This window comes from Capricornis sumatraensis, chromosome 3 (assembly GCF_032405125.1).
Source record: "Capricornis sumatraensis isolate serow.1 chromosome 3, serow.2, whole genome shotgun sequence".
Taxonomy (NCBI): domain Eukaryota; kingdom Metazoa; phylum Chordata; class Mammalia; order Artiodactyla; family Bovidae; genus Capricornis; species Capricornis sumatraensis.
In genome coordinates, this window is record NC_091071.1 from 169253783 (window position 1) to 169397961 (window position 144179).

Here is a 144179-nt window from a genome sequence, read left to right on the forward strand (position 1 = left end):
GAAATCAATGAAATAGAACACAGAAAAACAAAGTCATCAACCAGTGTTTGCTATGTGCCAAACATCCCATTCTTTGAGGATAATTCAACTAGTAGGTTTGGATAAGGAAATGGCAACCCACTCCAGTGTTCCAGGTTAGATGGACATAAAGTTAAAAGTAATCACATTAGAATGATAATAATGTTATCATGATGTAATGCTCAAGGTGCCCACCCTCCCTTCAAGAAAGGCTGTTCTGGGTCCTTAGGGGAAAGGGAGGTAAGGATGGTGGTTGAGTTCAGACTCCAAAGATGCAAACCTTTATCTAAAGATGTGTGACTTTGGGCAACTAATCTAGCCTTGATTATCTTCCTTTTCTATACATGGACATAAAAAAGAGTCCTTGCATGTATAGGGCTGTTTTAAGGCTTAGAGAATGCCTAGCACTTGGCAAATCATCATCAAATGTCAGATATCTTCATAAAGATACAGGTTCTGGGACTTCCTTGGCAGTACAGTGGTTAAGGCTCCACCCTTCCACTCCATGGGGGCCTGGATTTGATCCCTGGTTGGGGAACTAAGATCCCATCCATCAGAGGGAAAGATGTACACAAAGACAGAAAGTGGTAAAAGACAGAGGTTAATAGCCAGGAAGGGCTCTCACTCCCTAGCAAACTGCACTCATGTCTGTCTCAGTCCAGTTCAGTTGCTCAGTGTCCGACTCTTTGTGACCCCATGGATTGCAGTACATCAGGCCTCCCTGTTCATTGACAACTCCTGGAGTTTACTCAAACTCATGTCCATTGAGTTGATGTCATCCAACCATCTCATCCTCTGTCATCCGCTTCTCCTCCTGCCTTCAATCTTTCCCAGCATCAGGGTCTTTTCAAATGAGTCAGTTCTTCACATCAGGTGGCCAAAGTATTGGACTTTCAGCTTCAGCATCAATCCTTCCAATGAATATTCAGGACTGATTTCCTTTAGGATGGATTGGTTGGATCTCCTTGCAGTCCAAGGGACTCTCAAGAGTCATCTCCAACACCACAGTTCAAAAGTATCAATTCTTCGGCTCTCAGCTTTTTTTATGGTCCAACTCTCACATCCATACATGACTGCTGGAAAAACCACAACTTTGACTAGACGGACCTTTGTTGGCAAAGTAATGTCTATATAAGTATTGATATTTTTCAGAGTCAAGTAGACCCAGGCACATGGCAGATTTATACCTCGTTACAACTGAGACATTTAATGGTGTAGTGGGTACTAATTAGCTGAATACAAAAGGTGAAAACAGCTAAAATTTCCAAAGGCATGGTATGATGTAGTTTGAGTACAGGTTCTGCAGTCAACTTTCTTGCTCAGATGCATGCTTTGCCACTTACTGGCTATGTAAGTTGGGCAAGTTCCTCAACTCCAAGTTCAGTCTCCACTGCAAAATGGGCAAACACTGTACCTACTTTACAGGGGTGCATGGAGTATTAGATGAAGTAATGCACATACCTTACCACACTGCCTTGTTCAAAGTTAGTAGTATACCTTGATACAGTTTTGGAGATGGGTTTAAACCCTGGCTCTGCTATTTCCTAGTTAGCTGATCTTGGAGGGTACTAATCGCCCTTTCTCTCCTGGATAGGTAGGGTTCCGAGCAAAACAAGAGCTTGATTTAGTAGGTAATTTACCTTTGGTGCTAAGACTTTATTCAATAAAACTGAATGGATCAACTGGTGTGGTCACTCACATAGAGCCAGACATCCTGCAGTGTGAAGTCAAATTGGGCCTTGTGAAGTGAAGTCGTTCAGTCGTGTCCGACTCTGCGACCCCATGGACTGTAGCCTACCAGGCTCCTCTGTCCATGGGATTTTCCAGGCAATAGTACTGGAGTGGATTGCCATTTCCTTCTCCAGGGGATCTTCCCAACCCAGGGATGAAACCCGGGTCTCCCACATTGTAGACAGACGCTTAACCATCTGAGCCACCAGGGAAATCCTAAGGAAGTTGGCCCTTAGGAAGCATTACTATGAACAAAGCTAGAGATGATGGAATTCCAGCTGAGCTATTTCAAATCCTTAAAGATTATGCTATTAAAGTGCTACACTCAAACAGCACTTCAGAGCACTTTATGAAGTCCCTAGTTGTTTGAAGTCAGAGAATTTTCCTACAGGTTCGTTGTACTTAGCAGACTAAGTTTTCTACAAACATTAACACTAATTCTCCTTACAAATCCAAGAAGTCGGTACTTTTAGTGTCCCCATGATTCCCAGGTGGTGCAGTTGGTAAAGAATCCGCCTGTCAATGTAGGAGACATGGGTTTGAGCTCTGGGTTGGAAGATCCCCTGGAGAAGGAAATGGCAACCCACTTCAGTATTCTTGCTTGGGAAATTTGACGGACAGAGGAGCTGCTTGGCGGGGTACAGCCCATGCGGTCAGTCAGATACAATTGAGCATGTATGCATACATTCTATGCAAGAGCACATGGATTGAGGCAGAAAGTTAAGCAGCTTGCCCAAGGTCACAGGGACTACAAGTGGTATCAGGTTTCAAATTCAGGCAGTCTCAGTTTAACAACTGATATGACTATCAAGGCATATATGCAGAAAAAAGCCAGAAGAACCTGTTTTAGTCTACAGGTAGGTGTGTTGCAAACTGAAGTTTAGCAGAAAGGGTGTGACCTAGAATACTCCTGACAGGTTTGCTTGAGTGAAAAGCCCCTAATGTTGGGAAAGACTGAAGGCAGAAGGGGATGACAGAGGATGAGATGGTTCGATGGCATCACCGACTAGATGGACAGGAAGTTTGAGCAAGCTCCAGATGGTAAAGTGCAGGGAAGCCTGGTGTGCTGCAGTCCATGGGATTGCAGAGTTGGACACGACTGAGAGACTGATTTGACACTTGGATACTGGGAAGAAATCCCACCTAGAACCCGACCCTACCCTGATAATTTATACTAAAAACACCATTCAGATTTATTGTGCATCTACCATTCAAAAGCATTTATGTGGGAACGAGGTCTATATGCAGGTCAGGAAGCAAGTTAGAACTGGACATGGAACAACAGACTGGTTCCAAATAGGAAAAGGAGTACATCAAGGCTGTATATTGTCACTCTGCTTATTTAACTTAGATGCAGAGTACATCATGAGAAACACTGGGCTGGAAGAAGCACAAGCTGGAATGAAGATTGACGGGAGAAATATCAATAATCTCAGATATGCAGATGACACCACCCTTATGGCAGAAAGTGAAGAAGAACTAAAAAGCCTCTTGATGAAAGTGAATGAGGAGTGAAAAAGTTGGCTTAAAGCTCAACATTCAGAAAATGAAGATCTGGTCCCATCACTTCATGGCAAACAGATGAGGAAACAATGGAAACAGTATAAGACTTTTATTTTTCTGGGCTCCAAAATCACTGCAGATGGTGACTGCAGCCATGAAATTAAAAGACGCTTTCTCCTTGGAGGGAAAGTTATGACCAACCTAGACAGCATATTCAAAAGCAGAGACATTACTCTTTGCCACCAAAAGCCCATCTAGTCAAGACTATTGTTTTTCTAGTGGTCATGTATGGATATGAGTTTGGACTATGAAGAAAGCTGAGCGCTGAAAAATTCTTTTGAACTGTAGTGTTGGAGAAGACTCTTGAGAGTCCCTTGGACTGCAAGGAGATCCAACCAGTCCATTCTAAATATCAGTCCTGGGTGTTCTTTGGAAGGACTGATGCTAAAGCTTAAACTCCAATACTTTGGCCACCTCATGCGAAGAGGTGTCTTCCCTGGTGGCTCAGAGGTTAAAGCGTCTGCCTCCAATGCAGACCTGGGTTCGATCCCTGGGTCGGGAAGATCCCCTGGAGAAGGAAATGGCAACCCACCCCAGTATTCTTGCCTGGAGAATCCCATGGCCAGAGGAGCCTGGTAGGCTACAGTCCACGGGGTCGCAGAGTTGGACACAACTGAGCTACTTCACCTTTCACCTTGGGAGGCATTGGGGGCAGAAGGGGATGACAGAGGATGAGATGGCATCACCAACTCGATGGACATGAGTTTGAGTGAACTCCGGGAGTTGGTGACAGACAGGGAGGCCTGGCTGCAATTCATGGGGTTGTGAAGTTAGAAACTGAGCGACTGAACTGAACTGCAGCCAAAATGTGAACTGGACACAGGGCCAACCCTGGGGAAACAGGACCAGTCTACTTCCTAGTTGTAGATTTATTTCCCTCTTCCTGAGTTCCCCCATAAAAGCAGTCAGATTAATACCCACCCCCTGGGGCTGTGATTAACATATGCCAAGTACTTAGAATCTGAGTTCAGGCACATGTGCTGCTACTTATTTAGGGAATAACTTGTATAAGTAAGTGAAGTTGCTCAGTTACGTCCGACTCTTTGCCACCCCATGGACTGTAGCTTTCCAGGCTCCTCTGTCCTTGGGATTTTCCAGGCAATAATACTGGAGTGGATTGCCGTTTCCTTCTCCAGAGATCTTCCCAACCCAGGTCTCTCACATTATAGACAGATGCTTTACCGTCTGAGCCACCACAGCTAGCCATAAAGCAACCCAACAGGCTGAGGATGAGTTGGTTACACAGCATCACCAACTTAATGGACAAGAACTTGAGCCAATGGAAGACAGTGGATGACAGAGGAACCTATGGAGCCAGTCCCAGACAGGACCTATTCTTTTACCCTCTTGGCACTGAATCTGAATATTTGTTTGTGCCACAGCCCACCAAATTAAAAAAATTCCCTTATACCTGACCCAATGGCCTCTAAACAAGGTATTCCACCTCCGCATCTTGTAAAATTCCCTATTTATGGCCGCACTGAAGATAGACTCTACCTTCCAAATGGCTCCCCAATAGTCCCCATCCTTCAGGGTCTCATGACTTTCCCATAATGCTGCAGCCTGTAAAAGGGCTTGACAAAGTTCTATTGTGACTTAAGCACACCCCCTTGACAAAGGAGCAGACCTCTCAACACCTGTAAATTTAGAAAAGTATAAATCTATAAAACTTACAGACAGGTTGAACACTGTGTGCTTCCCAGGTGGCGCGGTGGTAAAGAATCTGCTTGCCAATGTAGGAGACACAAGAGACATAGGTTCTATCCCTGGGTTAAGATCCACTGTAATAGGAAATGGTAACCTCTTTTCCTGCCTGGATAACTAGATGGGCTGAGGGGCCCAGCAGGCTACTGTCCATGGGGTAGTGAAGAGTCCACAACTTAGTGACAGACCACCACCTTTGAATTTTCAACCCAGTAAAAAAAAAAAAAGACCAACTCAAGCTTTTATCGAGGTCCACATTGTCAAAGCCAGTTTTTCCAGTATTCACGTAAACCATAAAAAAGACTGATGCCTTCAAACTGTGGTCCTGCAGATGAGATGGAGTGTCCCTTGGCCAGCAAGATCAAACCAGTCAATGTTACAGGTTATCAACTCTGAATATTCATTTGAAAGACTGATGCTGAAGCTCCAATACAGTAGCCACATGGAAAAAAACCTTGATGCCGGCAAAGACTGAAGGCAGAGATCAAATGGTTAGACAGCATCACTGACACAATGGACCTAAGTTTGAGCAAACTCTGGGAGACAGTGGAGGACAGAGGAAGCCTCGTGTGCTACAGTCCACGGGGGTCCTAAAGAATTGGACAGGACTCGGTAACTGAACAGTGAATGCATTTCCCAATAGTAGTTGTACACAAATGCCAAAATTTAACAGAAGAGTTCAAGACCTTCAGCTACAGCAAAACCTACCAGGATTGACAGAACACTCACATAGAATTCCCTGGCTGCTTTCACCAAAGGGAATCTGGGTTTGATCCTTAGTTAAGGCACTAAGATTCTACCAGCAGAATGATGTGACAAAAACATAACAAAACCCCCAAAAGACCACACAAATACATAGTCATCTTTATTTAAGTTCATGATTACATTAGAAATTGAGGGATTTCTTTCAGACATGCAGATTCTCATGGGCACCTACTTTCCAGTTTTAAGACCGATAGATAAAGAAGTCAGTATCTTAGTGTTGTAACATCAAGTTTTCACCAGATAGGAAACCTGAAAAGGTCTCCTTCCAGGTCACTATACTCTAAGACCTGCCCATACGGTCTCTGACATTTCTTGTAAATTTCAGTAAGTGCCTGGGCAATAAGAACACTAGAACTCATGGGTTTTAACCTATACACTTCCAAATCTCCCAGGCTTATGTTCAATGAATATATTACTCATTTTACTTGGTGTTTCAGAAGGTAAAGAATCTACCTGCAATGCAGTAGGATCTAGGTTCAATCCCTGGGTCAGGAAGATCCCCATGGAGAAAGGAATGGGTTCCACTCCAGTAGTTTTGCCTGGAGAATTAATTTTTACTTTACTAATTTCCCTGTCAAAGAAAGACTCCAAAGCATTGCTAACTGCAAAGCTGGTAAGGCTCCTCTTCTCTCCTGAAAATATTAAAAGAAAAAAGGATTAGATTCATTTGTACAATCTTAGTTCCCCTTTAAAATTTTTGTATACTGGATGTTTCCTGCATGGTTTGTCTCCTCAGTCATTGTCCAGAGGACTCTGAGAAGCTGTAGGAATATGCAGGCGCAGACTCAAGGCCCGGCTTCATCTCCAACGCTGTGGAAAGGGACTGTACATCACCGGGCAGAGCCCTATGCTCCCATACGCCACCTGGACAGAGCCCGGGGAGAGTGACCTCCCGGGGTATCCACGTTGGAATATCTGAACAGTGTCAGAATACTAAACCCAAGTTAGCCTATGCACTCAGCTAACACAATGTGCTATACAGTACCATGAAATTGGTTACGCTTCTCACAGAAAGGTTGGTATGTAGCAGACTTACTGTACCACTATTGAAGAGATCACACTTCCCTTCACCTTCATCCCTTCACACCTACACTTCAACCAAGTCAAAGTCCACAGGATTATAAACTGCTTCACACAAACTCGAAGTTCTTGTTAGCTATTGACTATTTTATAGTTTATCTATTAGTTACTTTCATAAGTATGCTGTAGTATATGCCCAATTTCATTTCTAATATCATAGACCCGAATCCTTAGTTCTCCCAGTCTGAGCAGATACACACATTACACAGTTCAAGCATGAAAACTTTGCGGACATTGGTTTAATCACTTTGTCAAAATTAGTCCATTTGTAATATAAAAATCTCCTCTATCACGAATATTAAAGACGTGAAAATCAATTTTGTGGAACCAAATTAGCAAACACCGATAGGCCGAAAGCAATTCGTAGATCTACTCACCTCAAATCCAGTTGTATTCGGAATCCCAAACAAAATGCTGCAAAAGAGGGAAAACCTTAACCCAATTGCACAGCAAAACAGGTTAAAACAAAGATCCAGACAGACTGCTCTACAGAGCTGTTTCCTGCATGGTTTTTCTCCCCAGTCATTGTCCACAAGACTCTGAGAAGACGTAGGAATATGCAGGCGCAGACTCAAGGCCCGGCTTTATCTCCAACGTTGTGGAAAGGGACTGTACATCACCGGGCAGAGCCCTATGCTCCCGTACGCCACCTGGACAGAGCCCGGGGAGAGTGACCTCCCGGGTTATCCACGTTGGTCTAAATACTTTTAAGTAGCAAATGCAAGCAGTTAAGGACCAATAAGTCTGTCATACAAAATTAAACATTACCCCAAAAGAAAAAATAAGTGGCAGCTAAGCCGTTTCTAAATTAGTGAACCAAACAAAATGCCCTGTCTGCAACTCTAGTTGAAGACGCTAACACGCCAGGAGGCGGCATAATGGCGCTTTAGGAAACAAGGGCGCCGCGCACTTAAGCTTTTCGGCGTGGAGGACGGCAGTCCTACAGGCCCTCGAGTTCCGTCGCCAGCACTCCTTATTAGCTACGGCAAAGAACGGAGGCGCGCGAGGCCTCTCCGACCCACCCCACGCCATTTTTTGCGAGTAGTTGTAGTTGGCACTAACGCCGAGGATTCGGAATCATTCTAAATAGTACGGTTCCCACAGAAAAGGCAGACTGACCGGACCCCATAGCAGATGAAGCGCCCACGAAGCGGGGAGTTGGTCCCACTGACCTGGAAACAGGAACGCACGACGGGAGTCTCTCCCGAAAAGACCCCAGAGACGCAAGGCATCGGTATTTATAGCTCCTGGAGCCAGCGGAAGTCAAGAAATGTCTATTGCGCCTGCGCTGCGACATGCGCAGTTAGGGAATTAGAATTTCGCTAAGGGTTCTGGGAACCCACTGCAGGTTAACGCCCCTAACCTGTCCCAGGGGCATCTCGCGATACTAGAGTCTTCACGCAGTACCTTGAAGGAGCGTGCAGGTTACAGCAAGTGCGTGTTTTTAAAGGTTTAGGCGGATAGTTAGTAGTAGTAGGTCAGTCGCTCAGTCGTGTACAACTCTTTGCGACCCCATGGACTGCAGGACACCAGGCTTCCCTGTCCATCACGAACTCCCGGAGCTTACTCAAATTTATGTCCATCTCATCGATGATGCCATCCAACCATCTCATCCTCTATCATCCCCTTCGCCTCCTGCCTTCAGTCTTTCCCAGCATCAGGGTCTTTTCCCAGTGAGTCAGTTCTTCACATCAGGTGATCAAAGTATTGGAACTTCATCTTCAGCATCAGTCCTTCCAATGGATAGTCAGGGTTGATTTCCTTTAGGATTGACAGGTTTGATCTCCTTGCAGTCCAAGGGACTCGCTAGAGCCTTCTCGAACACCACAGTCCAAAAGCATCAATTCTTCAGCGGTCAGCTTTCTTTATGGTCCAACTCTCACACTTATACATGACTACTGGAAAAGCCATAACTTTGCCTGGAGGGACCTTTGTCCGCAAGGTAATGTCTCTGCTTTTTAATATGCCGTCTATGTTTGTCATAGCTTTTCTTACAAGGAGCAAGCATCTTTTAATTTCATGGCTGCAGTCACCATCCGCAGTGATTTTTGGAGCCCAAGAAAATAAAGTCTGTCACTGTTTCCATTTTTCTTAATCTGTTTGCCATGAAGAGATGGGACTGGATGCCATGATCTTCGTTTTTTGAATGTCGAGTTTTAAGCCAACTTTTTTCACTCTTCTCTTTCACTTTTATCAAGCGGCTCTTAGTTCCTCTGCTTTCTGCCATAAGGGTGTTGTCATATGCATATGACATATATGCATATGAGTTTATTGATATTTCTCCCGGCAATCTTGGTTCCAGCTTGTGCTTCATTCAGCCTGGCATTTTTCATGATGTACTCTGCATATAAGTTAAAGAAGCAGGGTGACAATATGCATCCTTGACGTACTCCTTTCTCAATTTGGAACCGGTGTGTTGTTCCCTGTCTGGTTCTAACTGTTGCTTCTTGACCTGCATACAGATTTCTCAGGAGGCAGGTAAGTGAGTGAAAATCGCTCAGCGGTGTCTGACTCTTTGTGATCCCATGGACTATAGAATTCATGGAATTCTCCAGGCCAGAATACTGGAGTAGCCTTTTCCTTCTCCACGGGATCTTCCCAACCCAGGGACTGAACCCAGGTCTCCTGCATTGCAGGCCTACTCTTTACCATCTGAGCCATTCTTTACCAGCTGAGGGCTTCCTTTGTGGTTCAGCTGGTCAAGAATCTGCCTGCAATGTGAGAGACCTGGGTCTGATCCCTGGGTTGGGAAGATCCCCTGAAGAAGGGAAGGGCTATCCACTCCAGTATTCTGGCCTGGAGAATTCCATGAACTCTATAGTCCATGGGGTTGCAAAGAGTCAGACACGACTGAGTAATTTTCACGTCACTTCACTTCACTTACCAGCTGAGCCACAAGGGAAGCCCAGAAATACTGGAGTGGGTAGCCTATCCCTTCTCCAGCAGATCTTCTCTTCCTAGGAATTGAACTAGGGTCTCCTCCATTGCAGGCAGATTCTTAGTAGAAGAATAGCAGAAGGTTGTAGAACAGTAGAAGGGTGAAGTGCGAATAATGACAGCATTTTTGGCTGAGGAACTGGTGGGTCTGTGGTCTCCCAGGAAGGGTAAGGGGTCAGCTTAATTAGGAACATCAAAAGGAGAACTGCCTGGACTTCTCATGAGCATGAGTAGTCAAGAGCTGAATACAAAATATCTTGTAGTCCAAGCAAAGTTTAAATTTTATCCTGTAGGTATCTAAGGGGCAGTAAGGTTTGTTTTTGTGTTTTTTTTTTAATTTACAAAAAATTTCTGACTGTGCTGGGTCTTCATTGTTGGGCTCAGGCTTTCTCTACTTGGGTGAGCAGGGGCTACTCTCTAGTTGTGGTGCACAGGTTCTAGGGTGCTCAGGCTTCAGTAGTTGTGGCGCACGGGCTTAGTTGTTCCCAGGTAGGCAGAATCTTCCTGGACCAGGGATTGAACCCATGTTCCTTGCACTGGCAGGCTGAATCGTAACCACTGGACCACCAGGGAAGTCCTAGGGGCTAATAAGTTTTGAAATAAAAGGATTGCTATGACTCTCTTTGCCTTTTAGAACGGTAACTCTAGTGGCAATATTGGAGGATGGATTGGAAGTTATAAAGTCCCGTTAAATTATCCTGGCTTCCAACTTGAGTGGTAAATAAGGCAAGAGGAGATAAAGGAACTGAGACATTTCTGGGGTAGAGAATTCTGCAAGGTAAGAGAGAAACTTTCAAATATAGTAATACCAAAGTTTCACATTTGGGATGCTGCACATATTATGATCTCTAATTCTGATAATTGATAAAGTAGGCAAGGTCCACACATGAGGTGCATGTTTTTGTTAACCTCATTTTTTATGGAGTTGTGAACTGCTACAAACACTTCTAGAGACAACACATGACTTCAAGAAGGTAATGGCAGTTTGAGGTCTCTTTGGAGGGCTAGTAGAAGGAAGATAGGGAGCAGGTGGAGCCCAATGACTCGAGCAGTTCTGACTCATGGTTTCTCTTAACCCTAGGTAAAGGGTGGTATGGTAATCAAGACCAGCCTCTGAAGTGAAAAGTACAAAGTGAGTCATTGGTGGGGCCACCTGGATTGAAACTGGGCTGCTTGCCAGAGTGGAATACATGAGCTACAAACTGTCGTATTTTTGTGATGTCAGCTTAAGGCCTAATTATATCTGGTCCATATACAGTAAGTCCCTTTAGGGACAGTTGGTCAGAATGCACTTGCTCTTCCTTGAATATATGTAAAGGATGATTACATAATTTGCTTTGACTTTGGGGAGGTAACTTCACCTCTGAAGTTCTTCACTGGTTAAATGAGTGTATTTTTACTTACCTCCCAGACTAGGTGGAATTAATAATACCTAGAGGTACATAGTGTAGGGTTCACAGTTGGCTTTCAACTCCGAAGCTTATTCCTTTTCTACAGTTTATACAGACGTTCACAAACACTACTGACCTTCATCTCTGGCTGTGTTTAATATTCTTACTATAACTTTTCTCCCTCATTTACTTCTCATTTAGGATGTTGAGAAAGCAATGGCAACCCACTCCAGTACTCTTGCCTGGAAAATCCCATGGGCAGAGGAGCCTGGTAGGCTGCGGTCCATGGGGTCGCTAAGAGTTGGACACGACTGAGCGACTTCCCTTTCACTTTTCACTTTCATGCATTGGAGAAGGAAATGGCAACCCACTCCACTGTTCTTGCCTGGAGAATCCCAGGGACGGGGGAGCCTGCAGGGCTGCCGTCTATGGGGTCGCACAGGGTCGGACACGACTGAAGCGATTTAGCAGCAGCAGCAGCAGCAGCAGTATTTTAGGGCCTTCCCCTCCCCCCCTTTTCAGCTGTGCTGTGCAGCATGCAGGATCTTAGTTCCTTGAGCAGGATCAAACCTGTGCCTCTGCTTTGGGAGCATGGAAGTCTGCACCATTAGACTGCCAGGGAAGTCTCTGAGAAATCATTTTTAACCTACCTTAAAACTTCTGGAATGAGGTAGAACATAAAAAAGAAATACTATATACCAAAATAATATAATTTGTCCTTTTTAATTCTAAAATACATTAATAATTAATATTGATAGGAAGACTGATATACAATGCAATTATTTATTTTACAAGGAGCTTCTGTACATCAGGGAAGCATCTTGAAGTACAATACAACAGATTTCTATTTCTTCTTTACATTATGATTGTGAATTGTTACTTACATGGAAGGAGAACATAAAATCCACTTTATATATATATATATATATATATAAACACCTGAAAGGACTTGACTCCCAAAGTATCTTGTTTCAAAAGAACATGAGTGAGATGAAAGATGAATTAGATTCCTTGGTGGCACATAGGAAGCAAACAAGTAGCTCAGGAAATCTAATCCTGTTTCAAGCTTGGCACATTAAGGGAAAGGAAGGGAGTGAATGGGGTGTGAAAAGTGTCATTTGAAGCCACAGAGGATGCTGGCAAAAGTCAAGTAGTCTCCAAACCAACAAGATAGAAAGGTTAGAAGTTAACGCTTCATGTGTGGTCACCTTATATACAGACCTCTAACAACTTCATAGAATCATCTCTTTATCTTCCCTCAGTCATCCCAAACGTCAAGGAGCTCCAGGAGATGTAAGCCCAGTGTATCTCCATAGCCATAAAGCACTTGACAGTTACTGAGAAATCCAAACACCTCCCTATTCCCCATACAGAGAGAAGATACTACCTTTTAAGGTCACTTTAGCTTTGTTTTGACCTGATATTCTGATTCTTCAGCAAACCTTACATGGATGCAAAAGGAGGAACAGAGAAAAATCTACTGAAAGCACAGACAGGACAAGGACTGGCAGAAAAAGTCAGAAGAAATCTATAAAACAGCCACAATTTTCTGAACATGAAAGGGAAAAAGCCACATTCATCAGTTTAATAGAAACTTATTTTCCCTTCTACTTAGAATGGGTAGGAATTAGAGGGACATAGTAAGGCATGTGGTTTTCAACAAAAATTCAAAGAAAGCAATTGAATCGTCTGCTTCAGGAAATCATATTAATATATATTACACATATAAAAGGGTGTGGGGGCTGAGCCAATGCCCAGGCACCAACTGCACTGGCTGCAGCTTGGAAGAGGAGGGCTGACTGAGGTGGAAGCTGCCAGACAGGGTGAGCAGGAGAGTCAGTGTTGGGAGTTAAGAGGAAGAGCACGGCAGGAGAGGGCGAACAGTACTGAGGAACAGAGAGGAGCAGTGGGTCATGATTTCACCCCTCCCACCTGCTTCTCCAAGGACCTTTTTTTGTCTAGTCCCCACACCCCCAGGACCTTGTTGTGATTCTGGCTGGAATTGTGGGGGCTGACAGCACACGAGTGCTCCCACAGAGTTGCAGCTCTGCTTTAGGGGAGAGAATGCATCTGTTGGTTAGAATGATTTAGAGTTATCATCTGGTACAACAAAAATACAACAGTCTAAACAACTCGAGCCATGAGTCAGTTTTCTACCAAGTTGGCCTTAATGTAAAGGCCCTTTTTGTTTTGTTTTTATATATAGAAAATATATATGCTGTCTCATTTTCCCAACTTGGAATCTAGTTGCAGCTCAAGACTGTTTAACAGATAGGAAAACAGTTAAGCTCCCATCATTTCTTCATGATTAAAAAAAAAAAAAAAAAAAAAATCAGAATGACTTGTGCCAAAAGAAGAACATGTCAGATCCTGAGCTTCTCCCGGGCTGGGTTGCCTGAAGAGGACTGTATTGCTGTGGTACCAAAAGTACAGTGAAGTGCTTTTAGCTGACATGCCAGTGTGAAATGAAGGCTTCTCCCTGGAGATGGGGGCCCCTTTTCCTAGAAGGTTGGGGGCGTCCAGCAGGTTTCCCCCCTCACCATCTGGATGTGATGGCTAGAATTTAGTATCTATACAGGTGGGTCTCACAATAGGACAGGGCTGGTAAGGCCAATGGTGCAAACTGTGCCTTAGCATAGGCAGTCATCGTGGGTGAGGTTCAGCCAGTAAAACTTGGAACCTGCAAGTGACCCAGAACATTGAGGCTGGTGAGGGAAGACCCCTCAGGTATGCTACAATATTACAAGGTTCAAAAGCACTGACGAAGTGTTCAGTTTTGCCCAAGGCAGCACATGAGAATCCATTCCAGTGAAATGCTACATTCATCGAAGTGCTGTTCACCCCAGAACTGTAGCCCAGAGGACTCAATTCTGGCTGTGCTGGGAAGTGCTGAAGTTCCCTCCGTGTCTCTCTGCACACTGAAGCAGCCCTGTGTTGGGGGGTTGTTAGATCCTCTCTCAAACTTCAGCATCACGGACGGTGGTAACTAAAACAGATGATCAGAAAGAGCCAAGTTACCAGATGCTGTAGACTACTTTGCCATGACAGTTGACTCTTGAACAACAGGGTCTAACAACTGCACAAGTCCAGTCTTATGTACATTTTTTTCAGTAGTAAATACCACAGAACAGGATGTAGCGGAAATGGAACCACGGATACAGAGGAGCCACGTATAGGGAGGGCAGCTATAAATCATATGTGGATTTTCAGCTGAACTGCTTAGAGGGTTGTGGGCACCCCAACTTCTGCACTGTTCACAGGTCAACTGTATTATCTTAAAAGTAATGAAATGCTCTGTTCTAATTTTAAAAAAACTGCCTCTCCTCCACTCTAACCTTACCTGACATTTCTGTAGCATCTGATACTCCTGACCATCTTCTTTTCTTCTTGAAACTTCTTTTGACTTCTGTAACACTATTGTTTTCCCTAGTTTTCCTTCTTTTTCAACTGCTTTTCCTCAATCTGCTTTCCTGATTCATTTTCTTCTGTCCATTATTTACATATAAAGCACTTTTCTCCTTAAGAACCACTATCTTTTCTCATAAATTTGAATCTTGATATCTTCTTTTTCTCCCTGGACTCTAGGCTGAATAGCCAACTGTTTTCTAGGCAGCTCCCTTCAATGTGTCACAGGCTCAACATATATCATTGACTTTCTAGTTTGTTCACTGTCTGTCTTCTTTTAGAATAAAAGCTCCTTAAGGACAGGGACTTTACCTTATTCTCTGCTAGATCCCAAGCATCTAGCACTGTATCTATCATGTAGTGGGTGCTGAATAAATATTTTCTGAATAAATGTCCTAAACTGTTCACTGAATTCCTTATTCCTCAAAAGTCATGTTAGAAATCGAAGAGTCATTTCAATTACTTCCTTTAAATTTGTCCCTGGAATCAAGAGTGCCAAATCTGGTTGATTCTATGCGTGAAATGTCTTTCAAATTTATCTTCCCTGGTTTGCACTAGCAGCATGCTGAGTCTATTTCAGTTGCTTCCTAACTGGTCTCCTTGCTGCTGGTCTCTTCATTCTTCCAAATCCCCTTCCAAACTTCCACCAGGGTTTGTTCCCAAATACACAAACCCCAGAGGTTCCAACATCCTCACCTAAGAGTCAAAGCTCTCCAGAACCTGACTGTAACCCATCTTGCTAGTCTCACCTTTACCATGCTGCCCCCATCTCTCCTCTGCTCCAGCTCCATGTTCTGTTACAAAGAGCACACATTTTCCTGCCTCTCAAAGTCCCACTATAGCTGGCAGGTTTGCTTACAATCTTCCTTCCTTCCTTTTAATAAAACATTTATGGTGGGGCTAGGACTTCATTGCTGTGCATGGGCTTTCTCTAGTTGTGGTCAGCAGGGGGCTTCTCACTGCAGTGCCTTCTATTATTGCAGAACACAGGCTCTAAGAGCTTGGGCTTAGTGGCTGTGGCACCAGGCTTGGTTGCCCTGGTGGCACATAAAATCTTCCAAGACTGGGGATCAAACCTGTATCCCCTATATTGGCAGGTGGATGCTTAACAACTGGACCACCAGGGAAGTCCCCTTCTTTCCTTCTGGTGCAAATAAATTCTCTTACATAATATAAGATGTAGCTTAAACGTCACCTTCTTTATGACTTTCTTGCTCACTATGGTACTTCAAAACTCACTATGGTACTTTACTACTACTAAAAATAGCTAATACTGACAAGACCTTCTAGAACTAACACCCCCCAAAAATGTCCTTTTCATTATAGGGGACTGGAATGCAAAAGTACGAAGTCAAGAAACACCTGGAGTAACAGGCAAATTTGGCCTTGGAGTACAGAATGAAGCAGGGTAAGGCTAATAGAGTTCTGCCAAGAGAACGCACTGGTCATAGCAAACACCCTCTTCCAACACAAGAGAAGACTCTACACATGGACATCACCAGATGGTCGACACCAAAATCAGACTGATTATATTCTTTGCAGCCAAAGATGGAGAAGCTCTATACAGTCAGCAAAAACAAGACCAAGAGCTGACTGTGGCTCAGATCATGAACTCCTTATTGCCAAATTCAGACTTAAATTGAAGAAAGTGGGGAAGACCACTAGATCATTCAGGTATGACCTAAACCAAATCCCTTATGATTATACAGTGGAAGTGAGAAATAGATTTAAGGGACTAGACCTGATAGACAGAGTGCCTGATAAACTATGGACGGAGGTTCGTGACATTGTACAGGAGATAGGGATCAAGACCATCCACAAGAAAAAGAAATGCAAAAAAGCAAAATGGCTGGCTGAGGAGGCCTTACAAATAACTGAAAAGAAGGGAAGCAAGAAGCAAAGGAGAAAAGGAAAGATATACCCATTTGAATGCAGAGTTCCAAAGAATAGCAAGGAGAGATAAGAATGCCTTCCTCAGCGATCAATGCAAAGAAAGAGAGAACAATAGAATGGGAAAGGCTAGAGATATCTTCAAGAAAATCAGAGATACCAAGGGAACATTTCATGCAAAGATGGGCTCAATAAAGGACAGAAATGGTAGGGATCTAACAGAAGCAAAAGATATTAAGAAGAGGTAGCAAGAATACACATAAGAACAGTACGAAAAGATCTTCGCAACCCAGATAATCACAATGGTGTGATCACTCACCTAGAGCCAGACATCCTGGAATCTGAAGTCAAGTGGGCCTTAGGAAGCGTCACTAAGAACAAAGCTAGTGGAGGTGATGGAATTCCTATTGAGCTATTTCAAATCCTGAAAGATGATGCTGTGAAAGTGCTGCACTCAAAATGCCAGCAAATTTGGAAAACTGAGCAGTGGCCACAAGACTAGAAAAGGTCAGTTTTCATTCCAATTCCAAAGAAAGGCAATGACAAAGAATGCTCAAACTACCACACAATGGCACTCATCTCACACTCTAGTAAAGTAATGCTCAAAATTCTCCAAGCCAGGCTTCAGCAATACGTGAACCGTGAACCTCCTGATGTTCAAGCTGGTTTTAGAAAAGGCAGAGGAGCCAGAGATCAAATTGCCAACATCCGCTCTATCACTGAGAAAGCAAAAGAGAGCCAGAAAAACATCTACTTCTGCTTTATTGACTATGCCAAAGCCTTTGACTGTGTGGATCACAATAAACTGGAAAATTCTGAAAGAGATGGGAATACCAGACCACCTGACCTGCCTCTTGAGAAATCTGTATGAAGGTCAGGAAGCAACAGTTAGAACTGGACATGGAATGACAGACTGGTTCCAAATAGGAAAAAGGAGTACGTCAAGGCTGTATATTGTCACCCTGCTTATTTAACTTTAGATGCAGAGTACATCATGAGAAACGCTGGGCTGGAAGAAGCACAAGCTGAAATCAAGACTGCTGGGAGAAATATCAATAACCTCAGATATGCAGATGACACCACCCTTTCGGCAGAAAATGAAGAACTGAAAAGCCTCTTGATGAAAGTGAAAGTGGAGAGTGAAAAAGTTGGCTTAAAGCTCAACATGCAGAAAACTAAGATCATGGCATCCGGTCCCATCCCTGCATGGGAAATAGATGGGGAAAAGGTGGAAACAGTGGCTGACTTTATTTTTTTGGCCTCCAAAATCACTGCAGATGGTGACTGCAGCCATGAAATTAAAAGACGCTTGCTCCTTGGAAGCAAAGTTATGTCCAACCTAGACAGCGTACTGAAAAGCAGAGACATTACTTTGTCAACAGAGATCCGTCTAGTCAAGGCTGTAGTTTTTCCAGTGGTCATGTATGCATGTGAGAGTTGGACTATAAAGAAAGCTGAGCACTGAGGAATTGATGCTTTTGAACTGTGGTGTTGGAGAAGACTCTTGAGAATCCCTTGGACTGCAAGGAGATCCAACCAGTCCATCTAAAGGAGATCACTCCTGGGTGTTCACTGGAAGGACTGATGTTGAAGCTGAAACTCCAATACTTTGGCCACCTGATGTGAAGAGCTGATTCATCTGAAAAGACCCTGATGCTGGAAGGGATTGGGAGCAGGAGGTGAAGAGGATGACAGAGGTTGAGATGGTGGGATGGCAATGGACATGGGTTTGGGTGGACTCCGGGAGTTGGTGAGGGACAGGGAGGCCTGGCGTGCTGCGGTTTACAGGGTCACAAAGAGTCGGACACAACTGAGTGACTGAACTGAACTGAACTGAACTGAATACTGACACAGGCAGGAAATGGTGGAGTTGGGACATGAAACCCGACAGCCCTCAGAATGGCTAAGGCATTTATCATATTGACTGTATGGAGTGGTACACAGATCTCTTCCCAGCTTAGACTATAATCTCCTTACTGACAAGTATGGCTTGTTATTGAGGTCATATTACAGTGCCCTGAATGGCACAACTGTTGTTCAAAGAAACTGCCTTCTCTAATTCTGTACAAAAAAATTATGTAGTTAAAACAACCATTTGTTCTGTATTTTTATTGAAAAATGTTTAATATTTTGTCTCCCAACTTTGGTTGTTCCTTCTTTTTATAGCAAACTGTAATTGTCATCATACCTTCTTTCATTTAGCCTCTGCTTATAAATGTTTTGAGAGTCACCTAGATACTTCTACAGATTCCATTCGTGGCTACCTGAGTCTTTAGGTGTGGGCTGGGGCCTTAATCACAACAGTAATTCCAAATCAAAATGCTTCTTGGCTGCTTTGTGGTTTTTTTCATGATGTTTATACACTAAACTGGTAAGATCAACTGTGCTAGAAAGAACTGAAACCAGAGGGGGCAGGTTCCTTTCCAGCTTAGCAACCATTCCATATCCATAACCTGGGACAGTGAGGTGCAGAAAAGAGAGCACCCAACTGCTTTTAGTCATTCATTGCTTTTCCCACATCCTGGTCATACAAGTCAAGCACCTTACTTAACCCTTTTGAGTCTTATTTCCTCATTAATAAAATGGGGATATGAACACACCTGGTATGTTTACTGCAAGTAATAAGATATAAAATACATAAAACACCATATGCCATAAGGCATGAACTATGCCTCTTACTTCTCATCTCTTTCTCTTAATATAGTCTGTGCAATTAACACCGAGTGTTGTTCTTTTAACTATGTCTTTAGAATCCTTTCAAGCTGAACAACTCTGCCTCATTTGCTTTTTGGTGGAGTTCTGCTTAGCTTCCAGTATTTAGGTCTTACCGTGTAAAATGTTTACTCTCCTCATGAACTTCCATCTCTGAGCTTTTAAACTCATTCAATTCTTTCCTTATGGCAGCCTGTAGAGTAGAAACAAAAATGTTTCAGCATCTTCTGTCTGCTACAACAGCAACAGCATGCTTTGTCATCTGATCTCTACTTTGCTTAACCCTGACCAGGCAACCCAGAAGGGAGGGAGGAAGTCAGGTGAACACAGAGTTCTGTGTGTGGCTCTGAGTCTGATGCACATTGCCTTCCTGACAACCTTTGTCTCATAATAAACCTGAAACCTCCAGTTAATCATAATAAACCTGAAATCTCCAGTTAAAACCCTTGAAAAGCCCAAAAGAGAGACTGTAGCTTTTACAGTTTCTGCAGCAGGTAAAAATACTTTCCCTGTTATAAAAGTGAAATATGGGTAATTACTAAAATATACCACCCAAACTCCCTCCAATGAAACATAACTCCTGTTAAAAAATATGCTTTATTTCCTTGCAGCTTTTTGTACCCTGCAATACAGCAGGGATTTTCTCTTCTCTAAGTTTTGGTGAAGTAGTCCATGTTTTAGTTTGCACTTCTTGGTATTTTGTATCATAATTAGATATTTAACACTATACAAGAAGTAGAAATTTTGTTTATGGTTCCCCGTTCTAGTTGATGTCTTGTATCCTTGAAATAAAGAGAGACAGACAAATGACAGATACCTTGTCAGCAGGGGTCAGTTTGGTCCAAGGTTTGTCAGCTCGCCGGTCATAGTCGTGAGCATCTGTTACTTCCACATATTCATTAAACCTCAGAATCTTCCTGGCAAGTAGTTCAGCCACAGTTGGCCTTTGACTGAGCTGAAAGAAATGGAGGCCCTCAGTTCACTATGCCAGGAGTCAGGCATCAATCATGCATTCAAACTGCCTCTAATCCAGAGCTTCAGCTTTCACTCCACAACAGAATCACCTTGGGACCTTTAAACACTACTGATCTCTGGATCCATCCTCAGATTCTGGGTATCAGGAATTTGTTTTTTTAAACTCCATGATGCACAGCCAACCAAGATTGAGAGCAAAGAATTGCTATTAAACCAGTATAGCCAGTGCTTCTCAAACTTTAACAGGCATACAAACCATCTGGGGATGTGGTTAAAGTGTAGATTCTGACTAAGCAGATTTGGGGTGGGGCCTGAGATTCTGTAGCTCTTGCAAATCCCAGGTGATGCCAATGCTGCTGGTCCGTGGACCACATGTTGGGTAGCAAAAGGGTCCAGACTACAAATTTATATCTAATACACTAGAAGGTGAACACACTGAATATGAAAGCAATATCTATTAATGATTGACATTAAGGGTGAATTTCCTTTCAACATGAGTAATGCCCAAGATACCGGATTCTGTAACAAATTAAGATTTAAGGGTGAACAATCAGTTAACCTGCTCAATCTGAAGCCTTTAAATCCTGTGATGGCCTTTAGCCACCCACAATCTATCAAGGATAATTTGTCTGATCCTGGGGGAAGGGAGAAATAGGAAAAATCAGGAGAAGAATGTCCAGTTCCCTCGCTTTCCTGGGGATTCCTGTACATTTTAAAAAATATCTACAGAACTCAGGCCAAGTCTAAGAATCTACAGGAGGTAATTACCAACTAATACTGAGGGAGACAAAGGAAAAATGGCTTACTCCCAGAGTTTAAGGGCTAAATAAGCCTGCAAGAGAAATGGTTCTACCCTGACTGATTTGGGACCAGTGAGAAATCTTACTCGGTTTTTCACACTTTTCAGGTGTAACTAAGGGTCAATTCAGCTGTTTCTCTCATTAGAATATGACCAGTTTGCCTTGAAAAATCAAACACTACACACTCTTCCTGTTACTGTTTCCATACTCCCACAGGTTTTAGTTGATACCAAAATTCCATGTCTACTAAAGAAAAGGTCAAAACGTGTGCAAATATTTACTGAACACCTTCCTGTGCCAGGCTTTCTTTAAACAGTTAAAATGAAAAAAAGTTCTTATAATGCTGTATTGTTTTCTAGATTTTCACCATGTGTTCTATTTTCACAGAAATCTATGGCAATTCAAGTCAAATTCATTTCTTTCCAGTCAAACAGGTCACTCACATACCAGACACAGACTGAGACTGAAGACTCGGGGGGCATACCTTTCTGGTGAGCCGACGCTTAATTTCTCGTTTTTCTGCCTGACGATCAGCTTCGTTTTTAGCTACAGTTGATAGCCAGAAACAAAGAATACTACTTCAGAATGGCAATCGGCATATCAAACTTTTCAGTGATTACACACAGATAATTCTTACAGGCTCCGAGTCAGAATAAATACTAACTTTGGGACTCAAGACAATTTTCTTGTCAACTGGTGTAGTCAAACATTGGGTCGGCCAAATGCCCAAGGCAGGTGCAGGATACTATGAGAATATTAAAATACAGTTTTCTGGAGCATTCCAGTACATAAAACAATATCATAATGATTTTCTGTAAAGGAAGCTTGGGGAACTATGTTCCTTCAGGGGAAAAAATTATGAATACTCCTTCCTTGGCTGGAACACTCTCCGCTCTGCCCTTGTTGAAAAATGCTTCTCTTCTCTGTTATGTATATTAAGTCAGAAATACACAAAGAAAATCTACACAACTTCACTCCCACATCTGGACTCACGCTGTAGTATGTTCCGTTGTTCTAGTTCTTCTGGTGTTGGTCTCTGACTCAGTCGTCTAAAAAGGAGATAAATAAGAGTTTTGTCTATGTTAAACCACCCAATCCTGTTTATACAGATCTGTTTTGGTCTTAGTTTATGTTAGCCCCTACACTAGAAAGAAATAAAAAAATTTTCAAAGTTTTGATATTTCATTTGGTTAACTGATTGTTTATGAACACTTTTCACACTGAAAGTGTTAATACATACATTACAATGTAAAAAGGGACTGTACCAGCAAACAGGAGACTGGTTTTGATGCCAACAAGTTCTGTCACCACAAAAAAGCTTAGTTAGACTCTGAGTGTACTCATGTGTAAAATGAACATTTGGACTGCTTTTGTGACTCCCAAACAGGTCTGCTCCTTCAGCACATGGGTTAACACAGATCCTCAAAGATATTAATAAAGATGCTGATTTTGAGGACTGAGATTTTATATTAGTATGTGTGTACATATACATATGTAAATATTTTTGATGCTTCCCATATGACTCTGATTCCCCTCTTTTTACTTATTTAAACTTTTACTTTTTGGCTATGCCTTGTAGCATGTGGGATTTTAGTTCCCCAACCAGGACCCCAACCTGTATCCCTTGCATTGGAAGCATGGAGTCTTAACCACTGGATCACCAGGGAAGCCCCTCTCTTTTTAAAATTTTTATTTTGAAGCACTACTTTTTATTATTTATTTCCTTTTGCCTGTGCTGGGTCTTCACTGCTGTGGGCAGGGGCTTCTCACTGCGGTGGTTTCTCTTGCTGGGGAGTATGGGCTCTAGGACGCAAAGGCTCAGTAGATGTGGCCCATGGGCTTAGTTGCCCTGAGGCATGTGAGGCCTTAATTCCCTGACTGGTGAACCTGTGTACCCTCCCCTGGCAGGAAGATTCTTATCAATTGGTCCACCAGGGAAGTCTTTCTTTTGATTTTTAAACCAGTGGTTTAGGAACCACTGGAATTTAAACTTGTCTCTTTTGGAGTTATATTCTGTAAAACCTATGATTTCAATTTTGGTCCTCTCGGAAATATTGATGAAATTTCTTACTTTATTCCCAGATCTGAGATGTTATTCACCAATGAAAACTTGTCACTTCTAGAATCAGAAAGTTCTTCAATTCTTACTCTTAATGTATAATTCTCAACAGTATCTAATTATGTGCTGCTGCTGCTAAGTCAATTCAGTCGTATCTGACTCTGTGTGAGCCCATAGACGGCAGCCCACCAGATTCCTCGTCCCTGGGATTCTTCTAGGCAAGAACACTGGAGTGGGTTGCCATTTCCTTCTCCAATGCATAAAAGTGAAAAGTGAAAGTGAAGTTGCTCAGTCGTGTCTGACTCTTCACGACCCCATGGACTGCAGCCTACCAGGCTCCTCCGTCCATGGGATTTTCCAGGCAAGAGTACTGGAGTGGGATGCCATCGCCTTCTCCGAATTATGTGCTAGTAATGGTATGGACCTAACAGAGGCAGAAGATATTAAGAAGAGGTGGCAAGAATACACAGAAGAACAGTACAAAAAAGATCTTCACGACCCAGATGATCACGATGGTGTGATCACTCATCTAGAGCCAAACATCCTGGAATGTGATGTCAAGTGGGCCTTAGAAAGCATCACTACGAACAAAGCTAGTGGAGGTGATGGAATTCCAGTTGAGCTGTTTCAAATCCTGGAAGACGATGCTGTGCAAGTGCTGCACTCAATATGCCAGCAAATTTGGAAAACTCAGCAGTGGCCACAGGACTAGAAAAGGTCAGTTTTCATTCCAATCCCAAAGAAAGGCAATGCCAAAGAATGCTCAAACTACCGCACAACTGCACTCATCTCACATGCTAGTAAAGTAATGGTCAAAATTCTCCAAGCCAGGCTTCAGCAATACGTGAACCGTGAACTTCCAGATGTTCAAGCTGGTTTTAGAAAAGGCAGAGGAGCCAGAGATTAAATTGCCAACATCCGCTGGATCATGGAAAAAGCAAGAGAGTTCCAGAAAAACATCTATTTCTGCTTTATTGACTATGCCAAAGCCTTTGACTGTGTGGATCACAATAAACTGTGGAAAATTCTGAAGAGATGGGAATACCAGACCACCTGACCTGCCTCTTGAGAAATCTGTATGCAGGTCAGGAAGCAACAGTTAGAACTAGACATGGAACAACAGACTGATTTCAAATAGGAAAAGGAGTACGTCAAGGCTGTATATTGTCACCCTGCTTATTTAACTTATATGCAGAGTATATTATGAGAAACGCTGGACTGGAAGAAACACAAGCTGGAATCAAGATTGCCGGGAGAAATATCAATAACCTCAGATATGCAGATGATACCACCCTTATGGCAGAAAGTGAAGAGGAACTAAAAAGCCTCTTGATGAAAGTGAAAGAGGAGAGTGAAAAAGTTGGCTTAAATCTCAACATTCAGAAAACGAAGATCATGGCATCTGGTCCCATCACTTCATGGGAAATAGATGGGGAAACAGTGGAAACAGTATCAGACTTTTTTTGAGGGGGCTCCAAAATCACTGCAGATGGTGACTGCAGCCATGAAATTAAAAGATGCTTACTCCCTGGAAGGAGAGTTATGACCAACCTAGATAGCATTTTCAAAAGCAGAGACATTACTTTGCTGACTAAGGTCCGTCTAGTCAAGGCTATGGTTTTTCCTGTGGTCATGTATGGATATAAGAGTTGGACTGTGAAAAAGGCTGAACGCCAAAGAATTGATGCTTTTGAACTGTGGTATTGGAGAAGACTCTTGAGAGTCCCTTGGACTCCAGGGAGATCCAAGCAATCCATTCTGAAGAAGATCAGCCCTGGAATTTCTTTGGAAAGAATGATGCTAAAGCTGAAACTCCAGTACTTTGGCCACCTCATGCAAAGAGTTGACTCATTGGAAAAGACTCTGATGCTGGGAGGGATTGGGGGCAGAAGGAGAAGGGGATGACAGAGGATGAGGTGGCTGGATGGCATCACTGACTCGATGGACGTTAATCTGAGTGAACTCCAGGAGTTGGTGATGGACAGGGAGGCCTGGCGGGCTGCGATTCATGGGGTTGCAAAGAGTCAGAGACGACTGAGAGACTGACCTGAACTGAACTCTTTAGTTGCATAGAAAACTCCCAGGCCCATTTTTTATACAATTTACAATTATCTGCATTTCAGAGTTTTTCTTGTCTCTCTGAACAAGACCATCTTTTTTCAACAAGTATTAAAAGACACAACACCACAGCTTTACTAAGGTACAAATGACATACAATAAATTGCATGATTTGATATCCTGACATATGTATGTACCTGTAATATCATCATTACAATCAAGGGAAGGAACACATCCATCACCCTTGCAATGATTCCCAGGGCTGCTGTAACAAGTCACCACAGAGTGGATGGCTTATAACAGGTGCTCACTCTCTCTCAGCTCTGGAGGCCAGAGCCCAGAGCCCAGGCGTCGTCAGGCTGGCCCCTTCCGCAGGCTCCCTGCCTCTCCCGGCCCCGGAGCCCAGAGCCCAGGCGTCATCAGGCTGGCCCCTTCCGCAGGCTCCCTGCCTCTCTCCCGGCTCTGGGGCTCAGAGCCCAGGTGCTGTCAGGCTGGCCCCCTCCGCAGGCTCCCTGCCCCTCTCCCGGCTCTGGAGCCCAGAGCCCAGGTGCTGTCAGGCTGGCCCCTTCCGCAGGTTCCCTGCCTCTCCCCCGGCTCTGGAGGCCGGAGCCCAGAGCCCAGGCGTGGTCAGGCTGGCCCCTTCCGCAGGCTCCCTGCCTCTCTCCCGGCTCTGGAGGCCGGAGCCCAGAGCCCAGGCGTGGTCAGGCTGGCCCCTTCCGCAGGCTCCCTGCCTCTCTCCCGGCTCTGGAGGCCGGAGCCCAGAGCCCAGGCGTGGTCAGGCTGGCCCCCTCCGCAGGCTCCCTGCCTCTACCCCGGCTCTGGAGGCCGGAGCCCAGAGCCCAGGCGTGGTCAGGCTGGCCCCCTCCGCAGGCTCCCTGCCTCTACCCCGGCTCTGGAGGCCGGAGCCCAGAGCCCAGGCGTGGTCAGGCTGGCCCCTTCCGCAGGCTCCCTGCCTCTCTCCCGGCTCTGGAGGCCGGAGCCCAGAGCCCAGGCGTGGTCAGGCTGGCCCCCTCCGCAGGCTCCCTGCCTCTACCCCGGCTCTGGAGGCCGGAGCCCAGAGCCCAGGCGTGGTCAGGCTGGCCCCTTCCGCAGGCTCCCTGCCTCTCCCGGCCCCGGAGCCCAGAGCCCAGGCGTCATCAGGCTGGCCCCTTCCGCAGGCTCCCTGCCTCTCCCGGCTCTGGGGCTCTTCGGCTTTCAGATGCATCGCCCTAGCTTCTGCGCTAGTCACCTCACATTCGCCCTACGTGTGTCTGAGTCTCTGCGTCCCAATTTCCCTCCCCTTATGAGGACACAAGTCGCTGGATCAGAGCCTACCCTAACTAATCTAGGATGTTGTTATTTTTCACTCGCTAAGTCATGTCCAACTGTATGCAACCCCATGGACTGCAGCATGCCAGGCTCCGCTGTATTTCACTTTCTTCCCAGAGTTTGCCCAAATTCCTGTCCACTGAGTTGGTGATGCTTTCTATCCATTTCATCCTCTGTCGCCCCCTTCTCGGGCCTTCAATCTTTCCCAGCATCAGGATCTTTTCCAGTGAGTTGGCTCTTCGCATCAGATGGCCAATGGGCTGGAGCTTCAGCTTCAGCATCAGTCCTTCCAATGAGTATTCAGGGTTGATTTCCTTTAGAATTGACCTGGTTTGATCTTGCAGCCCAAGAGACTCTTGAGAGTCTCAATTCAAAATCATCCATTCTTCAGTGCTCAGCCTTCTGTATGGCTGCACTCTTATTGTGTACATGATCACTGGTAAAACCATAGCTTTGACTATACGGACAGTTGTCAGTAAACTGATGTCTCTGCTTTTTAATGTGCTGTCTAGGTTTGTCGTAGCTTTCCTTTCAAAGAGCAAGCATCTTTTAATTTCATGGCTGCAGTCACCACCCACAGTGATTTTGGAGACCAAGAAAATCCAGTATGACTTCAACTTAAATTGATTACATCTACATAGACCCCCTATCCAAATAAGGTCACATTCACAGGTACCATCTTTCCAGGCAGAGCAGTGGTAAAGAATCATCTGCAATGAAGGAGTCATGGAGTAATGGGTTTGATCTCTGGGTTGGGAAGATCCTCTAGAGGAGGAAATGGCACCCCACTCCAGTACTCTTGCTTGGAAAATCCCATGGACAGGGGAGCCTGGTGGGCTACAGTCCATGGGGTGGCAAAGAGTCAGACACAACAGAGCAGGTATGTACCACATGTACCAGAGATCAGGATTCATTTTGGGAGGTTCAACTCTACCTACTGTGACCTTCCTGACAAAGTCTCATTTCCTTTGTAATCACTACTTCCCTGCCTCCAGGCAAACACTCATCTGCTCTATTTACTCTCAACCCTCCTGCCCCCAGGCAAACAATGACCTGTTTTATGTATAGTTTCCATTTTCTAAAATTTCATATAAAACCATAGCGTATGCACTCTTTTTGTCTATTTTTTTCACTCAGGATAATTACTGAGGTCCATATAAGCAAAGGCATTATTAGCAGTTCCTATTTACTGCACTGGAGTATTCCATCACTCCTTTCCATTTCACATTACGCTCAGAATCCTTCAGGCTAGGCTTCAGTAGTACAAGAACCCGGATTTAGAAAAGGCAGAAGAACCAGAGCTCAAACTGCCAGCATTCGATGAATCATAGATAAAGCAAGGGAGTTCCACAAAAACATCCACTTCTTCACAGGGGCTTCCCTGGTGGCTCAGGCGGTAAAGACTCTGCCTCACATGCTGGGAGACCCGGGTTTAATCCCTGGGTCGGGAAGATCCCCTGGGAAAGAAAATGGCAACACACTCCAGTATTCTTGCCTGGAGAATTCTATGGACAGAGGAGCCTGGTGGGCTACAGTCCATGGGGTCGCAAAGAGTCAAACACGACTGAGTGACTGACACTCACTTTTCTACTTCACTGACTACGCTAAAGCCTCTGACTGTGTGGATCATAACAAATTGGAAAATTCTTAGAGATGGGAATACCAGACTACCTTACCTATCTCTTGAGAAACCAGTATGCGAGTTAAAAAGCAACAGAACCAGAAATGGAACAACTGACTGGTTCAAAATTGGGAAAGGGGTACGTTAAGGCTGTATATTATCACCCTGCTTATATAACTTACAAGCAGAGTACATCATATGAAATGCTGGACTTGATGTATCATAAGCTGGAATCAGTACTGTTGGGAGAAATACCAAAAACTTCTGATATGCAGATGATACGATTCTAATTGCAGAAGGTGAAGAGGCACTGAACAGCCTCTTGATGAGGGTGAAAGAGGAGAGTGAAAAAGCTGGTTTAAAACTCAACATTCAAAAAACTGAGATCAAAGCATCTAGTCCCATCACTTCATGGCAAATAGAAGGGGAAAAAGTGGAAATAGTGACAGATTTTATTTTCTTAGGCTCCAAAATCACTGTGGACGGTGACTGCAGCCATGAAATTAAAAGATGCTTGCTCCTTGGAAGGAAATCTATGAGAAACCTAGAGACTGTATTAAAAAGCAGAGACATTACATTGCTGACAAAGATCCGTCTAGTGAAAGCTATGGTTTTTCTAGTAATCATATATTGATGTGAGAGCTGGGCCATAAAGGCTGAGCACTGAAGAACTGATCCTTTTGAACTGTGGTGCTGTAGAAGACATTTTTTTTTTCAGCATTTTCATTTATTTGGCTGCTGCTGCTGCTAAGTCGCTTCAGTCGTGTCCGACTCTGTGCGACCCCATTGACGGCAGCCCACCAAGCTTCCTCGTCCCTGGGATTCTCCAGGCAAGAACACTGGAGTGGGTTGCCATTTCCTTCTCAGGGATCTAGTTCCCTGACCAGGGATCAAAGCCAGGCCCCCTGCTCTGGGAGCAGAGAATTTTAGTGACTGGACCACCAGGGAGGTCCCTGGAGCACACTCTTGAGAGTCCCTTGGGCTGCAAGGAGATCAATCTAGTCCATCCTAAAGGAAATCAATCCTGAATATTCACTGGAAGGAGTAATGCTAAAGCTGAAGCTCCAATACTTTGGCTACCTGATATGAGGAGCTGACTCACTGGAAAAGACCCTGATGCTGGGAAAGACTGAAGGCAGGAGGAGCAGGGGCTGATGCAGGATGGGATGGTTGGATGGCATCACTGACTCAATGGATGTGAGTTTGAGCAAAGTCCAGGAGATAGTGGAGGACAGGGAAGCCTGGTGTGCCAAGGGGTCACAAAGAGTCAGACACAACTGAGCGACCAAACAACAAATGACTAATGATGTTGAACATCTTTCCATATTCTTACTTGTCATCTGTGTATCTTTTTTCATGATGTGTCTTTTAAAGTCTTCTGCTTCCCCCACCTTTCTGTTTCTAAATTTAAAAAAATATATTCTTATTTATTTTTGGCTGAGCTGGGTCTTTGTTGCTGCATGTGGGCTTTCTCTAGTTGTGGTGAGTGGGGACTGCTCTCTAGTTGTGGTATGCAAACTTCTCGTTGCTGTGGCTTCTCTTGTTGTGGAGCACGGGCTCTAGGGTTTGCGGGCTCTGTAGCTGTGTTGCACGGACTTAGTTCCCCTGGGGCATGTGGAAAAAGTAGCTTTCAGAGAACAAAAAATTTTGATGAAGTGTAATTTATCAATGTTTTTCTCTTAAGAATCATGCTTTGAGATCATATCTAAGAAAATTTTGTCTAAACCATATTCTTCTATATGAGTGAGTCTCTTCCTGGGCTCCCTCTTCTGTTCCATTGATTTCTTTGTTCATCCTCCTTATGTCAATTTCATAGTGTTTAGGTAACTTTAGCTTTATAATATATCTTAAAATAAGACAGTGTTAGTCCTCCAATCCTGTTCTTTTTCATAGTTGCTTTATATTTCTGACAACTGTAGAATCAGTTTGTCAGTTAAAGTCCACTAAGGGGCATTTTGATTGGAACTGCATTAAATCTGATGTCTTGATAATACTGAGACTTGTGATCCATGAAAATGTTATTTCTCTCCATATATTTAGGTTTTCTTTACTTTCTTTACCATTATTTTATATTTTACAATGCACAGGTCTTATATAATCTTTCATCAGGTTTATCCACAATATTTAAAGGGTTTTTTTATGGTATTGTAAATTGTTATTATAAATGTTAATCTCTCATATTTCTGCATTTCAGTTTCAGACTATTCATGGCCAATGTTCAACAAGCTCTTCTAAAACTATTACGACCTGGGAAAAAACACTCAACGATGAGCAATGTAATAAAGCAAAAAGGAATCTATTATCAAAGATTGCCATTTTTGGATAAAATGTACAATGTGTCAGGAATATAGTCAATAATAATGTAATATCTTTGTATTGAGACAGATGGTAACTAGATTCATTGTGGTGAGCATTTTGCGATGTACAGAAATATTAAACCACTATGCTGTGTACCAGGAACTAACATAGTATTGTTACTGGAGAAGGAAATGGCAACCCACTCCAGTGTTCTTGCCTGGAGAATCCCAGGGACGGGGGAGCCTGGTGGGCTGCCGTCTATGGGGTCGCGTAGAGTCGGACACGACTGAAGCGACTTAGCATGCTGTGTACCAGGAACTAACATAGTATTGTAGGTCAACTATACTCCCAAAACCAAACAAATTCATGGAAAAAGAGATCAGATTTGTGGTTACCAGAGGCAGGGGGTGGGAGAGAGGGAAGGAACTGGATGAAGGTGGTCAAGAGGTATAAACTTTTAGTTATAAAATAAATACTAGGGAGGTAATATACAATGTGATTAATTAATATCTATGTTATATATATAAATCAAAATCATTAAGAGAGTAAGTCCTAAGAGTTCTCATCACAAGGAAAAAATTTTTCCTATTTCTTTTATTGTGTATCTATAGGAGATGATGGATGTTCATTAAACTTATTGTGATAATCATTTTATGATATATGTAAGTCAAATCATTATGCTCATTAACATAAATCATTATGTTAAACTTATATAGTGTTGTATGACAAATATGTCTCAATAAAATTAAAAAGAAAAAAATCCCCATTTTTAACTAATTGCTAATCTTGATGACCTCCTGGTAATACTCAGAGAGCCACAGGTCTGCATTAAGATTGCCATCTTGGCCAACAGCAGAGCCTGGTGTCTGAGGTAGGAGAGGAGAATGTATTTTAATGAACAGGCATCCTTATTTAAATATTTTTAAGGACTATACCAAGAGTTCCACCTGTTTTTCCTTACTCTACCTAGGGAAACATCTGAGGTGGGCAAACACTTGTCTGTATACCTGGGCTCTACTTGTAGTACATATGCAGGAAGCTGGCTTGCATTCAGTTTCTCTATGCTTTTGGTTCCAGCGACTTGAAAAATACATTAATACTAACACTTTGAAAGGAGGCAGTTACATGGAACATGTGAAATAGATACAATGGAAATTGTGGGTGTGATATTTAACTGGGCTGGGACCTTAGGTCTGAACAACAGGAAAAATGCCAGAAAAGCCTTGCTGTCCTAGGGACCACCTGAATTCTTAGAAACTAAAATTTAAAAAAAAACACTTATGTCTATCTTGGGGCTTCCCTGGTGGCTGAGTAAAGAATCCACCTGTCAATGCAGAAGATGTGGATTCCATCCCTGAGTCAGGAAGATCCGTTGGAGAAGGAAACGCCAACCCACTCCGGTATTCTTGCCTGGGAAATCCATGGACAGAGGAGTCTGGCAGGCTACAATCCACGAGGTCATAAAAGAGTCGGACATGACTCAGTGACTAAACAACAACAGCAGCAGCATGTCTATCTTATGGTGTAAAGCTATGGCAGCCATCTAGTTCCTTAATTTCCAAATTCATTGAAGAAACCCATCTGTGTACAACATGTACTTTTTTTTTTAACTATGCTTTTTTTTTAACTATGCTTTTTTTTTTAACTAACTTTTTAAAAAAAGTTTCTAAAATTAAAAAAAAAAAAAAGGATATATGAATGCTCCACCACCAAGTAAGTCTCTTAGACATTCTCCAGGCCAGAATACTGGATTGGTTAGCCTTTCCCTTCTCCAGGGGATCTTTTGAACCCAGGGATCGAACCCAGGTCTCCCAGGTTGCCTGGGTTGCAGGCAGATTCTTTATCAGCTGAGCCACAAGGAAAGTGCAAGAATACTGGAGTGGGTAGCCCAGTCCTTCTCTAGGGGATCTTCCCTACTCAGGAACTGAACCAGTGTCTCCTGCATTGAAGGCAGATTCTTTACCAACTGAGTTATCAGGGAAGCCCATATATACTGGCATAATCAAATCAAATCAATATATTCTAAGAAAAGGCCTACCTGATCAGTGTGTTCCCAATCTGGTGCCGGATTTCATTCCACTCCTCTTTGCTTTTTCGAGGCCAAGAATTCATGTTTATTTCTGGTTCACTAGGTTTGTGGTTCAACTTCATGGCCAGCGTGTCTTTCCTCTTCACTTTGTTGGCCAGAGCACCTTTGCACAAGAGAAAGAAAAACATGTAGAAGCTTCAGGCTCAACCTTACCTGGAGGCAGGTAAGGATCTGAACAAACATTATCAGAATCCCAGCTTTCTAGTTGGCCTCCAATGAGTCACCTAACATAGAGGTGGGGGTAAAGCTAACGATATCTAAAAATCTTTGCAGCAGATGGACTCAGATGGGTTAACTATACCTTTTCCCTTCTACCAGTTCTCTCTCTACATTTTCTTCTTAGTAAGAGTTGCTCGAGGAGGGATGATCTAAGCAGGGGACAGCCTCTGAATTACAACAGAGAGGCATTCGAACTAACACACCTCAGATGGTTCTCCTCCTAAAACTGCTTTCCATTTTCAGGAATCAGGATTCTATTATTTGCAGATGGGTATATATGAACATTTTTTTTTTCCTTTGCCCCATGAACATAGTTAAGTTTATAAGGCTGAAGTGGAGTATCACTTTTGTCTTTTCCACAAAGCCCAAACACCAACTTTCCTTTACTCCACATTCTTTAATACCATCAAGATAGACATTTTTAAAATCAAAACTAAACACATAAAAACCTGATTGATTCAATCTATTGGGCTCCCTCTCACTGGCTTGTATGATGGGAACAGCAAGGACAAGTGTCTTTCCCAGAGGCTTCCAACAGCAGTCAGCCAAACGACTGGGTGGGAGAGGGTGTCTGCATCCATGCATCTCACAATTGCTAAGACCACACACAGCTGTATCTGTAAGACAGCCTCCTTTCTCTTTCTCTCCCCTTCTTACTATGATGGCTTTCATCTTCGTCTTCTTCATCTCGGTACTGAATGGGACCTTCTGAATCAGAGTCACTCTCTTTCCCTTCTTCTTCCTCCTGCAGACACTGCGGTAGTTTAGGAACGACTGAGGTAGATGCTACATCTTCATCGAATGCAAATATGTGGCTTTGCTCCTCCTCTTCTTCATCGTCTGGACTAACAAATTAACATAATTACATTTCCCTTTCAGAGACATAAAGAGTAATTGATTTGCAAGTCAAAGTATTAAATAACTGAAAAAGCTCATGAATGAAATAATTTATAGTTCTTTTCCTTATTTTTTCCAATTTGCTAAGAAACTTTTCAGCAGCTATTAATCTGAAGGGCTCTGGGTTCAAATCCCAGAGCTACAACTTATTTACTAGATTTTAAGTGACCTAATTTTTCTGTAAATGGGGATGATACCTACCTTCTTGGCTTGTTGTGAGAATGAAATAGACAAATTCTAGAATGCACTAGTGTCTGGCACACAGGGCCTTGATGATCTATATATAAGAGGCAAGTCTGCTTTGGTCTGATTAAATGAGAAGACTACACAGCATCTAACACAGTACTTGGCTCATGGAAGATACTCAATAAAAATATTGAACCCATTTCTTAAACCAAGGAAGCAAAGAGAAGTAAAGATGAAAACTAACTTTTCCCTTTACATTCTGGAGGCATAAAACTATGACTTAACCTACTTCAAATTCCTGAACTGTCTCTTTCCAGGATATGAAAAAAATAAGACCAGGAAGAACAAGAAATTATGGCAGAACAAATAAAAAGGAGGATACTGAAACAGCTCTACAACAATTCTTTTAGTAAGACAAGTTTCCAGCTTGCCAAGAAATGTTACTCTTCAGTCACAATTTGTCTGAATTTTAAAAAGACAAAGTAGGAATAAGTACCGATGCTACTTTGAACAGACTGGGTGGGGACAGATGAACTAGAGAAAAGATGAGCGGTTCCAGTCTATGGAGCTGGAATACTGAGCCATCTTTCAGAGCTCCCTTCTTTTTCTTTAGGTTTCTCTCTGCCCTCTCTACCAAGATTATATGCCAGGCACTCGAGCTTTCAGATTTGCCTAACTGCATTCTCACAAGCTTATGAGGTGGGTATTATTCCTGTTTACAGGTTGGACAACTCAAGAGCAGGAAGGTAAAGTGACACACACTACTGTAAGCTCGTAATAAGAGGCAGAGCTGGGATGGGAACCCAGAGCTATCTTGCTCCAGGGCCAGTGTTCTTCAGCACCATGTTACACTACTTCCTCTATATGACATAAAAGTGCACAGTGGCTTTAATTTTGAAGTAGAGAAGTTTGTAATTTCTGTATCATGGGAATTTCTGCCATGGAAACAATGTTATAGAAATCAGGAGGGTAAAAGTCCAAATTCAAGAACGTGTCTTATTTGTTGAGCACTCTTCTTAAGTTTGTTCACATTTTCTCTGTAAGTCATTTTTTTCAACAAACGCTAGCTAAAGAGGGAACAAGAAGCAAGCTTGAAAGACACTCACACTTTTAGCATTTCAATAGTGATGGGAAGTGACCTGGTCCGACCCAGGGTACTGCTGTCCTCAGAAAAGTTGTCACTGTTCTCGAAGAGCAACGAATGAGCTCTATGAGAGCCCTCTAAGGGAGGAGTCATGGGAAGTGGGCTGGTCAGGGCCTGCTGGATTCGGATGTGCAGCGGGACTGGGGGCAGCCTAGGGGGTACCTGGGGCTCCCCGAAGCTGTGGTCCAACATCCTCTTGGGTACTTCCCTTTTCTGGCTTTCCTGCTGGGGAATCTCCTGGGGAAGGTCTAAGGAAGGTGGAAACTCAATTTCTGGCACAACTTGAAAAGTCTTAGCAGGGAATGGAGGGGACCGAGGGGGTTCTGGAGGTATATGAGCAGGCAGTGGGGATGAGGAGGAGGGAGTCAGCAGGGGTTCAGAGCCCACAGAGCACACACTCTTCTCTCTCTGATCGCTCGGTGCTTTTGTGGCGGTGGTGGCAGCAGCAGCAGACTCTGAGGTGGGTACCAAGCCTGATGGAATGCCTCTCTTCGGTGGTAAAGGTGGGGATGGCTTTGATAACAACGTACCACTGTTTATTGCTTGGGACAGTTCAGCTGGAAGAGAGAAAGCAGTACCTCAATTTAAGATGGTTTTACAGTGCTTTGAGGGGCCAGCCCAGGACCTAGAATTAGAGCTGAGTTCAGTCTTCATCTTCCATGCTAATTATATCATTTTATGGCTTTGCCATTCTCTACCTCATCATGAAACAAAAAATTAATATTTAAATATGTAGAAGATCCAATAGACATACAGAGGTGTAAGAAGACCATTACCTTAATACTCTAATGAGAAATTTCTCACTTTTTTAATAGCAGACATGACAACTTTTTATGACTTGATCTTGGTGTAGATAAAGTTAATACAAAAAGAAACAACAACAACAAAAAAGTGGCTAATAAGTTCTTTTGTCTAACAACACTTCATATTCTTATACAAGAGATCGTCTTTACCATCTTACAGAAGGAAAAACTGTGGCCCCAAAAGTTAGGTGGCTTGCCCAAGATCACACTACAAACTGGTAAGGACTCAGCTAGTTCCCAGGACTCAATCTTAGGAGGTTCCATCCTCTGGGTTCCCCGATTTTGTTTTCCACTAGTAGCCACACCTCTTCCTGTCCTTTGCATCCAATCTGCTGTCTCCACTTTTCAGTACACACGGGGTCCTTGACAACAGGCCGTGCCTTGTCTCCATCAGTATATTCACAGCGGCACAGTGCCTGGCACACAGTGGTCCTCCACACATGTTTATTAGATGAGAGGCCCCTCCCCTGTACCATGGCAGTATATATCCTTATGTGACCCCCCCAAGCCCACATGTCTCAGGTGTCGATTGAGCGAAGTCCCTTTTAGAACTCCAAATGGCTTTTAAGAAGTGAATCGTCACGTCACAAAAGGTCAACCTGGAAGAATAATTAAATAGCAGTTCTCTCTCTCTCTCTCTTTTTTAACTTTCTAAACAGTAGTTCTCTTGGTCACCAACCTCCGACCCTTGACCCAAACCCCTCACTTTGGTCTCACCAATTGTTTACAAAGGTTTTATATGTCTTATCTAGACAGCAAGACGTCAAGTTTCCCTAAAATAGAAAAATTTAATTGCTCTAAATCCCATTCCATTGGCAGCATTCAAAGTAAAAGTCTAGCTAATATGATAATGTTTTAATGTTATTCTTCATAAGTAAAATTTTAAAAGTTATTTCTAGAAAAATACTAGATATACTTACAAAAAAGGATTCAAAAAAAGGAAATTTTAGAATCAATGAAAGAGATATATTCTGGTAGATTGGATTTTTGCTGGCTGGCTAAAAATTGTTGCTGTTTAGTTGCTGGAAATGGCTAAAAACAGTGGTTAGCTATTCCATCTACAACAAAATCCAACCCTGACAAGATCAAATCTGAGTATTTTAACAACTGAATTGATAAAGTAAGTACCTTTAGTGATTTAAGGGAAACACTTACCTGAAAAGGAAAGGACCTCTGGTACACACACAGTGATAATGGCATTTGGCATGGGAAAGATGCAAAATGTTCACTGGAGGGGTTACAACTTCCTTCAGTTATTTATGGAGGTCCTTCCTTAGTCTCAATACTCCTAATCAGTCCTTAGTCCTAATTCTATCATGCCCATTAGTAGACACACCAATATCTAAACACTGGTTTCCAAATGTTTGTGTTTCATGGACCAACATTATTAAAAAGACATTCTCAACCAATCTCAGGTTGTTAATTTTTACATTTTAATTATTTTCAACTAAGGGTTTTTTTGGCCATACTGTATTGCTTTTGAGATCTTAGTTCCCCAACCAGGGATTGAACCCAGGCCCCCAGCAGTGGAAGCATGGACCTAATCACTAGACCATAAGGGAATTCCCTCAACTAAGCCTTGATATTCAGTAAACCACTCATTAGCATAACCCTTTCATGAAAGACATGGCCTTTTAACACCAAAGAATCAAGAAGATCTGTAATTTCAGAATAAAGGATAAATTTTTTTTTTTTTTTGGCCATGTCCTGCAGTCCGTGGGATCTCAGTTTCTTGACCATGAATTGAACCCAGGCCATAGCAGTGAAACCCTGGAATCTTAACCATCAGGCCAACAGGGAACTCCCTAAAGAACAGTTCTTTAAATCTATTTAACTTTAATAAAAACTCTGTGAACTATCCTATTTTTCTCTTTCAGCTGAGGACTGCTCATGGACTGCTGGACTCATGGACCCTCAGTCACAGGGCCTACTGCTTTGGGCTATTCACCTGAGGCCAAGAGTGGCCTCTACAGTTTAGCCCAGGACACAGTACAGACAGCAGTGGTTCCTGACGTGTGCTTCCCATATACAGAGCATCAGCAGCATCTGCGAACTCATCAGAAATGTAAATTCTCAGGCACTACCCCACACTTACTGAATCAGAAACTCTAAGGGCAGAGCCCAGCACTCTGTGTTTTAACAAGCCCTCCAGGTGACCACAATGAGAACCCCTAGATAAACAACAGTTTGAAAACACAGATGTACAGAGGCCTGCACTCCAGAGTTGAAAGGCCTGTATTTGGTTTCTGTCTCTCACTAACTGCAACCCTGAGTCAATCACAACTTCTTCACTTTCTTATTGCCCTAACTGTACACTAGATAAAATAGATAAACTTCATATGGAGGTTTTGAAAATAAGTGTATGAAAGTTCCTTGATCCTCAGAGAGAAGTCAACATGGCACTATCCATCCAAGGTGGTGATAATAATAATAACCTCCATCCTGTTTTTCTCAAGCTACTCCAACCTGTTATACTCGCAATGAATTCTAAGCCCGTTTTTCAAGGTTCTAGTCACTCCACCTAATTTGGTTAATTAGCCATTTAATGAGCATACTTTTTATTTCTTCATTCAATCATTAACAAAAACTGTAAGCAGTAGTAAACCTAATATCATTTTTCTTGAGAAACTACTTTTTTCTTCTCCTCCCTTTCTTGAAAATTCCTCTAAATTTATATAAGGAAAGCCAATTTAAATATAATTCCTGTACATACAAAAAACTTACTAAACCAATAAAAAGTTACTATCTTCCCTGCTTTAATTCTTCTACCACTCATTTTATTACGAGTAGCATCCTTAACTCTCCCAAGACAAAACGTGACTTTATCAGGACAGTTTCAGTAGCTTTGCAGTTCCCCATGAACATGCTATGCTAGATGCTGAACCACAAGTTACACAGGCACCTCTACAATCATCATTTTATCTACTGGGTTTATGTTGAAGGAAGGCATGCATTGGCAGTTGAAAGTGGGTTAAAAAAACACACAAAAAACAAACCCTCTCACCATGTAGGTCAAACCCACTGTGGTCTGTTCATATGTCTAGTCCCCCAACTATAAACAGCAGTTCAGAAACACTGCTTTAGGAAAAATAAATATTAATCTCCTACACCTTGAACCTAATTTCAGTGATATCTGACCCCACTCTGTTTCCATTCATAGCCATCTGTTTCATTTTCAAGACTTTTTTCTATACTGAGGGCATTCAAAGGGACAAGCTATGGAGAACTCTCTCACAGACCAAATCAATATTGTACCAATTATCCAAAAAGACCACCATCTAAAACCAAACCAAACCCCAAACTTTGGGAAGCTAAAGACTTACGTACCAATAACAGGGTTGCTGTTTCTGTGAGTTGGTTTCGGGGGTGGAATAGGGGGCTGCTTGGCAGGGCCTGTGTGAGTAAGGCTCAGGGTAGCAGTGGTGTGAGTGCTGGCAGGAGCAGCGGGCAGAGTCCTGGGTGCTTGGGAAGGGGGGCCAGAGGAATGGACCATTTTTGCTGGGTTCGTGCCAGCCATGGTAGCAGCAGGTGTTGTGGTGATGGCAGAGGTGGAGGTGGACGAGCTGGGTCTTGCCGAGCTGCCCGAGGAAGTGGCATCCTTTGCTTGCCCTTCATTTGCTTCTTGAGAAGAGGACAAGTGTCTTTTAGGGGGAAGTAAAGGCTGTTTGGGTATACTCTCAGGAACGCACTCTGCTTCAGAATGAGGCTGGCTTCCACTGGAGCCTGTGAAATAATAGATGGGATTTAAAAGGAAAGAGAGTTACAAGACAGGCTGAAAAAGGTAACACACCTACCGCTTGTGGTCAACTCCATCTATTATTTAATGTACAGGTTGGTTTACAAAGTTCCCCAACCTCACACACTTTAGGTATGTAACACTTTCTCAATCAGTAACAGAGGCTTGTTATGATAGTGATTTTTCACACGAGAGCCAGGCAACTGGACACAGAGTCCCTTGGGTGAAGGAGAAGGGATGTTTAGCCTGAAAAATCCAACACACATCTGATATTTAATAGCCTCTTCCCAGCTGGCTCAGACGGTAAAGAATCTGCCTGCAATACGGGAGACGTGGGTTTGATCTCTGGGTCGGGAAGGTCCTCTGGAGAAGGAAATGGCAACCCACTCCAGTATTCTTGCCTGGAGAAATCCATGGACAGAGGAGCCTGGCAGGCTACGGACCATGGGGTTGCAAAGAGTTTGACATGACTGAACAACTAACACACCTCAGTCCTTGAGAATCACAAATTTAGGTATTTTGTAAATATAAGAATGAGGGGAGAAATTCTATTTCAAGCACTAACTAGTTGAAGAATTGCTAGAGGGAAACAGAAGTCCCTCTGGGTTTTACTTCTCCCCTGGCTCCAGCAATCCTCTGAGATAAATGAGAATGACTGGTCCATGGCTCTTAAACTAAAAAATTCAGAGTTAATTACCTAGTCGCTTTTTCGGCTCCTCTTCTGGAACAGGCTTCCTGAGACTTGCTATTCTTCCCGACTCTTCCTCTACCTGGACTGGGCTAGAAGATCTGGGGCTCCCTATAAGGGTGGTATGGCCATTCTTTAATGTGGCATGGCTCAGCTTCCCTGGATCCTCACCACCTGCAAGGTCCAAAAGAAAGAGCAAACTGGTGGACTGGTGTTGTCAGGCAGGGAGAAGAGTCGGCAATTTCTAACCTTTCTTACCCCCTTTATCCAACCCTCTTCCTGTTTTAGCTTATTATCGAGATCTAAATTATTTGGATTTATAGTAGTAATGAAAATAAGTAATTCCTTTCTCCAATAAACATTTGATTGTCTATTATGTGCTTTGCTACATGAAGAAGACAGATTCATTTACACAGGTAATCACTAGGTTAAATGTTAACAGCTATAATGAATAAAGAAGGTAGGAATGAAGAAACAATTCTCCTGGGGGTGGCAATGGGGTTAGAAAAGCTTCCACAGAAAGTGGTAGCTAAACTGGGTCTTAAAGGGGGAGCAGTAGCCTACCACTCTATGACAAGATAAGGAAAGACATGTAGGAAGAAAGAACAGCATGTATGAAGGTATGAGATTATCTGACATGTTTGGGAACTGACAACTAGTTTAGCCTGGTAGGAGAACAGCTGCCCAGAAGAAAACGTTAACGGGAATGAAAACACAAGCAAGAACAAAGAATGGAAAAGTAAGCAAGAGCCAGGCTATGACGGGTACCAAACACCAGGTAAAAGAGTCCGGACTGAATCCTGTAGGTAACAGGAAGCCAAAGAATTCAAGTAGGAGAGAGATATAATCTGCTCTGTCTTCTAGAAGATTAACTCTGAGAAGGATGAGAAGGATGCATTAGGCAGTGATTGGAACGGGAAAGCTAATAATGAGCAGAAGCCAGGTGAGAAATAGCAGAGGTGCCTGAGGGCATCAGGAGTGGACAGCAAGAGGGAGAACTGATAGACAGATCAAAGGTAAACATAACATACATGACGGATTCCTATAAGCTAAATGGCAGGAATGATCACCGGGCTGCAGGCTTTGCGATGACCACTCATCGCTATTACACTTGTAGGTTAAGAACTTTTCATGGAACAATTACACTAATGTTCCCGGTTACTGCTGAGGTTACCTAGACTCCTTTGGAGGAGAGAACTGAAAAACTGAGGTTGGAGTCTGAAAACTGTCTCACCTCCTAGTGTCATGGGAACTGGAACTAATTACTCTCCAGTTAACTCTCTTCATTTTTCATAGGGGGCTACTCCTTGTAGATTCCTGCACCCCAACCCAGCATTTCCTACTAAGAAATTAGACGGTATCATTCTTTACACAGTCTCAATAAAAGGTGGAGCTTGGGTTAAAAATAGTGAAAAAAAAGTCAAATGAATACTGAATGAAAATGTACTTCTAAAGTGAAAGTATTCTGACAAGTTTTTTTTTTTTAATTTTACAACAGAGGAGGGGGCAAGATGACAACAGCTATGCAAATATAGTAAGTTACTACTCATGTTAATACAGCTCAGCTTTAACAAAAAACAGGGCTTTCTAGAATGTAAAGCAATGAATCACTTCAAAGCCTACAAAGACCCCTACTTTCGAAAAACACGTAGTCAAAGTTTAAGACACATTATTAACTAGTTTGTACTCAGCACATACCAGCAAAAGTGATCAGTCATTTCTCAAGTTACTTAATCAGGACTGTCTACTTTGAAGTAAAATTTCTTATATTTAATGCAAAGGGTCTGTGCTGAATGCTAATGGAGTAGAATAGAAATATTAATAGAATCTGGCCTGAACATCTATGAGTGCTTTGCAACCCCCAACTCAGAAAGTCCATGATATATTTTATAATACAGTCAAGTCAGAACCATAATCAAGCCAAAAGCCATTTCTGAGTATGAAAAGAATTGCAAGGTTCAAATACGGCTTTTAACCTAAACTGGAGATCCATAAGCAGGCTGTAAGGCCCATCTCAGTTTCTTCTTACAAAATAAACCTTAGGTCAGTTCTCTGGTTAGCATAGGGGCATCTTGTCCAATGGTTACAATTCCCTTATCAATTAGACCTTCAAGCTTGCTTCTAGGCTAAAAATAACTTGGATCAAAAGCCAGTAGGAAGCATATAGCAAAACTGACTGAGTAAAGGTGAAAAACAAGAAGGAAGTAATGTATGGGGTTTGGCGAGTGAGCAAGAAAGGTGAGAGACAGGAGAGGGCATGGGGTAAGGAATAGTTATTATCAAAAAAGCAATGGCCAAAGGTGCTGTAAAAGAGGCATTATAATTGTAGTTACCCACCTAAATACCTAGAAGATTTTGTGTCCTACTGTAAAAAACAAATAGACTCATGAAAAAACAAGTTATACATGCTCATTACTCACCATGCAGAAAATTTAGAAAAATAGAAAGAAAAAATCTTTTTTATACTCCCATTCTAACATCCAGAAATAACTAATGCTAATAATATTTTAGTATATTTCCTTCAAGTTTGTTTTCTCTGCTTAGTTTTTATATAGTTGAGATAATAAATACATAATTTAATTAAAATTTGCAAATAAGCAACACAATCACATGGTTCAAAACCTAGAGTATAATATTCCATCAGTTTGGTTCCTTTCTCCCACCAACCAATGAATACGATATATTTTTAAAACTTCGCTTTCAGATTTTGTCTTTCGCAAAGTAGCTCTAATGAAGAGAAATGAAATGCAACCAGTGTATTATAGTCTTCACTTTTCTGATAAGCTGCTTCATATAAGTCACACATTGGAGAAAGTTCTGACATTATTAAGCCAGCAGTGAGTGTTGAAATACCAAAGCATGATCTTCATGACAGACTAACAAGAAAGATTAGGGCAGCAGCAGGGGCGTGGAGATGTAGTTGATAAAAAAAGAAAAGAAAATGACACAGCTCTATAGCTAGCACAAAGCTGAGGATGTACAAACAGAAAGAGAATGCTTGCCCCAAGGATCCTTCACCAACCACTAAACTGCAATTCCAGAGTTAAAGACCACAGCCAGATAAGGAAGGCACTTTGGAGGGAAGATTGAAGGAAGTTTGTTTCCCGCCCCCCCCAGTAAGAACATAGACTTTAATATAGAAAATTAGGAGGTAATTATTGGAAGAAATAAAATCATTTTACATTTACCCCTTAAGTTGAGATTCTTAAAAAAAAAATCAATTATCCTTTTTATGTTTTATTTAATATTTTTTCTTCATTAGATATTTTCATTCCCACAAAAAATATATGCCCACTTATATGCAATAACAGAGAAGGCAATGGCACCTCACTCCAGTACTCTTGCCTGGAAAATCCCATGGACAGAGTAGCCTGGTAGGCTGCAGTCCATGACGTCGCTAACAGTAGAACATGACTGAGGGACTTCACTTTCACTTTTCACTTTCATGCATTGGAGGAAGAAATGGCAACCCACTCCAGTGTTCTTGCCTGGAGAATCCCAGGGACAGAGGAGCCTAGTAGGAGGCCGTCTCTGGGGTCGCACAGAGTCGGACACAACTGAAGCGACTTAGCAGCAGCATGTGCAATAAAGGGGTGTGGAGTGGGAGGTACAATTGTGGGGTATAAGACAGGCTCAAGGATATATTGTACAACAAGGGGAATATAGCCAATATTTTGAAATAACTCTAAACCTTTAAAATTATATTCAAAAAGGTTTCTTTAAATAAATAAAATATAGATGGTATGGCATTGAATTTTATAGAAATATCTTAATCATTATTTAGTATTTTTCATTGTCAAGTTTAACACCAGTAGAGAAAACGGTACAAAACAGAAATGTAAATTTCAAAAACATATTACCAGGAAAACACTTGAGTGAGCATCATGGACATTAAGAAATATTATAAAATGTTTCTCTTTCCCCCACAAAACAATTACTCTTCTAACTCTTAGATAATTCTTTCTTTGTGTTTTTATTATAGTTTAACCATATAATCATATATTTTCAAACACTGTTCTTTCTTTATACTTACAGAAATAATACAATATATATTCTTTCATGACTGACTTCAATTGCTCAGTATTACTGATGAAATTCACATTAAAGGAAGTAGGTATAGTTTGTATTGCCATATAATATTTCATCTTATCAATGTATATCCCAAGTTACTTATATATTTTACTACTGAGGACATTTGGCTTGTTTCGAGTTTTGCTCTGTTAATAAACATGGCGGCTATGAGCATATTTATATATATTTCCTGATACACGTGTATACATATGTTTTTGTTCCATATATACCAAAGCCTGTACATAGGTTTTGGAGAAAGCAACGGCAACCCACTCCAGCACTCTTGCCTGGCAAATCCCATGGACTGAGGAGCCTGGTAGGCTGCAGTCCATGGGGTTGCTAAGAGTCGGACACAGCTGAGCAACTTCACTTTCACTTTTCACTTTCATGCACTGGAGAAGGAAATGGCAACCCACTTGTGTTCTTGCCTGGAGAATCCGAGGGACGGGGGAGCCTGGTGGGCTGCCGTCTATGAGGTCGCACAGAGTCGGACACGACTGAAGTGACTTAGCAGCAGCAGCAGTACATAGGTTTACATATTTCCAGCTTTTGTAGATTACGTTAAACTATTTTTCAATGTGATCATTCCACTTTAACACTTATAACAATAGTTGTATGTAAATTCCACTTATTTCATACCCTCATCAGTTCTTGTTCTTGGTCATTTGGTTAATTTTAGGTTTTCTAGTTTATGCGTAGAGCTCTTTTATTTTGGTTTTAATTTGCATCTCTTAATTACTAATGAAGTAAGAAACCCACCTTTTTCTCTGTTTATTGGGCATCTGTATGTACTCTTCAGTGAAATGTCTGTTCAGTGCTTTTGCCGACTTTCCTACTGATTGCCTTTTCTTTTTTAATCAAAGTTTTAAAAATATATATGCTAGATGATGAAAGTTTTTTAAAGTCCCCTCCCCTCTCAACAACAGCAATAATAAAAAAAGAAAATTCAAATGCCTAGTCAGAACCAAAGACCAAGCGTACAGAGACAGGCATATGCTATTTGAGTGTATGCATACTTACCCTGCTCAGAGTCTTCCAACAGAACCCCTCTTTTAACCAGCTCTTCTCTCGGTTTTCGCATAGATATTTTTCTCTCTAAAACTAACATTAAATTAGAAAACAATACTCAGAAATGTGCGGACAAAAGTCAACACCTTAGGTAAAAGAATACAGTGGTTCAATTTCTATTCTTAGGAAAGAAAAGAATACAAACCAACCTTCAAATTTTAAAACTTAATTTCTCTGGCATCCTGTGCTATTGGGAAAGTATCATTTCCAAAAGGAACTACACAAGTTCAGCTTTACAGCCCCCCCTCTTTTTTTCACGCCATGAGGCTTATATGGAACCTTAGTTCCCTGACCAAGGATTGAACTTTGGCCTTTGGCAGTGAGGGGGAGGAATCCTAACCACTGGACTGCCAGGGAATGCCTTCCTTTTTTTTAAGAATTATTTGTTTATTTGGCTACACAGGGCTCAGTTGCTCTGTGGCAAGTGGGATCTTAATTCCCCAACCAGGGATGGAACCCGAGTCCTCTGCATTCCTTCCTTTTTTACGGAAATTTCAATAATGAGATATTATGGACGAACTTTTTCTGGGAGGAAGTAGCCAGAATAGGAAAAAAGAAGCATCTTAGGGCTTCCCTGGTGGTCCAGTGGTTAAGAATCTGTCTGCCAATGCAGGAAAAATGGGTTTGATTCCTGGTCTGGGAAGATCCCACATGCCACAAGGCAACTAAGTGCATGTGCCACCTATGAGACCAGGCTCTGGAGGCTATGCTCCCCAACAGGAGAAGCCGCTGCAGTGAGAAGCCTGCGCACGGCAACTAGAGAAACCCCACAAACAGCAATGAAGACCCAGTGCGGCCAAAAAAAAAAGCATCTTAGACTTGCTGTAGTTCAGGAGCTCCATTCACCACTCAATTGATAAACATTAATTCCATCAAAATACTCAGTGAGTGACTACTTGGTTTTTTAATTCTAAAAGATTCAATTTCCTATTCAAATAGGGGGTTATAGAAAATTGGGAAGAGAATGAAAAAGTTAGGTACTTCCAATGGGGAACTCTTTGACTCAGAACATATACATCAATTTTACCATCTCACCTTCTGATGTCTCTTTGAATTTATCACTTTTTTTTTTCCGCCATTTCCAGGGCTTGAAGATCTTGCCAAAGCCCGAGAACTTGCTCTTCCTTTTGGTAGGAGGCGTTATGTCTCCTGCTTCCACGCAGTCCATGACCATGCCTAGGTCTGCACTGGGCTGACCTATTTCTTCTGTTGCATGAGAGGGAGAGAGGGAAGAGAACAGCCAATTTATTATTTCAACATAATCTTGAAAATGTCCCTTCCCCTCTCTTCCTGTGGTAGTTGGAAAGGATCAGAGCAATGATGAACAATCATGCAGACAGACTCCTTGACATCACATGGACACCAGACATCAAAATCCATAACAGATAAATTACTAAGGGGAAAAAGAACCAAATGGAACTGACACATCATCTGAGGACAAAAATTCAATGAGATGATCATAATCAGCTCAGATATCTTAAAGGCACATGCATACACAAATGTGAATCTCTTCCTAATATGCATGAGATCTTGCCTCATTGTAGGCTTCTTGGCATGGGGGAAAGCCAGTTAACAACACTATCTCTTGTGTCACTGAAGCAGAGAATTCCACCATCGGTGAGTGAGTCATTTTCTCTGTTAAACACTGCCCTCTCCCTGCTCTCCTTTCTCAGGACATAAACAGTCAGGGAGGGGATAACACTTTCTTGTGTATGTTATCAGATTATTTTCTCCCTTTGCAAAAAAGACCTTAGGTCATTTGGGAGTACTAGAAGGGACTTTTGGGGTGGGACAGGGGTGTTAGAGATGCTTCAAAACAAAGGAAAAATTTTAAGTAGAGATGAGAGTTCAGTTTGCTTATCATAAGATTGCTTTAGGGACAAAACTGATTCTAAAGATTTGACAAGAAACATAACTGACATGATAAATGTGCAGAACTGAAATGAAAGGCCATGAGTCCCTCATAATGACCATACATGCAGGGTTTAGTGAGTGAGCTTTAGTGGCAGAGAAAGAAGCAGCCAAGACTGGGCCAAGAATAATAATAATAATAAAAAGCAGGAAGGCAACAACAAAAAAAAAGCAGGAAGGCAACACAATACAACTTTGCACTCCACCTACTGTCCCAGGGCTCTTTGGAGAAGTCTAGAGGAGAAGAAAAAAAAGAGTCATGTGGAATAACAATCCTGGAATTCAAGTGGGGCCTTGACTTTGCAGAAATACATCAAGGGCCACATACTATATAGTCACATGTAATAAGTTAACATATTTATTGTAAATAACCTCACATTTGAAGCAAATGCATTTGGAGGTGGGGAGAAACAAAGGAGCATAATATAGGCACTAAAAAACCACTTAATAGATATTTTTTCACAAGAGAAAACACACAATCAACCAAGCATTAATTTTTTTTAAGAAACACATGCCAATTCAATCTTTTTTCAGTTGGTAGGTGTTGAGTCTAGGGAAGTCTTGATAAAGGTCAGATTTACACAATCGTAATTAGAATGATTGCAGTGATGGCTGCTGTTACATTATTTTGCCTAAAATGACAAGGGCAAAACAGGGGCCCGGTTCCTGAAGTGCAAGAGATGCAAAGGACACCACTGACGTCTTTACTTGAGGGCATCTTGGGTCTCGACTATTCTAATTCTTTACATGAAATGAAACAGAATATAACACTGGATCATATTTTTTCAAGGTTGGTTGCTCCTGTCCTGGGACAGACCACCAAGAGTAGCACTAGCGTGAACACGTGGTACTGCTTTTAAGAGTGAGTGCTTTAACTAAGACAGTATTCTATCAATTACGGAATGTCAGTGAGACCTGAAGACACTGCAGAGCATCCATTATATAATATTTAACATATGTTTATGATAACATTTTCAGGAATGGGGCTAAGTAAAATAAGCTGTTCTTTCTCAAATATTAGCCTTCCTTACTGAGGCAGGGATAGACTGAAACTTTAAATCTCTTGCTAACCCACCCAATGATTGAACTTCACTCAGTTCCAAAAGACACACAGGAAAATGCCTGTTTGGTTAAAAGTAATAGAGAAAATATAAAAAAACAAAAACCAAGCCAAGACAAACAAAAAACCCTCAAACTAACAATGTGAAAGTAAAAATTCTAAGTGCTTTGTGGTGCTTTTACAAAGAAAAATAGCCAAAAAACTTTATAGAAATCTTAGGCAGTAACAAAATCACAGAAAGTTGTCTGTAAAGTCTTAAAATGAAAATACATCCAATGTAGCCTGCTTCCACTATCTTTTTTGATACCTTACCACCTTCTTGGCAAATAGATGGGGGAAAATGACAGATTTTATTTTCTTGAGCTCCAAAATCACTGCAGATGGTGACTGCAATCATGAAATGAAAAGATGCTTATTCCTTGGAAGAAAGGCTATGACAAACCTTAACAGCATATTAAAAAGCAGAGACATCACTTTGTGACAAAGGTCAGTATAGTCAAAGCTATGGTTTTTCCAGAAGTCATATATGGGTGTGAGAGTTGGACCATAAAGAAGGCTGAGCACCAAAGAATTGATGCTTTTGAACTGTGGTGTTGGAAAGACTCTTGAGAGTCCCTTGGACAGCAAGGAGATCCAACCAGTCCATCCTAAAGGAAATCAACCCTGAATATTACTGGAAGGACTGATGCTGAAGCTCCAATACTTTGAACACCTGATGCGAAGAGTCAGCGCATTGGAAAAGATCCTGATGCCGGGAAAGATTGTACGCGGGAAGAGAAGGAGGTGACAGAGGATGAGATGGTGGGATGGCATCACTGGCTCAATGGCCATGAGTTTGAGCAAACTCTAGGAGATAAAGGACAGGGAAGCCTGGCGTGCTGCAGTCCAAGGGGTGACAGAGTCAGACACAACAACTGGACAACAAGAAATCGCCTTCTAAAGTAGGACTTAGTTTATCTGTTTTAGTTCTTCATTACATTGAACAATATGTATCCCTTTTCTTATACATTCAAAACAACAAAATCATGATATCCTTTCAAACATATTTATGCCTGCTAACATATGAGCTCAAAGTAAGTTCCATTTATATTAAGTCACAGTGTATCTGGAAAATACCAACAGCTTATGATAAAAAGGAATGCATCTGCCATCCAGTCACTGAATACAAAAAGCAAAGACAGCAGTTTTTCATTTGATGCTTTATGCAAATGTGCTTAATCTTTACAGCCATAAAACTTTCAGAAGCGGGTATGCCTCCTGCATCATGCAGTGAGCCTCAGCCACACCCAGTCCTAACCCAGTTATTATTATCCCCAATTCATTCCTATTCTCACATTCTCCTTTCCATATTTTCACATTCTCCCTTCTCTCTTCCTCACTGTCATGACAAACAGAACATTATTTCTGTGACTCCCAAAGCTGTTCAAATACTTGGAATCAGTTTAGTTGCGTTTCAAAACATGGAATCTGCAGGAGGTGGGCCCTAGAAATCTGTTTTCAAAAAATTTCCCAGGTGATTCTTAATCAGTCAGGTTGCTAAATTTAAATCCAGATACTATCTGGAAAGCTTTTGCATGTTAAGAGAGACAGAGGCAGACATTATCTGCACGTAACCTAATTCTTTGTTGAAGAAAAATAAACCAGAAAATCATGGCACCATTCTAGAGTTTCCGACTCAGGTAAATTATTCCTACAGAAGAATTGGGAGGATCTTCCCTGTGAGTTTCCTGGACTCAGATAGAATTTAAATTATAAATAAATAAAAGTTTACATTAATTTTTCCCCTAGATCTTAAAGAGAATTAGTCATTTATTATTAATTTTTTTAGAGACTAGCCACTTATTATTGTTTTTTTTTCCTTTTTCTTCTCTAGATTTACAACATACTATGTTCCATGTGTACTTGGGAATATAGCGTATTAGTGTATCAGTTAGTGACTGTAGTGGTCTATATAAACCAGTTATGTCAGGTTGGTTTATCATGTTATACATATCATTAATAAATATTCCTTTCGATATGTTGTCAGCTTGTTCTATCAGTTACTAAGAGAGGTATGTTGTTATTTATACCTATGAAAGTGGATCTGTCTCTTTACTTTTATTAATTCTTGCTTTATATACTTTAAAGCTGTATCTTCCTGTTGAATTGACCCTTTTATCATTATGAAATTCTCTAAATTGCTCTAATAACATCCTTGCTTTGTTTTTCTCTCTAGTTTAAAACTGTTGTCTTTTAGAGTGTTCAGTCCATTTATACCTAATGCTTTTACACACAGCTGGCGGTTAGAGGTCTACCATTTTGCTGTTTACTTTCCATTTGTCTCATTTGTTCTGTGCATCCTTGACTTGTAGTCTACATTTAAGTTAGTACTTTCACAACATATAGAACAAGGCAAGAACTTTACATTTCAACTCCATTATTCGTGTTGTCATATTTTACTTATACATACATATAACAATCAGCCACAGAACACATTATTGTGGTTTTAACAAATACTACTCTTTTGTATTTCCTGCATACTTGCTTTTTCAGATATTCTTCATTTCTTCCTGCAATTCTCCACTTCCAAGTAGAATAATTTTATTCCATTTATTTTGAAGGATATTTTTACTGGGTATAGTAGTTTCAGTTGGGGACTGAGTTTTTAAATTTATTTCAGGACTTTATACATGCAATTTCATTGGTTTTCTCTCCCCCCTCTCCCCCCACCATTGGACTGCTTTTTGTTGTATGTTTCATTCTTTGGATACTTTCTATCAAAATATATAAAGGGTACAAATAGTAAAGCTAGGTATCTTATTAGAGCTTCCTTATAAACTAATTTGAGCTTCCCAGGTGGCTCAGTGGTAAAGAATCCTCCTGCTAATGCAGGAGATGCAGGAGGCTTTGGTTTGATACTTGGGTTGGGAAGATCCCCTGGAGGAGGAAATGGCAACCCACTCCAGTATTCCTGCTGGGAGAATCTCATAGACAGAGGAGGCTGGTGGGCTACAATCCAGGGGGTTGCAAGGAATCGGACACAACTGAGAGACTTAGCACATAAACTAATTTGCCACCCACTTACAATGACTTCAAATTTCAACAGGTACTTTATCAGTCCTTTGTTCATTTCTGTTAGAAGTCATTACTTTGGCAGCATTTTACAATAGCCAGGACATGGAAGCAACCTAGATGTCCATCAACAGATGAATGGATAAAGAAAAACAAGAATGGATAAAGAAAAACAAATATCGTATATTAATGTGTATATATGGAATCTAGAAAAATGGTACTGATGAAACTATCTGCAGGGAAGGAATTAAGATGCACGTAGAGAACAGACTTGTGGACAGAGAAGGAGAAGGTGGGACGAACTGGGAAGGTCGCACTGACACATATATACTATCGTATGTAAAACAGATGGCTGGGGGGAAGTTGCTATGTAACACAGGGAAACCAGCCCGATGCTCTGTGATGACCTAGAGGGGTGGGATGGTTGCAAGAGAGGGAGGTTCAAGAGGTTCAATCAAAACTAATGATTTGCATTAGTTTTATGGCAAAAACCAACACAACATTGTAAAGCAATTTTCCTCCAATTAAAAAATAAATTTTAAAAATGAACGTATTCCTTTGTACTTAAATTGGATATAGCAATCAATTTTTATGATTTAGATCATTATTGTACACTATTTTTACATTGGATTATAGATTTTTCTTTCTTATTTATGAATCATATCCTGTGTTTGGAGTCTTCACTGACTGTTGTGCATCTTATTTCTTTACATCTTGTTTCAGGACTTTCCTGGCAATCCAGTAGTTAAGACTCTGCGCTTCCAGGGAAGGGGGCGTGGGTTTGAACCCTGATAGGGGAACTAAGATCCCACGTGCCACTGTGGCACAGCTGAAAAAAAAAAAAGATTCTGCTTCAAGCTGAAACAGATTCTTCATGTTGTTGATAAGATATGTGGGAGAGAGGACTCTGAAGTCACACTCTTAGGCATTTCTAGAGGAGACTAGTTTGAGAGTGCTCTAGAAACTCAACTTTTAGCCATTATTCAAAAGTAACACCTATAACTGATTAAAATGAAGTATTGATAAAGTTATTCCCATGTACTCTTTGCCTGCTGAAAGAAATAAATTCTGAATCAAGGGAATCTTTCTCATGCATGAAAGATTTCAGAAAAAGAAGAAAGAGAAGCAGATTAATCATTCTTAATGAAAAGGCAAAGGGGTAAATCATCTCTTTTCCCCAAAAATCAACTATACTGACACCAAACGGAATTCACAAAAACTTCATTCCATCAAATGTCCTACATATGAAGAGTAGGATCTTTAAGTAATTAAATGGTAGTAAGAGGTAGCCCGGAGAAGGTAATGACACCCCACTCCAGTCCTCTTGCCTGGAAAATCCCATGGATGGAGGAGCCTGGTAGGCTGCAGTCCATGGGGTTGCTAAGAGTCTGACACAACTGAGCGACTTCACTTTCACGCATTGGAGAAGGAAATGGCAACCCACTCCAGGGTTCTTGCCTGGAGAATCCCAGGGACGGGGGAGCCTGGTGGGCTGCCATCTATGGGGTTGCACAGAGTTGAACACGACTGAAGTGACTTAGCAGCAGCAGCAGCAAGAGATAGCCAGTTAAGCCTTCCCTACATACATTCAAGAATATTCCCAAGAAGGGAAGGTAGCTGACTGAAAGTAGACTTATAATAACATTCTTTGGAAAGACCTACTCAGCCATCTGCCTAAATTCAACTTTGAAGAGTATGAAACAGGTATTAGCCTCCCATTATCAAACTCCATTTGGGCATATATTCTTCTTTAAAAAACAAAAACAAAAACTAACAGAGTATTATTTAGAACTGGAGGGACCAGGATCAAAAAGCTTAAGTTCTCATTAACATTCACACAAAAATCTAGTAGACTCAGCTTTGGAAGATGGAAGCTGCCTAAAGATATTATTTCTGACAGTGTTATTTAGAGTGGTATATAACTGTGAATATCTTAATGTATAACAATGGGTATATAAATAAACAAAATTTTATATAAAACTATATAATTATTAAAACTAGGTTTCTAGAGTAATTAATTCAAGGTTAAAAATGGTATATATTTATTTACATTTACATTATTTACATATTACATTATCTAAACTATGCTACACATTAAAAAGGAGAATGGATGGAACTAGTCTAAAATGTAACCATAATCTGATGGTAGGATTATGGGATATTTGCTTTTCTCCTTTCTAGCTTCTTATATTCTTTGTGTGTGTGTTTTTCCTTTACAATGAACATGGATGGCTTTTATAATTGGAACAAAAACAAATTCACTTTGAAAGTGGGAGCCCATGACAGTTAATAAAGTCCAGCATATACATAAATACACAATGGAAAACAACTCTTCCTAAACAATGAAAGTGAAGTTGCTCAGTCGTGTCTGACTCTTTGTGACCCCATGGACTGTAGCCTACCAGGCTCTTCTGTCCATGGGATTTTCCAGGCAATAGTACTGGAGTGGATTGCCATTTCCTTCTCCAGGGGATCTTCCCGACCCAGGGATTGAACCCAGGTCTCCCGCATTGTAGACAGACGCTTTACTGTCTGAGCCACCAGGGAAGTCCTAAAAAGCTTTATATTTTTGTGTTATTGATGTTATGCTACATCAATCATGTTAATATAATTTTCATTAATTCACTTCAATTAAAAACCAACTGTCTACAGAAAACTAGGTTCGTATAAAAATGAATTATTTCCCACATAAAAATCACAGTCCAAACTATTAAGCAAATTAAACCACTCAAGGCCATTTTCTTTGGTATCTGGAATAGTGATACATGAAGCTAGAGAACAAAGTTAATGGTAATCTAAATTCACCACGTGTAAGCTTTTCAGCTGTGGAATGAAGCATTTTAAAGTATGCACAAATCCTTGATGGGGGTGGTTGATTAGATCTAATTGAAGCCACTAATCTCCATAGCATTCTTGAATCCATTAAAACTGTTCAGGTTTCTTACTATGAATTTTTGTCTGACATGAAGAAAATTCAATTGCAACATTTAGAAAACTGCAAAAGAGAGAAAGAAAAACTGATGGATGAATAAATGATACAACAAAAAGTATAATTCAGATGTCTAGAAACCATTTTTAAAATTTTTAATGATACAATTACACCTCAAATATTGTTTCTGTACTCCTAAATAAAGGACTTAGAGAGTGAGTTTGAAACCACTCATAAGCAAATTCGCACATCAACCAAACATTTGTTCTCAACAACTCTGATTTTACAACCATCTCCCTCCTATTGTCAATTTCACAGAAGAAATACAGGAGTCACATTCGGGTATCTCATTGTTTAAATTAATTACGGAACTTAAAATGTATTTATGGTCTCATTCTGTTTTCCATGAGAGCGAAAAGAAGGTGGTTTCCCTCCTTGTTTCCCTTTGTTTGCCAGAAAACAGGGTGTAGAATGCTGCTTATAGTTTTATGGTTGTGTGTTCCAAAGAAGTCACGTAACTGCAGGCCACTAGGAAAGCTGTGGAGGTCCTGGTGCTTTCTAGAGCGGGTGGAGGTTAGGAGTGCAAGATACCTAACTAAATTACAGTCTGGAGTTTGAAGCTTCAGTAGTATCTTGAAACTGTGCCCCAGTGTTTAAACTACTTACTTCCTCCTTCAAGTTGTAGTACCTCACATTTCATCGACTTCTTTTTGTAAATTTAACTAATTAAATTATGCATTCTCTTTGGCTGTGCTAGGTCTTTGTTGCTGCGTGCTAGCTTTCTCTAGGTGCGGTGAGTGGGGGCTACTCTCTAGTTGCTGTACATTGTGGGCTTCTTCACTGCAGCGGCTTCTCCTGTTGTGGAGCACAAGCTCTAGCTGCATGAGCTTCAGGAGTTGTAGCCGACGGGCTCAGCAGTTGAGGCTCGCGGCCCTAGAGTGTGCAGGCTTCAGTAGTTGTGGCGCACAGGCTTAGCTGCTCTATAGCACGTGGGATCCTCTCGGATCAGGGATTGAATCTGTGTCCCCTACACTGCAAAGCACATTCTTAACCAATGGGCCACGAGCGAAGTCCTAGACTTATTTCTTATGTATTATGTAGAGTTCTAGAAGTTTCCTTTTCAACCCTCAGTTTTTTCCTGGTTGGTATTTAACTCAATGTTTTTAGTTCAGGCTCAGTTGATCCAGGTGAATTTCTGAGGTGATTTTTAAATAAATGTATAGTATTATTAAAAAATTACTTAGTACTTTTCATCTTCAGATAAAGTATTCATTGACTAGTTGCTGTGGATACATATTATACCTACATTACTTGCTAGAGATAAAGGATAAAACAGGGTTAAACAGTAAGCCTAGTTCATTTTAGAATCGGATTTACAACCAATTCTTGGTCATCCAAGTTGGAAGCCAAGTTAAGGCACAGGCAACTGCAGTTGACAGATAACTTAGTTTTCAAGACAGTCTTCTTTATTCACTAGATTTAGTAATAAGCAACAAACTTACTAGGACTGTCTTAGTTCGAGCTCTATTTCTTATACCTTATTGAGTTTTAAAAAATGTATAGAATTTAAAGTGTATAAAATTCTTCTTTTACCCACAAAGCTTTTAATAATCAGTTATTGTCCAAAACTTAAAAATACATAGCTTTGTGCAATGAAATACACAGTCCATTATCAAGAGGCACCAATTATCTTTTTTTTAAGTTCAAGGAATACAGCATAATGATCTGATTTACATATATAGTGACCAATTACTTTTATAATCTCATGATTCTGTTTAATTTCCTTTTATGCCCATCTAACAGCATTTTAACAGCATTAGAACTCTGTAAATGGAGAACACTAATTTATGGTACTTACACTATTGTACTTGCTTTTGCCTTCAAAAAGAGGATTATTATTGGATTTAAAAAACTGTTTTAGAAAACTGCAACAAAATTACAGAAGGCAAAACTTGCCACTAATGAACAAAGCAGGCTTTGTCTGCAACAGGTCCATAACTTCCCTTGGAAATACTGCATAGTTCTGACCTTTGGGAAATAGAATTGGGAAAGCACTCAAGAAGACAGCTCTTTTCTGTACCTTTCTCTGTACCTGCAGGTAAATCAGGTCTGAGATTCCAGCTCTAGGAAAACAGTTCTTTGACCATAATTGCACCAAGAAATTATGGTGCTTTACTCTGGCAAATTGGATGTGTGTAATTTTTTGATAAAAGTTGCAACTTGAAAGTTTTTATAGTGAGGTGCAAGATAATATATTCTCTCATGGAAAAAAAACTTTAAACCTCTCAAAATTAACCAGCAAGTAGAAAGAAGGAATACATTATTGTGACAATGGGCCATTCAGAAAATAATTTTTGATTGGTATTCTACATTCAATAACAACAGAAAATCCTTTAAGGAGTTCATGACAGACCCCTACACTTTCTCCTGATTCTTGCATCACATGAAGAAAGTAATCCTGTTCCTTCTTTCTCAGAAGCATTTATTTTTAGGTCTAGATAGGTATGAGAGACGTCTGATAATTCTGATGACCAAGTAGTGACAAGTGTTCTTTCCAGTCTCATGAAGAAGTTTATTTTTAATTAGTCCATCTATTATTCATTTCTATGTTAATACTGCTACATAACTATATTAAAATTTGTCTATCTACCAATCTCCTGACATTGCTTCCAAATAACATATTATTTCTAAAGCACCTTTCCCCAAACCACTCCTATTTTCATGTCTAAGAACCAACAACAACAAATTTAAGAGCAAAATGAATCAAATACTGATGGAAAAGGAATGAAGGGAAAATATGACAATATAATATCTTTTGATTCAGCATATCCTTATACATCAATAACCTCAGATATGCAGATGACACCACCCTTATGGCAGAAAGTGAGGAGGAACTAAAAAGCCTCTTGATGAAAGTGAAAGAGGAGAGTCAAAAAGTTGGCTTAAAAGCTCAACATTCAGAAAACGAAGACCATGGCATCTGGTCCCATCACTTCATGGGAAATAGATGGGGACAGTGAAAACAGTGTCAGTGCCTTTATTTTTGGGGGTTCCAAAATCACTGCAGATGGTGACTGCAGCCATGAAATTAAAAGACGCTTACTCCTTGGAAGAAAAGTTATGACCAACCTAGATAGCATATTGAAAAGCAGAGACATTACTTTGCCGACTAAGGTCCGTCTAGTCAAGGCTGTGGTTTTTCCAGTGGTCATGTATGGATGTGAGAGTTGGACTGTGAAGAAAGCTGAGCGCCAAAAAATTGATGCTTTTGAACTGTGATGTTGGAGAAGACTCTTGCGAGTCCCTTGGACTGCAAGGAGATCCAACCAGTCCATTCTGAAGGAGTTCAGCCCTGGGATTTCTTTGGAGGGAATGATGCTGAAGCTGAAACTCCAGTACTTTGGCCACTTCATGAGAAGAGTTGACTCACTGGAAAAGACTCTGATGCTGGGAGGGATTGGGGGCAGGAGGAGAAGGGGACGACAGAGGATGAGATGGCTGGATGGCATCACTGACTTGATGGACATGAGTCTGAGTGAACTCTGGGAGTTGGTGATGGACGGGAGGCCTGGCATGCTGCGATTCATGGGGTTGCAGAGTCAGACACAACTGACTGAACTGAACTGAACTGATCCTTATACAGAGGAAAAGTGGCAAGGGGGAGAGGGCAATTAGTGAGTGAAAGGTACATGTTGGGGCCAAAAAAAAAAAGGAGCTAGGCAGGGGAAATGGAAAGGCAGAAAGAGAAGGGCAGCTCTAGACTAAATGGCTGGGTAGAATTTATTAAAATTCTTTCTGCCTAATTTAGGGATATGTGATAATTAGCTGTTTGTTTTAATATGATAACATAGTAAAGGATTCCAGTGAACATAGAAATAGCTTTTACATTGATTGAGAATTACAGAGTATTATTTGAAAGTTTTATCTCAGTAATTTTTATTTTTGGCCACAGAGCATGGCTTACAGGATCTTAGTTCCTTAACCAGTGATCGAATCCACGCCTACCCTGCAGTAGGAGCATGGAGTCTTAACCACTGGACTGCCAGGGAAGCCCCTATCTCAGTAAACCTACAGACCTCTCCTATAGATATATTTCATTTTAGGATTTTTTTTTAATATGAACTGCTGAGGAAAACTGTTTATTTCCTTGAATGGACATCACAGCATAAATTCTTAATCTGCAGAGTAAGAATTCAAATTCTCTACTGGCTCACCTGTTGTTAGAGAGAACCTACAGTAAAAATACTTGTTTTTACATAACATCTCATAAATGTGCATGTGAGTTCTCCTGCAAAGTTATTTATTTGAAAGCAGACTCTTCTTGGTTAACACCTCGATACTTCCATTATAAGCCATGGGCAGCTAACAACCTTAAAAAATGGAATATGTCTTAGACAAATTTTAAAATATGTAAAACTTTTACTTTTAATATTTTGCATTCTTTTAAGATTTACTTGTTTGTTTGTTTTTGGCTGTGCTGGGTCTTTGTTGCTGCGCAGGCTTTTCTCCCGTTGCAGCAAGCAGGGGCCACTCTAGCTGTGGTACTTGAGGTACTTGGGCTTCTCATTGTGGTGGCTTTTCTTGCTGGGGAGCATGGGGGCTCTAGGCGCTCGAGCTTCAGAAACTGCAGCTCCTGGGCTCTACAGCGCAGGCTCAACAGTTGTGGTGCATGGGCTTAGTTGCTCCGTGGAATGTGGGGTCTTCCTGGATCAGGGATTGAAGCTGTGTTTCCTGCATCGGCAGGCAGATTCTTTACCAATGAGCCACCAGGGAAGCCCAATATTATAAATTCTTAACTAGAAAGTAAACTTCTTAAAGGCACAGACAGGAATTATACCCATAGAGTCTGCCACATTCACAGTGCCTTGAAAATAATAAGATATCAATACATTCATCTGTTTATTTTTGCATCATTTGGCTTGCCAAACCCAGTACCATCAAGTTTGAAGCTTAAAACTAACTACTGTATTACAGGCCGAGAACTTTGAACAAATGACTTAGCTCTTAATTTACTTTCTACATTTATCTTTCCAAAGATTCTGGTAAAATATTCTTACCAGACACCTACCCACTGAAATGCTTTTAAAATTTCATGAAGAAACTGTTTGGTAAAAGACTTTATAGTAATGGTATAGTCCTCAAAGTCATCAATGTTGAGCCTTCAAGACCTGGTCCTGATTTGCTCAAATAGAATACATCCTGAATTCTAAATGATAGAATTATAAATGATAAAATTAAGTCTGTCCATGAAAATAGCTTGTCGTTACCTTTGAATTACATAGATAATAGGAAATAAAATCCAAAAATTAAACTCAGAATATAAAAGCCTTAGTTAGGTACCTGAGTGATCGCTATTTCTTCCTCATAGGTCTTTTTTTTTCCGGCCGCACTGTGCGTCTTGTAGGATCTCAGTTCAAGAACCAGGGATTAAACCCAGATCATAGCAGTGAAAACTCAGAACCGTAGCCACTAGGCCACCAGGGAAATCCCTACTTCAGAAATCTTTTATTAGGGTTGTTGGTAGGCAGAAAAACTGATGAATGATGAGGCCTACTTTTTTTATAGGCAGAAAAGATTATGAATTTTATCTACTGAGATGAAATTTTTTGTCTAGTATTAGATGTTAAATGAGCATTCTGCATAAATATCACCACTCATTAGTAAGTTGTACCTGCTTACCCATCTTGCTTTTCAAAGACCTTTCATTTCCATCTCATAGATAAATGCCTAGCATGATTTACATCCTGATTTATTAACAAAGAACTATCTTTGTAGTAGAAACCACAGGAAAATTTAGTGGCCCAAAAGGGAATTGACTAAATTCTGGAGAGTGGTTACCTCTGGGAGCAAAGAAGCAAAATGCTATCATAAGGGAATGTGGGCACAGAGAGAGGGGATGGGGGAAATATCTCCATTTTTAATTTTATCTCTTAAGATAAGTAGAAGCCCCAGAGGATCTTTTATATTTTCCTCTATACCCTTTTCTACCTATAAAATATTTCATTAAGAAAAACAAGTGAGCTACTGAATCGATATGGATTCAGCCCTGGTGATCATAGTAAAGTCAGTCAAGTTCTGATTTCAGTTCTAAAAATCTGTGGCTGAATCGCTTACTTTGCAACTGATGTACCCAAGTTTCAATAAAACATGAAAATTATTTTGTAGGAATTTCATCTGGCAAGTTCTCAGGGGAAAACACACCTCTAGAAATGAAATTACATTAAATCACAAGACGTATTTGGGAGTGTTACCTGTGTTCCCACACTTCATGGCTTTCTTTAAAGTCACTAACATTTTTTATTTCTGGGGGAAAAAAAAGTAGCCTGGGACTGAACATATTCTATGGTGCTTCATAAATCAAAGAGAAGGTATAAGAAGGTATAAACCTTTTTTTAAAAAAGTATAATGTCAAGAAATGATTCACAGGTTTTCCCCCACTCTGTTTACATTTAACAACCCTTTAATGAATATCCACTTAAATCTATTTTTTCCACCTTTCCATCTTCATCTTATATAAAACTGCACAATGTTAGGAAAACGAGTCTCAGTGACAGTGAACTTCCATTTCACTTATATTCTTTGAAACTGGCTACACTTACAATGATCAGCCTGATCTCCAGCTATTTCTGAGACAATAACACTTCAAATGCATAGCACTGACTTCAGAAATATTTATACCAAGTGTTGCCTTATGAGAAACGGAAACACCAGCACAATGGAAGAAGCTTGAGACTTATCTGGAAAATGTACAACTGAGTCTAAAACATTAACTTAAATCTTAAAAATGGTCCTGTTGGGAATTCCCCAGCAGTCCAGTGGTTAGGATTCTGTCCACTGTAGGGGGCACAGTGGAACTGGTTCGGGAACTAAGATCCCTCATGCCATGGCCAGAAAAACAAATCAAACCAAAACAAAACATGTCCTGTTTACAGAAGTCAACAATTCTAGTTCTATACCACTGTATATATCAACAGTTCAAGTCCTGTAAAACAGCAGTAAAATACCACTGATTTCTAAACAACCATGAGTTCTTATAGCACTTATTTTCTGCAAGGGTAAGAAATTAACAGATGGTTTCCTAGCAATATTATCTTAAAAGTCCAAAAGGATCAAGTAAAACAAAACTATGAGTTGTAAATTAATATAACTGAATGAAAAATTAACATATTTTTAATTTATTCTTCACAAAGTGATTAAACATCCTAAAGTTAAAAACATCAAAATCCTCACACTCAAATTCCTATAAAATATTCAACTTCACCTGTAAACCTGCCTTGCCTCTGTCAAGAGTTTGTTTTATTGCCTTCTATTACTCACCAACTCCATCTGGATTTACCGGTCTGGAGATGTCAGCTTGCCCCATGATTATGTTGTCTGAAGTGTCTCACAACAGCAAATTGTCCCGGACCAAAGCAAACTTTTCTTAAATGATAAATCCACATAAGGAGGGGTCGTGCACTCCTCTCTCAGTGTCACCGCCAGACATCAGAACACGGCACCAGGTCAGTTAATCTGCGGGAGTTTCTGTTTCCCTGTATCCCGCCCGGACCAGGCACTGGTGGTTCTCACAAATATGTCTTCACGATGGCTCTCTTCACACAGGAATGCCTGTCATTCCAGAGTGCACACTGTGAAGAGCTCCAGGGCAGGAAGGGGAGGAGACTGCCAACCACATTCTAGTTGCTGAGAGGCACAGCCCTGAAAGTCCACACCTACTTTTTCTGACACTGAGCTGGGTTACAACTTTCCAGACTCCCAGTCACGAAGCGAGACTACCAAAGACTTCAATTTAATTTTAATTTAATCACACAAAAAACATCAGGGTTATGCATAAGCAGGCTGATGAGAGCAGAAGTCCATTCAAAGGTATGTTCTAGACACAGGCTTGCCTCAAAATCAGACCATTCAGACCATTCTGACTGCTTGCCCTAAAACTGTATCTCCTACCTGTGAGAGCATACTCAGAGCAGAATGAGATTTGTGTACTGGGAATTAATAACATTAGAGACAATATTTTAGAACTAAGTAGACTTTTTCTAAAAATAAAAAGAAATATATCTGAAAATCTGGCTCACTAAAATAGTAAAACTGAAATAAACATTTGTAAGATATTATGTAATACTTCAGGTTTCCCTAGTGATTCAATGGTGAAGAATCCACCTGTCAATGCAGAAGATGTGGGTTTGATCTCTGGGTTGAGAAGATCTCTTGGAGAAGGCAACTCACTCCAGTATTCTTGCCTGGAAAATCCCAGGACAGAGGAGCCTGGAGGGCTTAAAGTTCATGGGGTCGCAAAAGAGTCAGACATGACTTAGCAACTGAACAACAACAACTTGTAGTACTTTTCTTCCTGTTTAAATTCAATAATAATATTGAGGAATCAAGATTGCTGGGAGAAATATCAATAACCTCAGATATGCAGATGACACCACCCTTATGCCAGAAAGTGAAGAGGAACTAAAAAGCCTCTTGATGAAAGTGAAAGAGGAGTGCGAAAAAGTTGGCTGAAAAGCTCAACATTCAGAACACGAAGATCATGGCATCTGGTCCCATCACTTCATGGGAAATAGATGGGGAAACAGTGAAAACAGTGTCAGTGCCTTTATTTTTTTGGGCTCCAAAATCACTGCAGATGGTGACTGCAGCCATGAAATTAAAAGACGCTTACTTCTTGGAAGGAAAGTTATGACCAATCTAGATAGCATATTAAAAAGCAGAGACATTACTTTGCCAACAAAGGTCCGTCTAGTCAAGGATATGGTTTTTCCAGTGGTCATGTATGGGTGTGAGAGTTGGATTGCGAAGAAAGCTGAGCGCCAAAGAATTGATGCTTTTGAACTGTGATGTTGGTGAAGACTCTTGAGAGTCCCTTGGACTGCAAGGAGATCCAACCAGTCCATTCTAAAGGAGAACAGCCCTGGGATTTCTTTGGAAGGAATGATGCTAAAGCTGAAACTCCAGTACTTTGACCACCTCATGCAAAGAGTTGACTCACTGGAAAAGACTCTGATGCTGGGAGGGATTAAAGGTGGAGGAGAAGGGGACGACAGAGGATGAGATGGCTGGATGGCATCACTGACTTGATGGATATGAGTTTGAGTAAACTCTGGGAGTTGGTGATGGACAGGGAGGCCTGGCGTGCTGCGATTCATGGGGTCACAAAGAGTCGGACGCGACTGAGTGACTGAACTGAATAATTTTGAGCACTATATTAAGGAGCTTTACCTGTCTATATCCTTTAATTATCACCACAACTAAACAGGAATTGTGAAGAATGTATTATTTATCTTATTATCAGATAAGAATACTAAAGCTAGTGAGGTCAAATCCTGTGTTTGTCAAAGCCCTAATATTCCTTTAACAAAAGACAGTTACCCCTGAAAATGAGCTTTTAGCTTAAATCTTTGTTCTGCAAACTCAGATTCCAGGAAGATTTCTAGTATTTGGATTTTTCCCTTTGCCTTTCATTAGCACTGCTCTTCTTTCCCCATTATCTTATCTCTATTATCTGGTTTTGTTTTTTTTTTTAAATTTTGTGGCCATGCTTCCTAGCATGAGGATCTTAGTCCCCCCACCAGGGATTGAACCTATGCCCCCGTGGTGGAAATGTGGTGTCTTAACCACTGGACCTTCAAAAAATTCCCTCTATTATCTGCTCTTGATTAAATAGCAAAGGTAAGGAATAAGAGGCTGCCCTCGTAGCTCAATTGGTAAAAGAATCTGCCTGCAATGCAGGAGACCTGGGTTTGATTCCTGGGTTAGAGAAGATCTCCTAGAGAAGGATATGACAACCCACTCCAGTATTTTTGCCTGGAGAATCCCATGAACAGAGGAGTCTGGCAGACTACAGTCCCTGGGGTTGCAAGAGTTGGACACAACTCAGTGACTAAACCACCACCAAGGAATAAGAAAATGACAATGCTAAGGCATCAGTAAGAAAAAAATGTGTACACTTGGACAAAAACTAGTTGTTAGTAATAGTAGTAAAAAAAAAATGATATTGACCTTTAAAATTGGAAAGAATTAAAGGAAAAATACATTGAAATTTTACATTGAAAGAATGCTCCAACCTAAGAAATGTCAAATACCTTCAAAGCTGGCCCTTACATTTATTAGCCTAAAAGAACACCATGTGCAATAGCACCTCTGACTACTGGAAAATGCAGAAGGAAAAGGTGGGAAAAACATTCCCCAGCACCTAGTAGACGCTCAACATATCATCATCATCATCATCATGAAGAAAACACAGTATATAGTTTAAGAAGATGAGCTTTGGAGGCAGACTACCATTTTAATTCCAGCTCTATTACAGGGTGTGAACACTAGGCAAGTTACTTTATCTCCCTGGGCCTCAGTTACCTAATCTGTAAAGTGGGCATAACAATACTTAGCAGTACAAGGCAGTAGTAAGGATTAAATGACACAAACAGAAATAAAGCACTTTATAATGTGTCTGGTTCATGGGAAGCTCTCAGTAAATGCAAGCAATACTCATCATTGTTGTTACAGTGAAAAAACAAGTCAAAAAAGGAAAGCTTAGGCCAGAAAACCCAGCCATTACCAAAAAGTTAGTCAGAAACGGAAGAGGATGACATTTCTGTACCATGAATCCAGAGAGCAAACTGGAAGAAGCAGGCCAAGGAGGAAGTCTGAACACAATCAGGGTTGGTGCACAGAAACATTAAGCAGATGAACAGCCCAGACGTGTGGACTATCATGAATTAGTTCAAAACAGGCACATTAAACACACACACACACACATACACAGAGCCTGGAAACTGCTACAGAATCTAGTCATGCTGACAGAACCATACAAGAACAGAACAGACAGGGAGTTTCTAAATGGCCCAGTGATTAAGAATCTACCTGGCAATGCAGGGGACATGGGCTCAATCCCTGGGTCAGGGAAGATCTCACATGCCACAGAGCAACAAAGCCCGCAGGCTGCAAATACTGAGTTTGTGCTCTAGGGCTCCACAAGAGAAGCCGCTGCAGTGAGGAGCCCAAGCACCTCAGGAAGAGTAGCCCTCGCCCACCTCAACTAGAGAAATCCTGTATGCAGCAACAAAAACCCAGCATAGCCAAAAATAATTTTCTTTAAAAAAGAGTAGAACAGATAGATTTAAGGATCCTTATCTCATATGGCTACTGTTTACCATCTGCCAAATTTAAATGCCCAGCTTGACTTGGCTCACTGCTAATCTTGAGTATTTGAAAATAGTAATAAATCCAAGGCCTCCAAGGTGGCTCAGAGAACAAGAATCTGCCTGCCAGTGCCGGAGCTTCAGGAGACTCGGATTTGATTCCTGGATTGGGAAGATCTCCTAGAGGAGGAAATGGCAACCCACTCCAGTATTCTTGTGGGGATAACCCCATGGACAGAGGAGACTGGAGGGCTACAGTCCACGGGGTCGCCAAGAGTCAGACGTGACTGAGTGACTGAGCATGCATGCACAATAAACAAAAGATTAAATAAAGAATCTTAGTGATCATCTGGCTCAATCTCCTACTCTCTATAAAAGAAAGACTGAAGGTTCAAGAGGTTAAATGCTTTGCTCAGAGACAGCACTAAAACCCAAGTCTCCTGATTCTAACTCCAGGACTCACTTTGGTTCTTGTAAAAATGGCTAAGGATATATTTATTTCCTAAAAACAAAAATACCAAACCAGACTGGGAAAGGAGTATGTCAAAGCTGTATATTGTCACCCTGCTTATTTAACTTATATGTAGAGTACATCATGCAAAATGCCAGGCTGGATGAAGCACAAGCTGGAATCAAGATTGCCAGCAGAAATATCAATAACTTCAGATATGCAGATGACACCACCCTTCAGGCAGAAAGCGAAGAGGAACTAAAGAATCTATTGATGAAAGTGAAAGAGGAGAGTGAAAAAGTTGGCTTAAAACTCAACATTCAAAAAGCAAAGATGATGGCATCTGGTCCCATCACTTCATGGCAAATAGATGGGGAAACAATGGAAGCAGTGACAGACTTTATTTTCTTGGTCTCCAAAATCACTATGGATGGTGACTGCAGCCATGAAAGTAAAAGACGCTTGCTCCTTGGGAGAAAAGCTATGAAAAACCTAGACAGCATATTAAAAAGCAGAGACATTACTTTGCCGACAAAGGTCTGTCTAGTCAAAGCTATGGTATGGTTTTTCCAGTAGTCATGTATGGATATGAGAGTTGGACCATAAAGAAAGCCGAGTACCAAAGAAATGATGTTTTTGAAATGTGGTGTTGGAGAAGACTCTTGAGAGTCCCTTGGACAGCAAGGAGATCAAACCAGTCCATCCTAAAGGAAATAAACCCTGAATATTCATTGGCAGGACTGATGCTAAAGCTGATACTCCAGTACTTTGGCCACCTGATGGGAAGAACTGACTTACTGGAAAAGACCCTGATGCTAGGGCAGGAGGAGAAGGGGACAACAGAGGATGAGATGGTTGGATGGCATCACTGACTCACTGGACACGAGTTTGAGCAAGCTCCGGGAGTTGGTGATGCACAGGGAAGCCTGGCCTGCTGCAGTCTGTGATGTTGCAAAGAGTCGAACACAACTGAGCGACTGTACTGAACTGATGTACCAAACCAACAAATGTTCCCTAACCAGCATGTCTCAGTTTCATTCTAACAATCAATATTTATGTTAAGGTTTTTTTTTTTTTTTTAATGTGGACCCTTTTTAAAGTCTTTATTGAATTTGTTACAATATTGATTTTATGCTTTGGTTTTGTGGTGGTAAGGCATGTGGGATCCCAGCTCCCTGACCAGGGATCAAACCTGTACCCCTTGCATTGGAAAGCAAAGTCTTAATCCCTAGAGAGCTAGAGAGTCTTCAATATTTACTCTGTAACAACAAAAGTAGACAAGTGGGGAAAGGGGAAGATATTGGCCCCCTGATGGCTTTAAAACTTAACAATAAGGCCTTGAGTTCATTCTAGCTTTCCATGCGTTATATTTTAGAAATACAAAGGCAACTCTTACTTCAACTTTGTAGAAGTAGGCAACTCTCTCTTAAGAGTCACCTAATAAGCTTCTCTTGTAGTTCAGTTGGTAAAGAATCTGCCTGCAGTGCAGGAGACCTGGGTTCGATCCCTGCGTTGGGAAGATCTCCTGGAGAAGGAAATAGCAACCCACTCAAGTATCCTTGCATGGAAAATTTTCATGGACAGAGGAGCCTGGTGGGCTGCAGTCCATGGGGTCGCAAAGAGTCGGGTACGACTGAGCGACTAACACTTACTTAATAAGATACTTTTAGAATACTTTTCTTCCACAGATTATTGCCTCAAGGAATGGGACAGGTTGTTGACTTAAATTTGTGAATCTCTTCCAATTTTACTTAGGGAAAGAGCAAAAGAGGCCTTATGAAGTTTAGTACACAAAGGAATCTCAGCTACAGTTTAGATTTGAGTGTGTGCGCGCTGTCACTCAGTCGTATCCAACTCTTTGCAACCCCATGGACTGTCGCCCTCAGTTCCTCTGCCCATGAGATTTCCCGGGCAAGAATACTGGAGTGGGCTGCCATTTCCTCCTCCAGGGGATCTTCCTGACCCAGAAATAGAACCTGTGTCTCCTGCATTGTCAGGCGGATTCTTTACCACTGAGCCACCTCGGAAACCCCACAGCTTAGATTTACAGAGAAACTGAAGCCCTCTAACCAGTCTCACTGTATTGAAGAACTGTTTCTAAGCAAACAAGGGTGAGCACTCAAAACCTTTAGTGACGTTTACAACAGGTTCAATTCCTGCTGGCCAGCACATCAGACAATAATGTGACAACATGCTTTATATTTTCAACAGTTTACAAGATCAATCAAAAAGGTGTAATGCTTCCATATAAATTCTATTACCTAGGAGAGTGAGCTTTTCACTATTTCAATCACATTTCCCTCAGCTTAATTCAGTATACCACTTTCTTAAGTTTGAGATGTCTCAAGAAGGAACTTCAGTGAGAGACTGGGAAGAAATCACTTTCCTCTGGGAAAGGTTCACGGAGAGAAATTAACAGCTCAAACAGACACATATTCAAATGAAAGGCTAATTTTCAACTTCTGGATATATAATTGAGGGAGGGAGCAGCTTTCTATTCTTATTCCACCACCTAATTCTATCTACTCTGGCTGGCTCTGAACAGGACGTTAGTTCAGTTCAGTTGCTCAGTCATGTCCAACTCTTCGAGACCCCATGGACTGCAGCACGCCAGGCCTCCCTGTCCATCACCAGCTGCAGGAGTTTACCCAAACCTATGTCCATTGGGTCAGTGATTCCATCCAACCACCTCATCCTCTGTCGTCCCCTTCTCTCACCTTCAATCTTTCCCAGCATCAGGGTCTTTTCAAATGAGTCAGCTCTTCACATCAGGTGGCCAAAGTATTGGAGTTTCAGCTTCAAACATCAGTCAGAACAGGAGATAACATCCTACAATAACCTATATCTCAAATTCCAAGTGGAAATTAGAAAGCTCTGTGAGTTACTTGTAAACTTGTTTCATTGTCTCATCTATTTGTATAAACCTCTCCCTTGGTTTGGAATTTCTTTTCCTTATCCACCTAGGGAGCTCCTACTCATCCTTTAAGAATTGGTTCAAATGTTGCTTCCACTGTTACAAGCCTTTTCTTAGTTACTCAAGCAGAATTCAAAGACTTACTGATCACTGATTATGTGCCCAGCAATGTGTTGGAACTAAAAACAATAGTTTTTTGTCCTTAAGGTGCTTACAGTTCAAAGAAATAGGATCTACAATAGAGCATGATAAGTACCTAGGTGCTACACAAACACATACTAGTGGATGTGGAGGTATCTAATTTCTCCTCAGTGATCAGAGAAAATATCATGAATTAAGTGACTTCTAAAATCTGAGTCAGTCATAGAAGTAACAGAGGTGAGAAAAATATCAAGGCAGCAAGAGATAACACTGGAAGAGTAAACAGCCAACTACGACTGATCATGCCAGATATATCACCCTAAATTTGCCAACAAAGGTCTGTATAGTCAAAACTATGGTTTCTCCAGTTGTCATGTATGGATGTGACAGTTGGACCATAAAGAAGGCTGAGTGCCAAAGAATGGATGCTTTCTAAGTGTGGTGCTGAAGAAGACTCTTGAGAGTCCCTTGGATAGCAAGGAGATCAAACCAGTCAATCCTAAAGGAAATCAACCCTGAATATTCATTGGAAGGACTGATGCTGAAGCTAAAGCTCCAATACTTTGGCCACCTGACCTGAAGAGCTGACTCACTGGAAAAGATCCTGATGCTGGGAAAGACTGAGGGCAGGAGGAAAAGGGGTTGACAGAGGATGAGATGGCTGGATGGTTTCACCAACTCAATGGACATAGTTTGAGCAAATTCCAGGAGGTAGTGAAGGACAGGGAAGCCTGGTACGCTGCAGTCCATGAGGTTGCAAAGAATGAGAAACAACTTAGCAACTGAACAACAACTACCACAAAAGACAAACTGCAATGATCTTCAGACTTCTCTACTGAGCAGGAACCATGATGTATTTATACTGAAACCCTCAATGCCTGGCACAACTTAGTGCACAGTAGACATGCAAAAAGTATTTATTGATCTTCAGTACAATGGAAGAAACAGCATTCCTCAACTTTAAGCTTTGCTCACTGAATGAAAAGTTCATTAGGTGTTTTCTATAAGATGGCTCTGCTGCTGCTGCTGCTAATTCGCTTCAGTCGTGTCCGACTCTGTGCGACCCCATAGACGGCAGCCCACCAGGCTCCCCTGTCCCCGGGATTCTCCAGGCAAGAACACTGGAGTGGGTTGCCATTTCCTTCTCCAATGCATGAAAGTGAAAAGTGAAAGTGAAGTTGCTCAGTCCTGTCCGACTCCTAGCGACCCCATGGACTGCAGCCCACCAGGCTCCTCCGTCCATGGGGTTTTCCAGGCAAGAGTACTGGAGTACGGGTGCCATTGCCTTCTCCAAGATGGCTCTAGTAGCACTCAATTGTCTTTAACTTCACTGGAAACAATTTTGTTGGCTTGCACTGTGACAGCTGTTAAATCAGTATGCATTAAAAAAAATCGGAATTGGTGAATTTTAGTGTAGCCATTTTAATATTAAAAATGGAATAAAAAACAATATTTTAACATATTACGCTTTATTATTTCAAGAAAGGTAAAAATGTAACTGAAATGCAAAAAGAGATTTGTGCAGTATGTAGAATGTGCTGTGACTGACTGAATGTGTCAAAAGTGGTTTGGGAAGTTTTGTGCTGGAGATTTCTCCTTGGACAATGTTCCAAGGTCAGGTAGACGAGTTGAAGTTGTCAGCAATCAAACTGAGATGTGACTTGAGAACAATTAATGCTATACCAGGTGAAGGATACCTGACATACTCAAAATATCCAAATCAACCACTGAAAAGTCATTTGCACCAGCTTGATTATGTCAATCAATTTGACATTTGGGTTCCACAGAAGTTAAACAAACAAAAAAAAACCTTCTTGATTGTATTTTGGCATGTGATTATCCACTTAAATGTAATGAAAATGTTCCCTATTTAAAACAAATGAGGAGGGGTGATGAAAAGTGAATACTGCACAATAATGTAGAATGGAAGAGATCGTGGGGCAAGTGAAATGAACCAACATCACCCACACTGAAGGCTGGTCTTTTTCCAAAGAAGGTGATGCTGCGTATATAATGAGATTGACAGGGAGTCCTCTATTATGAGCTCCTTCCAGAAGACCAAACGATTAACTACGACAAGTACTGCTCCCAATCAGATCAAATGAAAGTAGCACTCGATGAAAAGCATCTGGAATTAAATCAACAGAAAACGTGCAATCTTCCATCAGAATAACGCAAGACCATGTTTCTTTGATGACTAGGCAAAAATTGTTACAGCTTAGCTGGGAAGTTCTGATTTATCTAGACATTGCACCTTCGGACATCCATTTATACCAATCTTTACAAAATTCTCTAAATGGAAGAAATTTCAGTTCCCTGGAAGACTGTAAAAGGCACCTGGAAAAGTTCTTTGCTCAGAAAGACAAAAAGTTTTGAGAAGATCGAATTATAAGGTTGCCTGAAAAATAGTAGAAGGCAGTGGAACAAAATGGTGAACATGTTGTTCAATAAAGTTCTTGGTGAAAATGAGAAATGTGTCTTTTAGTTTCACCTTAAAACCAAAGGAACTTTTGGCCAACCCCATAGTAACAAAAGGCAGTTAAGGTGAAAAGTATCACAGATGTAGTATGAAATAAATATAAAGACCACAGACTAATTCATCATTCTAAACAATCTTGAGAACTGCTGTGAAACTCTCAATTCCATGGGGGGCGGAAAATGGCATCTTAGGATGGTTTTTGAGAATTCACTGCTTTGCAAGTGGTAACAACTTTCAAAGAAGACAAACGTGTCAGGTAATGTTTACATAGATCCTCATATAATCACAACTGCTAGGCTCACGCAGAAAGCACATCTACTTCAAGTGAACTAACTGAAAGAACAGGCTGAAAGACACAGGCTAAAGTTAAGGGGTACTGCCATCCTTGACTCCCAGTAACACTGCTTTCTTTCTGTGGCTCACTCATTGGAGGCATAAAATGAACACCCTGGCCACCTATTCTACATCAAATATGGCAACTGTTGTCCCTTGCCTGCCCCCACTTCCAGAAGGCTGCATGGCTTACCAGAGAGAAAAGCAAGGTTTTGGAATTATATATATGTAACTGTGGAAAATTTCAGCTTTTCCATTTACTGATTAAGAGACTCTGAACAAGTTACTCAACTTATATGATATAGAGATAATTACGCAGAGTTTTTGTGAGGATTAAATAAGAGAAATTTCTAAATTATAGTCTGATGATTGAAGGTGCTTAATATATTTGGCTTCTTCTTGCCCCACTTAAGATTCTTTACTTATTTCAATGACCCCACAATGTTTACATTTAAGCATCAGTTTCTTATAAAATGGGAGAGGTTCTGACGTGCTTCTACATCACCAAGGCTATATATATGACGTGAAGAAATGTAATGTTTACAAGCCTACAGTATGTTGGACTGTGTTTATGGGAAAAAGAAACTGAAATTATGCCAGCAGGACTGCTTTCAGATCCATGGAACAAAAGACCTCAGGCTAGGGAATGGGAGCTATTGAAATTCTTTTTGTTTTCTCTTAAAGCTTTTTTTTTTTTTTCAAAGACAGTAAGTACTTAAGGGTGCCCTAGTGGTCAGAAGATGTTTCTAGATTTGAGGAGTTAGTTATAAAAATTATAGTGAACAGAAAGTTTCAGTTAAGAAAGACAAAGGGTTTCTCTGCCTAGGTAGACTAGGTAGGTCTTCACAGCACAGTAGAGTCAGCGGGAAAGGTAAGCCTAGATGAAAATGAGAATTAGCTGAATGGAAATGAGCGGATGTGGAAAAAAATAATTGAGGAAAAAGATTCACAGGTTGTGTGGATGAGGGAAAAAGGGAAATGAGAAGAGGATAAAAATGACATTGATGAAACTTTAACCCACTATGTGACATCAGGTATTTGGATCAAATTATTGCCAAGCTTCCTTCGAGTTCTGAAATTCTACAGCAGAGTTAAAAATGACTTAACCAATTCAGTGTTCTGTTTCAAATAATGGTCCCAAGAAATGTTTTATCACAGAGAACAGTGGCCATGGTGCACTGAATATAGCTAACCCAACTCAATGCTTGCCACAGAATGCAAAGTAAGTGCTTAATGAATTGGGGAATTATTATTGGGAAGCCACAAGCCTCATTTCTTCATCCCACAAATATTTCCTGAGCACCTCTAAAGTATTAGGTATTGTTCTAAGTGTTGGAAACACTGCACTAGATATAAAGAGGGAAAAATCCATGCCTTCTTTCTAGTGTGTTAGATGGTGATAACAGCTATAAAAAAAAATTATTCCGGGAAAGGAAATAGGATGGGCTGAGAGAAAGGGAATAAATTATAAAGAGTGCAAGCAGAAGAGCCTCATTGGGAAGATGATATGTAAACAGAGACCTTTGCAACACATTCTTCAATCAATGTACTAAAAATAAATATTAATTGCAGCTATGGTTTTTCCAGTGGTCATGTATGGATGTGAGAGTTGGACTATAAAGAAAGCTGAGCGCCAAAGAACTGATGCTTTTGAACTATGGTGTTGGAGAAGACTCTTGAGAGTCCCTTGGACTGCAAGGAGATCCAATCAGTCCATCATAAAGGAGATCAGTCCTGGGTGTTCATTGGAAGGACTGATGTTGAAGCTGGAACTCCAATACATTGACCACCTGATGCGAAGAACTGACTCATTTGAAAAGACCCTGATGCTGGGAAAGATTGAGGGCAGGAGGAGAAGGGGACAACAGAGGATGAGATGGTTGGATGGCATCATCAACTCAATGGACATGGGTTTGGGTGAACTCCGGGAGTTGGTGATAGACAGGGAGGCCTGGCGTGCTGCGGTTCATGGGGTTGCAAAGAGTCGGACATGACCAAGCGACTGAACTGAACTGAACTGAACTGAATGACTGGTCAGTGAAGTAAGGGTTATCAAATGGGCTGGTCAGTTCTCAAATACTTAAAAGATGTGCTAACACTGCGGTCCCTCTTACACATGATTATTTATCTACATTAATATTAATATATTTATATTAAACACAATTTGCAGTTCAGTTTCTCAACTGTATTACCCACATTTCACACACGGCTACCACACTGGCCAGTGCAGATCTAGAACATTTCTATCACTGCACAAAGTTCTATCAGACAGGGTGAACCCAAAGGATTTTTATAGCACACTTATAAGTCTTCCACTAACACCCAGAGTATTTCATCAGCATGTGGTATCTATTTTCCATGCCACCAACTACTAAACATCAAGTACTAAAGGCAGTATACGCTGAAGAAACATTGACAGTTTTAAAAAGTTTCCTTTTATTCAGTTACAAACTACTGAGCTATTTATACTCATAATCTTTGATACTCCTCCTTTAACAGCTGAATTACTGTTTCCTTTCCTAGTAACACACAAGTAAAGCCTTTGACTATTAATAACAACTTAAAGCCTAAAGAAGGATGGTTTTATCTCAGTGTAAAGATCTATGTAGAATTATATCCATTTGCTATTGCTTGAAAATCAGCAACCTCCATCTTACTGAACATCCATTTAATATTCTTTCTACTCCAAATAGTACGTTTTTCATGTAGTTATAGTGAAAGTGATTGAGAAATCTCATCTTAAAGACAAAAATACTTCATAAAACCACATAAAATCCATAAAAACTAAGTCCCAAATGGCCTCCACTAAGGAACCTGGAGGTATCAATGATGTTTAGAAACTAACCAGTCAGAAATTAAGGAGCTGCCTATCACAGGGTTTTTGACACACTGGATGTCCTCCAGTAAAGTGGCATTCATTGCTGATGACTCAGAGAGATGACTCTGAGCCAGTATCACTTCTCTCCTTCCTTCTCTCTCTTTCATAACTCTAACTTCTCTGGCCTTCAGGTTCATTTTAAGGCAGTAAGAGAGAAATCTAATTACCAATACTCAGCCACATACCCAGTGGAAATATAATTCATGCCTGATGATAGCTATAACATTAGTAACAGCTATTCAGAAATTTCAAACAGGAAATCTCCTTAAACATTCTTTTCCGGTACATGTGCAGGAGAATACATACTTCATCTTCTACTAAATAAAAATTCTGAGTAATGAACACCTGGTTACACCATGAGTCAACAGTAATTCCGCAAAAGAACCAAGGGTGACTACACAAATGGTGTTTCTATCAAACTTGCTCCATCCAGTAATTCAGTGTACTTTATTCTGTTTTCTATGTTAAGAGATATCCATCTCTTTTATACCATTCTCTTCCCTCAAAACTCTCAAACTTTAACAACCACAGAACCGGTGCTGGTATCGCTCTCGCAAACATGGTCAATGTTCCAAAAACCCGCCGGACTTTCTGTAAGAAGTGTGGGAAGCATCAGCCCCACAAAGTGACACAGTACAAGAAGGGCAAGGATTCTCTGTATGCCCAGGGAAAGCGGCATTATGACAGGAAACAGAGTGGCTATGGTGGGCAGACTAAGCCGATTTTCCGGAAAAAGGCTAAAACTACAAAGAAGATTGTACTGAGGCTTGAATGTGTTGAGCCCAACTGTAGATCAAAGAGAATGCTGGCTATTAAGAGATGCAAGCATTCTGAGCTGGGAGGTGATAAGAAGAGAAAGGGCCAAGTGATCCAGTTTTGAGCTTCGTATTTTATTAGGAAGACAATAAAAATGCCATCAATAAAATCCTCTTATTTATGAAAAAAAAAAACAAACAAATAACCACAGAACCTAGGAGGTGAGGCACTGGAGGAAAAATTGGTTATATTTATAATTTCTAAATTCAAAGAGAACAAGTGTTTTGGATTACACATACCTTTGCTTCTAAATCTTATTTTTTAAAAAGTAACAGTGAAACATATTAACACTTTAGGGAAACAATGCATGAAGTCAGAGGAAGTAGGAACCAACTAAACTGTCCCTTCCCTCATCAGACAAAGCAATGAGACCAATCCTAGTTTTGTAGTTGTTAAGTTGCTAAGTCTCATTTGACTCCCTGCAGACCCCATGGACTGCAGCACGCCTGGCTTCCCTAATCCTTCACTATCTTCTGCAGTTTGCTCAAACTCATGCTCATTGAGTTGGTGATGCCATCCAACCATGTCATCCTCTGTTGCCTCCTTTTCTTCTTGCTCTGGATCTTTCCCAGCATCAAGGTCTTTTCCAGTAAGTCAGCTCTTCACATCAGGTGGCCAAAGTACTGAAGCTTCAGCTTCAGCATCAGTCCTTCCAATGAATATTCAGGGTTGATTTCCTTTAGGATTGACTGGTTTGATCTCTTTGCTGTCCAAGAGACTTTCAAGGTTATTCTTCAGCACCACACTTCAAAAGCATCCGTTTTTCAGCACTCAGCCTTCTTTATGGTCCAACTCTCAAATCCATACATACATGACTACTGGAAAAACTACAGCTTTGACTATATGGACCTTTGTCAGCAAAGTGATTTCTCTGCTTTTGAATACACTCTCTAGGACAGCTTTTCTCCCAAGGAGTAAGTGTCTTTTAATTTCATGGCTGCAGTCACTGTCCACAGTGATTCTGGAGCCCAAGAAAACAAAATCCACCACAGTTTCCACTTCTCCCCCATCTATTTGCCATGAATTGATATGACCGGATGCCATGATCTTCATTTTTTGAATGCTGAATTTTAAGCCAACTCTTTTACTCTCCTTTTTCATCCTCATCAAAAGGCTCTTTAGTTCCTCTTTGCTTTCTCTCTTTAGAGCAGTATCATCTGCATATCTGAGTCTGTTCATATTTTTCTTGGCAATCTTAATTCCAGCTTGTGATTCATCTAGCCTGGCATTTCTCACGATGTATTCTGGATATAAGTTAAATAAGCAGGGTGACAATATATAGCCTTGTCACACTCCTTTCCCAATTTCAAACCAGTCTGTTGTTCCATGTCCAGTTCTAACTGCTGCTTCTTGTCCTGCATACAGGTGTCTCAGCAGACAGGTCAGGTGGCCTGGTATTCCCATCTCTTTAAGAATTTTCCACAGTTTGTTGTAACCCACACAGTCAAAGGCTTCTGCATAGTCAGTGAAGCAGATGTTTTTCTTTAGAATTCCCTTGCTTTTTCTATGATCCAGTGGATGTTAGCAATTTGATCTCTGGTTCCTCTGCCGTTTCTAAAACCAGCTTGTACATCTGGAAGTTCTTGGTTCACGTACTGCTGAAGCCTGGCCTGAAGGATTTTGAACATTACCTTGCTAGCGTGTGAGATGAGCACAACTGTACACTAGTGTGAGCATTCTTTGGCATTGCCTTTCTTTGGGGTTGGAATGAAAACTGAGTTTTTCCAGTCCTGTGGCCACTGCTGAGTTTTTCAAATTTTTTGGCATATTGAGTGCAGCACTTGAACAGCATCATCTTTTAGGATTTAAAATTCCTCAGCTGGAATTCCATCCCCTGCACTAGCTTTGTTTGTAGTAATGCTTCCTAAGTCCCACTTGACTTCACACTCCAGGATGTCTGACTCTAGGTGAGTGACCACACCACTGTGGTTATCTGGGTCATTAAGACCTTTTTCGTACAATTCTTCTGTGTATTCTTGCCAATCTCTTCTGATTCTTTTAGGTCCTTGTCATTTCTCTCCTTGGTTGTGCCCATCTTTGCATGAAATGTTCCTTTGGTATCTCTAATTTTCTTGAAGAGATCTCTAGTCTTTCCCATTCTTTTGTTCTCCTCTGTTTCTTTGCATTGTTCACTTAAGAAGGCTTTCTTATCTCTCCTGGATATTCTCTGGAACTCTGCATTCAGTTGAGCATATCTTTCCCTTTCTTCTTGGCCTTTCACTTCTCTTCTTTTCTCAGCTATTTGTAAGGCCTCCTCAGACAACCACTTTGGCTTCTTGTTTAACCTTTCCTAGTTTAACCTTTCTGAAAAGCTAATCTTTATTAGGGCTACTACCAAGTCTATAATATAAAAATGAAGTCACCAAATAAAATCTTTCAAGAGGCAAATGTGATTATTGTTTTTTCATCCTAAAAATAAAATAATGTCTTTTGTTGAAAAAGCCCTAAATCAAACAAGATCCAATTAGCTGTTGGATCTATAAGTACTTTACTCATTTTCACCTTGTTCCCAGACCTAGGCACCAAGAGCCTTCAGAATACTACCTATCCTAAAACCCAATTGCCGATAACCAAATCTGCTGTGTTAATTTGTAGCGAATGAAAAATAAAAAAGATAAAATGATTCTTCTGGGATTTATTCACTTGGGCCAAAAATCTTCTACATCCTTAAAAAAATCTTACAAATCTTCCCAGTCTGGCAGAATTTGTGGATCACAGGGTTCGAAAGTGACATCTTTTATGTGTGTTTGGGACACTAATAATTTCCCTCTTACCTGCCTCAGTTTTGTCCCATTCTGATCTAGTCTCAACAGCGGTGCCACCATGACCCTTATAAAAACACAAATCTGATAGGGTTCTTCACAGTTCATAAACAATACTTCGATGCCTGGCCCAATGCCTTTCCTTTTAGATTATATAGTGGTCTTTCTCTGTCTTACTTGCCTCAGTATGAAAATCTCCAGGTCCATCCACGTTGCTGCCCCAGCACCTCATCTTTCTACCTAAGCTTTTCTCTCACCGCTCTCCTACGGCTGCTGTTGTTAGTCCTGTTCCAAACCATGTGGAATTCCTAAACTATGACATATTTGCCCAGGTCTTCCTACCCATGCATTTGCTGTTCTAGCTGCCTAAAATGTCTTTCCATCTAATTCTTGATCTGGCTAACTCCCACTCCTACCAAATTCAGCTTATGTACCACTTCTTCTAGGAAGCCTTCCATGAACATCTACCTTTCTGTACTTTAGATTGAATTATGCACCATTCTTCTGTGCTTCAAAGTCACTTTGTATATACTTCTACATACAGGGGTAGGTATAAATCATTTTTGTTATAATTATCCACATATTTGTCTTACATTCTCTGAAAGCAGAAATTGTCTATATATTCTCAGCAAGTAACATACTTCTCAGGACACAGCAGGCATTCGATAAATATATTTTTTTTAATGGAGGGGGGCAGAGGGAAAAGTAAGATCTTTCACTAGGTTAGCCTCTAAGTGTCCCTTTCAGGTTATGGAGTATTTGTGTTGGGAAACATGCCAGGCCTGTAGGTACTGAACATATAATAATCACTGAACAGTTTCATGACAAACAGAAAAGAAAAAGACATAATTGAGATTATCTTGCAAGCTTGGTTATACATTACGTTATTATAAATTCACTTCCATAGACATAGCAACACAATCTTTTCATTATTGTTGCTTTTAGATTTATAAAAAACATTTTTTTAAAAAGCTCAGCTTTTCTTCTAGTTCCTAAGAGAAACACAAGAACTAAAGTAGCCATGCTGTGCCCTGCTAAGTCGCTTCAGTCATGTGACCCTGTGGACTGTAGCCTGCCAGGTTCTTCTGTCCATGGGATTCACCAGGCAAGAATACTGGAGTGGGCTGAAAGAAGCACTACCAGTTTCCAATCACTCAAAGCCGATTTCTGGTCTTTGCTTCTTCTCCCCTTCATTCCTGTACCCTGGTTTCTGATCATTTCACTAAATGGGGCTTCCCAGGTGGTGCTAGTGGTAGAGAATCTGCCTGGGAATGCAGGAGATGCAAGAGACATGGGTTTGACCCCAGGGTGGGGAACAAACAGCAACCCCCTGAGCACATCTGGCTTCCTGACCTCTGTGCTTTTCTGCTGTGCTCACTGCTGCTGCTCAGATAGTAGACGTTTCCATCAAAAAAAAAAAAAAATCAAAACATAAATTATACTACACAAAATGGTGAACATATGAACATCTCTAACAAAAGATTTGATGAAAAAGAAAGCTAAAACTCAGGGGAGATAAATTAAGTTCAACTTCTTTGCATTCCTTCTCCCCATTCTCTCAGAATAACAACAACTAGCATTAATTGAGCATGTATTATAATGCCAGGGACTATTCTAAGCACTGAGTTTTGTCCAACTCTTACAACAAGCCTTTAAGAAGGATAACATTTATTATCCCCATTTAATAGTTGAGGAAACAGTCACCCAGGGGTAAACTTGTCCAAGGAGTTCAAAGCTAAAAAATGGCAAAGCTAGGCTTCATATCTAAGTAATCTTCATTACTAAACAGACTTTGAATTCACACAATACCTCCTAGGTGTCAGATAAGAACATTTATTTTTAACCTTAGAAAAACTTTAGGAGGTAGTACTTTAACAAAAGTAAAATTCAGATACAGAAGAGTTATATCAATCGCCCAAAATGACAATGTTAAATTTAAAAACACCAAAAATTAATTCCCTCAGCTTATTTCTGATATTTTCCAGGATGACACCAATAAGAATGATGTTTCGTATTTCAAAATCAATTTTAAAGGGATTTGCTAGAAAATAAGTGAAAGGTCTACAATAAAGAAAAGTTGATTACATGGGAAAGAACCATTTCTACTACTCCTCAAACCAAATCTAGAACAAAAATACTTCAGTCCTAGTATTTCATGAGAAATACAAATTTTACCACCATGTACTGTCTACCCATACTACCTAACATACTTAGGAAGCCCCTAGTTTTTCCTATTTTGCCATGTTCACCAATTTTTCCTGTTAGATTCAAGACAAAACCAACAAGACAAACTTTCCTTAAAACTCTCATCACTTCTAAAGTGTTCAAAGAACACAGGTATAGAAAAGGCAATGTTAATGCTATAAAGCAAGCTTTGTTTTAACAATTTCCTTAAGTACAAGTTGAAAAATGTGGCATGAAATTTGAATAACAATTATTTTTATCTATATAAAAACATTCATGCATTCTGTGTAGCATTAATAGTTTTAATCTCTTTGAGTGCTGAAACTGTATTTTATTGTTTTTTTCTCCCCCTTCAGGGCAGCTAGGGTAATGTGTCTAAGAAAATTTATTAAATGAATTAATGAATCATTCAGCCAAGCAATCAACCATCCATCTACTTTTTCTCCTTTTGATTGGCTAGGGTATGTTGTAAGTATGACAATAAATCATCAAGCAAAACTAAGTGGACGTCATTGTTAAACATTAAGCTACTGGCCCTGGATGCATTATGAGGTTATAACTAGAAGTAACAAGCACACCCCAAAGTGCTTCACCCCAGCCAAGAATATCCTTCCTTTGCTGCCACTTTTCTCTTTTACTATTAAGACATAATTCTTAAGGGTTCTTGCTACTCAAGTGCTTTGATTATTAAGCTCTGGACTGAAAAGGGAAAGGACGGGGTGGGGATTGAAGGTGCGGCAAAATGGACAAAACGAAGCAGGCAGATCCATCTGCTTTACAGCATTTAAGTTCTTTTCAGAGATCAAAGAAGAAAAACAAAATATACAATCACCAAAAGAAACCTGAATATGAAGTTTTAAGATGTTTAAACAGTCAAGTAAAATGCAGTATTTATTTAATCTTATGCAGTGAAACAAAGGAAAGCTATAGCTACAGACTGAAATCTGATATGATGTCACCCTGGCCAGCAATGGATACACACTAGTATGATGAGGAAAAAACAAAACACCAGTCTTCAATGAGGAACTGAAGGCCATTAACACCATCCACAAGACAGTCCATTATACTACTATCCCCTTCTTTTAATGGAAGCCTCCGATACGGGGTGTGTATGTGTGTGCACATGTGTGTGTGTTCTGGACTCCAATGATGTTTCAAATTGCAGTCTTGTAAAACCTATCCTGTCTTTGAGCCAAGTCAAGGCTCTATCATGAAAGGCCATTTTTAATATGATAGAACTCTAGAGGCCCAAGAAGCCAACCATTGAGGTTGTTTTGAAACTAATGGTCCCCTGCCTAATGCGAAATGTTCATACTAGCTTTACTTTCAACTTTTAAATCTCACTGATCATATGTAATCTGAATTTGAAGTAAAGTTGAGATTTTTTTTTTTGCCATGCCACGTGGCTTGTGGAATCTTAGTATCCAATCATGGATTAAACCCATGCCCCCTGCAGTGGAAGCATGGAGTCTTAACCACTAGACCCCCAGGAAAGTCCCACTTATCACTGACTATTAAACCATAAAAATGTCAAGAACTTTAAAGTTTTCTTTAATAAAAGTAATACACACTTTTAAATGGAAATATGCTAATACACTGCGCTGTGCACACTGCTCTTTATCAAAGTAAATAGTTAAGGAGAATAAGGAATATTCTCTTAGATCTTAAAATGACTATGATAATAAATACAATGTAGAACTGGTGTAAAAACTGACAGATAGTTCAACAGAGCAGACTATATGATCCAAAAAACACACTTGAGACCTTTTAAAACTTAGCTTGAGCAAAATGGCATCATAAATCAATAAAAACGGCAGACTAACACTATTTCTTATTAAGATCATTCACAGGTATTTTATAATTTTAGTTGTAAATACTTTCAAATACCCTTGGTTTTTAAGATATTTATTCTACATACATGAAAAAATTTTAATGATTCATTTTTGAACGTTTAAGTTGCATTTAGTCAGCCATTTTACTGAACTTTTTTTCAGTTGATTCTTTTGGGACTGTTTTTCTAAAGGGAGAATAATATTAGCCAGTAAGTATATACTTATTCTGTTCATTATTGGAACCATATCTCTAATGATTGCTCATCTTACTGTACCAAGAACCCCCAAAATAATGTTAAAGTAACAGTGGGCGTTCTTTTCTTGTTCTTGCTCTAGCAGACATTTCTTCAGTATTTCATGGTAACTGCAGTAGTGTCTCTTGGTTTCACATAGCTGTTCTTTATTAAAGGGTTATATAAGCACACTGTAAAAGAAAAAATGAACTAAAAGGATATTTACAACATTTATGTTATAGGTCGTCACTGAACTGTAGTGGTAAAAGGAGATTAGATCTAATTTTTATAAAACATGTCCTAATGTGAAGCAACGGTTAGAACTGGACATGGAACAACAGACTGGTTCCAAATAGGAAAAGGAGTATGTCAAGGCTGTATATTGTCACCCTGCTTATTTAACTTATATGCAGAGTACATCATGGGAAACACTGGGCTGGAAGAAGCTACAAGCTGGAATCAAGATTGCCAGGAGAAGTATCAATCACCTCAGATATGCAGATGACACCACCCTTATGGCAGAAAGTGAAGAGGAACTAAAAAGCCTCTTGATGAAAGTGAAAGAGGAGAGTGAAAAAGTTGGCTTAAAGCTCAACATTCAGAAAACGAAGATCATGGCATCTGGTCCCATCACTTCATGGGAAGTAGATGGGGAAACAGTGGAAACAGTGTCAAACTTTATTTTTTTGGGGCTCCAAAATCACTGGAGATGGTCACTGCAGCCATGAAATTAAAAGACGCTTACTCCTTGGAAGGAAAGTTATGACCAACCTAGATAACATATTAAAGAGCAGGGACATTACTTTGCCAACAAAGGTCCATCTAATCAAGGCTATGGTTTTTCCAGTGGTAGTGCATGGATGTGAAAGTTGGACTGTGAAGAAAGCTGAGTGCCAAAGAATTGATGCTTTTGAACTGTGGTGTTGGAGAAGACTCTTGCAAGTCTCTTGGACAGCAAGGAGATCCAACCAGTCCATTCTAAAGGAGATCAGTCCTGGGTGTTCATTGGAAGGACTGATGCTGAAGCTGAAACTCCAATACTTTGGCCACCTCATGCAAAGAGTTGACTCACTGGAAAAGACCCTGATGCTGGGAGGGACTGGGGGCAGGAGGAGAAGGGGACGACAGAGGATGAGATGGCTGGATGGAATCACTGACTCAATGGACATGAGTCTGAGTGAACTCTGGGAGTTGGTGATGGACAGGGAGGCCTGGCATGCTGTGATTCATGGGGTTGCAGAATTGGACACAACTGAGCGAATGAACTGAACTGAATGTTACCAATTTTAAAATCAATTGAGTAAAAAAAAAAAGAAAAAGGAAAAAATTGAGTAAAAAATGTGCTTGCTATTTTTTTAAAATTTTATTTCTTTGTTTAGCTGTGCCAGGTCTTAGTTGCTGTGTGTGGGAGCTTTCCCTGCAGCATGTGGGATCCAGTTCCCCAGCCAGGGATCGAACCTGTGCACTGGGAGCATGGAGTCTTAACCACTGGGCCACCAGCAAAGTCCCTAAAGGGGTGTATGATCTATCTTCTTCTCTACTGTGGTTGATATAGCATTATAACTATCTGCTTCTTCAAAATATGAATGAAACTGTCCATGAAACCCACTGTGTTTTACCTTTTTTATCATGCCTATTAGTCTATATGGGATTTTCACATATTGAGTCACTTTGGCAAATTGTATTTCCCTAGAAAATTACCTATTTCATCAGGAATTTATTAATAACGATGTCAAAAGTATTCAGGGGACAATGAAGAGTATTTTCAACTTCACACCATATCCAAAAATTAACTCAAAAAGAACCATTGACCTAAATGTAAAACCCGAAACTATAAAATATTTTGAAGGAAAAACAAAAATACCTTTCTAATCTTGAGTTAAATAAAGATTTCTTAGAAGACAAGGAACAGTAACCTTAAACCCAGAAAACTGGACTTCATCAAAGTAAAACATCTGCTAATAAGAGAAACCACAGGCTGGGAAAAAATATTTGTAATAACACTTATAAAGAATTTATATGTGAGCTATGTAAAAAACATTCACAACTCAAAAAAACAAGCCAATTTTTTAAAAGACCAAAATTTGAACAGATATTTCATCAAAGAAAAGATATGAATGACAAATAAATATATGAAAAGTTACTCAATATTATTACTCATGAGGGAACTGCATATTAAACTCACAATGAGATACCACTATACACCTATTAATTATTAGACTGGCCAAAATCCAAAACATTGACAGCACCAAATGCTGGTAAAGGTGTGGAGCAACAGGAACTCTCATTCACTGCTGATGGGAATGCCAAATGGTACAGTCACTCAGGAAGACAATATGGGGTATTCTATTTATTTATTTCGGTAGTTCTGGGTCTTTGTTGCTGCGCACAGGCTTTCTCTAGATCTGGCAACCATAGGCTACTCTCTAATTGCAGTGCACAGGCTTCCCATAGTGCTGGCTTCTCTTACTGAGGGACACAGGCTCTGCGGTGCGGGGGCTTCGGCAGTTGTGACACACCGGTTTAGTTACCCCATGGCACATGGAATCTTCCCAGACCAGGGATTGAACCCCTGTCCCCTGCACTGGCAAGTGGATTCTTTACCACTGGCCTACCACGGAAGTCCTGGGAGTTTCTTTAAAAAGCTAAACATACTCTTACACATTTTAAGTACGGTACCTCTGGGTATTTACCCAAAGAACTGAAAACTAATGTCCATATAAAACCTACACACAGATGTTTATACCAACTTTATTCATAACTGCCGTAACTTGGAAGCAAAGTGATGCTCTTCATTAGGTAAAAGGATAAATAAGTCACAATACATCCAAACAAAGGAATATTTTTTAGTGCTAAAAAGGAAAGAGCTACCAAGTCATGAAAAGACACTGGAGGAGCCATAAACGCATACCACTAGACAACAGAAGTCAATCTGAGAAACCATGTATGAAAAAGCTACTGCATGATTCCAGTGTTATCACATTCTGGAAAAGGTATGAAAGGAATGAACTACTGATACACGCAACAATATCTATGAATCTTGACAGCTTTATGCGAAGCGGGAACACCAGACAAAGGCTACATATTGTATAATTCTGATTATAAAAGGTAAGCAGGGGACTTTTGGCAGTGAAGGAAATACTCTACATCATGATTGCGGTGGTAGTTACACGATTTTATATGTTTGTCAAACAGCACTCTTACATACTTTAAAAGGTAATTTTGCTGCATATAAAATTTATCCTCTTTGTTTTATATATCTTAATTTTTAACAGAGAAACACAAAGAAGGAACTAAAATGCCAATAACCCTTCAATCCAGATAAAATCCTTTTCTATGTTAAAAAACAAGATACATTCGCAAACCATACAGGAATATACAAAATGTTAACTGAAAACCATCCATCCTTCCTATCCTCCCCCCTCTTTTTTTTTTGCCATGCTGCATAGTCTGGGGGAATCTTAGTGCCCTGATCAGGGATTGAACCCCAGCCCATGGTAGTGAAAGCTCTAAGTCTTAACCACTGGACGCTGGGGAATTCCCACGATCCCTCCCTTTTAATTTTCATTCTTATAATCATTGCCTATGTAGTGTCCAAGACACACTGATAAAGTGCTCAGTATGCAGAAATAAATTCAGATGGAAAATCACCTACACGTTCAGTCCTCCTACTACACTTTCTATACTTTTCTAGGGAGTAAGCGGTGGCCAGCAGTGATGAAAAGTGGTGAGAGGATACGGGAGGTGGTCCAGAAAGTCAGCATCACTACTTTTCGGCTGGTCTTACTACAGAGATGGCTCTTTTTCTACTGACAGAAAAAATAGGGCATCTATGTTATTAACATCCATAGTGTTCTACTACAAACTTAGGTTCTCTGTACTCTATTTCCCTTAAGTTTATCAAATCTATTTCATGCTGAAAATTTAAAACCACTATAAGAAATACAGATAAATATTATTATGCAGTGGGATAGAACAGTAAAAAGATCTTGCCCTCCATAAGTTTATACTCTTATCAGGAAATAATATGACAGAAGATATTTAATTTTATAATAATGCTATATTAAATTTCTACTGAACACCACAGGAGGAAAAAAAAAAACAGAATTAATGTCATTTTTGGCATTGTTTAATTCCAGAGGCATTTACCTCCTACACCTTAAGAATATCAAAACTAATTAAGTTCGTATTTTGTCCTTCATTCTTAAAGAGAAGGGAGGAAAGGACTGTGTTATTAGCACATTTTGAGCTTCAAGTGGTAACAACATGATATTACAAAAAATGTTCCCATTAACTTAAGTGAAACGCATTAGTCTTGAGCATGGCTCCTCAACAAATGTCCTTGAAAGGTTAGGAATACCCCCTTTAAAACATAATAATAATTTATAAATTCAGATTTAGAATAGGAATAACTGACTTTAAGTTTGTTTAGGATATGGCTTCTGTTTTCTGCTTCAAAAAATTGATTCTCATATTTCCTATATGATACAAATTCTAATCAAAAGGAGCTGCTGCTGCTAAGTCACTTTAGACGTGTCTGACACAGACGGCAGCCCACCAGGCTCCCCCATCCCTGGGATTCTCCAGGCAAGAACACTGGAGTGGGTTGCCATTTCCTTCTCCAATGCATGAAAGTGAAAAGTGAAAGTGAAGTCGCTCAGTCCTGTCTGACTCTTAGCGACCCCATGGACTGCAGCCTTCCAGGCTCCTCCATCCATGGGATTTTCCAGGCAAGAGTACTGGAGTGGGGTGCCATTGCCTTCTCCAATCAAAAGGAGCTATTACCTTGTAAATCTGTTCAATCTGTTCCCTGAATAACATACACATGAATGAAAGCTTTTGAAACTAGCTTTAAACTCAGGCTTCACACCAACAATCTTTCTCATTAAATAATTATTTCATCAAACACAACCAAAAAATTTTTCAACGAACTGTGCTCACTTCTGTGGAAGGGAGGGTATACAGAAACTTAATGAAGTTGTTAGAAAATTTAAAACATTTTGAGAAATCAATTTAGTATACATAGTTCCTCTCCTCCTGGGTCTGCTATTAGAAGAATGACTGCTAACCCATAAACATTTGCAAAGGGAGGAAGAAAGAAAGCAGAAGCAGGAATAAGCCATTTTAAAAAAAGCAGTGGGGTAAGAAGCATCACATTTGCTCAAACTATACACATGTCTTCTCTGGACTCTTCCTTCCCCCAGCACTTATATATAGTATAGCCCTTAGTTAAAAAAAAAAAACAAACTCTAGTAGCTTAAACCAATATAAGTTGACAGTTAATACTTTCACTGTATTCTACCACAGGTCCCTTTGAAAGAAAAGGGAATAAAATAAGGAGATTTAGGGTAAAAGCTGTTTGATTCCTTTATCACCTTCCCCATTCCATGATCCTGAATGTCTGTCCCATATGAATTCTGGCAGAACTCTGGAGACTTGTTTTCTGGAAGGGATAAAACTAAATGGTCTCTGGACTGGGGGACTCAAAAGGTGGTTGATGATGGGAATAGCACATGGAAAACACAGGGCAATTGAGCGAACATAATGAATACTGATTACAGCAACCCTCCCAGTCACCCCTCACCATCCAGTGCTGAGAGGACTCCACCCCCGAACCCTTTTACTGATAAAAAGAGATATTCCTCAACAATCAACTGAGCTAGATAGCTCAGCTGGTAAAGAATCCGCCTGCAATGCAGGAGATCCCAGTTGGATTCCTGAGAAGGGAAGATCCCCTGCAGAAGGGAAAGGCTACCCACTCCAGTATTCTGGCCTGGAGAATTCCATGGACTGTATAGTCCATGGGGTTGCAAAGAGTTGGACACAACTGAGTGATTTTCATTTTCACTTTCTTCAACAACAGGGACAAGAAGCTCACCCTACAGTAAGGCCCAAAGGCGACCAGCCTATGCACTTAGAGCTAATTTAAAGCTCACTCACCACTCTTAATCATAAGCATACAGCTAATTATTACTGGACGTCAGAAGAAAACTCCTACATGAGATCAAAACAAAGGAAAGGAACTTTGGAGGAAAAGAACCTATGCAGAGCAAAGTAAATCTGTTGAAAACAATAAAGAATATTATGACAGAAATATTCAGAGCATAAAAGAAATCTCCTAGAAATTAAAAACATAATAGTATAAAAGAAAAATTTAATAGAATATAAAGATGAAGAAATCTTACAAGAGCTAGAGAAAAAAAGACATGAAAACTAGAGAACTATTTCATGAGGTCCATCACCGAGCAGTTATTGGCAATCAATAAAGAGGAAGACATGGGATTTAAGAAACAAAAGAGTCGATACAGGAAAGAAACAGAGTTCCCAGGTGAATAAGGATACCCCAGGATGACAGCTGTGTACCACACACAGGGACACATGTCCATATTGGAGCAGTGTGCCCCAACAGACACACTGAAGGCTGTCATACCAACATCTCTGCTGCCGTTTATTCTCCTTTGTAAAGAAGATAATGCTCAGGTGAGCTGGTCTTGACTAAATGCTGGTGAATTTCTTCTCAAAATACTGAGCTTCCTGATGAGATCAGAAGACTCATTTCATCCTATACAAGTATTCTTTAACCTATTCCTAAAAGCTGCAGGTCGCAGAAGGAAATAGCAAGCCAGTATTCTTGCCTGGAGAATCCCAGGGATGGAGGAGCCTGGTGGGCTGCCATCTGTGGGATAGCACAGAGTTGGACATGACTGAAGCAACTTAGCAGCAGCAGTACCAAAAGCTGTAGGCAGGTGCAGGTCATGATCAACTTAGGAGAGACCACAGAGTTGCTCACTCCCTCTGACCATTATTCTTCTGCCAAGTGTCCAAGATTGAAGCCCTGCCCAAAACAATTTCCAGGACTAAGTCTTGACTCTGTCCATGACTTCCACAGAAGGGACACTGTGAAAATTAGGAATCTGAAGCAAGTGTGGCCCACTGATGCCTGGGGGTCCCCAAGATCCTTTTAGGACCCAAGAGGTACAATGATCTACTTAATAATACTAAAGAATGAGTTGCATTTTTCACTGTGCTGACACTTGTACTGAGGGTACAAAAGCAAAGGCAAGCAAAACTGCTGGTACCTTCACACAAATTAAGGCAGTGGCACCAAACTCTAGTAGGATGCAGAATCTTCACCACTGTATAGTTATAGTTAAAAATAATGAAAATTTAAGAAATAAAATCCTTGATAGTTTGTAAAAGCTATTATTAGTTTTTCCGAGATGGCAATGGCACTCCACTCCAGTACTCTTGCCTGGAAAATCCCATGGGCAGAGGAGCCTGGTGGGCTGTGGTCCATGGCGTTGCGAGGAGTCAGACACAACTGAGTGACTTCACTTTCACTTTTTACTTTCATGCCTTGGAGAAGGAAATGGCAACCCACTCCAGTGTTCTTGCCTGGAGAATCCCAGGGACGGGGAAGCCTGGTAGGCTGCCGTCTATAGGGTCGTACAGAGTCGGACACGACTAAAGCGACTTAGCAGCATTATTAGTTTTAATAAATCTCAAGCCTTCTATATGTCTTTTTACTGCTTTGCATGATGAAATGATAAATACAATGGTCACCTTCACAAAAGGCACTTGTATAATTGAATTTCAAGCCGGACTAGTCATTTTTTTCATGAAATACCATTTTTATTGGAAAGATTACATGAAAAACTATGTTGTTTAAGCTTAGATGCTGCACAGATATTTTCTTAAAAATGAATGAAATCTGTCACTCTAAGTAAAACTGACAGTACTTGTTGCCAGTGAGATACATCAAGCTTTCAAGAGAAAATTTGAATTTTGGAAAACATACCTACTAGAGTGAGCTTGCCAACTTCCCAATAGCTAAAGACTTTGCACGGAGACCAGTGGTGGTATTAACAAATGTAATTTTAAAATATAATAAACTGTGTAAACATCTGTCCATGTAAGTAAAAAATGTCCTAGAGGCCTTAGGTCTGTCCCACTAAATCTCTCACTTTAATTTTCAGAATGCAACAAATAATTCTTTATCAATGTATCTACATAACTGTTAGTTAATCTAACTGTGACAAAATTCTCAACCATCTTTTAAAGGCTCCATCTTCTTAGAAACAAACTCATTTTGCATTCAGAATTCTTATTCTCTATTAATGGCACTGAGTAGACCGTAACCAGTAAACCAAATTCTTATCATATGTACATTTTGTGAGCAATTAAAAAACCCTACAAACTATTCTATAAAAATAAGCTCAAGGATATACTGTACAATGCAGGGAACATAACCAAATTAAATTAAAAAAACAAAAAAATAAAAGGGGGAAAAAATCCTCTCACTAGCACAGAAGACAAACCTTTTCTCATATTAGTGATCAAAAGCACATATTAATTTATATTTCAACTGACTAGTAGCCAACTATAACTTTCATAGCAACTTCCCCTTTGGAATTCTCTAGTAAATTTAAGTTATTGTTGTTTAGTCGCTAAGCCATGTCTGACTCTTTTGTGACCTCGATGGACTATAGGCTCCTCTCTCCAGGGGATTTCCCAGGCAAGAATACTGGAGTGGATTGCCATTTCCTTCACCAAGGGATCTTCCTGACCCAGGGATCGAACCTGTGTCTCCTGCATTGGCAGGCGGAGTCTTTACCGCTAAGTCACCAAGGGAGCCCAAATTTAAGTTACATTTAATTTTAAGTTGAATTTAATTAGCTTAATAGTAAGTTTACTCAGATTAAAGTCTATTTACGATATGCTTAAATTAGGTGAGGTAAAGAGGTCACTTAAAGAGAAAAAAAAATATTCCCCATAAAAGCCTTTGGAATTGTCATATGTTACACTAGTTTATCATATGGACATGTTCTTTAGGATTTGTCACCAGGCAACTATTAACATATCAACTCAATTTACCAAACTGTTCATAAATAACGCCCCAGAAGCTACAAATTTATGAATAAAATACTAACTGCCCTCTAGTGTTCAAACTAAGAATTTCACCGATGAGCTACATGTAATGTACACTTCAGAGTGAAAAAAAGCCAAAGCCCTAAAGAAGCCATTTGGGGTCGTTAAAATCAGAGGAGAAATTCTGATCTGACAAGGTTTAAAACAGCAGTCTTTTCAAAACAAGACAACAGCTATTAATCTGAGCGGTCTGGTTACTTAATTGCACCAGGAGCCCAAAGAGCCTAATTTCAGTCATCTATGGTAACTGTGGGCTTCCCTGGTGGCCCCGCGGTAAAGAACCCACCTGCCAATGCAGAGCACGCAGGGTCGGGAAGAGCCCCTGGAGAAGGAAATGGCAATCCACTCCAGTATTCTCACCAGGGAAATCCCATGGACAGAGGAGTCTACAGTCCATGGGGTTGCAAAAGAGTCAGACAACAGTGAAGTTTTGCTTCACTATGTGTGAATAGAATAGAAACTTGGAACACTTTAACTATACTATTTCAAGTTATGTGCTTCCCAGATGGTGCCAGTGGTAAAGAATCCACCTGCCAATGCAGGAGACATAAGAGATGCAGGTTCAATCCCTGGGTTGGGAAGATCCCCTGGAGGAGGGCATGGCATCCCATTCTGGTATTCCTGCCTAGAGAATTCCCATGGATGGAGGAGCCTGCTGGGTTACAGTCCATGGGTCGAAAAGAGCTGGACACGACTGAAGTTAACTGAGCACACACTTCAAAAGTTACTCTGCCATAAAATGAGATTCAGATTTTTCCCACTTGGGGAAGAATCACAAAATGTTCAAATCCAAACCTGCCCTCTAGCACGCTGAGGTTAATCAAGGAAAACTGTCTCTGGTTGCTTTTTGTTCTACTGATGAGTATTTTATTCTAATTTATTTTTTATTATTTACCTTCGGGTGTGCTGGCTCTTAGTTGCAGTCTCGGGCTCCTGGTTGTGGTGTGTGGGCTCCAGAGTGCGAGGGCTCAGTAGCTGCAGTGTGCAGGCTTAGCTGTAAGCTTCCAGGCACACAGGATCTTAGTTCCCCAAGGACCAGGGATCAAATCCAAGTCGCCTGCACTGGAAGCCAGATTCTTAACCACTGACTACCAGTGGTGCATATTTTAAGTGGAAAGTACTTCCTAACTAGTCTTCCCAGTGTATAGTTTGGATTTGTTTTTTTTCTTTTTTGGCTGTTATACTTTTAATGGAGGGAGGTATAATATTCATCAGTGTGCAAGAATGTTTTACATACTCATTAGCATACTGATTAATGTAAATTTAGGGATATACAATGTGTCAAACCCAAAAAACTGTATCTGCACTCTGTAACTACGGAGCCCGTGCACCACAACCAAGATCCCACTCGCTCACCGCAACTAAGACCCAATGCAGGCAAATAAATAAATAAATATTTTTAAAATAAATAAATAAAACTACAAAGTTGCCTGCAACCTAAGATAATGGAAAGGCTCCTTTTACAGTTTTTACCCATCGTCTTTACTTTTAAATTTCTCAACAGTATCTGGGAGAAGTAAAAAGGAATAGAAGGCTCATTTCAGCTATGCCTCAAGAATTCTAATGAAGCCGTATGGCAATGACACCGGAACTATGACGTTTCCCCCAAAGGGCTTTCTAGATGACCACATCACAAACTTCTAAAAGTACTTCCAGTAACATGTAGGCAAGTGGTGGCTTAATATTTAAAAGCCTGGAAAAAGCTAAGGTGTCTCATCCTAGAGAATTATAAAGCATGGTAGTAATACCATTTCTCTCCTACAGAGACACTTTTTAAAGCATGGAGGTAACCTTAAGGATACTAAAGAGACATCAATAGTTTTCATAAAGCTTAAATAAACAACCCAAGGCACAAATATTCAAAATGGTCCACTAATTATCCCAGACAGTACCTCTCTTTGTTTTCAATAGGAAAACAGAGTTGAGTACACAGTGACTGACTTTTTAATCAAAAAGGTAAATATAAAACCTTTGTGTATCTAGATTTATATGCTCTTAGGTGGTGCTAGTAAAGAACCCACCTTGCAATGCAAGAAACTTAAAAGATGCGGGTTTGATCCCTGGGTGGGAAAGATCCCCTGGAGAAGGGCACGGCAACCCACTCCAGTATTCTTGCCTACAGAATCCTATGGAAAGAGGAACCCGGCGGGCTACAGTCCATAGAACTGCAAAGAGTTGGATACGATTGAAGTGATTTGGCTAGTCACTAGTTGCTAGTTACAGAATTTAAAACTTATTTTAATTTGTCAAATGGTTCTTTGCTTTATTTGAAGTAACTAACATTCTAGGGCACCTAGATCTCAAAGTCTGAGTGCCTCACAGCAATGTCAGAATTATTTTTTATAATACAAAAATGTTATATGCCTTTTCACTCTCATCAGCTCCAAACTGTAGTTAGTTCTCCAAACTGCCGGGTATGTGACAACAAAATAGATTAAATGCAGGAAGCCAATACATGAATTCAGCTGTCTTCTATTAAACTAGACACTAAAGAGATTTGCAAAAATATAAAACAATGCCACTCTTCTTGTTAATCTTTTTTATTTGGGGGGCTATTTTTCATTAAGATTTTTTATTTATGTAACATATGAATGGTTTATTAATGTTATTTTTAAATGAATTAATATTCTAAAAAGTCTCTATTTTAATTTTTAATATAGTAAATATCAATAGATATATGTTATACAAAAAAAACTCTTTGGGGCCCTCAATTATACATAAGAGTATAAACGGATGCTGAGGTCAAAAAGTTTGAGAACTGATAGAGAGTTTAGCACAATAAACATGAAAAAAAATCAATTTACTCTCAAAGCTTTAATGGAGGTAAGGATAAAACACAAATATCATTTACTAAGAAAAATGCAGGTGATACTTACCAAATGGATCTTCCATGCCACTATTAACCAGTTTAGGAAGGTGACAAATAGTTTCTAAAGAGAGAAAAAGGCAAATGATATACTTAAAACATAATATCCATCACCTTTTATATTCCTTAAAAAATAAACCCAATTAAGTTACATTGATTATAGTTTAAACTGGGATTTAGTTTAAGGGAGTTGAGATACACACATATAAAAATATCATGAAACATTCAAGGCTAATTTTCATTGTAAAATATACATCATCCTCAGTTTCCTCAAATAAGTTCCCTTTCCAATCTCCATCCTGAATATTACCAGAGTGTAAGGGAAAAAGGCAAGTTAAGAAAAAATTTTTAGGAAGGGGGACAAAGAGAAAAAGGGAGGGGTGAGGAGGGGGAGAAGGAAGAGAGGGAGGAATAGAGAGCAGCGGGAAAAGGCCAAGCTTCTTTTTAAAGATTATTTATTTATTTGTGTCTGCTTGATGGGCTTCTCTCTAGTTGCAGTGTGCAGGCTTCTCACTGCGGTGGCTTCTCTAGTAGCAGAGCCCAGGCTTTAGAGTGTGGGCTCCACAGTTGCGGCACACAAGCTTAGTACCCTCACAGCACATGGAATCCTCCAGGTCCCCTGCACTTGCAGGCAGACTCTCAACCACTCCACAAGCCGGGAAGTCCAAAAGTAAAGTATTTTATGCAAAAAACAAACAAATAAACCCCACAGAACTCACATAAATATCTGGGAAAGAATATGAGGATATCATAGAACGAAGGAATTGGTTTTGCCTGAAGAAAGTAGAAAGTAGTTTAGTAAGTTAAGAATGCTCAAATTTGAAAACAAAACAAAACAAGTTTTGAAAAAAGTTGAGTAAGTATAGATATTCAACATCCCTCACCCTTAATCAAAACAAGGACCAAATCTGCTCAATCTTGCTTTTTATCTCTTTCCTAGCTTTGATCCCAAGAGTACTTATTAGTTAACAATTTGAATACTACAGTCTGCTTTTAAGTGAATACAACTAACAGTTGGGGCCAGCAGTGATCTGAAAAAATTAGGAGTGTGACAGGGTTTTGGAGTTGAATCACTCACAGACTAGCTGGCACTGAGGACCCACTCAGTGGTAGGTGTAACAGAAATAATCCCTTGCACAAGGTGCTGGTCCAGAGTTAAACTTTCGCTAGTGGTGAAGACTGATGATCTAACTGTGGACAGAATGCTCTAGTTGATTGGATTTATGAGGCACCTGAAGAGTAAGGGGGAAATAATAATTATAATGATAATGTAATTGAATTGCCGACAAAGGTCCATCTAGTCAAAGCTATGGTTTTTCCAATAGTCATGTACAGACATGAGAGTTGGACCATAAAGAAAGCTGAGCACCGAAGAACTGATGCTTTTGAACTGTGGTGTTGGAGAAGACTCTTGAGAGTCCCCTGGACTGCAAGGAGATCCAACCAGTCCATTCTAAAGGAGATCAGTCCTGGGTGTTCATTGGAAGGACTGATGCTGAAGCTCCAATACTTCACCCACCTGATGCAAGGAACTGACTCATTTGAAAAGACCCTGATGCTGGGAAAGACTAAAGGCAGGAGGAGAAGGGGATGATAGAGGATGAGGTGGTTGGATGGCATCACCAACTTGATGGACATGAGCTTAAACAAGCTCCGGGAGTTGGTGATGGACAGGGAGGCCTGGTGTGCTGCAGGCCATGGGTTCGCAAAGAGCTGGACATGACTGAGCGACTAACTGCACTGAACTAAATCAAATGGCTATTGCTAAACTCTACTGATGCTCTAGAAAAAGACAACAAAAAGCTGAGTGATTAACAGTCAATTGAAAGTCAAATATGGGAAATTCGCTGGTGGTCTAGCTCAGCCGATAAAGAATCTGCCTGCAATGCGGGAGACCTGGGTTCAATCCCTAGGTTGGGAAGATCCCTGGAGAAAGGAATGACTACCCATTCCAGTCTGAGAATTCCAGAGACAGAGGAGCGACTTTCACTTTCCAGCATGGCCTTGGTTCAAGTCCTGGTTGGGGAGCTAAACTCCCATAAGTCCTGTTCAGTTCAATTCAGTTCAGTCACTCAGTTGTGTCCGACTCTTTGCGACCCCATGCACTGCAGCACGCCAGGCCTCCCTGTCCATCACCAACTCCCAGAGTTTACTCAAAGTCCTATTGTGTTCCCTAAATAAAGAAATAAGTAAGCAAAAAGAAATAAGAAAATCAAATATGAAGGCCACAGGACCTTTTACAAAGAAGCTCTTTTCTGTGGCAGCAGGAAGAGAGAAGCTACAAACCAGGCCCAGGAGTTAATCAACTGGTGCTGTGTAGCCCAGCACCACAGAAGGTTAACTCTCGGCCAAGGGAGGTATGCTATGCCAACATCAGGGTCCTGACTGGGAAAGAGTGAGACTTTAACACAAGAGATGGAGACAGTGGAGTTGATCCCCCTCCAAAATTTTGAATGTGAAAGTGTCCCCAGAAAGAAAAGGCACCCATCATCCCTATACGATCTGGCCCTCTCCCCTCACCGGAAGATAACACAGAGGCCTTCCCACCCTGCCCAGTAAACAATGTCTCCTCAGCACCTGCCACCTCCATGCCTCCTAGGTAGGAGGCCTTTAACTTGCAGTAGGTCACGACATAACCGAGTCCAGATGTGCTATGCCTGATAAGGTCTGAAAGGAACTATAACCCAAGGGCGATGCAAGACTTAGCCAACATGTACCCAACAGGGGCCAGGTGAGAGTGAATGTGAATTCTGAGGGGACTTGAACGTGAGAACCAGAACATAAGGTTCTTGACCACTCTCCGAAGATAGAAGATCTAACACCCTGGCAAAAATCTCAGAATATGGTAGGAACTTACCACTAGGATGGTTCCTAAAAGCTGGAAAAGCCATGGTCCATGATAAATAGCAACGGCAAAACTGCACAGGCAGACAGAGGAGGAAGGGATTAAAAGGCTCACATAGTGAAGCTGGCTTGCTGAAATGGTCAGAAAATTCATCCAAGTATTATGTTACTTGAAGTTTCAAAGCTGTTCTCTGTAAGAGTTTGGTACAAAACTAATGCCACTGATAGCAATGGTGATGACACGATCTTAAAACAAAGGAGACCAGGCTGTGGTACTTAATGTTTGAAGCCAGGTGGACACAATTACTATAAAGATCACCAAAGTCAGGGTGGCAGTCAAAGGGATCTGACTCACAGATTTATGGAGATAGTTAATAAAGCCCGATATCACTTGAAGCAAAACAGACTAGCAGCTAATAAGAGTACTTCTCTATCTGTCACGTCAAAAGAAATCAGGGATGGAAGATCAGGATGCTGAGGGCAGTTGCCTCAATTAAAAAAAAAAAATCAGAATCAGTGCCCAATTGCTGAATCTGAACCAGTTTCAGATTCTGACCCCTATGACTGAAGCAGGCCAGGTACCCAAGAGAAAAGAACTTGTAACACCAAAGCAAGTATAAAAATTCCCCAAGAAACCTATGGCCTAAGAGTAGTGTTAGTTGCTCAGTTGTGTCCAATTCTTTGTGACCCCACAGAATGTAGCCCGTCAGGCTCTGTCCATGGGATTCTCCAGGCAAGACTACTGGAGGGAGTTGCCATTCCCTTCTCCAATGGCCTAAGAGACCCATATGCTATAGGTCTCAGGGACTCCACTCAGGAGGTTTCTACATTTGAAGTTTAACGCTCTGCAGTCACTGTATTGGCTTTCCTGATAGCTCCGTTGGTAAAGAATCTGCCTGCAATGCAGGAGATGCTGGTTCGATTCCTGGGTTGGGAAGATCCGCTGGAGAAGGGACAAGCTACCCACTCCAGTATTGTGGCCTGGAGAATTCCATGGACTGTATAGTCCGTGGGGTTGCAAAGAGTCAGACATGACTGAGTGACTTTGGATCTTCCCTGTAGCTCAGATGATAAAGAATCCACCTGCAATGCAGGAGACCCGGGTTTGATCCCTGAGTTGGAAGATCCTCTGGAGAAGGGAATGGCAATCCACTTCAGTATTCTTGCCTGGAGAATCTCATGAACAGAGCAGCCTGCTGGGCTACAGTCCGTGGGGTTACAAAGAGTTGGACACAACTGAGCGACTAACACACTTTGTCACTGTCTTAAAATCCTTAATAATTTTATCTATGAATTTCCGTTCCATAGTGAAATCTGATAGTGAAAATGAAGCATGTGCTCAGTTCACACTCAGTCCACCTCTTCCTGTCTTTCCAGGAGGGGTCTCTTGGCCCCTCCCTCTGGCCCCACCTGGCCATCCTTTCCCTGCTCAGGCTAGGAGTGCTATGGCACTTCTGATGGGCAGTTTCTCTTGACCATTCTCAATCCAGGAGTACCCAGCACACAAATAATGCTGTCAGCTCTGTCTATGGTGATTTACTCAGGCAATTGTAAACTGCATAAACAGGAATGCTAACTTTCTAAGGGAAGGCTGACATCAACATCTGGAGTCTGGAAGTATCATCACGCACTTACGAGGACCAGGAAATAAACGAGTCTTGCCTAAGATCCAGTTCACAATGGGCCCGCAGGGTGTGTGGACCCCTTGGTGGTCATTTCCCTGGACCCTAAATGTATACTAAAATAGACATGCTTGGAAATTAGTTAGTCCTTGGTCTAAGGGGTAAGAGTTATTATACTGGGAAAGGTCAAGTGGAAGAAAGCCTCTAAAAGTGGGTGCCCCATCCCACTTTCCAAGATAATACATACAAAAGAAGACAAAATTGTATTCTGGGGGTAAGGGAGGGGAGATGACAGCAATTAGTGCTGTACTCCTACAGGATGCAGGATTTACCATGTGGGTTCTGCAGGAACCAGACACATCCTGCAGGAAGGTAGGAGATTATCACAAAATCTAATAGTAGGCACAACTGCAGCTGCCATGCCAGATGCGGTATCGTTGCTAGAGCCGACTAACACAGCCACAAGCAAAATAAGCAGACAAACATGGAAGGATTAACTCTTTTTCTCTTACTCCTCCCAAGGAGGTAGGATCAAAAACAATTCACATGGAATGGATTACATCATACTTTTACAGGACTATGTCAATTTTGCCACCATCTCATATAGGCCTGTCCTATGATACTATGGATTTCCTAAAAAAAAAATCACACTGACCTACTATATTAATGGTGGTGGTAGTTTAGTCTCTAAGTTGTGCCCGAAAAGTTGTGCGACCGCGTGGACTGTAGCCCATCAGGCTCCTCTGTCCATGGGATTTCCCAGGCAAAAATACTGGAGTGGGTTGCTACTTCCTTCTCCAGGGGATCTTCCTAACCGAGGGGTCAAACCTATGTCTCCTGCACTGGCAGGTGGATTCTTTACCTGCTGAGTCGATCAGCACAGAATGAGCTCTCAATGCATGAGAAGCTCTGTCCAGGCTGGGTGAAGTGGGGGCAGGGACTAGCAAAGCTGAGGCCCAGCCCTGCCTTCAGAATCCAGTTGTTCTGCAGGAGAGTTCATTAATCAGCAGATACAGAACACCTGGAGATGTGATACCAAGTTGACCATTCATCCAGAATCATCCGCCATGACCTAGATTCTATGAGATATCCCAAGTCGTAAGGTTGGGTGGGTCCAGCCTTTAGGTGAAGGTGATACATCCAGTATCATGCACAAGTAGGACCAGAAGTCATGAGCATGAGCAGACAGCCAAACCCTGGTATCATCTACCACTGCTGCAAAGTGTCCGGGCCTTAGTATATACCTTTGGCCACTGGGGGGCCCTCATAGCCAGCTGACAAAGGAAAAGCTCTCCCCTTCTTCACAGATGGCTGCAACAGAGTCCAAGTCAAAACTGGACAGTGGCTGCACTACAGTCTCATCAGGACGTGGCACTGAAAGGCAGTGCCCAATAGGCAGAGCTTTAGACAGCAGCTTTGCCAACAAAGGTCCATCTAGTCAAGGCTATGGTTTTTCCAGTGGTCATGTATGGATGTGAGAGTTGGACTACAAAGAAAGCTGAGTGTCGAAGAATTGATGCTTTTGAACTGTGGTGTTGGAAAAGACTCTTGAGAGTCCCTTGGACTGCAAGGAGATCCAACCAGTCCATCCTAAAGGAGATCAGTCCTGGGTGTTCATTGGAGGGACTGATGTTGAAGCTGAAACTCCAATCCTTTGGCCACCTGATGTGAAGAGCTGACTCATTTGAAAAGACCTTGATGCTGGGAAAGATTGAGGGCAGGAGGAGAAGGGGACGACAGAGGATGAGATGGTTGTATGGCATCACCGACTCAATGGACATGGGTTTGGGTGAACTCCGGGAGTTTGTGATGGACAAGGAGGCCTGGCGTGCTGCAGTGCATGGGGTTGCAAAGAGTTGGACACAACTGAGTGACTGAACTGAACTCTGGAATAAACAGAGATATTTTCTGGGTGTACATTTGCCTTTCCTCCAGTGAACACTACATGAGAGTTACTGAAATGTTTAATGTACCAGTAAGCATCATCCCAAGGCTTCCTAGGCTCAGTGGTAAAGAATTGCTTATTATCAAACCTTGTTTATTATCAAACCCCAAGACCCACCTGGGATCCATGAAACTCTGAGTTCTGCAGAGTTGAAGATCTAGGTCATCAAAAAAAGGAATACTTCCACAGGAGACAAAAAGAGTCCCAAGAGGCTATAAGCTATGGCTATTGCCTGGGCATTGTGGAGTCCTTGCATCCAGGGATCACTAGGCAAGAAGAGGAACTACCATCTTGGCAGGGGTAACTAAACCTCCTTATCAGAAAGAAGGTTGCTATTCCACACCACAAAGGAGACAGTGAACGTATATTTAGAATCCAGATGATCCACTTGGGTGCCTACTGGTATTCCTTTCCCAATTCTGATAGTATGGTAAACAGACAAGCTGGAAAACTAATCTGAGAAAAGCATGTATGTAACCAGTGGTTCAGATTCCTCAGGAATGAGGGTTTGGGTCCTACCACCAAGTAAAGTCATTGAGACTGGCAGAGATGATAGCTGAGGGCAAGGGGAATCTGAAATGGAGAGTGGAAGGAAGTGAAAATTACCAGTTGTAACCCTGAGACAGTTGCAGCAGCAGGAGATAAAGTACTAACCTTTCTAAGTATTCCCCAGGAAGAGGCCCTCTAGCTACACTCCCAACGTATACAAAGTAGATGAGATTAATGAAAATGAAAACACAAAATACCAAACTTTACGGGATACAGCTAGAGAGAGCAGTACTTCTGTTTGTGTGCTCAGTTGTTCAGTGCTTAGAGGGAAATTTATAGCTGTAGGAAGAAAAACAAAATAAACCAAAAGGAAGGAAATAATAAGAATTACAGTGGAAATCAGTGAAATAGAAAATACAAAAATTAGCTCAAAATAGGATGTCCCTGGTAGTCCAGTGGCTAAGACTCCAAGCTCCCAACGCAGGGAACCTGGGTTCGATTCCTGGTCACGGAACAAGATCCCACATGCCACAACTAAAGAACCCACATACTGCAACAGAGATCAAAGATCCTGCATGACACACCTGAGACTGGGCACAGCCCAATAAATAAACATAATAAAACAGAAAAAATTGACCTGTGCCTATATATAGTAGGTACTTAATAACTGTTGAGCTAAGCAAGTGACTATTAAGAGCCAATTACATGCTAAGTACCACACCAGATAGTATACAAAGGAGAGTAAATTTAACTTTAACCTTAAAAGCAATACCAGTAGAGAAAAACAGATGGTCAGATTAAGGAGAAAGTATTAATACAATATATGTGTAATAATGGAAATACAGGTAGCGAAGAAGAGAGTCTTCCCTTTCTAACCAGGTGAGAAATAGGGCTCTACTTCTACATAATGCTAAAGCTCACCTCACTCCTTGATTTTAGTTTCAAAACAAAACTCAAGGCAGATTTTAGCTAGCAAGAGGTCAAACTTGATCAAAATGAGTAGTATCTAAAAATATTGTCAAGATGATGAGGCCACTATATATTAGCAGAGAAGGGACAATTTAAAATATTATTTCCATTTATTTCTTGGACTTGACTAAAAAGCTAACCATTAAAGGAATAAACAAGATTAAGAAACAGTGGCCTTTTCATGAAGATGGCGCCGAAGCCAAAGCAAAGGCTTTGAAGGCCAAGAGAGCAATGTCAAAAGGTGTCCACAGCCACACACACACACACGAAAGATCCAGACCAAAACTCTGCGGCTCAGGAGGCAGCCCAAATATCCTCAGAAGAGCGCCCCTAGGAGAAACAAATTTGACCACTATGCCATCATCAGATTCCCCCTGGCCACCAAGTCAGCCATGAAGAAAACAGAAGACAACACCACACTGGTGTTCGCTGTGGATGTCAGGGCCAACAAGCACCGAACTGAACAGCTGCGAGAAGCTCTATGACACTGACGTGGCTCAAGCCAGCACCCTGATCAGGCCTGACGGAGGGAAGAAGGCATACGTTCAACTGGCTCCTGGCTATGATGCTTTGGATGTTGCCTATGAAACTGGGCTCATCTATCTAAAATGAGTCCAACTGGCTAATTCCAAATACAAAAGTTTTCACCATAAAAAAAAGAAACAGTGTATCAACTGCTCTTCTAGTCAGTCAGCCAGTCAGTTCAGTCTCCGACGTGTCCCACTCTTCGCCACCCCGTGAATCGCAGCACGCCAGGCTTCCCTGTCCATCACCAACTCCCAGAGTGATCTACAACTGTTCAGACAGACGCTACTACTTAACACAAGGAGTTAACACTGTAATCTACATGTACTTTTATTATCTGACACCACAGAATCTACCCTTTGGATTGGTAAACTTTTCGTTTCTTAAAATTACTTTCTTTGCTATTTCTCGATTATTCTTGTTAATACTACATAGAAATTTGGTAGCTACAAATAGTTAGTTCATAAGAACTTCATTTGTTTTTGCTTTTTTGGGAAAATGGAATGTTATAAAGAGATATAGATAAATTAAAAATGTAAATAGGATTTTGCAGAAATAAAAAATACTGAAAATTTTAAAATAGAGATTAACAATAACACTCTCAGTAAAACAATTTCACAAATGTCTTTGAAAAGGTCTGTTCAGGGACTTCCCTGGTAGTCCAGTGGTTAAGAATCTGCCTTGCAATCCAGGGGGCTTAGGTTCAATCCCTGGTCGGGGAACTTCCACATGTCCCATGGTGTGGCCAAGAAAAAAAAAGATCCCACATGCCTTAGGGCAACTAAGCCTGCACGGCACAACGAGAGAGTCCATGAGCCACAACTAAAGATTCCATTTGCTGCAACTAAGACCCAACACAACCAAATAAAATAAATATTAAAAAAAGAATAAAATTAGAAGGTCTGTTTAGTAAAAGTTATACTTGTAAAAAGATTACTTAATTTTAAACACATATAATGAACATCTAACATTAATTAAGGGTAAAGACAAAAATGAAACTAATTTTCCATTTCAAGAAAAACTGACCTCCTCCTCCTGGTTAAACAGTCCTCTGTCACACTAAGCAGCATGAATCAGCTTTGAAATAGAGGTGCGGCCTACTGATAAGCAAAAGTACTCTCAGGAAATATATTAGTGAGTTATAAAGGACAGGCCTCAGCAAAGGCAATTCATCATCACTGATCATGACAAAATCTGCACCTAGAAAAATGTAGCATGGTTTCTTCCTGTCGTTTTATATATATATATATATATACCACATTATGAGAAAATCCCCCAGAACAAAACATATTTTTAAAAAGCTACAGTACTCAGTGACATGTCAAATCTTTCCAAAAAACAATTTTGGCAGTAAACATTAACTCTGATGAAAATACCACTTATAAAATCTCCAAAAATAATTTAACCCCAAACTAAACATGTAAAGAAATGAAATTCCATATTTGTTGTCAACTCAACCTTTTAAAATAGCTATGTGATGGACACACATGAACAGATAAATGGGAATGAAGAGAAGGAATTCACTGAAGAAATAAAAATGGTTAATAAAAATGAAAATATGTTCAGCCTGATTGCTAACGAGGAAAATGCCAATGTAAAGTGAGTTTTATTTTGTTTTTTCTTGCCTATCAGAATGGCTAAAAATTTGAGACTTCCTTGCTGATACAGTGGGTAAGAATCCACCTAACAATGCAGGGGACATGGGTTCGATCCCTGGTCGGGAAGATTCTATGTGCTGAGGGGAAACTAAGCCCACATGCCACAGTTACTGAAGCCTGCACACCCCAGGGCCTGAGAGCCACAAGCAATGAGCCTCCTGTACTGAAGCCCAAGGGCCCAGAGCCTGTGTACTGCAACCAGAGAAAGCCTGCATGTAGCAACAAAGACCTAGTGCAGCCACAAATAAATAAATGAATAAAAAAACAGAATAAAATATTTAGTTTTGGAGGAAGAGAAAGGAGAAGAGGAAAGGCACTGATGAAAGGGTATAAGATGAGTACGTTCTGGAGACCTAAAGTACAGCGTGATGACTATAGTTAATAACAAAGTACTGCATACTTGAAATCTGCTAAGAGTAGATCTGTGAAGCATTACATATTTTTAAATATCATATATTAATGGACATATAGGGAATTTAGAAAAATGGTACCAACAATACTACGTGCAGGGCAGCAAAGGAGACAGAGACATAAAGAACAGGCTTTTGAACTCAGTGGGAGAAGGAGAGGGTGGGATGATTTGAGAGAACAGCACTGAGACATATTCACTGCCATATACAAAACGGACAGCTGCTGCTGAGTCGCTTCAGTCGTGTCCAACTCTGTGTGACCCCATAGACGGCAGCCCACCAGGCTCCCCTATCCCTGGGATTCTCCAGGCAAGAACACTGGAGTGGGTTGCCATTGCCTTCTCCAATGCATGAAAGTGAAAAGTGAAAGTGAAGTCACTCAGCCGTGTTCGACTCTTAGCGACCCCATGGACTGCAGCCTACCAGGCTCCTCCGTCCGTGGGATTTTCCAGGCAAGATTATATATGATGCAGGGAACCCAAAGTCGGTGCTCTGTGACAATCTGGAGGGATGTGGCGGGGAGGGAGGTGAGAGGAGGTTTCAGGAGGGAGGGGACACACGTATGCCTATGGCCAATTCATGTTGCTGTATGGCAAAAACCATCACAATATTGTAATTATCCTCTAATTAAAATAAATAAATAAAATTAAGGAGTTCCCTGCTGGCCCAGTGGTTAGAATTCCAGGCTTTCACTGCTGTGACCTGGTTTCAATCCCTGGTGGGAAAACTACCACAAACTGTGCAGCACGGCCAAAAAAAGGAAATTAAAAAAAATTTAAACAATGAAGCTCTATATAAATGTTCGTATCTGCTGATCCAGTGATTTCACTTTTTTTACATTTATTTTTATTGCAGTATAGTTGAATTACAATGCTGTATTACTGCTATACAGCAAAGTGACTCAGCTATATATACATACATACACATACATTATTTTTCATATTCTTTTCCACTATGGTTTATCATAGGATATTGAATGTAGCAGTAATTTCATTTTAAAAGAAGAAAGTAACGTGTGCAAAACCTGTGTGGCAGCATTAAGCCTAATGGTTAAATAATTTGAAACCAACAACAAAGGAATCCTTAGCTCAGTTGTTAACTTTGGGGGAGGCGGGGGCATGACACATGGCTTGCAGGACCTTAGTTTCCCCACCAGGGATAGAACCTGGGCTGATGGCAGTGAAAGTGCCAAGTCCTAATCACTAGACCACCAGGGAATCCCCCTTAGTTCAGTTTATTTTCATAAACAGTCACTGTTCGGTGGGGAGAATAAAGAGGTAAATAAGCTACAGAGGGAAAAGTGCCCTGCGGAGACATGGACAAAGTGCTTTGGGATCACTCAAGGTAAAGATGAATCATTAACCTTTTCTGCCAATTTCTGACACTGTATTTCCAACCTAAGTACAAAGAAGAGAGTAGGCAGCTGAGTAGACAGAATCCAGTATTTTGGTTATCTGCTAGATGAAACTTGCAGGGTCATGGTGGGCTAAGACAGTTCTCTATATGAGATGATGTTGAGTTCCATCAGAATCAGCCATCTACAAAGAAAACAAACAAACTAAGCAATGTAAGTTCTGTCAGATAATCATAAAATTGCTATTTACCCTTCAAACACAGTCAAGGGCTATTTTAAAAATACTCCTGGAAATGTGGCTAACAAGCTCACATCTGAGAGAATAAATACAGAGAATATTTAACAATGGAGGCTGTTTTATTAAGTCACAGATTTGATTCAAAATAAAATTTGATTTTAAATGTACACTTGAAAAAAATCCAGGAACATCACATACTACAAATAAATTTCTAAATTCAATGCACTGACAGCACGTACCCTGAGAGATTTGTCTTACCACTAGTACCCTGGAACTGAAGGATGCCCTCTAAACCAGAGTTCACTCCCTTGTACAGTACTGATCACAGCATTAATCCTTTTCCTTGCCAGGTATAATCATATCTTTTCTCATATTTACTAAACACTCTACAGTTTTACAAAGACCTCTCACATACATCATCCTGATACTTTTGAAGAAATGGTTACTAGCTCCATTTTATAAATGAGGAAACTAAAGCTTAGCTGACTTGGATATTCACATCTAGGAAGTGATGGAGCTGAAATTAGGATCCAGGTTTTCAGACTCCGAAGGTAGTAAATACATTACTTTGAATAAATGTCAGGACTTTCAGACTGTAAAAACAAACATCTGGTACTTTAAATATAACAGAGAAGTTACACTGAAAACTAAGCTTGAATCTGAAAGCTGTGTGGTTTCAACCACCTCTTCCCTAAAAAAAAAAATCAATCACTAGACACACTTCCTCTCTTAAAACTCCTCGGAATACCATAGAAGTCCTAGAATTTGAGAAATCAACTAATCCAGACCCTTACAGAGATGAGAAAATTGAAGCACAAGACATGTGACTTGCTCTGAGTCTCCCATTACAACACAGTGTGGCTTCTTCTCAGGCCCACACCAACAGAACTCAAAAACATCTGAGAATTGGTGGAGACAGAATGGATAGCTGACTGGGTAATCTGTCCAACCTCAGTAGGGCCCTGAGGTTCGACGGCCCTTTAGCTCATCTGCTCATCTCTGGTGGCTCCCTTACTTTCTCCATGACTGCTACTCCAAACTTTTAACACTCTTTGGAGTGGCTTGCTTCAGGGTCAGAGGCACTGACTGCAGCAATGCATGTAGGAGACCTTTTGAAGGAGGTCGCCATTATCTCCATTACCTCCACCACAGTTTGGCCTCAGGTCAAGCAATAGAGAAATAACACAGCTTCACCCATCAACAGAAAATCGGATTAAAGATTTACTGAACATGGCCCCGCGCATCAGAACAAGACCTGGTTTCCCTCTCAGTCAGTCTCTCCCATCAGGAAGCTTCCATAAGCCTCTTACCCTTCTCCATCAGAGGGAAGACAGAATGAAAACCACAATCACAGAAAACTAACCAATCTGATCACATGGACCACAGCCTTGTCTAGCTCAAAGAAACTATGAGCTATGCTGTATAGGGCCACCCAAGACAGACAGGTTATAGCAGAGAGTTCTGACAAAACATGGTCCACTGGAGAAGGGAATGGCAAACCACTTCAGTATTCTTGTCTTGAGAACCCCATGAACAGAATGAAAAGGCAAAAAGGTATGACACTGAAAGATGAACTCCCCAGGTTGGTAGGTGCTCAATACGATACTCAAGAAGAGTGGAGAAATAATTCCAGAAACAGTGAAGAGACGGAGCCAAAGCAAAACCAACATCCAGCTGTGGATGTGACTGGTGATGGAAGTAAAGTCTGATGCTGTATAAAGCAATATTGCATAGGAACCTGGAATGTTAGGTCCATGAATCAAGGCGAATTGGAAATGGTCAAACAGGAAATGGCAAGAGTGAATGTCGACATTCTAGGAATCAGTGAACTAAAATGGACTGGAATGGGTGAATTTAACTCAGATGACCATTATATCTACTACTGTGGGCAGGAATCCCTTAGAAGAAATGGAGTAGCCATCACAGTCAACAACTGTCCAAAATCCAGTACTTGGATGCAATCTCAAAAACAACAGAATGATTTCTGTTCATTTCCAAGGCAAACCATTCAATATCACAGTAATCCAAGTCTATGCCCTGAACAGTAATGCTGAAGAAGCTGAAGTTGAATGGTTCTATGAAGACCCACAAGACCTTCTAGAACTAACATCCAAAAAAGATGTCCTCCTCATTATAGGGGACTGGAATGCAAAAGTAGGAAGTCAAGAGCTACCTGGAGTAACAGGCAAATTTGGCCTTGGAGTACAAGGTGAAGCAGGTCAAAGGCTAACAGAGTTTTGCCAAGAGAACGCACTGGTCATAGCAAACACTCTCTTCCAACAACACAAGAGAAGACTCTACACATGGACATCACCAGATGGTCAATACCAAATCAGATTGTTTATATTCTTTGCAGCCAAAGATGGAGAAGCTCTATATAGTCAAAAAAAAAAGACCAGGAACTGACTGTGGCTCAGATCATGAACTCCTTACTGCTAAATTCAGACTTAAACTGAAGAAAGTAGGGAAAACCACTAGACCATTCAGGTATGACCTAAATCAAATCCTTTACAATTATACAGTGGAAGTGAGAAGTAGATTCAAGGGATTAGATCTGATAGACAGAGTGTCTGAAGAACTATAGATGGAAGTTCGTGACACTGTACAGGAGGCAGTGATCAAGACCATCCCCAAGAAAAAGAAATGCAAAAAGGCAAAATGGTTGTCTGACAAGGCCTTACAAATAGCTGAGAAAAGGAGAAGCTAAAGGCAAAGGAGAAAAGGAAAGATACACCTATTTGAATGCAGAGTTCCAAAGAATAGCAAGGAGAGATAAGAAAGCCCTTCTCAGTGATCAATGCAAAGAAACAGAGGAAAATAATAGAATGGGAAAGACTAGAGATCTCTTCAAGAAAGTTAGAGATACCAAGGGAACAGTTCATGCAAAATTGAGCACAATAGAGGACAGAAATTGGTGTGGACTTAACAGAAGCAGAAGATTTTAAGAAGATGTCACAAGAATACACAGAAGAACTATCCAAAAACAACTTCATGATCCAGATAACCACAATGGTGTGATCACTCACCTAGAGCCAGACATCCTGGAATGTGAAGTCAATTGGGCCTTAGGAAGCATTACTATGAACAAAGCTAGTGGAGGTGATGGAGTTCCAGTTGAGCTATTTCAAATCCTAAAAGATAATGCTATTAAAGTGCTGCACTCAATAAGCCAGCAAATCTGGAAAACTCAGCAGTGGCCACAGGACTAGAAAAGGTCAGTTTTCATTCCAATCCCAAAGAAAGGCAATGCCAAAGAATGCTCAAACTACCACACAATTGCACTCATCTCACAAGCTAGCAAACTAACGCTCAAAATTCTCCAAGCCAGGCTTCAACGGTGTAAACCGTGAACTTCCAGCAGTACGTGAACTATGAACTTCCAGATGTTCAAGCTGGATTCAGAAAAGGCAGAGGAACCAGAGATCAAACTTCTAACATCCACTGGATCATAGAAACAGCAAGAGAGTTTCAGAAAAACATCTACTTTTGCTTTATTGACTATACCAAAGCCTTAGACTGTGTGGATCACAACAAACTGGAAAATTCTGAAAGAGATGGGAATACCAGCCCACCTGATCTGCCTCCTGAGAAATGTGTATCCAGGTCAAGAAGCAACTTAGAACTGGACATGGAACAAAAGACTGGTTCCAAATCAGGAAAGGACTACGTCAAGGCTGTATATTGTCACTCTGCTTATTTAACTTATATGCAGAGTACATCATGCAAAATGCCAGGCTGGATGAAGCACAAGCTGGAATCAAGATTGCCAGAAGAAATACCAATAACCTCAGATACGTAGATGACACCACCCTCATGGCAGAAAGTGAAGAACTAAAGAGCCTCTTGATGAAAGTGAAAGAAGAGAGTGAAAAAGTTGGCTTAAAGCTCAACATTCAGAAAACTAAAATCATGGCATCCAGTCCCATCACTTCATGGCAAATAGATGGGGAAACAATGGAAACAGTGACAGACTTTATTTTGGGGGGCTCCAAAATCACTGCAGATGGTGACTGCAGCCATGAAATTAAAAGACACTTGCTCCTTGGAAGAAAAGCTATGACCAACCTAAACAGAGTGTTAAAAAGCAGAGACATTACTTTGCTGACAAAGGTCCATCTAGTCAAAACTATAGTTTTCCCAGGAGTCATGTATGGACGTGAGAGTTGAACCATAAAGAAGGCTGAGCATCAAAGAATTGATGCTTTTGAACTGTGGTATTGGAGAAGACCCTTGAGAGTCCCTTGGACTGCAAGGAGATCCAACCAGTCCATCCTAAAGGAAATCAATCCTGAATATTCATTAGAAGGACTGATGTTGAAGCTGAAACTCCAATACTTTGGCCACCTGATGCAAAGAAAAGACTCTGATGCTGGGAAAGGTTGAAGGTGGGAGGAGAAGGGTCGACAGAGGATGAGATAGTTGGATGGCATCACCAACTTGATGGACGTTTGTTTGAGTGGCTCCAAGAGTTAGTGATGGACAGGGAAGCCTTGCATGCTGCAGTCCATGGGGTCACAAAGAGCTGGACACAAGTGAGTGACTGAACTGAACTGGAGTCCTCTAGCCCACTCTATCCTTTGATCATTCTCCAGATAACTTAACTCATTCATTCAGAAAGGAAAATATTAAAAAATAAAAAATCATAAAGCATTAACAGACCCTATAAAGGTAGAAATTATTAAACTTTGAAGTCAAATATATATCTAGGTTCCAGATTTCTTCAGTTCCATAAAGATGTCTTGGGAAATTTAATCTCTCTGAGCCATACCTCCCTTCAGCTGTCAAATGGGAATATCCAACCAAGCTATGGGCTTCCCAGATGGCGCCTGTGGGAAAGAACCCACCTGTCAATGCAGGAGACACAAGAGACATGGGCTCCATCTCTGAGTCAGGAAGATCCCTTGGAGGAGAGCATGACAACCTACTCTAGTATTCTTGCCTGGAGAATCCCATGGACAGAGGAGCCTAGAGGGCTACAGTCCACATGGTCACAAAGAGTCAGACGTGACTTAGCACTCAGGCAAGCAATAGAATTTTTGTAAAATTAAATGTAATAGCACACAGAAAAGTACCTAGATCACTGTCTGGGAACAAAACAGGCTGATGGGAAGACTTTCCTGGCAGTCCAGTGGTTAAGACTTTTTCTTCCAGTGTAGGGAGTCCAGGTTCAATCCCTGGTTGGGGAGATGAGATCCCAGGTGTCTCTCAGCCAAAAAAAAAAAAGAACCAAAAACAGAAACAATTTTGTAATGAATTAAAAATCAGCTGTTGGTAACTTACTCCAAATTCAACTTCCACCTTGATGATTTCCAAATATATCTTCTTCCATCCCTTCTTCATGTTTCCTTTTCAAGGATCACCTCTCTATGAGCTTTGATTTTATCTCCTCCCAAGGTTTCTCTATTCTCTTCCTTTTCTTGTGCGTAGAACTTCAATACCTGCTTCTCTGCTGGCTCCTTTTCCTTTCTTTAAACATGTCAAGTTTCTCTCATCCTTTAAAATCAAAACAAACAAAAAAAATAAAAGCCCTCAATCCTACCTCCTATTTAGCACTTATTCTAAATATACTCCTAAACCCTCTAACCTGTCCTGAAAATAGCAAACAATTACCTGTCAAAACAGATCAGATTATATGAATTTCCTGCTAATAAACTTTTGATCGTTTTCAGTTCAGTTCAGTCGCTCAGTCGTGTCCAACTCTTTGCGACCCCATGAATCGCAGCACACCAGGCCTCCCTGTCCATCACCATCTCCCGGAGTTCACTCAGACTCACGTCCATCGAGTCCGTGATGCCATCCAGCCATCTCATCCTCGGTCGTCCCCTTCTCCTCCTGCCCCCAATCCCTCCCAGCATCAGAGTCTTTTCCAATGAGTCAACTCTTCGCATGAGGTGGCCAGAGTACTGGAGCTTCAGCTTTAGCATCATTCCTTCCAAAGAAATCCCAGGGTTGATCTCCTTCAGAATGGACTGGTTGGACCTCCTTTGATGGTTTAGCAATTCCTTAATCATAAAGGCTAGCGTCATTTTTTGGCCAAGCCTTTGCACGATTTGCAGGATCTTAGTTCCCTGACTAGAGACTGAACCCAGGTCACAGCACTGAAAGTGCTAAACCCTAATCACTGAGCTTCCAGGGAACTCCCATAGCCTGAAGTCTTCAACAAGCATTCAGAATCTTTCTCAGCATCCAGCCATCAACTGTTCCTTTCACCAGCCATTGCACTTTTCAACTGCTCAGTCCCACTGGTCCAGAGATCCCTAAGAACTGCATAACTTTCTAGAATGATGTGCATATGCTTGCTCATATGCATTTTTCTGGGATGAAAAATCTACTGCTATTTTCAAATTTTCTAGACGGGGAGGGGTACCTGAATCAAAAAAAAAAAAAAAAGTAAAAACCAACTGTAATTACCTTTAGGCATATCAGACACACACCTTATACTTTAGCATCTCCATTCCTATGCTCAAACTGCCCCCTCTGGCTGGAATAACTTTAACAGTAACTGTTATTAATCCCTCCAGAACAAGCGCAAAAAAAAAAAAAATTACTTCCTCTCTAATGCCTTCTTTCACTGTCTAGCAGAACAAAATCATTCAGTTCCTTATCTTATCAATATAGGGCTTCCCTTGTGGCTCACCCCTATTTAACACTCACCAGACTATTAGGTGTTGTAATGCTGTAAGCTTTAGGCAGAAGCTGTATACCTTCACATCTTTGTTCAGCCGGAACATAACCTCAGTCCAAGCACAGGATGGGTAAAACAAAAATATCTGCTGAGTAAAAGATCCATTTTGGCACTCAACTGTTGTCTATTTTTGTTACTCATTCACTCATTCACCAAACATTTATGAAGTTCCAATGCAATACCTAAGCTGTGTGCTAAGCAGTAAGGTTGTAGACTAGGGCATGGCACCTGACATTAAGACAGTTATTAATAACTGTAACAATACAGAATAATAATGGTCTTATTTGATAGTGCTGTTTAAAAAGGCCTACATGAAGGGTTATGGTAGCCCTGTGTGAAGATGTGTCTAACAGCCACAGAAGGTTTACCAATGGGACATCAGGCTCTCTCAGAACAGAGAATCAGCCATTCTGTCTTTTCTTTACAAACAACTTTCCCCCAGTGTTCCTTTTCCTTTTCTAATAGTAGTAACAATAACTTACCACAGGAATGTGGAAAGGTACAATGTAACCAAATTTTTATCCTACTTGATTCTGGAAACAATTCAAGCTAGGTAGAATAGGAATCATTACACCTATGGTAAAGATGAGAAAACTAAAGATCAATGAGCTTACTGCTCAAAACTGCACACTAAATAAGAGAGGATTTATTTAATATTTATTTACAGTCTTACTACGACATTCTCACCACCACCACCACCACACCCCCACCCAATCCACCCGCAATCAGCTTGTAAGCCCCAAAGAAAAAAGATTTTTGTTTTTTGTCTTTTTTTTTTAGAAAAAAGATTTTTGTTCTCATTGCTTTCTTCTCAGGCACTACAAAAAAGCTTAAAACACAACAGGCTCTCAATAAATATTCATTGACTGAATTGATTTGAAACAGTAGACCAACAACAAAAAACACAAGGTAAAAAACTCCTTTCCATTATGATGGTTTAATAAAAGAGATTTAAAACAGGCTTCTACTAGTTAGAAAGGCTAGACTAACTGTACTGACTCAATTCCACTGGCATGTAATGCATTTTATCTAAGAAGAATTTAAGGAGGTGAAGTAGGTTTCTATTTCTGATGTCACATTCATGGCATGTACTGACATAAACCCAAGGCTTAAACTGCAAGTCTGAAACTGATCAAAAGTTTTTATTAAGAGCAAAAACTAAGAAAGCACTTTCTTGAGTCCTGACTCTTTGACTAGTAAAATATCTGAATGACAGTCTTTCTTCAATAGCCAAAGCTGCTGTAAATATGTTCTCCAACATACTTCTTAATATGTCTTTAAGCAAAGATTAGTCAAAACCTTTTAGTAAATAAAACTTTGAATAACCATTAGTCAAAACCACAGCTCAATAACTCACCATCCTTCCCCAACTCCAGGGCCCCATAAAACTGCCATTCTGCCTAGGCACAAGGATCCCGGCAGACCATAAGACAAGGTGACAGAAGCAAGGTTCAGCATGTCTTTTCAGCGTGACATTGTGATTCTAGAAACTCCAGCTCCTTATAAACCAGGTGCTCCAATTGAAAATATTTCCATTATTTTTCTCCGATATTTAAATTTCAGCAAATCACAAGCTGTTGGTGGTGTTATGATAAATAACTGCAGTAAGTGTGAGGTAATGCTAAAGAATGCTCAAACTACCACACAATTGCACTCATCTCACATGCTAGTGAAGTAATGCTCAAAATTCTCCAAGCCAGGCTTCAGCAATATGTGAACCGTGAACTTCCAGATGTTCAAGCTGGTTTTAGAAAAGGCAGAGGAACCAGAGATCAAATTGCCAACATCTGCTGGATCATCAAAAAAGCAAGAGAGTTCCAGAAAAACATGTATTTCTGCTTTATTGACTATGCCAAAGCCTTTGACTGTGTGGATCACAATAAACTGTGGAAAATTCTGAAAGAGATGCGAATACCAGACCACTTGACCGGCCTCTTGAGAAATCTGTATGCAGGTCAGGAAGCAATAGTTAGAACTGGACATGGAACAACAGACTGGTGGTTCCAAATAGGAAAAGGAGTACATCAAGGCTGTATACTGTCACCCTGCTTATTTAACTTATATGCAGAGTACATCATGAGAAATGCTGGGCTGGAAGAAGCACAAGCTGGGATCAAGATTGCCAGCAGAAATATCAATAACCTCAGATATGCAGATGACACCACCCTTATGGCAGAAAGTGAAGAGGAGTTAAAGAGCCTCTTGATGAAAGTGAAAGAAGAGAGTGAAAAAGTTGGCTTAAAGCTCAACATTCAGAAAACTAAGATCATGGCATCTGGTCCCATCACTTCATGGCAAACAGATGGGGAAACTGTGGAAAAACTGTGGCTGACTTTATTTTTCTGGGCTCCAAAATCACTACAGATGGTGACTGCAGCCATGAAATTAAAAGGCGCTTGTTCCTTGGAAGGAAAGTTATGACTAACCTAGACAGCATATTAAAAAGCAGAGACATTACTTTGCCAACAAAGGTCCGTCTAGTCAAGGATATGGTTTTTTCAGTGGTCATGTATGGGTGTGAGAGTTGGACTGCGAAGAAAGCTGAGCGCCGAAGAATTGATGCTTTTGAACTGTGGTGTTGGAGAAGACTCTTGAGAGTCCCTTGGACTGCAAGGAGATCCAACCAGTCCATCCTAAAGGAGATCAGCCATGGGTGTTCATTGGTGGGACTGATGTTGAAGCTGAAACTCCAATACTTTGGCCACCTGATGCGGAGAGCTGACTCATATCTGAAAAGACCCTGATGCTGGGAAAGACTGAGGGCAGGAGGAGAAGGGAATGACATAGGATGAGATGGTTGGATGGCATCACCTACACAATGGACATGGGTTTGGGTGGACTCTGGGAGTTGGTGATGGACAAGGAGGCCTGGCATAGTGCGGTTCATGGGATTGCAAAGAGTCAGACATGACTGAGTGACTGAACTGAACTGAATGTATGATAGAGTATTGGATCTGGAGTAAGGTTCACTTGACTGTATCCTACCCAGGTTAACTGTGTGACCTCCAGCAAGTCACTTAATGTTTCAGAGGCTGTAAACGTAACACATTATAGCTATAAAATGAGAGAACCACCATCTTGAAGTGAGAATTCAATCATATAATGTAGGTTTTTCCTGGTGGTACAGTTGATAAGAATCTGCCTGCCAACACAAGGGACACGGGTTCGATCCCTGGTCTGGGAAGATTCTATGTAACTCGGAGCAACAAAGCCTACAACCCATGCTCTGCAACAAGAAAAGCCACTGCAATGAGAAACTGTCACATTGTAACGAAGAATAGCCCCTGCAGCACAGGTAAAAAACAAAAAAATACATATATATATATAATGTATATGAACTGCTTTTAAAAAACAGCACTGTATGAATTCCCTGGCAATCCAGTCATTAGGACTCTACTTCCACTGCAGGGGGCATGGGTTTGAGCCCTGGTGAAGTGAAGTGAAGTCACTCAGTCGTGTCCGACTCTTTGCGACCCCATGGACTGTAGCCTACCAGGCTCCTCTGTCCATGGGATTTTCCAGGCAATAGTCCCGGAGTGGATTGCCATTTCCTTCTCCAGGGGATCTTCCCAACCCAGGAATTGAACCTGGGTCTCCCAAATTGTAGACAGACGCTTTACCGTCTGAGCCACCAGGAGCCCTGGTAGGGGAATTAATCTTGCAAGCCAGGTGGCGAGGCTTCAAAAAAGGCACTGATAGCACTGTCATGTTTGAACAAATAATTAACAGTCAAGTTCTAGAGTAATTCTGTGGATGCTTCTTCAAAGCAGAGTCAGAAAAACAAAATCCCCACTCATTGACAGATTACAAATCGAACATTTCCTATTTCCAGTAGTCAGGTATGGATGAGTTGGGCCATAAAGAAGGTTGAGCTCGGAAGAATTCATGCTTTCAAACTGGGGTGCTGGAGGAGACTATTGAGAGTACCTTGGACAGCAAGGAGATCAAACCAATCAATCTTAAAGGAAATCAACCCTGAATATTCATTGGAAGGACTGATGCTGAAGCTGAAGATGCAATACTCTGGCCACCTGATGCGAAGAGCCAACTCATTGGAAAAGACCCTGACGCTGGGAAAGACTGAAGGCAGGAGAAGGGGACGACAGAGGATGAGATGGTTGGATAACACCACCAACTCAATGGACATGAATTTGAGCAAACTCCGGAAAATAGTAAAGGAGAGGAAAGCCTGGCGTGCTGCAGTCCAAAGGGTCGCAAAGAGTCCAACCAACTGGATTTAGCGACTGAACAACAACAAACCCCTACACAATATCAGTAACACAATTTGGGATTCTCAGCGGTAAATCACTTCTATTGTAAGAGTTAGCTTTCTAGAAGCCACTAGGTTTTTGGTTTCTCTATAAAGCAAGTCCTTCTACTAATGGACGTCTGCTTTCAACTTTTGTTTTAAGCAGAAGTAAAACATGGATTTGAGGGGAATAGGGGGCGACTGGATGAACTACTGCAGACATTTTTTTTGCGTGCTGTGATGAAGAGGCTGCTCGTTGCCCTAGAAATCACTTTCTCTTCTCCGAGATTCTAGAGGTATGTGAACTACCATTCTGGCCATTCGCATAGATTCTGTAAGTTCCTCGATCACAGCCGCGACCCATACAGACAGAGCAGCAAATCCGATCCTTTCCCGGTTTCTCTGGGAGCGGGGCTCGCTTCTTTCCCATAGGCCCATCCCCCTATCGAGAAAAATGCCTGGAGATTAGTGTCGTGAAGCCACCCGGGGCTGACGTTTAAGAGTTGGACAATAAACTCGAGGTGTTCGGCAGAAACTCCGTCTGCCTCGCCCGTGCTCCGAAGCCTTCGAGCTGCCCAGCTGGGACGCAGAAGTATGAGGGAGGGCAGGTTTGAAAAATGGACTTCGACCCGATCTGGTTACAGTGACCGGATTCCCAGGGACCGGCCCCCGGTCAGGGAATGGCCCGGCGGACTCCCCCGAGGAGGTGACTCCACGCCCGGGCACAAAGGGGAGCAAAGTTGCCGAGACAAAAGGGCCCCGCCAAGTCGGTGGGCGGAGAGGGCAAGCCCGCGCGGGGCGCGCCGCAGGCGGAGAAGCCACGGGGAACGGTTGTGGGAGGGCGGAGGAGGAGGCGGCGGCCATCGCCCGCCCCGCCCTGGCTCGAAGCGACCCCAGCCCGAAGCGACCCCAGCCCGGCCGTTACCCTGGCCCGCACCGCAAGCCCCTCGCGGAGCCGAGAGCGCGGCCCGAGCCTACCGGGCACCCGCAGGGCGACCCTGCGCACTTCCCGCTCACTTTCCTTTACTCGCCGAACTCACCCGGGGCGCCGCCGCCGCCTCCTCAGCCTCCACAGCAGTTTCCCCCGGAAATCCTACCTGGCCTGCCGGCCGCCAGGCTGCAGCCAGAGCCTTCGGCCCCCAGGAGGGGGGAACGGCAGAGGGCGGGACTGCGAGGGGTAGGAAGTGCCGCCGCGGGGGCTCATGGGACTTGTAGTCTCCGAGAGGAGCCGGCCACGGCGGGGGCCGGACAAAATGGCGGGAACCTCTCTCTCACCTCTGGGCTGGTCGTTCCCGCACGGCGTCTCGCAGCCTGCCCCGCACTTTTCCTGGTCCGGAGGAGGACAAAGGTATTTGGACTTGGAAGGAGAGTTCAATACTGGGCTCCAGGGAGTGCTCAGGGTGCAGGTGTGCTGTTAGAGAAATCTGTGTCCGGCCTCGGTCCGGCTGAATTTCAATCATGAAGTGAAGTCGCCAACTCTGCGACCCCATGGACTGTAGCCTACCAGGTTCCTCCTTCCATGGGATTTTCCAGGCAGGAGTAATCTTCCCAAAGTGGTGGCGCGGGGTGAGGGGTGCGGGGGCGCGTGTGAAGCAAAACTATTGAGGGTCAATTTGAAATGCAGTACACTTAAAAGCAAGTTATCCTCAATTTTTGTGCATAAGGAAGAAACCCAGGATTCATTTTTATTATCTCCTTAAGCCGCTTAAGTCCTGCCATCCCAGTTCCTTATCAGTTTTCCCACTACTATCTAGGGGAACGCACCAGCACCTTTCCAAATGTCTTTAGTTTCAGGCCTCCAGGCAGTTGACACCCTTCAAACACCTTCCTTCCCAGTGCCAGAGGATCTTTCTAAATGCCAAGCCCATTGTGTCACAAATAAGTTAGACCTAAATGTAAAACTCTGAGCTACAAAACTTCTAGGAGAAAATTCGTGTGACTTTCAAACACACAATAAAGGAGACAAACTGATAAACTGCACATCATCAGAATTAACACTTCTGCTCTTTAAAACACGGTTATGAAAGTGAAAAGGCAAGCCAAAGACCTGGGTGAAATGGTAGCAAAACCTATAGCTAACAAAGGACCAGTATCTACAACACACAAAGAACTCTTTCAGCTCAAGACAAACAGCCTAGTTAAAAACGAAAAAAACATTTGACAGAGACACTTTATCAAAGATGATAAATGGATGGCAGATAAATGCATAAAAGATGTTAAGGAAATGCAAATTAAAAGCACAGTAAGGTAACATTACACACCCACTGAAATGGCTAACATTAAAAAAACTGGCAGTTATCAAGTGTTAGCAAGACTGTAGCGCAACAGGAATTCTCATTCATTGCTGGTGGGATTGTAAGATGATACAGCCACTCTGAGAAACAGTCTGGCAGTTTCTTTAAAAATTAAATATACATCTACCATATGGCCCAACCATTTACCTACGTTAGGTATTTACGCAAGAAAATGAAAGCGTACATCTGCAGAAAGACTTGCAGGTGAATGTTCACAGCAGCTTTATTTGTAACTAGCCAAAGACTGGAAACAACTCAAATGTCCTACAGAAGGTAAATGGAAGGACTTCCCTGGTGGTCTAGTGGCTAAGACTCCATGCACCCAGCGCAGAGGGTCCTGGTTCAATCCCCAGTCAGGGAACTAGATCTAACATGTTATAACTAAGAGTTCTCATCTGCAACTGAAAGATCCTGAGTGCCACAACTAAGACGAGGCACAGCCAAGTAAATACATGTATATTTTAAAGTAAATGGGCATTTCCCTGGTGGTACAGTGAATAAGAATCTCCCTGCCAATGCAGGGGAAAGGGGTTCGATCCCTGGTCTGGGAAGATTCCATATGCTGCAGAGCAACGAAACCTGGATGCCACAACTACTGAGCTTTCATCCTGCAGCTACTGAAGTCTGTGAGCCTAGAGCCTGCTCGCAGCAACAAGAGACAGCCTTGTAATGCGAAGCCCTCGCACCGTAACTGGAGAGTACCTCGCTTTTCTGCAACAGAGAAAAGCCAGCACAGAAACAGACTCAGCACAACCAAAACATAAATAAATAAATTTATAATAAAAAAGTAAATGAATATTTATACAAGGGAATACTCTTCAGTAATAAAAAGGAATGAGCTACTAATACATATGATTTAATGATGAATCAATTACTGAGTGAAAGAAGTCAGACATAAGAGAGTATATCTGATATGGTTACAATTACATAAATTCTAGGAATTATCCTGAAAAAAAGCAGAATAAGTGGTTGCCTGGGGTCAAAGAAGCAGGAGCACAACAGAGTGGGATAATAAAGGAACTGAGGAAACTTTTGGGGTGACAGGTGTTGACGGAAAAAAAATGCCCAACATAAAAGTTGACAGTAATGTTTTATTTGGTGGATAAAACTGAAGACTTAACCCTGGGACACAATATCTCAGATAACTGTGAGAGACTGTTCTGAAGCGGCAAGGAGGGAGCCAGGATATGCAGGAGTTTTTGCAACAAAGACTGAGTAGTGGGAACATCAAAAGGTTCAGTTCAGTTCAATTCAGTTCAGTCGCTCAGTTGTGCCCAACTCTTTGCAACCCCATGGGCTGCAGCACCCCAGGCTTCCCTGTCCATCACCAACTCCTGGAGCTTACTCAAACTCATGTCCATCGAGTCAGTGATGCCATCCAACCATCTCATCGTCTGCTGTCCCCTTCTCCTCCTGCCTTCAATCTTTTCCAGCATCAGGGTCTTTTCTAATAAGTCAGTTCTTCGCATCAGGTGGTCAAAGTATTGGAGCTTCAGCTTCAGCCCTTCCAATGAATATTCAGGACTGATTTCTTTTAGGATTGACTGGTTTGATCTCTTTGCTGTCCAAATGACTCTCAAGAGTCTTCTGCAACACCACAGGTCAAAAGCATCAATTCTCCCATGCTCTGCTTTCTTTATGGTTCAACTTTCACATCCATACATGACTACTGGTAAAAAATATAGCTTTGACTAGATGAACCTTTGTTGGCAGAGTAATGTCTCTGCTTTTTAGTGTGCTATCTAGGTTGGTCATAACTTTTCTTCCAGGGAGCAAGAGTCTTTTAATTTCATGGCAGCAGTCACCATCTGCAGTAATTTTGGAGCCCAAGGAAAGAAAGTCTATCACTGTTTCCATTGTTTCCCCATCTATTTGCCATGAAGTGATAGGAATGGGTGCCATGATCTTAGTTTTCTGAATGTTGAGTTTTAAGCCATCTTTTTCACTCTCCTCTTTCACTTCATCAAGAGGCTCTTTAGTTCCTCTGCTTTCTGCCATAAGGGTGGTGTCATCTGCATATCTGAGGTTATTGATATTTATCCTGGCAATCTTGATTCCAGCTTGTGCTTCATCCAGTCCAGCATTTCGCATGATTTACTCTGCATATAAGTTAAATAAGTAAGGTGACAATATACAGCCTTGACGTACTCCTTTCCCAATTGCAACCGGTCCGTTATTCCATGTCCGGTTCCGTTGCTTCTTGACCTGCATACAGATTTCTCAGGAGGCAGGTCAGGTGGTCTGGTATTCCCATCTCCTTAAAAATTTTTCACAGTTTGTGGTGATCCACACAGTCAAAGGCTTTATCGTAGTCAATGAAATAATCAAGATTACTGTTAATTAAAGAAAACCAGATGCCCCAGGGAATTTAGTGGCTTTCTACATATGAGAAGATGAAAGAGTTTGGCCCCACTGAAATCATTTCTTTGATCAGCACTTCAGGTTTCTAGGTCTAGCATCCTGTGCTTTCTCATCCCGAGTTGCCTCAGGGTGCTAGATGGCTGGCGGGCATCCTTTCTCTATCTTTTGTTCCCTTGGGGCTCACCATCCAGGAGACTTGATGGCAGCAACATCCTTTGTTTACTGATACGGCAGGCAATAGTTTTCATTCACACAGGTGTGTTAACTTTCTTGATTGTGGTTATGGTTTCAAAGGTATATGATGAATTTTAAATAAACCAAAACTGGGAATTCTGACTCTGGGGCTTTCACTGTCTAGGGTGCAGGTTCAATCACTGGTGAAGAAGCTGAGATCCTGTAAGCCTCACAGTGTTGGGGGGCGGGGGCGGTGATAAAACAACTCATCAAACTGTGTGCTTTAAATATATGCTGTTTATTGTTTGCCAATTATATGCCATTAAACCTGAAAAATAATATAATAAAAAATTGTTTTAAAAAAAGGAAAACTTCAGTGGCTTCCCAGTACCCTAGGACAAAAGCAAAAGTCAGGAGATGTGGATTCAATCCCTAGGTTGGAAGATCCCCTGGAGAAGGAAATGGCGACCCACTCCAGTATTCTTGCCTGGGAAATCCCGTGGACAGAGGAGCCTAGCCGGCTACAGTCCGTGGGATCACAAAGAGTCGGACGTGACTGAGTGACTAAGTGTACACAATAATGGTGGTAACAGTAATAGTAATAATGAAACTGCTCCTTTTTCTTGAACATCTGCCAAGAACCAGCTATTTTACGTATGTCTTAATTAGAATTTCCCCCAGAAAACCAAACCCAAGACAACAGCTAGTTGCTGATAATTTAATTGGAACATGACCTCAAGGATTTAATGTAAAAATAAACAGTAAAATAGGGAAAGAAGAAAAGTCAACACAAAAATTGATTACCAAGATGTTCACTGCTGCAGGTGCCTGGGGCTAGATCCTACCAATGTCATCTGAGGATTTCCTAGAAAGCTTCTCAGTGTAGTCAACCTGAGCACTGTCACAAAGAAGCATTTATCGATTGACTCCCATCCCCCTTTGGTTAGGATGGCCCAAGGGCATCAGCTTTCCTCCCACTTCCAGGTAGGCTCCCACCAGTGTCTTATGTCCTGGTTTAGGGAAAGTTCCAGAACAGATTGCAGAAGGAGCCATGAGAGTTGAAGCCCCCGCCCAACTGTTTTCTGCAGTTTCAGCTAGAATCTAAGGTCAGACTGAGATGACAGGAGGCAAAAGAGGTCCCACATCATCTGTTGCAAGACTCAGATTTGCCCATTCTCTACGTTCGAATCCATTGTATCATCTCATCTTCAGTCATAGCTGGCTACAATCTCACTGATGCTCATTATTCTTTGCAAAATGTACATTGTTCCATATGCCTTTTGTGCCCTTTAACACACTATACTCAACTATATGGATGAGTCTCACAAATAATATTAAATGAAAGAAGCCAGGCCAAGTAGTGTATACTTGTACAATTTCACAAATAAAAAACAAAGCAGGCAAAAATAGTCTGTTGAAAGCTGGGATAGCAGCTACCTTTCCAAGTGGAAAGGAGAGGGGATTTTCTAAATGCTGATGATATTCTGGGTTTTGATCTGTGTGCTGGTTACATGTGTATATTCAGTTTATCAAAATTAATAGGATGTATATGCTTTTCTGCACACATATACTTCTGATAAAATTTTTAAGTGGGAGGTGGCCCAAGCAAGTCCTCTCTTGTCTTCTGAGTGATGAACTAACAGTAAAGACTATTTCCAACTATTAGCATTTCTGGATTTGGGGCTTTGGGACACTATTGGAGCATAATATTAATTTAATGGCACAACCTTTGGCAACAGAGAGCTGTTGCATCACTTTCTATTTGGGTGCCATTGGCCAAGTTATTTAAACCTAGAAAGATTCAATCTCTACACTCCTGTTTCTATTCAGATCAAATAAATTTTTTTTTAAAGAATTCAGTTTCCTCATTTAAACATAATACTAACACTACCTAATATATAGGTTGGTGTGAGAATTAAAGTAACATATATAAGGTACTCAGCACAATACCTGGTTAAAATAATAATATCTATTTATTATTACACAGTACCAGCTCAAAAAAAATGTTATGATGAGTAATATTAGTTTTCATCTTTCTATTTTTTTAAGCTTCCAATTTTTCAGCAGGGAACACTGACTCAGGCTGCAGATACAAGCTTGATCATTGTAGCACTGTTAGAAATAAAGAAAAAAAGTGGAGACAATCTAAATATCCATCTACCTGGAGAATGGGCAAGTTAGTTGTGATCTATTTGTAATCCAGAATACATCAAAACAGTTAAAATGAATAAAGCCAGTGGTTATCAATATGGATAAAACAAAATATTGAGGGGGAAAAAAACTGTAGAAGGATAGATACATCTTGATACCTTGTGTATAAAATTTTTAAATGTGCCAAACAACATTGTGTATTGTTTGTGTTCACATATACATTGTCAAAATACAAAATTGTATGTATAAATAAAATATTCAGGTAAGTGATTATTTTTTTAAACCCTGTTCTACCACCTTAAAAAATTTTTTTATTCATTTATTTTTGGCTGTGCTGGGTCTTCGTTGATTGAATGGGCTCTCTCTAGTTTCGGAGAGCAGGGGCTACTCTCTAGTTGCAGTACTCAAGCCTCTCGTTCTCTTCAGAGGACGGGCTGTAGAGCACGTAGCCATTCATAGTTCCGGCACATGGGCCGTCATTGTGATGTGTGGGCTTAGCAGCCCTGAGGCATGTGGGATCTTCCCAGACCAGGGACTGAACCTATGTCCCCTGCATTGGCAGGCAGATTCTTAACCGCTGGACCTCCAGAGAAGCCCTGGAAAGTGATTACTTCTTAATGAGAAAGGAAAGAGGGAGGTGAAAGGAAGGATACTTTGGGGCTTAAAACATGTCTCTGATTTTTTTTTTTTCCTTGGAAAAACTGCAAGGAAATAAGGCAAAACGCTAAAATTTAACAAAGTTGATGAAGGGTACTTGAGTGTTACATAAAAGGCTGATGTTTCAGCCTGCCTGAAATATTTCTCTATTAAAAAAAAAAAAAGCTTAACCATTCAAAAGAATGAAATAATGGCATTTGAAGCAACATGGATGGATCCAGAGATGATTATCTTGAATGAAGCCAGTCAGTCACAATATCATGTGATGTTGCGTACCTATGGAATCTTAAAAAAAAGAAGCAGACTCAGAGACTTAAGAGAATGAATTTATGGTTACAAGAGGGGAAGGAGGGCAGAGAGGGAGAGATTAGGCGTTTAGGCTTGACGTGTCACACACTGCTATCTTTAAAATAGGTAAATGGGGAATTCCCTGGTGGTCCAGTGAACTCCAAGCTTCCACTGCAGGAGGTGCACATTCAATCCCTGGTTGGAGAACTAAGCTCCTGCAAACTCCCACAAAGGCGCAGCCAAAAATAATAAATAAATACTACATACATATAGAGAGATACACACACACACATACATATATACATGTTGTGTCCGACTCTTCGTGACCCCATGGACTGCAGCACGCCAGGTTTCCCTATCCCTCACCTCTCAGAGTTTGCCCAAGTTCATGCCCATTAAATCAGTGCTGCCATCCAACCATTTCATCCTGTTGCCTCTTCTCCCCCTGCCTTCAATTTTTCCCAGCATCATAGTTGGCTCTTTGCATCAGGTGGGCAAAGTGTTGGAGTTTCAGCCTCAGCATCAGTCCTTCCAATGAGTGTTCAAGGTTGATTTCCTTTAGGATTGACTGATTTGATCTCCTTGCTGTCCAAAGAGATCCATATATACATACATACATAAAACAGATAACCAACAAAGACCGATGGTATAGCTATTTACAAAAAAGCTGTTAATTAAAACAAAAACAAAAAAACATGGACTTCCTGCCTGGTTCAGTGGAAGACTGTGCTCCCAATGCAGAGGGCCCGGGTTCAGTTCCTGGTTGGGGAACTAGATCCCACATGCTGCAACTAAGACCAAGTGCAATCAAATAAAAATAAATTTAATTATTTTTTAGAAAAGCAACATGGGAGCAGATGACTGTGCAAAATACTTTTAAAAAACATTTCTGGTAAGGAAAAACTATTTATATCAATAAGTGCTGTTATGTCCACGTGAAATCAATGACTTTGGTGAGAAGGTGAAGTACGAGGTTTTGTCTTATTTCGTTCTTTCAGTTCAGTTCAGTTCAGTCTCAGTCGTGTCCGACTCTTTGCGACCCCATGAATTGCAGCACGCCAGGCCTCCCTGTCCATCACCAACTCCCAGAGTTCACTCAGACTCACGTCCATCAAGTCGGTGATGCCATCCAGCCATCTCATCCTCTCTTGTCCCCTTCTCCTCCTGCCCTCAATCCCTCCCAGCATCAGAGTCTTTTCTAGTAAGTCAACTCTTCGCATGTGGTGGCCAAAGTATTGGAGTTTCAGCTTTAGCATCAGTCCTTCCAAAGAACACCTAGGACTGATCTCCTTTAGAATGGACTGGTTGGATCTCCGTGCAGTCCAAGGGACTCTCAAGAGTCTTCTCCAACGTCAGAGTTCAAAAGCATCAATTCTTCAGCACTCAGCTTTCTTCACAGTCCAACTTTCACATCCATGCACTACCACTGGAAAAACCATAGCCTTGACTAGACGGACCTTTGTTGGCAAAGTAATGTCTCTGCTTTTCAATATGCTATCTAGGTTGGTCATAACTTTCCTTCCAAGGAGTAAGCATCTTTTAATTTCATGGCTGCAATCACCATCTGCAGTGATTTTGGAGCCCAGAAAAATAAAGTCTGACACTGTTTCCACTGTTTCTCCATCTATTTCCCATGAAGTGTTGGGACCAGATGCCATGATCTTAGTTTTCTGAATCTTGAGCTTTAAGCCAACTTTTTCACTCTCCTCTTTTGCTTTCATCAAGAGGCTCTTTAGTTCCTCTTCACTTTCTGCCATAAGGGTGGTGTCATCTGCATATCTGAGGTTATTGATATTTCTGCCGGCAATCTTGATTCCAGCTTGTGCTTCTTCCAGCCCAGCATTTCTCATGATGTACTCTGCATAGAAGTTAAATAAGCAGGGTGACAATATACAGCCTTGGCATACTCCTTTTCCTATTTGGAACCAGTCTGTTGTTCCATGTCCAGTTCTAACTGTTGCTTCCTGACCTGCGTACAGGTTTCTCAAGAGGTAGGTCAGGTGGTCTGGTATTCCCATCTCTTTCAGAATTTTCCACAGTTTATTGTGATCCACCAGTCAAAGGCTTTGGCATAGTCAATAAAGCAGAAATAGATGTTTTTCTGGAACTCACTTGCTTTTCCCATGATCCAGCGGATGTTGGCAATATGATCTCTGGTTCCTCTGCCTTTTCTAAAACCAGCTTGAACATCTGGAAGTTCATGGTTCACGTATTGTTGAAGCCTGGCTTGGAGAATTTTGAGCATTACTTTACTAGCGTGTGAGATGAGTGCAATTGTGTGGTAGTTTGAGCATTCTTTGTCATTGCCTTTCTTTGGAATTGGAATGAAAACTGACCTTTTCCAGTCCTGTGGCCACTGCTGAGTTTTCCAAATTTGCTGGCATATGGAGTGCAGCACATTCACAGCATCATCTTCCAGGATTTGAAATAGCTCAACTGGAATTCCATCACCTCCACTAGCTTTGTTTGGAGTGATGCTTTCTAAGGCCCACTTGACTTCACATTCCAGGATGTCTGGCTCTAGGTGAGTGATCACACCATCATGATTATCTTGGTCATGAAGATCTTTTTTGTACAGTTCTGTGTATTCTTGCCACCTCTTCTTAATATCTTCTGCTTCTGTTAGGTCCATACCATTTCTGTCCTTTATTGAGCCCATCTTTGCATGAAATGTTCCCTTGGTATCTCTGATTCTCTTGAAGAGATCTCTAGTCTTTCCCATTCTGTTGTTTTCCTCTATTTCTTTGCATTGATCGCTAAGGAAGGCTTTGTTTAAAAACGTACAATAAATTTCATGCACTTCGGTGTTCAGCTCTATGAGTCAAACACATATTTCTGTGTTTCCACTACCATAATAATCTAATTATAAACTGTCTGTCACCCTAAAAGTTTCCTTTGTGCTGTCTTTTGTGGTCAACACCTTCTTCTCACCGAGCCTGTGGCATCTATTGATTTGTTTCCTGTTCCTATGATTTGGGTTTTCCAGAAAAGATTCTCTGAGGTGGGAAAATAGTGTGATTTGAATGTGATAGAGAAACTGACTCAATCTATAATGTGTACTCTTTTGTGCTATTGAATTTTTCCGTAAATGTATACATTACTATGCCTTAAAAATAGCAGCAAAATAAGATTTTTGTAAAAGAAAAAGCTAAGATCTCAGAAGGGGATGACAGAGGATGAGATGGTTGGATGGCATCACCGACTCAATGGATGTGAGTTTGAGTAAGCTCTGGGAGTTGGTGATGGACAGGGAAGCCTGGCGTGCTGCAATCCATGGGGTCGCCAAGAGTTGGACACGACTGAGCGACTGAACCTAACTGAACTGAAGATCTCAGAAAGTGTTGGGGACCACTGAAACCAGTTCCACCTAACACAGTTTAAACTCCCCACAGGGCAGAATGACTTCAGCTTAGTTTCAGATCCTGAGATCTTTTCCTTCACAAACAATGAAAGGCTCCCAAAGCCTGGTAGTTCTTAATGGGCTGAGAACCAAGTCCAATTAATTAGCAAAGAATTTACTGGGCCAATCAGAGAACAATATGCAAATGAATGAATACTATAAAACCTCACCTTTGCTTTGGACAGTGCAGAATTGAGGCTGTGAATGTTGCTGCCCCCTACCGGCCACATCTCTCAACAGCAGGTTCATGGAACTAAATATGATCCCACTTCAATTAAGACCTCTGTGGGACTCTGGATTAGAGAAACAGGACTTATAATAAAGTTTTTTTTTTTTGAGAAACAGGACTTATAATAAATTTACTCTTTGCTGGTCAGATCACTATTCTGCCACAAACATAAGCTGGTAATTATTGTTGTTCAGTCACTAAGTCGTGTCCAACTCTTTGCGACCCACTGGACTGCAGCATGCCAGGCTTCCCTGTTCTTTTTCACTGTCTCCCAGAGTTTTCCCAAACTCATGTCCATTGAGTTGGTCATGCCATCCAATTGTTCATCCTCTGTTGTCCCATTCTCCTGCTTCCCTTAATCTGTCAAAGTATCAGGATCTTTTCCAATGAGTCAGCTCTTCACATCAGGTGGCCAAATTTATAGGAGCTTCAGCTTCAGCATCAGTCCTTCCAACGAATATTCAGGGTTGATTTCCTTTAGGACTGACTGATTTGATCTCCCTACTGTCCATTATATCTACTACTGTGGGCAAGAATCCATTAGAAGAAATGCAGTAGCCCTCATAGTCAACAAAAGCATCCGAAACGCAGTACTCAAAGATGACAAAATGATCTCAGTTCGTTTCCAAGGCAAACCATTCAATATCTCAGCAACCGAAGTCTATGTCCCAATCACTAATGTTGAAGAAGTTGAAGATGAAAGATTCTGTGAAGACCTACAAGATCTTTTAGAACTAACACTAAAAAAATAAAGATGTCATTTTCATCACAGGGGACTGGAATGCAAAAGTAGGAAGTCAAGAGCTACCTGAAGTAACAGGCAAGTTTGACCTTGGAGTACAAAATGAACCAGGGCAAAGACTAACAAGAGTTTTGCCAACAGAATGCACTGGTCGTAGAAAACACCCTCTTCCAACAACACAAGAGACTACTCTACACATGGACATCCACAGATAGTCAATACCAAAATCAGATTGATTATATTCTTTGCAGCCAAAGATGGAGAAGCTCTATACAGTCAGCAAAAACAAGACCAGGAGCTGACTGTGGCTCAGATCATAAACTCCTTATTGCCAAATTCAGACTTATATTGAAGAAAGTATGGAAAACAACTAGACCATTCAGGTATGACCTAAATCAAATCCCTTATGATTATACAGTGGAAGTGAGAAATAGATTCAAGGGATTAGATCTGATAGACACAGTACCTGAAGAACTTTGGAGGTTTGAAACATTGTTCAGGAGGTGGTGATCAAAACCATCCACAAGAAAAAGAGATGCGAAAGGCAGAAGAGTTTTCTGAGGAGGCCTTAAAAATAGCTGAGAAAAGAAGACAAACTAAAGGCAAAGGAGAAAAGGAAAGATATGCCCATCTGAGTGCAGAGTTCCGAAGAATAGCAAGGAGAGAGAAGACAGCCTTCCTCAGTGACCAATGCAAAGAAATAGAGGAAAACAATAGAATGGGAAAGGCTAGAGATCTCTTCAAGAAAATTAGAGATACCAAGGGAACATTTCATGCAAAGATGGGTACAATAAAGGACAGAAATGGTATGGACCTAACAGAAGCAGAAGATATTAAGAGGAGGTGGCAAAAATACACAGAAGAACTATACAAAAAGGATCTTCACAACCCAGATAACAATGATGGTGTTACTGTTATTGTCACCTAGAGCCAGACATCTGACTTCTTGGAGTGTGAAGTCAAATGGGCCTTAGCAAGCATGAGTGCCAACAAAGCTAGTGGAGGTGATGGAATTTCAGCTGAACTATTTCAAATCCTAAAAGATGATGCTGTGAAAGTGCTATACTCAATATGCCAGCAAATTTTAAAAACTCAGCAGTGGCCAAAGGACTGGAAAAGGTCAGTTTTCATTCCAATTCCAAAGAATGTTGAAACTGTCACACAGTTGCACTCATTTCACGTGCTAGTTAAGTAATGCTTAAAACTCTCCAAGCAAGGCTTCAATATTGTGTGAACTGAGAACTTCAAGATGTTCAAACTGGATTTAGAAAAGGCAGAGGAATCAGAGATCAAATTGCTAACATCTATTGGATCATTGAAAAAGCAAGAGAATTCCAGAAAAAACATCTACTTCTGCTTTATTGACTACACCAAAGCCTTTGACTGTGTGGATCACAACAAACTGTGGAAAATTCTGAAAAAGATGGGAATACCAGACCACCTGACCTGCCTCTTGAGAAACCTGTATGCAGGTCAGGAAGCAACAGTTAGAACCAGACATGGAACAACATATTGGTTCAAAATTGAGAAAGGAGCCTTTTCGATGGTTGCGGCGGTTGTGGGTAGAGCGCCATGAAGGTCTCAGGGACGCTTCGAGAGCATAAGGTGGTGGGGCGCTGTCTGCTGACCCCCAAATGCCGCATGCTTCCCTTCTATGGCATGAGAATTTTTGTGCCTAATCATGTTGTTGCCAACTCCCGCTTCTGGTACTTTGTTCTCAGTTGAAGAAGATGAAGAAATCCTCTAGGGAAATCGTCTACTGTGGACAGGTGTTCGAGAAATCTCCTCTGCAAGTGAAGAACTTCGGCATCTGGCTACACTATGACTCCCGCAGCGGCACCCACAACATGTACCGGCAGTACCGGGCCTTGACCACCGCCGGCGCCAGCCCCCAGTGCTACCGAGACATGGGTGCCCGGCATCAAGCCCGGCCCACTCAATCCAGATCATGAAGGTGGAGGAGATCGCAGCCGGCAAGCGCCGCCGACCAGCGGTCAAGCAGCTCCACAACTCCAACATCAAGTTCCCAGCGCCCCACTGCGTCCTCCGTCGCCAGCACAAGCCACGCTTCACCACCAAGAGGCCCAACACCTTCTTTTAGGTGCAGGCCCTCTGTCCCCGGGGCTACCCCAATAAAACTTAGTGGGAAAACCGAAAAAAAAAAGGGGAAAAGAGTACATCAAGGCTGTATATTGTCACTCTGCTTATTTAACTTAGATGCAGAGTACATCATGTGAAATGAAAGGCTGGATGAAGCACAAGCTGGAATCAAGATTGCCAGGTGAAGTATCAATAACCTCAGATATGCAGATGACACCATCCTTATGGCAGAAAGCGAAGAGGAACTAAAGAGCCTCTTGATGAAAGTGAAAGAGGAGAGTGAAAAAGCTGGCTTAAAACTCAGCAGTCAAAAACGAAGATCATGGCATCCAGTCCCATCACTTCATGGCAAATAGATGGGGAAACAGTGGAAACAGTGGCTGACTTTATTTTTCTGGGCTCCAAAATCACTGCAGATGGTGACTGCAACCATGAAATTAAAAGACGCTTGCTCCTTGGATGAAAAGCTATGACCAACGTAAACAGAGTATTAAAAAGCAGAGACATTTCTTTGCCAACAAAGGTCCGTCTAGTCAAAACTATGGCTTTTCCAATAGTCATGTATGGATGTGAGAGTTGAACCATAAAGAAGGCTGAGCGTCGAAAACTGATGCTTTTGAACTGTGGTGTTGGAGAAGACTCTTGAGAGTCCTTTGGACTGCAAGGAAATCAAACCTGTCAATCTAAAGGAAATCAACCCTGAATACTCATTGGAAGGACTGATGCTGAAACTGAAGCTCCAATACTTTGGCCACCTGATGCAAATAGCCGACTCATTAGAAAAGACCCTGATGCTAGGAAAGATTGAAGGCGGGAGGAGAAGGGGATGGCAGAGGATGAGATGGTTGGATGGTATCACTGACTCAATGGACATGAGTTTGAGCAAGCTCCAGGAGATGGTAAAGTACAGGGAAGCCTGGCATGCTGCAGTCCATGGGGTCACAAAGAGCTGGACATGACTGAGCAACTGAACAACAACAGCAAAGCACAATGCCTGGCACATAGTGAGCATGCAGCCAATATTAATAGCTGTTAGGCAAATCTTCAGGCTTCCTACATGGCAACAGTGGTAAAGAACATGCCTGCCAATGCACGAGACACAAGAAACCCAGCTTCCATCCCTTGGTCAGGAAGATCCCATGGAGAAGGGCCTGGCAACCCCACTCCAGTATTCTTGCCTGGAGAAACCCGTTGACAGAGGAGCTTGGAGGGCTGCAGTCCAGGGGGTCACAAAGAGTCAACTTAGCACACATGCAGGCAAGCCTTCAGAAGCCTCTCCCGTTCTAAACTGACAAATTGTCCATTACACACTGTAGTGCAGTGAAAAGACTTTTAACACTTGGCTCCACCGCTTATGACCTTGAGCAAAAGTATCTTAACCTCTTTGAACTCTATTGACCTCACAAGTGGTTTCGAATGTTACCTGACATCATTTATGCAAAGCACCAACCACAGTACCTGGCATGCAGTAAATAGTGGTAATTAACACAGGAAGAATTACCAAGTACAGCCAAAGGTTGAACAGCTCTTGTTGCAAACAAGCAGGTCACAGGTGGTCACTATTCTGTATATATTTTGGGCTGGCCCTCAGTGTTTTACAATTTTTAAGTTATTTGCCAGCATTAGAAACAGAAATTTCACATGTAAGCCCAGATTCTTCTATTTTTTAATGTGAAGCTCTGACTAGGTGTCACACCAGATCTATAAGGAAGATGGCAAATAGCAGTTGTTGTTCAGTCGCTCAGTTATGTCTGACTCTTTGTGACCACATGGACTGCAGCGCAACAGTCTTCCCTGCCCTTCACCATCTCCATGTAGCATATAGCAGAGAAACCTAATTTCCTGCAAAGGAGCCAAGTAATTGCTGAAGAAGTGATTTTAAAGCTGAGACATGAAAGTTAAGTAGGAGTTAACTTGATAAAGACAGTGGGGACGATGTTCCCAGCAAAGGGACTGGCAAATCTAAAGACTCTGATTCAGGGACATTAGTGCCTCCAGGACACTTCAGGGAAGCCTGGCTGGAGCACAGAGGAGGGGAAGGTGGGAAGATGAGACTCCAGTTGACACTTTATGGATTTTGGACTTTATTGTGGGGTTGAATATAGTTCAAGGCTGGAAGCTGGGCAGTAGCCAATCGGTGTAACAAACTGATGGGGCTAGACAGGGTCAGAATGGATTAGAGTCAAGGGTCGAGACTGAGCAGATGAGAAAGCAGAGCAGTACGAGGAGCCCCACCTAGAAACTCTGGGCAGACACAGGATAGAGTGTCAGGTGTGGTCTTGCAAAGGGCAGACTTTACAAGGACCAAGCTAAGCTGGACACCAGGGTGAATTTCCTATGTTCATTTTCAAAGTGAAAAAAATGAGAAAAATAAAGATTTGGACAAGGACATATAACAAACGAGATACAGAACTAGATTCACAACGCCTACCTCTGACTTGCTGCTTATCTCACTGTATTAATTTTCTCAAGGTGAATAATCTCAGTACCAATACTGTGTTGTTGATAATAATATAGGTCCTTTATCAAGAGCTTGCTAAATGGTAGGCTCTGTGTTTATGTGCATTATCATTCTCATTATTTCATTTAGTTAGCAGCTATAGTCCACCCCAAACAGTATGTACCAGGGGACTGTTGGGCACTGGAGACACAGGAATGAATGAGACAGACACATGCCTATCCTGTGGGAGTTTACCATCCGGAAAGGAGCTGAGTAGTTGAGGTAATGACAATGGGTAATTGGCAGGCATTGCAGGGAGAGTCTAACAGTGAGCCTGTCCTACCATGGGCAGCTGGGAAGGCTTTCTGGGAGAAGTGACAGTTGAGCTGAAAAGGCAGGAGTGAAACTCAGAGGAAGATTGTTTCAGGAACAGAGAACAGCACATGGAAGTCACTATTGTCACCATAACCTGATGAGACAAGTGCTGTGGTTATCCCCTTCTCACAGATGAAGAAACTGAGGTTCTAAGAGAGATGAAGTAGCTGCCCCACTAGACAGTGCTGGAGCCAGGGTATAAGCCTGGATCTGCCTGGACCAAGGCTCATTCTCTTTGCTGCTAAACTGGGTATTTCTCTTAGTCGGTCTGTTCCTTCTAAGGGTCATGTGAGTGAAGTGGAATATTAACTGAGGTGCCTGCAATACAAGAAGTTGAAATCATGTCTTACAAACTATGCAAGCATGTCTGTGTCAGGGTTGGCTGTCTGTTTGGGAATGACAGCTATTCAGTGACACAGCTCCTGTGCTAACATCTGAATAGATGTTCAGTTCAGCTGAATATGATTCAACAGCCATTTATTGAGTGCCTACTATGTGCTAGGAAGGGTGCCAGGCATTGTCAGAGTTACAGAGATGATGAGAAAAGTGCCCAGGTGCTAGGCTAAAGATCATGTCTGTTGTTGAGTCGCTAAGTCATGTCCGACTCTTTTATGATCCCATGTTAATCACTAACAGATTTTAAAAGTTAAACAACAAAGCCATAAATAACCCTGGCAGCTAAAAACCATAGATAATGTCATAATAGCTACCAAGTTTTGAGACCTTAATGAAAATAAAACTGATCATGAAATCGTAGCTAAAAACTAAAAGCCCATTCTGTGAGATTAGGTTGAGGACTTGGCATGTATTATCTCCTTTAACCCATGTTCATTCTATAAAGTTAATATCATACTGTCAATGGTACTAATATGACCCATTTTATAGATGAGGAAACTGAGCTTCAGAGGTTTTTGCTTGAGATTGCAGGGCTTCCCAGATGGCATACTGTTAAAAGACTCTGCTTGCTAATGCAAGAGACACAAGAGATAAGAGTTCAATCCCTGGGTTAGGAAGATCCCCTGGAGAAGGAAATGACAACCCATGCCAGTAATCTTGCTTGGAAAATTCCATGGACAGAGGAGCCTGGCAGACTACAGTCCATGGGGTCGCAAAGAGCTAGTAAATAGAAGAACTATAATTCAAACCCAGATCTGCCTGACTCCAAAACTTGGACTCTAGAGCATTGCACCACACCATCTTTGCAAGAAGAGTCATTTTGTGAAAACCCAGAGGAATGTATGATCTGCATTTGGCCAGGCACACATCCAGACAGGAGAAATAAATATCAGTGCTCTAAAAACCCTCCAGGGGAGTAAAGAACCAGAGGAAAAAAATAAAACAAGATGCCTAATCATTTAAAGACTAGTTAATCCCTAAATGGAGAAGCCAATGGCAACCCACTCCAGTGTTCTTGCCTGGAGAATCCCAGGGACGGAGGAGCCCGGTGGGCTGCAGTCTATGGGGTAGCAAAGAGTCTGACACGACTGAAGCGACTTAGCAGCCACAGTAATCCCTAAATGGAGAGCCCACCTCAAATATTTATAGTGTCCTTTTTGTCACTTAATTCTACTTAAACTGGCCCCTAGAAGTATCTTTAATTAGTAGCTAAAGCCTAGAATTTTTGGTATCAAGATATACCTCTTTGAGTTTTTTTAAATTAATTATTTAATTAATTAATTTGGCTCTGCCTGGTCACAGTTGTGGCTCTCAAGATCTTCAATATTCTTTGTCGCATGAGGGGTCTAGTTCCCTAACCAGGGATCAAACCCAGGCCTCTTGCATTTGGAGCTTGGAGTCTCAGCCAATGGACCACTAGGAAAGTCGCACCTCCTTTAATTCTTGTTTTACATTTATATGGGAAAGAAAAGAAACTATTTCATAAAAATCAGTATTAAGCAAATAAGAGAACCTCATTAATGGCGAGCTAGATGACTCACAATCTGGAATCAAGATTGCCAGGAGAAATGTCAACAACCTCAGATATGCAGATGATAACTCTTTAATGGCAGAAAGAGAAGAGAGACTAAAGAGCCTCTTGATGAAGAGTGAGTGTTAGCTGCTCAGTCATGTCCAACTCTTTTGAGTTCCCATGGATTGTAGCCCACCAGGCTCCTCTGTCCATGGAATTCTCCAGGCAAGAATTCCAGAGTGGATTGCCATTCCCTTCTCCAGCAGATCTTCCTGACCCATGGATCAAACCTGTGTCCCCTGCATTGCAAGCAGATTCTTTGCTGTCTGAGCTGAAGAGGAAAAGAGGTGAGTGCAAAAGATGGCTTAAAACTCAACATTCAAAAAATGAAAATCATGGCATTCAGTTCCATCAGTTCATGGCAAATAGGGAAACAATGGAAACAGTGACAGATTTTATTTTCATGGGCTCCAAAAATCACTGTGAACAGTGACTTCAGCTACAAAATTAAAAGATGCTTGCTCCTTGGAAGAAAAGCTCTAACAAATCTGCTGCTGTTAAGTCACTTCAGTCATGTCCGACTCTGTGCGACCCCATAGACAGCAGCCCACCAGGCTCCCCCATCCCTGGAATTTTCCAGGCAAGAGTACTGGAGTGGGGTGCCATTGCCTTCTCCGCTAACAAATCTAGATAGTGTATTAAAAAGCAAAGACATCATTTTGCCAACAAAGATCCATCTATTCAAAGCTATGGTTTTTCCAGTAGTCATGTACGGATGTGAAAGATGGACTGTAAAGAAGGCTGAGCACCAAAGAATTGATGCTTTCAAACTTTGGTGCCTGAGAAGACTCTTGAGAGTCTCTTGGACCAGTCAATCCTAAAGGAAATCAACCCTGAATATTCATTGGAAGGACTGATGCTGAAGCTGGAGCTCCAATACTTTGGCCGCCTGGTGTGAAGGGCTGACTCATTGGAAAAGACCCTGATGCTGGGAAAGATGGAAGGTAGGAGGAGAAGGGGCCAACAGAGGATGAGATGGTTGGATGGCATCATCAATTCAATGGGCATGAGTTTGAGCAAACTCCGGGAGATGGTGAAGGACAGGGAAGCCTGGTGAGTCGGACATGACTGAAAATAACAATAGTTAAGGATGTGGGTACAAACTGTGCTATGCTTTGCAAACTGGGGGAAGGACGTCCCTTGCAGTAGGCAGCCATCCGTCGTGGGACATGAACATCCTGTCTCTGTGATTATCTGTGGCTGTGGGCAGGGAGGTATCCAGCCTCATTCCAGATGTTCAGATACTGCCAGAAGTGAAATCTATGTAGCTAAGGAAGTGCCCAGAATTGCCTCTGTGACACATGGATCAGGAAGATCATTGTTGTGTTCAAACATATGACGTTTACCCTGTTGTGTTCAAACATATGGATGCTTGCATTTCCATCTGCTTATTTACCCTTTGTCCTAACATAAAAAAGGCGTGAAATAAAACTAATGCTTACTTTATGCCGCTTTGAATAGGCTATGTTATTGTCTCTTTAACAGTTCATTTAATACTGTAAAATGAGTTCAAAGAGGTAGAACACACAACAGCCTCTATCACAGCAACTGTAACAAGTTACTTATTACAACTATTGTGTTAGCAAAAAAGTGAAATGAGAGCTTCCATTTATTGAGTGCACACTGTGTGCCAGGCACTGTACAGAGCACTTCTCATAACTGTCTTTTTTTAAGCATAAAGTATTTTTATTTGATTTTAAATATTAATTGAAATATAGCTGATTTACAATGCTGTGTGAGTTTCTGCTGTACAACAAAGTGAATCATATATATATGTATTAATATCAACATTTTTTTTTAGATTCTTTCCCCATATATATAGGTCATTACAGAGTATCGAATAGAGTTCCCTGTGCTATACAGTAGGTCCTTATTTGTTATCTGTTTTATATATAGTAGCATGTATATGTCATTCCCAATTTCCCAGCTTATCCCTCCCCCTCCCTTACCCTCTGGTATCTGTATTTTTATATCTGTAACTGTTTCTGTTTCATATTTAAGTTCATTTGTACCCTCTTTTAGATTTCATGTATATTATATGACATTTGTCTTTCTCTGACTTACTTCACTCAGTATGAGAATTTCTAAGTCCATCCATGTTGCTGCAAATGGCATTATTTTGTTCTTTTTATGGCTAAGTAATATTCCATTGTGTACTTTATCTATTGTCTTCTCTATCCATTCATCTGTCAATGGACATTTAGGTGGCTTCCATGTCTGGGCGATTGTAAATAGTGCTGCTATGAACACTGGGGTGCAAGTATCTTTTCCAATTATGGTTTTCTCTGGATATATGTCCAGGAGTGAGATTGCTGGATCATTGTGTGTGTGTGTGTGTGTGTGTGTGTGTGTGTTAGTCGCTCAGTCATGTCCAACTCTTCGCAACTCCCTGGACTGTAATCCACCAGGCTCCTCTATCCGTGGAATTCTCCAGGCAAGAATACTGGAGTGGGTAGTCATTTCCTTCTTCAGGAGATCTTCCCCACCCAGGGATAGAGCCTGGTTCTCCTGCATTGCAGGCAGATTCTTTACTGTCTGAGCCACCAGGGAAGCCCTTGCTGGATCATATCATAGCTCTGTTTTTAGTTTTTTAAGGAACCTCCATACTGTTCTCCATAGTAGCTGCACTAATTTACATTCCCAGAGTTCTCTTTTCTCCACACCCTCTCCAGCATTTATTGTTTGCAGATTTTTTTATAACGGCCATTTACAGCAGTGTGAGGTGATATCTCATTGTAGTTTTGATTTGCATTTCTCTAAAAATTAGTGAAGCTATGACAAACCTAGACAGTGTATTAAAAAGCAGAGACATTACTTTGCCGACAAAGGTCCATCTAGTCAAAGCTATGGTTTTTCCAGTAGTCACATATGGATGTGAGAGTTGGACCATAAAGAAAGCTGAGTGCCGAAGAATTGATGCTTTTGTAACAGTGGTGTTGGAGAAGACTCTTGAGAGTCCCTTGGACTGCAAGGAGATCAAACCTGTCAATCCTAAAGGAAATCAACCCTGAATATTCATTGGCAGGACTGATGCTGAAGTTGAAACTCCAATACTTTGGCCACCTGATACGAAGAGCCAACTCATTGGAAAAGACCCTTATGCTGGGAGAGATTGAAGGCAGGAGGAGAAGGGCGTGACAGAGGATGAGATGGTTGGATGGTATCACCGACTCAATGGACATGAGTTTGAGCCAGCTCTGGGAGATGATGAAGGACGGGGAGGCCTGGTGTGCTACGAACCACTGGGTTCACAAAGAGTCAGAAATGATTGAGCAACTGAACAACAGTGATTAGTGACGTTGAGCATCTTTTCATGTATCTCTTGGCCATCTGTATGTCTTCTTTGGAAAAATATATATTTAGATCAACTGCCCATTTTTTGATTGGGTTGTTTGTTTTTTTTAAATTTTGTGTTGCATGAGATGTTTGTATATTTTGTAGATTAATCAATCCCTAATTGGTTCCTTTGTTTGCAAGTGTTTTCTCCCATTCTGAGAGTTCTCTTTTTGTTTTGCTTATGGTTTCCTTTGTTATGCAAAAGCTTTTAAGTTTAATTAGGCCCCATTTATTTATTTTTGTTCTTATTTTCATTACTCTATGAGGTGGATCAAAAAAGATCGTGTTGCCATTTATGTCAAAGAATGTTCTGCCTATGTTTTCCTCTAAGAGTTTTATAATATCTGGCCTTACATTTAGGTCTTTAATCTCATACATTATTTCATGTAATCTTCAGAACAACCCTATGGTCTAAGGACTATCACCTATTTTACAGAAAAAGAAACAGACATTGAGGAGGTTAAGCAACTTCCCGAGGTCACACAGAGAACAAGTAGCCTCTGAGGCAGACAGGTCCTCAAGGCTCTCTGAGAGACTAATACCACATTTAGACATCAGGCTTCTCTTCCCCATGCAAGCTTTTCTCTTTTTCCTCATCAATATAGACACCCGATTCCCCTCCCCAGTTGTGGTTGCTGTTCAATCACTAAGTCCTGTCTGACTCTTTGAGACCCCATGGACTGCAGCAAGCCAGGCTTCCCTGTCTCACTCTCTCCTCGAGTTTGCTCAAATTCATGTCCACTGAATCGATGATGCCATCCAACCATCTCATCCTCTGTTGCCCTCTTCTTCTCCTGCCCCCAATCTTTCCCAGCATTAGGGTCTTTTCCAGTGTGTTGGCTCTTCGCATCAGGTAGCCAAAGTATCGGAGCTTCAGCTTCAGCATCAGTCCTTCCAGTGAACATTTAGGGTTGATTTCCTTTAAGACTGACAGGTTTGATCTCCTTGCTGTCCAAGCAGTAAGAGAAAGTACCTTATAGCAACTGAGCCTTGAGAGGATATTTTTGCAGTCAGGCAGCCTAGGCTAAAATCCATTTCTACCTCTCACAGCTGTGACCTTGGCTGTATTTCTCCGTGAGCCCCAGTTTCCTTATCAGTAAAACAAGGATAATAATGTCTATCTCAGAAGATTGTTGAAGTGCTTAAGACGTGACAGTTTTTAATTTTTTACTTTTTAAAAAATATTTTAAAAATTTATTCCTGTATTTATTTTTAAATGTTTTGGGCTGTTCTGAGACTTCATTGCCGCCCACAAGCTTTATCTAGTTGTGGTTCTAAGGGGCTACTCTCTAGTTGCCGGGTTCGGGCTTCCCGCTGTGGTGATTTCTCTTGTCACAGAGTGAAGGCTCAGTAGTTGTGGCCCACGCGCTTAGTTGCTCTGCAGCATGTGGACTCTTCCCTGATCAGAGATGGAGCTGGTGTTCCCTGTATTGCAAGGCAGAGTCCTAACCGCTGGACCACCAGGGAAGCCCCTTTCGAAAATATTTATTTATTTGGCTGCATTGGGTCTTAGTTGTCTTATGTGGGATCTTTCATTGCTGTGCACGGATTCTCTAATTGCTGGCTTATTTGCTTTGTGGTATGTGGGATCTTAGTTCCCTAGCCAGCGACAGAACCTGAGTTCCTTGCATTGCAAGGCAGATTCTTAACCACTGGACAACCAAGGAAGTCCCTTGTAGGTTTTTAGTACAGAGATCAGAGCATAGTAATTGCTTAATAAACAATAACTCTGATTATTACCTGTCAGCCACCAACCTTATCAGGTACATCTAATAAGGACTGAATTTCAGGAGTGGACCCAACTTAAGGTCAGACTGGGGCCCAAAACAATATTACGCCTGATTCTTTAAAAACATAGGATGCCTTATGTGTACAAATGAAAATTGTTAACTTCAAGTTGTCATCACCTTGGGGACAGTGTGTTTATTCCAGGGACACTTCCACTCTCCAAAACATTTTGGGGATACCCAGTTCAGAAATGGCTTCAGGTTCTATGACACATTCTTTTGAATATTGTCATCAATAGCAAATCTTTACCCTCTGTAAAGATAAATTCAATGTTTGAAATAATCAGAAGTTGGTGAATAAGTAGGATACAGGGAAAGATGAAGTAAGACTAATTTTCTAATATGGCTTTTACATGGATTTTGTCCTTTTATTTTTGGTCATGTGACTTGATGAATCTTAGTTTTTCCTCCAGAGACTGAACCCGAACCCTCAGCAGTAGAAGTGCAGAGTCCTAACCACTGGACAACCAGGGAATTCCCAAGGATTTTATCCATTTAAAATACACGAGTTTTTCTTATCCTTCAATTAAAAAATAAATTAATTAAAAAAAACAGTTTTTCAAAGATAAAAGGAAATGAAGTCCAATTAAATTAAAACAAGAAAGAAAATTACCCATAGCTTACAACACATGCATGTTAAGCTGATTCAGTTGTGTCTAATTCTTTGTGACCCCATGGACTGTACTCCGCCAGGCTCCTCTGTTCATGGGATACTCCAGGCAAGAATACTGGAGTGGGTTGCCATGTTCTCCTCCAGGGAATCTTCCTAACCATGGATTGAACCCACATCTCTTAAGTTTCCTGCATTAGCAAGCAGATTCTTCACCACGAGTGCCACCTACAACTGCTATCATTTTGGTGCATTTTTTTATATCTTTCCTTAATACACAATTTTAAAAATAGAAGTAAAAGTGTATATACAATTTGTAAAATGCTAACCTGATTTAAATTATGTCATAAACATATTTTTATGTTGCTGTAGTCTTTGTAATATTTTTAACGGCTGCATAATATTTCATCAAATAGACATGGCAGAATTTACTTAACCACTTCTCTTCTGTTGAACATGTAGGTTGTTGTTTCAAATGTTTTATTATGAAATATATGTAATTTCCCCCCAATTTTTTCTTATTTCTTCAGCTTAGATTACTGGAAGAGGGATGTTGGATCAAAGGGTATGAGAATTTAATGATTCTTTTGTTTTTTTTAATTTATTTTTAATTGAAGGATAATTGCTTTACAATACTGTGTTGGTTTTTGCCATATATCAACATGAATCAGCATAGGTATGCATTTGTCCCCTTCCTCTTGGCCCTCCCTCCCACCTCCCACCCCATGCCACACTCTAAGTTGTCACAGAGCACCTATTTGAGCTCCCTGAGTCATACAGCAAATTCCCACTGGCTATCTATTTTACATACGGTGGTGTATACGTTTCCCAGTGGCTCTTGATATTTACTTCCAAATTGTTTTCCAATAGGTTTTCACTGGGGCTTCCTCGGTGGCTCAGCTGTAAAGAATCTGCCTGCAATGCAAGAGACATGGGTTTGATCCATGTGTCAGGAAGATCCCCTGGAGGAGGGCATGGCAACCCGCTCCAGTGTTCTTTCCTGAAGAATCCCATGGACAGAGGAGCCTGGTGGGCTACATACAGTCCATAGGGTCACAAAGAGTTGGATGCTCCTGAGCACGCATGCACACAGGTTTTCACTCATTTATAATGCCACTTGAAATATTAGAATATCCATTTCACTGCATCTAAAACAAGCACTTGGTAGCACAATTTTAGTAAATTAGGAACTAGAAAAATATTTCCTTGGGAACTAATTTTAAAGTCAGCTGCGGGGCTTCCCTGGCGATCCAGCAGTTAAAACTCTCCACTGTCAGTGCAGGGAGCACGTAACTAAGATCTCCTCATATGCTGCATGGTGTGGCCAGATAAATAAATAAAATAAAATTGGTTTGACTTCTCTCTCTCCCTCCCCAAATAAAAAAATATATATATTTGAAAAAAATTTACAAAAACATGTAAATAAGTGTGTAGTTTCTCAAAATTAGTACTTTGAAGGGAATCACTTGTTTAGATGTTTGTCTTCTGATATTTTTGTTTTTTTAAAAAATTAACCTCATCACTTCACATTCACACCTCCAAAGAAAAACACAGGAGCAATTATAGTCAACCTGACGAAAACACTGGTGTGATGACTCATATCCTGTCCACCTTGAGTTTGGCGCTGGTGCTATACTGCTGGGCCCGACACTGCTGGGAGCCTGCCATTGCCTAAAGGCTTCTGGGGGTGGGATTGTCTCTGTTTTGAAAGAGGAGGGATCACCTTTTAAAGTGAGTGGAGAAGACTGGCTTCTTTACCCTCATAACAATTACACCAGCTAAAAAGGGCCCAGATAGGTGGAAAATTCCAGATACCCATTTCTGCTGCTGCTGCTGCTGCTAAGTTGATTCAGTCGTGTCCGATTCTGTGCGACCCCATAGATGGCAGCCCACCAGGCTCCCCTGTCCCTGGGATTCTCCAGGCAAGAACACTGGAGTGGGTTGCCATTTCCTTCTCCAATGCATGAAAGTGAAAAGTGAAAGTGACGTCGCTCAGTCCCGTCCGACTCTTAGCGACCCCATGGACTGCAGCCCACCAGGCTCTTCATCCATGGGATTTTCCAGGCAAGAGTACTGGAGTGGGGTGCCATTGCCTTCTCCGCAGATACCCGTTACTCTCCTACTAAAGCAATGATCTTTTTGTTTTGTTT

At 41.3% G+C, this 144179-nt stretch overlaps 2 protein-coding genes, 1 long non-coding RNA gene, 2 other non-coding genes and 1 pseudogene across 6 annotated transcripts; 2 read left to right on the forward strand and 4 right to left on the reverse strand.

Annotated features, from left to right (window-relative positions):
- Positions 1-5893: 5893 nt before the first annotated feature.
- On the reverse strand, positions 5894-8100 carry LOC138076645 (uncharacterized). 2 transcript variants are annotated; one of them, XR_011144683.1, is made up of 3 exons: positions 8034-8100; positions 7239-7275; positions 5894-6413 (listed from the first exon to the last, which is right to left on the reverse strand). It is a non-coding gene; the product is annotated as an uncharacterized lncRNA (long non-coding RNA). The 2 variants fall into 2 exon arrangements; XR_011144684.1 differs by having other exon boundaries at positions 7981-8052.
- LOC138077284 (small nucleolar RNA SNORA73 family) lies at positions 6488-6691 on the reverse strand. The gene has a single exon (XR_011144736.1). It is a non-coding gene; the product is annotated as a small nucleolar RNA SNORA73 family (small nucleolar RNA).
- Positions 7354-7557, reverse strand: LOC138077285 (small nucleolar RNA SNORA73 family). The gene has a single exon (XR_011144737.1). It is a non-coding gene; the product is annotated as a small nucleolar RNA SNORA73 family (small nucleolar RNA).
- A 5333-nt stretch (positions 8101-13433) lies between the features above and the next one.
- Positions 13434-70818, reverse strand: PHACTR4 (phosphatase and actin regulator 4). The gene is made up of 14 exons (XM_068967939.1): positions 70786-70818; positions 47334-47361; positions 46252-46422; positions 45169-45249; positions 40087-40251; positions 38981-39376; positions 34813-35407; positions 33281-33468; positions 32354-32507; positions 21965-22020; positions 21456-21517; positions 20014-20151; positions 19313-19389; positions 13434-14175 (listed from the first exon to the last, which is right to left on the reverse strand). Exons 3-14 carry the CDS (start codon positions 46388-46390, stop codon positions 14160-14162), a joined length of 2067 nt encoding a protein of 688 aa, XP_068824040.1. The 5' UTR covers positions 46391-46422; positions 47334-47361; positions 70786-70818; the 3' UTR covers positions 13434-14159.
- Positions 70819-75066: 4248 nt separating this feature from the next.
- LOC138076826 (large ribosomal subunit protein eL42-like) lies at positions 75067-75387 on the forward strand. The gene has a single exon (XM_068969154.1). It carries the CDS (start codon positions 75067-75069, stop codon positions 75385-75387), a length of 321 nt encoding a protein of 106 aa, XP_068825255.1.
- Positions 75388-130984: 55597 nt separating this feature from the next.
- Positions 130985-131513, forward strand: LOC138077094 (large ribosomal subunit protein eL20 pseudogene; annotated as a pseudogene).
- Positions 131514-144179: the final 12666 nt, after the last annotated feature.

Coding starts and splice junctions, on each gene's coding strand:
- PHACTR4 (XM_068967939.1), bottom strand. CDS start 46,390: ATGGTCATGGACTGCGTGGAAGCAGGAGACATAACGCCTCCTACCAAA. Junction 40,252..45,168: donor GTTGGAAGACTCTGAGCAGG/GTAAGTATGCAT, acceptor TGGACCTTGCAG/GTGGTGAGGATCCAGGGAAG. Junction 35,408..38,980: donor AAACAGCAACCCTGTTATTG/GTACGTAAGTCT, acceptor TCTCTCTTCCAG/CTGAACTGTCCCAAGCAATA.
- LOC138076826 (XM_068969154.1), top strand. CDS start 75,067: ATGGTCAATGTTCCAAAAACCCGCCGGACTTTCTGTAAGAAGTGTGGG.